Source organism: Aotus nancymaae, unplaced genomic scaffold (assembly GCF_030222135.1).
Source record: "Aotus nancymaae isolate 86718 unplaced genomic scaffold, 86718_ANA_hifiasm-v0.15.2.pri h1tg000030l, whole genome shotgun sequence".
Taxonomy (NCBI): Eukaryota; Metazoa; Chordata; class Mammalia; order Primates; family Aotidae; genus Aotus; species Aotus nancymaae.
Window position 1 is genome coordinate 22,209,468 of NW_026988443.1, and position 138,685 is coordinate 22,348,152.

Genomic DNA, 138,685 nt, shown 5'->3' on the forward strand with positions numbered 1-138,685 from the left:
CAGCCTACCAAGTAGCTGGGATTACAGGCACACACTACTATGCCCTGCTAAAGAGGTGGTCTTGTATGTTGCCCAGGCTGGTCTCAAATTCTTTTTTTTTTTTTTTTTTTTTTAAAGATGGGGTTTCACCATGATGGCCAGACTGGTCTTGAACTGCTGACCTCAGGTGATCCACCCACCTCGGCCTCCTAAAGTGCTAGGATTACAGGCGTGAGCTACCGCGCCCAGCCTTCAAATTCTTGGCCTCAAGTGATACTTCTACCTTGGCTTTCTAAAGTGCTGGAATCACAGGTATGAGGCATCACACCCAGCCTTTCTTTTTTTTTAATAACAGCTCTTTTTGAGATTTAGTCCGCATACCAGGCAATCCAACCATTTCAAGTGTACAATTCGGCCAGTAACAGTGGCTCATGCCTGTAATTCCAGCACTTTGGGAGGCCGAGGCAGATGGATCATCAAGACCAGCCTGGTGAAACCCCATGTTGTCTCTACTAAAAAAATACAAAAATTAGCCGGGCATGGTGGCAGACACTTGTAATTCCAGCTGCTTGGGAGGCTGAGGCAGGAGAATCGCTTGAACCCAGGAGGCAGAGGTTGCAGTGAGCCAAGATCATGCCATTGCACTCTAGCCTGGGCAACAGAGTGAGACTCCATCTAAAAAAAATAAATAGGCCGAGTGTGGTGGCTCATGTCTGTCTGTAATCCCAATACTTTGGGAGGCTGAGGCAGGTGGATCATCTGAGGTTGGGAGTTCAAGACCAGCCTGACCAACATGGAGAAACCGCATACTAAAAATAAAAAAATTAGCTAGGCGTGGGGGCTCATGCCTGTAATCCCAGCTACTCAGGAGGCTGAAGCAGGAGAATCGCTTGAACTCGGGAGGCGGAAATTGTGGTAAGCCGTTATCGCACCATTGCACTCCAGCCTGGGCAACAACAGCGAAACTCCAGCTCTAAATAAATAAATAAATACTTAAAGTGTACAATTCGGGGCCGGGCGCGGTGGCTCACGCCTATAATCCCAGCACTTTGGGAGGCCGAGGCGGGTGGATCACGAGGTCAAGAGATCGAGACCATCCTGGTCAACATGGTGAAACCCCGTCTCTACTAAAAATACAAAAAATTAGCTGGGCATGGTGGCGCGTGCCTGTAATCCCAGCTACTCAGGAGGCTGAGGCAGGAGAAATGCCTGAACCCAGGAGGCGGAGGTTGCGGTGAGCCGAGATCGCGCCATTGCACTCCAGCCTGGGTAACGAGAGCGAAACTCCGTCTCAAAAAAAATAAATAAATAAATAAATAAATAAATAAATAAATAAAGTGTACAATTCAATGGCTTTTAGTATATTCAGAGTTGCACAGCCATCACCACAATTTCAGAACATTTTCATCAACCCAAAAAGAAACCCTGCACCCCTTAGCATCCTTACGCTTCCATATTCTCCTCCCTACCCCTAGGCAACCACTAATCTACTTTCTGTCTCTACAGATTTGCCTATTCTGGATATGTCTTATAAATTAAATCAGGTTAGGGCTTTCCAATTTACCCAGTTCTAAGATTCACCTGAGAACTTCCTTAGAGATTCCGATTCAGCAGGTCTGGCGTGGGGCCAGCCAATTCTGTATTTGTTCAGGCTGCATCTGCCTTTGCTATCTATCCCTACCACCCAAGGCCAGATATACAGTTAAGTGGTCCAGAAATATCTTTTAATGAATACCTCTAAAATCTGTCTGTAGCTCTGGTCTCCCTTAAATCCTCCTCCCCAACTGATGGCCTTGTCTTATCTCAAAAGCAACCTGAAAAGCACTTTGAGTGTGAAAGTACCATATGTTCAGTGTGGAAGAAGCCTGGAAACTCAAAAACACTCTCCCTAGTCCCCCCATGGGGCACAGCACTTTAGAATGCACTTTCACCACCAGGATCCCAATTAAGGAATGGAATAGCAGCCTAAGCAGGGGACAATAGAGGGAGGGAGGACTGAGGTCCGACTGGTGGAGGAAGCAAGCAAGGTAAATCCACAGCAGCCAGAGGTGGCAGTTAGAGATGAGGCTGAGGAGGTTAGCAAGGGCTTGGTCATGGGGGACCTTGTGAAGTGACTGATGAGTTTGGAGTTTATCCAAGGTACTGGGGAGCCATCCATGGGCTTGAAGCAGGCGGATTTTGTGATCACATGTGTGCTTTGGAAAGGTCACTCTGACAGCTGTGAGAGGGAGGAGGCAGGAAGCAGAGGGGAGTCTGCCACTACCATTAGAAATAGCAAGAGCCTGGGCGTGGTGGTTCACACTTGTAATCCCAGCACTTTGGGAGGCTGAAGCAGGTGGATCGCTTGAGCTCAGGAGTTCGAGACCAGGTTGGTCAACATGGCAAAACACCATCTCTACAAAAAATACAAAAATTAGCCGGGCATGGTGGCATGTGCCTGTAGCATCAGAAACCGAGGAGGCTGAGGCAGGAAGATAACCTGAGCACAGGAGGTCAGGGCTGCGTGAACCTTGACTGCACCACTGCACTATAGCCTGGGCAACAGAATAAGACCCCATTTCAAAAAAAAAGCAAGAGTAGCCTGGGCCAGAATGGGTATAGGCTGGAAGCAGAGGCTTGAAAGTCATCCCTGCTTTAGCATGGAGTTTCATATTACTACTGTGATGTCCAGTGACCACTCCATTCCTCCCACACCTGTAGCCTATACCTTTACACTTGCCTGTTCATCTTTGACTTTTACCTACTAATACTCATGAGGTTTAGTCTGATATCTCCACACTAATGTAAAACAAAATAGAAAGCACTCGAGGGCTAGGTACATCCTCTATCTATAATCTCTGGTATTACCTAGCCTAGAGCACAGACCTGGGTCCTGAGGAGGACATACTTATAGATTAATAAGTCATTCCCTAAATATATCTTTTGTCTGCCCGAGAGCCTGAAGTTTCCACAATTAAAGTCCTTCCTGGCTAGGCGCGGTGGCTCACGCCTGTAATCCTAGCACTTTGGGAGGCCGAGGTGGGTGGATCACCTGAGGTCAGGAGTTCAAGACCAGCCTGGCCATCATGGTGAAACCCCATCTTTATAAAGAAAAAAAATAAAAAATAAAATAAAATAAAATAAAAAATCAAGTCTTTCCTAACCTCGGCAACATAGTGAGACCTTGTCTCTATAAATAACAATTTTTAAAATTAGTCAGGCATGGTGGCATGTGCCTGTAGTCCTAGCTACTCAGGAGGATTGCTTGAGCTGAGGAGTTAAGGCTGCAGTAAGCTATGATCACACCATTGAATTGCAGTCTGGGCGACAGAGTGAGATCCCATCTCTCCTTCCTTTTTACCCACTGGCTGCATAGTTTCTCACTCTGTCAGAGAACATGTCTATTTTTATAGGAATCTCTGAAGATGATGGTGGAGTCACCAGGCTGGAGTATAGTGGCATGACCTCGGCTCACTGCAACCTCTGCCTCCCGGGTTCAAGCAATTCTTGTGCCTCAGCCTCCCGAGTAGCTGGGATTACAGGCACTGACCACCACAACCAGCTAATTTTTGTATTTTAATAGAGACAGGGTTTCACCATGTTGGCCAGGATGGTTGTCTATTTCCTGACCTCGTGATCCGCCTGCCTCGGCCTCCCAAAGTGCTGGGATTACAGGCATGAGCCACCGTGCCCAGCCCCTATCTCTTAAAAAAAAAAAAAAAAAAAAAAAAAGTCCTTATTTTGGGTTAAGGCAGTACCATCCAACTTGTGTTGGGATAGAAATCTTTCTCCCCCCGAAAAAAATCACATAAAATTTGGAGAAGTGGCAGAGTCAAGGAGCAAGGAGGCCCAGAGACTCCTGAAAGACCTCCCTTGCCCTTCCAAGGTAGCCCCAGGGCTAAAGCATCATCTCCAAAGACTCCTATAAAAATAGACATGTTCTCTAACAGAGTGAGAAACTCTATGCAGCCAATGAGTAAAAAGGAAGGAGAGGGCGGGGCTGAAGACCTGATACAGCAGTCCCTCATTTTTTTTTTGGAGTCTTGCTCTGTTGCCCAGGCTGGAGTGCAGTTGTACGATCTCAGCTCACTGAAACCTCCACCTCCTGGGTTCAAGTGATTCTCCTGCCTCAGTCTCCTGAGTAGCTGGAATTACAGGTGTGTGCTACTACGCCCCGCTATTTTTTGTATTTTCAGTAGAGATGTGGTTTCACTATGTTGGTCAGGCTGGTCTCGAACTCCTGAACTCATGGTCTGCCTACCTCAGCCTCCCAAAGTGCTGGGATTACAGGTGTGAGCCACTGCGCCGGGCCGCAGTCTCCCATTTTTTATGTTCCATGCCCTCTGGTAGATGTCTGAAATCAAGGATAGTCCCAAACCCTACATATAGTATGCTTTTTCAATCTGATAACCAAGATGGCTGGAGATGGCTACTAAGTGGCTAACAGGTAGGTAGTGTATACAGCATGGGTATGCTGGACAATGCAATGAGTCACATTCCAGGCAGTATGCAGCAGGATGTTGTGAGATTTCATCACTCTACTCAGAATGGCGTGCAATTCAAAACTTGTAAATCGTTTATTTCTGGAATTTTCCATTTAGTATTTTCAGACTGCAGTTGACCATGGGGAACCAATAGCAGAAAACAGTAGAAAGTGAAGCTGCGAACAAGGGCAGGGGGGACTACTGTATTCATTCTGATTTTGCCAAAAAGTTGCCAGACATCCTTTGGCAAGTCACTTCATTTCTGAATTTAGGAGAAAACTGCCTGCCTCATCAAATAGAGTTGTGAACATCACTTGAAAAGGAAGACATGAAGGTGTTTTGCAAAATGAAAAATAGAAATGGATTATAAAGAGTGATCCATGCATATTTAGAAAATGCAGATAAGAACACAGAAAACAAAATTAATTGACTTCTAAAATGTGAGATGTAGGTCTAGGAACAGGATGTAGGTCTAGTATACTTTAGAGAGCAGTCATTTGAGCCAAGAGGTAAAAAATAAATATGGCTGGCTGTGTGCAGTGGCTCACGCCTGTAATCCCAGCACTTTGGGAGGCCAAGGTGGGCGGATCATGAGGTCAAGAGATGGAGACCATCCTAGCTAACACAGCGAAACTCCATCTCTACTAAAATCACAAAAAAATTAGCTGGGTGTGGTCACGCCCTGCTGTAGTCCCAGCTACTCAGGATGCTGAGGCAGGAGAATCGCTTGAACCCAAGAAGCAGAGGTTGCAGTGAGTCAAGATCACACCACTGCACTCCAGCCTGAGCAACAGAGCAAGACTCCATCTCAAAATAAATAAATGAATAGGCCAAGTGCGGTGGCTCACACCTGTAATCCCAGCTCTGTGAGAGGCCGAGATGGGTGGATCACCTAAGGTCAGGAGTTTGAGACCAGCCTGACCAACATGGAGAAACCCCATATCTACTAAAAATACAAAATCCCAGCTACTTGGGAGGCTGAGGCAGAAGAATTGCTTGAACCCAGGAGATGGAAGTTACGGTGAATCGAGATCACACCATTGCACTCCAGCCTGGGCAACAAGAGAGAAACTTCATCTCATAAATAAATAAATAAGGCTTTCACAGGGGTCTGAAGAAAGCAGACAGTAATAAGGAAAAAAATTCCTACAATCTAGGCAGGAGACGATATGGAAGGATGAATCTTTAAAATGTTAGAAGAGGGCCAGGCGTGGTGGCTCACGCCTGTAATCCCAGCACTTTGGGAGGGCAAGGCAGGTGGATCACCTGTCAGGAGTTCGAGACCAGTCTGACCAACATGGAGACACCCCATCTCTACTAAGAATACAAAAAAATTAGCCAGGCATGGTGGCACATGCCTGTAGTCCCAGCTACTCAGCAGGCTGAGGCAGAAGAATCACTTCAACCCAGGAGGCAGAGGTTGCAGTGAGCCGAGATGGTGCCATTGCACTCCAGCCTGGGCAACAAGAGGGAAATTCTGTCTCAAAATAAAAAAAAGAAGAGACCAGGCTTGGTGGCTCATGCCTGCAATCCCAGCACTTTGGGAGGCCAAGGTGGGCAGATCACGAGGTCAGGAGTTCAAGACCAGCCTGGCCAACATGGTAAAAACTCATCTACTAAAAATACAAAAATTAGCCGGGAGTGGTGGTATGTGCCTCTAATCCCAGCTACTCAGGAGATTCAGGCAGGAAAATTGCTTGAACCTGGAAGGCAGAGGTTGCAGTGAGCCAAGATCGTGCTACTACACTCCAGCAAGGGTGACAGAGCAAGACTTTATCTCAGGGAAAAATTAAAATAAAACATTGGAAGAAAGTGGTTAGCCTTGTCGGTTGATGTTGGTAGACAATGAAAGCTTTCCAATGTCTTTAAAGGTTTAGCATCACTACTCTACACCCTCATCCAATGGTGTAAGATGACTCGCTCTCCCCCAAATACTACTGTAGACTTTTATGCCTTTGACCGTGGCTCTTCACTTTACATGTCTTCGTGTCACTTGTTAATGCTTTGTTAGTCCTTTAGACCCAGCTGAAATGAGATACTCCTGGAGTGATTTACTCCTTTAGCTGTGAGCTCATTTCTTTCCACTATAACAATTATTCCATTAATTTTGTTTGTTTGTTTTTTGAGACAGAGTCTCACTCTGTCATCCAGGCTGGAGTACAGTGGCAAATTCTCGGCTCACTGCAACCTCCGACTCAAGTGATTCTCCTGCCTCAGCCTCCCAAGTAGCTGGGATTACAGGCACATGCCACCATACCCAGCTAATTTTTGTATTTTCAGTAGAGACAGGGTTTCCATGGGGTTTTACCATGTTGGCCAGGATGGTCTCAATCTCCTGACCTTGTGATCCACCCGCCTCGGCCTCCCAAAGTGCTGGGATTATAGGTGTGAGCCACTACACCCAGCCTGTTTGTTTCAACCAGTTTTACTAGTTAAATTTTGAGTCTAAGGGCAGGAAACACATCTTGAGTCATCTTTGAAACTCCAGTGCCTAGAACAGGAAGCTGCACACAAGCAGGTATTCAATAATTATTTGCTGAACTGAATCCTGTCTCACACATGTTCTCAGTAGGTATAGAGAAAACAGGAGTGTTCACATGTAACTATAGGCCGGACCCCAAAGAGGGCAGGAAGATTCCTGCCCATTGTTTCTTAGAAAATCAACACATCTCCCCTTCATTGGTTGATTATCTTGATTAAAGAGGTTTTTTTTAAAAAAAAAACATGTAAATGATCACAATTATTTCAAGCTTTACGGGCGGTAATAATGGGAGCCAAGGGAGCTTGGAAATACAACTGTTCTGAGAATCATAAGATAATAACATTGCTTGATCTAATTAACTGCTCATCAAATCTTTCTAGTAATTTGGCTTCCTAGGATGCTCTCCTATAGGGGATCAATATGCCTTCTGCCAGCATGAGGACTCTGGTCCACTTGCCAGTTGGTAACAGCATTCCGCCTATCAAGCAAGCTCCTACGTACCTGACAAGTCCCCAAGGAAGAAATTTGCTCTTACGGTACAAACCACATTGGGTTTCTGGTCCTGCATGTGAGGGTCAGGGTTAGATCTTTTTTTTTTTTTGAGAAGGAGGAGACAGAGTCGCCCAGGCTGGAATGCAGTGGTGTGATCTTGGCTCACTGCAACCTCCACCTCTCAGGTTCAAGCGATTCTCCTGCTTCAGCCTCCCAAGTAGCTGGGACTACAGGCATGCACCACCATGCTCAGCCAATTTTTCTATTTTTAGTAGAGACAGGGTTTCACCCTGTTGGCCAGGATGGTCTCAATCTCTTGACCTTGTGATTCACCCGCCTCGGCCTCCCAAAGTGCTAGGATTACAGGCATGAGCCACTGCGCCCGGCCAGTTTACTCTTAAGGTAGGGCCAAGTGTGGTGGCTTACACCCATAATCTCAGCACTTTGGATGGCCAAGACAGGAGAATTGCTTGAGCCCAGAAGTTTGAGACCAGCCTGGCCAACATAGTAAGACCTCATCTCCACAAAAAGAAAAAAAAAAAAAAAGGAAGATGATTTGAGGTAAAATCTTAAGATAAAGTGAACTAATTAGCTTATTAATGTTACTAGAAAGAAAAGCTAAAGTTTAAATGTAAGTCAGCTTTTAAATTTTTATTTTTGAGACAATGTCTTGCTCTGTCACTCAGGCTGGAGTGCACTGGCACAATCAGGGCTCACTGCAGCTTCAACCTCTTGGGTTCAAGTGATCCTCCTGCTTTAGCCTTCCAAAGTGCTGGGATTAATTACAGGTGTGAGCCACTGCATCTGGCCTATTTTTTATTTTTTTGAGACAGGGTCTTGCTTCATCACCCAGGCTGGAGTACAGTAGCACAAACATGGCTTCCTGTAACCTCAACCTCCTGGGCTCAAGCTATCCTCCCACCTCAGCCTCCCAAGTAGCTGGGACCGCCACAGTCATGCGCCACCCACACTCAGCTAATTTTTAAATTTTTTGTAGAGACAGGGTCTCCCTATGTGCACATCAGCTTTGTTGTTTCTAGTATATAAGTTCCTAAGTATAAGAGGAGCTATTTGTGATGAGGGGCTGAGGAGAATGCAAAATGCAAATATTCCAGAGGCATCTGTTTGGTAATTTTCCTCTAAGTTTGCCTTTTCTTTATGCTTGAGTCCTAATGTGCACATAAGAGGCAAATGGGATAACTTGGTTTCTAGAAAAAGAAGGGTCATGTGTAAATTTTTCAAATACTTCACACATTTCTAGAATAGTATCTAATGGTATAAGTAACTGGGATTAGAAATGAGAAAACTTGGGTCCTGGTATCGAGAAGCTATACCATCCCTTTTCTTCATGTCTCTACACAAGCAGATGAATGTTGGAGAAAAACCAACACACTAGGCCAACTGATTTACCTTTAAAGTTGTGATCACAAACCTCAGATGAGTACCCACTGCCACCAAGGCAGTACTATTAAGGACTTGCCTTCCCTCTCTCCTGATTTTGCATCTGTTTTCACCTTTGTTGCCCTTATCAGGAGTGGAAGCATCCCTGTCCCTCTCCAAGGTCAACCCTCCCTGTTTCCTTATCATGGATTTCACTCCTATATGAGTCAAGCAAGCCTTCTCTCTCCTATTATCATCCATCTTTCTTCCCCATAGGTGTATAAACATGCTCTGGGAATCCTACCATTATTTATTTATTTATTTATCAGATGGAGTTGCTTGCTCTGTTGCCCAGGCTGGAGTGCAGTGGCATAATCTTGGCTCACTACAACCTCTGCCTCCCAGGTTCAAGTGATTCTCCTGCCTCAGCTTCCCAAGTAGCTGGGATCACAGGGATGCACCACCACACCCAGCTAATTTTTGTATTTTTACTAGAGACAGGGCCAGGCATGGTGATTAATGCCTATAATCCCAGCACTTCGGGAGGCCCAGGAAGGTGGATCACGAGGTCAAGAGATCGAGACCATCCTGGTCAACTTGGTGAAACCCTGTCTCTACTAAAAATACAAAAATTAGCTGGGCATGGTGGCACACACCTGTAGTCCCAACTACTCAGGAGGCTGAGGCAGGAGAATCGCTTGAACCTGGGAGGTGAGTGAGCCGAGATCACGCCACTGCACTCCAACCTGGCCACAGAGAGAGACTCTGTCTAAAAAGAAAAAAAAAAAAAAAAGTGACAGGGTTTCAACATACTGTCCAGGCTGGTCTTGAACTCCTGACCTCAGGTGATCCACCTGCCTCCACCTCCCTAAGTGTTGGGATTACAGGTGTGAGCCACCACACCTGGCCCCTGCCATCTTTTAAAACATCTCTTCTTCTGTATTCCCAAACTTCTCTGTCCCTTTACAGCAAAACCTCTCTCAAATAGCATACATGTGCTGTCTCAATTTCCTCACTTTCTTGGTCACTCTTCAACCCATTCCGGTCAGGTCTACCTCCCTGATTTGATTTACCCACATGAATCAAGCCCAGGCCATCAGTGAATTCTCCAGTGACCTGCAAGATGGACAATCCAATAGCCACATCTCTGGCCCAAGTTTACCAGGCCGTACAGCTGATGCCTCCTAACCGAAACCTTCTCTTCCCAGGGATTCCAGAACTCAGCACTAGATTTCATGACTTCTTAGATGCTCCCTTTCAGACTCCTTCTCCATTACCTTCCCAATATTGGAGTGCCCCAGGATTTGGCCATGGAATTTCTCTTTACTCTTTCCTCCAAGTCAAGCCAGGGGTCATAAACTGACAGCTCATCTGTGTGGTTCAATCAGCTCATGAAGTTTTAAAAACATCTGATTTAGTTGCTAACATCTAAAAACTCAGGAGATTTGACATTTTAAAAAATACAGATTTCGGATTCCTTTAAGAAAAAACAAAATAAAACAAAACCAAAAAAATCCCCAGAATATTTGTTATCGGGCCAGCATTCTTACAACGGAACGGTCAACTGAATGGAGCAGAAGCTGCCCATTTGTTATCTAAGGGAAGAGTCATATCCCCTATAAGTACCAAAAGGCTCTCTTCTCAGAGCTGCCAGCACCTTGCAGTCAGTTCTTGGTTAACTTGACAGAAGGTTGGGAAGGGTCCGCAGGTGCCTCCTGGGGAGGGGTGGGACTGAAGGCCTCCACCCACAGAGAACAGCTCTCCCGCAAAGACAAGAAATGCACGTTTCCCCAGAATTACACAGCGCTAAATACAGAATGCTTTCGGCAAAAGGTGACTGCTATGATCGTGTTAAAGCATCAAGTCTGGTCTTCCGCTGCCTCTCCGGGCTGAGGTGGCCTGGGGACACCAATAGGAGGCCCTCCCCCTCTTCTCTCGCACCCGCTTTTAGGTGGCCCTCTTCTAGGGCGGAGAGATCACCAAAAGCCGCCGAGCAAGGACAGCCCTTCCAGTCGTCGCTCGCGCGGGAACCGACCCGGCCTTACTCGGTGGCGGGCAGCAGTGCGTTCAGTGGGCGGGTCGGGCCTGGCTGGGGCGGAGACTGGGCGGGGCCGGGCCCGGAAGCCTTCTCAGCCCCACGGACCGGCCCCGCGCGCGCTTCCTCCAGCCACCCCCACTTTTTCAACCTTCTGCGGGTTCAGGGGGCCGGAGACAGCAGCTGGGTAATCAGGTCAAGCGGGCTGGATCCGGCACCTCCCAGGGGCGGCGGCCTCCGCCAGGAAGCCCCACCCAGAGGGAGCCGGGACGCCGCGGCGCCGGCAGAGCCCACGCGCGACCCGGCGAGGGCGCGGAAGGGCGTGTGCGGCGTGACGACGCGACTCGCGGCGCGTCTCGTGACGCCATCGCGCCCGCTTTTGAAAGTTGGCGCCCGGGGCCGCCTCCCATGCTGCCCTGCGCCAACCCCTCCCCTCACCTATCCTCCCCCGCCCTCCACTCGCCGCCCTGCCGGCCCCCCCATCCGTCCCTTCCCTTATCAGCACCCGCGGCCCCGGCAGCGCCGACGCAGGCGCACTGCACCGCGCCGCCGCCATTTTGTGTCCGAGCCTGTGGAGCGATTAAACCGTGCGCGGTGCTGCTTCTTTGGCGGCAGCGGCGGCGGCGGTAGCCGGTGCGGACGCGCGGAGCTGGCCGGAGACGCCGGGTGGCCGGAGCCGTGGAGCGGCGGCGGAGCGGGCGCCGCGGGGGGTGTGGCGCGGAGGTAAGGGGGCCCGGGGTGGAGGAGGTTTCGCGGGCCGCCTCTAGGTGTCACGATGGGGCCGCTCCGGTCGGCGCTGGCTGCAGCCCGGCGCCAGCGCCGCCGCCGGGGGGTGTTTGTCTCCCTCTACCGTCCCTGCTGCGGCGCGGCTGCCGCCATTGCCCGTCGCCGCCGTGGCCCCGCCGTCCCCCCACCCCCACGCCCTCCCGCTAGGCCTCCCTCCTGGCAGCGCGCTAGGCCTCGGGTGGTGGCGGCTGCAGAGGCCCGCGCGCTCGGCGACTCCATTTTCCTTCCTTTGTCTCTGTCCTCGAGGCCGGCTCTTGGCCGGCCGATTGCCGGGCCGCGGCCCGCCCTCTGCCCTGTGTCCTCTGCCCCTCCCGCGGCGGGTGTCCCCAGCTGAGACGCTATCTCCGCCGTCGGCTTCGGCGCCCGCTTAGCTCAAGCGTTCGGACCCACTGCCGCCGCTCGCGCAGCCAGGTCCCGGTGCCCTACTGGGTGCCGGGCCCTGGCCGTCGCGTCTCGGGTTGCTCCTCCTCCAGTCCGCCCCGTCCCCGGAACCTACCCGGCCGCTCTGCGTGCCTTCCCAGCTGTTTGGCTGCTCGGCGGTCGCTCCCAGTCCGCGCGTCGCCGCCGCTGGTCTCCGTCTCCGCCGAGTGGCGCAGGCGGCGCTGCAGCGGCTGCGAGCAGAGAGACCCCAGAGCTGCCGAGAGCTCCCTCTGCAAGGCTGGCTGAGCTGCTCGCACCTCTACGCTGCCTGAGCGGGCGGGGGGACGCGCGCTCGCCTTCCCCGCTGGGCCCCGTTGCGCCCCCAAATTTGTGCGCGGGCTGCTGGCAGGACCCTACCGATGCGGGCCCCCCACGGTGGGCGGAAAAGATGCAAGTTCCGCACCAAGTAGTTTTTGTCCAGCCTGGCTCGGACTCCTCAGCCACTTGGAGTGATAGCAGCCTGACTTTGTGCGCTCAGAGATCTCAAAGGGACCGAAACTTAATTTCACTCTGATCTCAAGTGACGTGACAAATTTCTGAATTTGGGAGTATGGGCTAAGTCAGTTCAGGCGACTCGAGTTTCCCTCCCGCTTTTAAAATGTCCTAACGCTAACTTAGTACCTGATGCTCTAGGGCTAGGCAAAGACGGTTTTGCCCCAGGATTGTGCAACCCGATCTAAAACGCCAGTAGGGCAGAATGAATTTATTCTTGATTCGACTGGTAATTTGCCCATACGATGAAATATGAGAGTTGATGTTGTAATTGAATCCTGGGTCACTCGCTGCAGATGGTTTATAAATATCTACGCCTAATGTAACTGCTCTTTAGTAGGAGACTTCCTGTAGCCCCAAGTTCAGCATTAAGTAAACATTCGCATACGTAATCTTCGTACTTTGAGTTTGGATCAACTAGGAAAGTTAAAATTCCAGGTCTGCATAGGTGAGAAAGGAAGTTAAACGGGGCATGTATTTAAATTTACTCGTTCCTTAAGTTTTCTTTCTTCACTAAAAAAAGCTTCGCGTTGAGTTGCGGGAGTCTTTTGTTTTTCCTTGAATATTCTGGTGCCTTAATATAGTTCAGTGCAGCAGTTGATATATCAGTTCGGGTTGTTTTGAAGAGAAAAAAGTCTGGATTAACATTTTTTTGGTTACTTGGTATATTCTCAGGAGTTTTTGGTAAAAGGAAATAAAAAAATTTTTTTTTTTTTTAAGGAAGGAAGCTATGTTCAGTGTGTGAAGAAATTAAACAGCCTGGTCCTAAGCAAAATTGTTCAGTCCACTATGTAATCTCAATCTGTAGCTCCTCCCTGCAGTCTTCGTAGGCAGGCACGCTTTCTACGTATCCTTTTGGACCCTGCAAAATGTTCCTTCTACCCCTCTTCCACACTGAGTAACTAAATGCAGTAGCGTTGATTGAGAGTTAGGTTTGGGAATAGAATCACCTTTAATTATCTATTAGTCCAATTGTGTAATTTATTGCATTCTTTTGTCATTTTGTTTTCTTTTTTTTTTTCATTTTGTTTTCTTTTTGAAATTGTGGTTAAGTGGCATATTTTATTTATTAAAATAAGCTCAACATGAGTTAAAAATTAAAATACAGCAGGTGTGTAATGGAGTCAGGAGTAAAGCTTGTTTTCCCGGATTAGTACTGTACTCTATAGACCATAGTTTGCTTCTTGGTTTGGTTGTTTCATATACAGTCATCGGCTTCTTGGGCTTATAAGTCATTTATGCTGTTTTATTGGAAGAGACCTTTTCTGCACAGTTGCTATCCTTTGAGATTCCTATATGCCTGGAATCATAATTTGTTTTGTTTTTATTAGAAAACTAAATCTACAGAGAGAATAAATTGAGGATGAATTGATACGTTAGGGTAACCCACAGGACTGTTTTTTTTGTTGTTTTTTTTTTTTTGAGACGGAGTATTGCTCTGTCCTCCAGGCTGGAGTGTAGTGGTGCGATCTCGGCTCACTGAAACCGCAGTTTCCGGGGCTCAAGCGATTCTCCTGTCTCCACATCCCAAGTAGCAGGAAATACAGGCACGCACCACCACGCCTGGCTAATTTTTGTATTTTTAGTAGACTGGGTTTCATGATGTTGGCTAGGCAGGTCTCGAACTCCTGAGGACTCAGGTGATTTCCCCACCCCCTCCAAAGTGTTGGGATTACAGGTGTAAGCCACTGCACCTGGCCAGGACCTATTGTTTGAATCAGTGATATGAGGATATTTAAAACAAGAATGTTTGCCTACATAAGAAAATAGTGCCTATTTGAAAGTAGCTGTAAAGGTTTACTTTAGGGGGATCCATTCAACCTATGTAAGAATTTAGGTGAAGTTGTCCTTAAGATGCATTCAAATTCTAAAAGCTTTAGGAGTTTATTTTATTTTATTTTATTTTTTACTTTTTAAATTTAAAAAACATTTATTATTATTATTATTATTGAGACGGAGTTTCGCTCTCGTTACCCAGGCTGGAGTGCAATGGCGCGATCTCGGCTCACCGCAACCTCCGCCTTCTGGGTTCAGGCACTTCTCCTGCCTCAGCCTCCTGAGTAGCTGGGATTACAGGCACGCGCCACCATGCCCAGCTAATTTTTTTGTATTAGTAGAGACGGGGTTTTACAGTGTTGACCAGGATGGTCTCGATCTCTTGACCTCGTGATCCACCCGCCTCGGCCTTCCAAAGTGCTGGGATTACAGGCTTGAGCCACCGCGCCCGGCCAAAAAACATTTTTAAATCTTAATTTGCTCATCTTCTCTGTATCGTTCCAATTTTAGTATATGTGCTGCCGAAGCGAGCACTAGGAGTTTATTTTAAAGTATACACACAAATGAGGGCGCACCTGGGATTTCTAAATGGCTTGGTGGGGTGGGGTGGGGTGTGTTCCTTGGTGGAAGCCACTTGTGGCTGACTTAAGGCCCTGGGGAGGGATCCTGGGCAGAGCCTTGCAGGCTGGTGCCTCCTGGCCAAAGTCACCTCTGGAGACTGCTTTTTTTTTTTTTGCTTTAGGGATCTGTCTGCCCTCACAAGGACTCCACATCATCTACATTATAGACTCCACCTAATTTTTTTAAGCTAGACCATCTGTCTGTCTAATTTACATGTTTTGGCTCCAGATGACTTCAGACTGTTTTGCCAAAAAATTAGGTCCCTCTTCAAACAACTCAGATGCATTATGATTTAAAAAGAACAATAATGGCAAATAATGTATAACTTTTAAGACCATGGTTCTCAGCTGATGTGTAGATTTGTAGGCTGGGCATGGTGGCTCACGCCTGTAATCCCAGCACTTTGGGAGACTGAGGCGGGCGGATCACGTGAGGTCAGGAGTTTGAGACCAGCCTGGCCAACATGGTGAAACTCCATCTTTACTAAAAATATGAAAATTAGCTGGGCATAGTGGTGCATGCCTGTAATCCCAGCTACTTCCAGAGGCTGAGGCAGGAGAATTGCTTGAACCCAGGAGGTGGAGGTTGCAGTGAGCCGAGGTCATGCCACAGCACTCCAGCCTAGGTGACAGAATGAGACTCTGTCTCAAAAAAAAAAAAAAATAAGATTTGTCATACCACATTTGTTTTATTGTTGAGGGGTTCTTTGGTTTGGTTTGGTTTGGTTTTTTAAGACAGGGTCTTGCTCTTTCACCGAGGCTGGAGTGCAGTGGTGTAATCATAGCTCACTGCAGCCTCTACCTCCTGGCTCTAATGATCCTGCCACCTCAGCCTCTTGGGTAGCTGAGACTGATTTTTTCTTTTCTCTTCTTTTCTTTTTTTTTAAGACGGGGTTTCACCATGTTGGTCAGGCTGGTCTTGAACTTCTGACCTCAGGTTATCCACCTGCCTTGGCCTCCAAAGTGCTTGGATTACAGGCGTGAGCCACCACGCCAGGCCGAGACTGATTTTTTCTAGAGACAGGGTTTTCTCATGTTGCATAGACTGGTCTCAAACTCGTGGGCTCAAGCAATCTGTCTGCCTTGGCCTCCCAAAGTGCTGGGATTAGGTGTGAGCCACGGTGCCCAGCCCATTTTTTTTTAAGCACCCGTAAACTTTCTGTAGTCTATCTTCGTATCTTCCCTGTTAGTATCTTTGTGCATTTTCTCAGTGATTTAATATTTGAATGCAGAGGTGTGGCATTGCATATAGACTGTTAACATACAGTCCAAAAGTCAGGGTCAGGACAGTATATTCTTTCACACTTAATCCTTGTTTTTGGTCACTCTTGGAATTTTCAGGGGCAGAAAATTTCATTCCCTTTGATGTATGTTAGTGATGATAATGGACTCCAATACAAAAGAATTGCTTGGACTGCATACACTAATCACCTATTTGTGTTACAAAAAATTGCTTCTTAACAGAGGAGACTTTAGCTTCATCTAAGAAAGTATTAGTTAGTTTTGTGGGGTTTAGCTAATTGTGAGATGGATTTCCTCTTAGAAGATATACCTCAGGCCGGGCGTGGTGGCTGACGCCTGTAATCCCAGCACTTTGGGAGGCCGAGGTGGGTGGATCACAAGGTTAAGAGATCGAGACCATCCTGGTCAACATGGTGAAACCCTGTCTCTACTGAAAATACAAAAAAATTAGCTGGGCATGGTGGCGCGTGCCTGTAATCCCAGCTACTCAGGAGGGTGAGGCAGGAGAATTGCCTGAACCCAGGAGGCGGAAGTTGCAGTGAGCCGAGATCACGCCATTGTACTCCAGCCTGGGTATCAAGAGGGAAACTCGTCTCAAAAAAAAAAAAAAAAAAAAAACCTCATATGCAAAATTGTTTGGAAACTCTTTTATTTAAAAAAAAAATGTATTTTGGCTGGGCGTGGTGGCTCACGCCTGTAATCCTAGCACTTTGGGAGGCCAAGGCGGGCAGATCACCTGAGGTCGGGAGTTCGAGACCGGCCTGACCAACATGGAGAAACCCCATCTCTGCTAAAAATACAATTAGCTGGGTGTGGTGGCACATGCCTGTAATCCCAGCCTCTTGGGAGGCTGAGGCAGGAGAATTGCTTGAACCTGGGAGACAGAGGTTACCGTGAGCTGAGATCATGCCATTGCACCCCAACCTGGATAACAAGAGTGAAACTCTGTCTCAAAAAAAAAATGTATTTTAATTGAGGCAGAGTCTTATTCTGTTGCCCACATTGGAGTGCAGTGGCATGATCATAGCTCACTGCAGTCTTGAACTCTTGGGCTCAAGCAGTCTTCCTGCCACAGCCTCCCAAGTAGTGGGGACTACGGACGTATACCACTACATCCAGCTGATTTCTTAATTTTTTGTAGAGATAGGATCCCTATATGTTGCTCAGGCTGGTCTTGAACTCCTGGGCTCAAGCAAGTTTCCTACCTCAGCCTCCCAAAGTGTTGAGATTACAGATGTGAGCCACCACACCTGGCTTTTTTTTTTTCTTTTTGAGACAGGGTGTCACTCTGTTGCCCAGGCTGCAGTGCAGTGGTGCTATCATGGCTCACTGCATCCTTGTACCCCACCTCCCCCAAGTGATCCTCCCACCTCAGCATTCAAAGTAGCTGGGACCACAGACACACAACACCATGCGTGGCTAATTTTTTTTTTTTTTTAATACGGAGATTCTCTCTATTGCCCAGTCTGGAGTGCAGTGGCATGTTCTGGGCTCACTGCAGCCTGGGCCTCCTGGGTTCAAGCGATTCTCCTGCTTCAGCCTCAAGTAGCTTGGGATTACAGGTGCCCATCACCACGCCCAGCTAATTTTTGTATTTTTAGTAGAGATGGGGTTTCACCATGTTGGCAGGCTGGTCTGGAACTCCTGATCTCAGCCTCACAAAGTTCTGGGATTACAGACATGAGCCACCATGCCTGGACTTTCTCCCCCAACCCCTCCACGAAGTCTTACTCTGTTACCCAGTGGCATGGTCGTGGCTCACTGCAAACTTCGTCTCCTGGGTTCAAACAATTCTCCTGCCTCAACCTCCTGAGTAGCTGGTATTATAGGCATGTGCCACCATGCCCAGCTAATTTTTGTAGTTTTAGTAGAGGCAGGGTTTCACCATGTTGGCCAGGCTGGTCTCGAATTCCTCACCTCGTGATCTGCCCACCTTGGCCTTCCAAAGTGCTGGGATTACAGGCGTGAGCCTAGTTTCTTCAAGAGACAGTCTTGGGCCGGGCTGCCTGGCTAATTTTTATATATTTTGTGGAGACAGAGTTTTGCCATGTTGCCCAGGCTGGCTTCGATCTTCTGGGCTCAAGCACTCCTCTACCATGGCCTCCCAAAGTGCTGGGATTACTGGTGTGAGCCATCACACCTGGCCATGTTATTTGGAAACTCTTTTTTTTTTTTTTTTTTTAAGATGGGGTTTCGCTGTGATGGCCAGGCTGGTCTTGAACTCCTGACCTCAGGTGATCCACCTACCTCGGCCTCCCAAAGTGCTAGGATTACAGGCATGAGCCACCGCGCCCAGCCTATTTGGAAACTCTTAATTCAAATTTAACTCTTTATTTTACTTGAGATTTTATTTTTTTCTGTAGAGGTAGGTTCCACTCTACCTTTGCTTGAAGCTTGACAGTTTATTTTGTAATTTAGGGTGAAAAAATGCCATCTAACAAAGTATTCCATTATTCGGCTAAAGTATTTCATTGCTGTGCTTCTAGGATTTTCAAAGGTCAGTGAAAGCCCCTCCTGCCAGTTATCTTACTAAACTAGAAAGTATAGCCTTTACTTGTGGCATAAACAGACTTAATCAGTAAGACCACCATTACTTGCTGAAGATAAGGAAATAAACTGTTAGAGGGCCATTACTGCAGTCATAAGAATTAATTTTTTTGTAGTTTGAGTGTGCGAGCCATTATTTGGTTACAGAATTGCAATGGAGTTTTTTTGTTTGTTTGTTTTGTGTGACAGGATCTCACTGTGTCAAGCAGGCTGGAGCCTCAATATTCCTGGGCGAGTCTCCCCCACTAGCTTCCGAAAGTGTTAGGATTACTGGTGTGAGCCTGTACTATATTGCTCCCTACAAATCTTTAGTCCTTTATATATTTAGCAAATGTCTTTAAAAAAAAAACGAATGTTTTGTTATTGGCTTGATGGACATTTATGGAATGGCTCAATTAGTGACATGATATTAACAGGTGTTTTGTTTCTTTCCCAATTTTTTATGTCTTCGGTTTTCCCTCATTTTACTTTTTTTTTTTTTTTTTTAAAGAAACTGAGTCTCGATCTGTCGACAGACTAGAGTGCAGTGGTGCATTCTTGGCTCACTGTAACCTCCCAACTCCCTGGTTCAAGTAATTCTCCTGCCTCAGCCTCCCAAGTAGCTGGGACTACAGGAAAGTGCCACCACACCCAGCTAATTTTTGTATTTTTAGTAGAGATGGGGTTTCACCATGTTGGCCGGGATGGTCTCTATCTCCTGACCTTGTGATCCACCTGCCTTGGCCTCCCAAAGTGCTGGGATTATAGGCGTGAGCTACCTACCGTGCCTGGTCCTACTTTTTTTTTTTTTTTGATACGAAGTTTTGCTCTTGTTGCCCAGGCTGGAGTGCAATGGCATGATCTCGGCTCACGGCAGCCTCTGCCTCCCGGGTTCAAGTGGTTCTCCTGCCTCAACCTCCTGAGTAGCTGAGATTACAGGCTTGCGCCGCCATGCCTGGCTAATTTTGTATTTTTAGTGGAGATGGGGTTTCTCCATGTTGGTCAGGCTGGTCTCAAACTCCTGACCTCAGGCGATCCACCTGCCTTGGCCTCCCAAACTGCTGGGATTACAGGCATGAGGTATCACGTCTGGCCACTCTTTACTATATGTGTATTTGTATGAATTTTTAGTGTTTCATAAAATGATTTATGCTTCTCTTTTAGAATGATTATGGACTTGAAGCCAAAGAACACGATGCGCTAGTGGACTGATTGCTGACCAGGGGCTTGAGAGCTGGGTTCTGTTTTCCCTCCTCAAACTGACTTTGCAGTCACGGAGAGGTGAGTGCTATTTCCATTTTTTCTATTTTAAAAGTGGTAGTAATACAACCTTTCTGGACTTGGAGGATTTGTTGGCTAGTTCTTGGGTATACGGGATGCAGGATATCAGGTGATTGAGAGCATACAGGCTTTATAATCAGAGTCTTGGATTCGAAACTTGTTCCACAACATACTACCTGGGTAATAAGGAACAAGTTACTTAACCTGTCTACTCCTTTAGTCCTCACTTGTGAGAGAATAATGCCACCAATCTCACAGACTATTCTCAGAGTTAATGAGAATGTGTGTAAAGTGTTAAGTACCATTCTGAACGTGTACCTAGAAAGACTCCAGGAAATTGTGGCTGCTGTTCTGTAGAAACCTTTGGAATGTATATTTTGACTTGGCAAATTACCTGAAAAGAAAGTCCATGACCTATGACTACTTGTAATTTTGATGAGAAACAGATGGAATCCTGTTCTTGGGGAACCTGGTGTCCTGGGTAAAAATTGTCTTAATTTGAGTTAGCCTAGCTGATTGCCCATTTTGCATCAGAGTGTGACAGTTATTATCAATTTAATTTAGCCCATAATTTCTACTATAAAATGTAATGGACTTTTTTTTTTTTTTGAGACGGAGTCTTGCTAGGTCACCAGGCTGGAGTGCAGTGGCATAATCTCAGCTCCTGCAACCTCCGCCTCCTGGGTTCAAGATATTCTTCCACCTCAGCTTCCCCAGTAGGTGGGACCACAGGTGCGTGCCACCATGCCCAGCTAATTTTTTTGTATTTTTAGTAGAGACAGGGTTTCACCGTGTTGACCAGGATGGTCTCGATCTCTTGACCTCGTGATCCGCCTGCCTCGGCTTCCCAAAGTGCTGGGATTACAGGCGTGAGCCACTGCACCTGGCCTATAATGGACATTATATGGAACTTGGAACAGGCCTCATAAATATTGGGATCTACTATGCTTTAGAAACTTGTGAACAACCAGGTGGGGTTCTGGTTGTAAAAATTACCTCTTCTCAGGGTACCAGAAAGCACATCTTTTTTATACTCTAGAAAAATGTGAAAATAATTTAATTGTACATGTGCAATGGCAAAAAGGAGTGAAGTGGAAATTACAAATGCCAAGATTAGATTAGCTTACATGAATGAATCATCAAATGACTTCTAAGATTTTTCTTACAAGCTCTGCCTGGAGCAAATAAAGAGAAGGAAAATAGGAATGAAACTTCTGTTATTCTTCAAACCTTTATTTTCCAAATGGGCAACTTGTTATCCTGCTAGATGGGAGGGACAAGGTCTGTATGGTAGTATTCTGTCACTCCAGAAATAACTTGTGCCCTCCAAGTTCTTTTAGGAGTATTGACCCAGAGTGCATACTAATAAGTTGCTGAAAAATGAAACAACACTGTTTTAAAAAACTGTTGAGAAAGCTAACCTTTAAGGGTTTAGGGAATGGGTTTATAGGAGCATGTTCATCACTTTTAAGTGTTATGACTAGCTTAATTGCCTAGATCCCTGTTTCTCAAACTGGGATATGAATACCTTTAGGGTATCAGGTAGTATGATTCCTGGGTACTTGAAGTCACAAAATAAACATGACCCATCTTCTTGGAACTTCAATTATGCTCATTGAGGGGGTGGTGAATTAAGTAATTTAACTGGTGATTAAATATTAAGTATTGGCTAGGTATGGTGACTCACACCTGTAATCGCAGTACTTTGGGAGGCCAAGGTGGGTGGATCATTTGAGGTCAGAAATTCGAGGCCAACCTAGCCAACATGGTGAAACCTCATTGCTACTAAAAATACAAAAACTAACCAGGCGTGGTGGCAGTTGCCTATAATCCCAGCTACTTGGGAGGCTGAGGTGGGAAAATCGCTTGAACCTGGGAGGTAGAGGTTGCAGTGAGCTGGGATTGTGCCACTGCACTTCAGCCTGGGCAACAGAGTGACTCTGTCTCGAAAAAAAAAAAAAAAAGACCTGGCATGGTGGCTCACGCCTGTAATCCCCACACTTTAGGAGGCCAAGGCAGGGAAATGACGAGGCTAGCAATTTGAGACCAGCCTGGCCAACATGGTTAAACCCCATCTCTACTAAAAATACAAAAAATTAGCAGAGCGTAGTGGCGGGCACCTGTAATCCCAGCTACTTGAGAGGCTGAGGCAGGAGAATTGATTGAACCCGGGAGGTGGAGATTGCAGTGAGCGGAGATCATGCCACTGCACTCCAGCCTGGGCGACAGAGTGAGACTCTTGTCTCAAAAAAAAAAAAAAAAAAAAAGTAGCTGGGCGTGGTGGAACGTTCCTATAATCCCAGCTAGTCGAGAGGCTGAGGCAGGAGAATCGCTTGAACCAGGAGGCAGAGGTTGCAGTGAGCCAAGGTTGTGTCACTGCACTCCAGCTTGAGTGACAGAGCAAGACCCAGTCTCAAAAAATAATAATAATAAATATTAAATATTGTTATATTAAAAACAAATTCACATTTTTGGAGCAGAATGAAAACTGTATGACTAAGATAACACAGGTCTTCAACAAAATAAGGCATGAGTGCCTGAGGGTGGGAAGTTCTCTTTGTGTAGGTTCTATATAAGATACATTTGAGAAGCAATACATTTGAGGTATACAACAACTCTGCTATCCTGCTCCTTACTTTGTTTCTGTAGTATTTGTATAGGGGAAAGTCTCTTAAACCAGATTTTTTCTTTGCTTTCACACAACCACCACCAACACAAAAGAAAACTTAATGTTACCAAAGATAGGGTGGAGGGATTTTCCTCACACGCCAAACAGTGGATACCTGCTAGGTGTCCTCCAATTCACTTCCAACACTATCTACCCAAGGTGGTGTCAGATTCCACATGTTTAGGGTTCAGTCCCATAAGACCATCTGTCCTTTCTGCCAGTTGCAAGTCTAGCCCTTCAGAGCTTCTGACCAACTGGCTTCAAGTTGACAGGACCTCTTTCTTGGGTTCCATTAATTTGCTAGAGCAGTTCACAGAAACACTTCTTTAGATCTGCCGGTTTGTTAAGAAGAATATTTTATTTATTTATTTTTGAGATGCAATCGCACTGTTGCCCTGGCTGGAGTACAGTGGCTCTATCTTGGCTCACTGCAACCTCCACCTCCCAGGTTCAAGAGATTCTCCTGCCTCAGCCTCTGGAGTAGCTGGGATTATAGTGCGCACCACCATGCACAGCTAATTTTTGTTTTTTGTTTGTTTGTTTTTGAGATGAAGTCTTGCTCTGTCGCCCAGGCTGGAGCAATCTTACTCAGCCTCCTGAGTAGCTGGGATTACCATACCCAGCTAATTTTTGCATTTTTTAGTAGAGACAGGGTTTCACCATGTTGGTCATGCTGGTCTAAAGCTTCTGACCTTGTGATCCGACCTCCTCAGCCTCCCAAAGTGCTGGGATTACAGGTGTGAGCCACTGTTCCTGGCCAATTTTTGTATTTTTAGTAGAGACGGGGTTTCACCATGTTGGTTAGGCTGGTCTCAAACTCCTGACCTCGGCCAGGTGCTGTGGCTCACGTCTATAATGCTAGCACTTTGGGAGGCTGAGGCAGGCAGGTCACAAGGTCAGGAGTTCTAGACCAGGCTGGCCAACATGGTGAAGCCCCATCTGTACTAAAAATGCAAAAATTAGCTGAGTGTGATGGCGGGTGCTTGTAATCTCAGTTACTCGGGACGCTGAGATAGGAGAATTACTTGAACTCGGGAGATGGACGTTGCAGTGAGCTGAGATTGTGCAGCTGCACTCCAGCCTGGGCGACAGAGCGAGACTCCGTCTCAAAAAAAAAAAAAAAAAAAACCAAAAAACTCCTGACCTCAGGTTATCTGCCTTCTCAGCCTCCGAAAAGTGTTGGGATTTTACAGACGTGAGCCACCATGCCCAGCCATGAAGAATATTTTAAATGATACAAATAGCCAGATGAAGAGATACATAGGTTAAGGTCTGGGAGGGTGCACAACCATCTGTCCCTGTGAATTGGGGTGCACTACCTCCTGGCACATGGATACGCCACATACTTGGCTTTCCGGAAGCTCCTGAACCTAGGTCAGGTTTTTATGGAAGCTTCATTATGTCAGCATTCCTTCTCCCAGGGTATAGGATGGGACCCTTGAGGGTCTTAAGACCCACAATGGGAAAGATGGGAGATTAGAGTGCTGCCTTAGGGCAGGTGATAAAAGGGCAAGAGAAAGTTGGAGAGATTCTTCTGTTTCCTAAGGCCTAACGATTTATGCCAATTTTGTTAATCCTCTCATTCCCCACCAACTCTCTCTCAAAGTTTTAGGTTGTAATCAAAAGTCATGAAATGGTTAAATCCTAAGCTGGATCTTATGGCTCCTCCAAGATAATTCTTTAAGAACATCTATTTTTTTTTTTTTTTTTAAGACATTCTCACCCTGTTGCCTAGGCTGGAGTACAATGGTGCATGATCTTGGCTCACTGCTACCTCCACCTCCCGGGTTCAAGCAGTTCTCCTGCTTCAGCCTCTGAGTAGCTGGGATTACAGGCGCCCACCACCACGCCTGGCTATTTTTTGTATTTTTAGTAGAGATGGGGTTTTGCCATGTTGGCCGGGCTGGTCTTGAACTCCTGACCTCAGGTGATCTACCTGCATCGGCTTCCCAACATGCTGGGATTACAGGCATGAGCCACTGTGCCTGGCCAAAAGCATCTATTCTTAACTGTGTTTTACAGTTACTAAGTATTGTTACTAACATACTACTCTTAATGTAAGTGGCATTTAAGAATTACATTTTCTCCATATGTCCTTGTGGGTAGAGGAAAAAAAAAAAAGAATTACATTTTCTTTAGTCAGGCGTTGTGGTGCATGCCTGTAGTCCTAGCTATTCAGGAGGCTGAGACAGGAGGATCACCTGAGCTCAGGAGGTTGAGATTGCAGTGAGCCATGGTCCCACCACTGCATTACAGCTTGGGTAACAGAGTAAGACCCTGTCTCAATAAACAAGTAATTAAGAATTACATTTTCTGAGGCTGGGCATGGTGGCTCATGCTTGTAATCCCAGCACTTTGGGAGGCCAGGGTAGGATCACTTGAGGCCAGGAGTTCAAGACCTGCCTGGCTAACGTGGCAAAACTCCGTCTCTACTAAAAATATAAGAATTAACTGGGTATGGTGGCTCATGCCTGTGATCCCAGCTACTCAGGTGGCTGAGGCATGAGAATTGCTTGAATTGGGGATGTGGAGGTTGCAGTGAGCCAAGATTACACCACTTCATTCCAGCCTGGGTGACAGAGCAAAACTGTCTTTAAAAAAAAGAAGAAAAGAAAAAAATACATTTTCTATGTTGGCAGTGCCTGCTTTTTGGATACAGGTTTTGTTTTTGAACCTAGTTGGTCCTGAATATACTGGTGTGACTTTCCATGAAATAATGTGAATTGGATCAACCCAGATATGCCTGCAATATTTATGAAACACTTGTGATGTGCTTATTCTTTACTTGAACACATGTCTTTCTACTCTGTGCCAAGTACTACACTAGGTACTAGAATTTCAAAGATGAATAAGAAAAGGAACCTTCTCCTGAGGTTCTTAGGTAGACTGGGGGGCAGGAGATCTGTACGTAAGTGTCATTGGTGCTCTCATAAAAGTGTGTTGAGGGTGGGCTGGGCACGGTGGCTCATGCCTGTAATCCCAGCACTTTGGGACGCCGAGGCGGCTGGATCACCGGAGGTTAGGATTTCGAGAGCAGCCTGGCCAACATGATGATACCCCATCTCTACTAAAAATACAACAATTAGCTTGGTGTGGTGGTGGGCGCCTGTAATCCCAGCTACTCAGGAGGCTGAGGTGGGAGAATCACTTGAACCTGGGAGGCGGAGGTTGCAGTGTGCTAAAATTGTGCCATTGCACTCCATCCTGGGTAAAATTGCAAAACTCCGTCTAAAAAAAAAAATGTGTTCAAGGTATAGGGAGAGATAGTTACAGGAGTTTGGAGAAAGATATTAGGAAAGGATTTCTGGAGAAGAGTCCCTGATTTGGGTATAAAAGGAAATGCAAAAGAGGCATAAATTTGATTTTAATCCCATTTGGGACACCAAGGCCTGGTCTTGCAGCTTAATAGCTATATGGCCTTGGGCAAATCTATTGGGGTGACTTCCTTGGGCTTCCCTTTCCTCATTTATAAAATGACATATCTACCTTGTTGGACTTAGGGAGGGTGAATGAAGTATTGTTGGACAGATATTATTTATATCTAACTAATGTAACTGTAATACAGAAAGGTAAAGCAATAATGTTGGACTTCCACAGTAGTTGTTCATTGTATATGTTTTGCGTTAAACTGAACTTTGATGACCACCAGATAATACAAAAGTTAATGAACTAAACTGAAGTACTGTAGCTGAGGAAAATGGGTTAGATTTATCAGAAAATCTGTTGAGCAGTAGAGAAATGGGTAAGTGAACAGGGTCACATCCCATGTTGTAAGGGATATAAAACAACCATTTAAATAGATGAATGCAGTATGGGCAACTTAGTGAGACCTTGTCTTTTAAATATATATATATATATATATATATAAAATTTAGCCAGGCATAGTGGTGCATACCTGTAGTCTCAGCTACTTAGGAGGCTGGGAGGGACCTGAGCCCAGGAGGTTGAGGCTATATGTGTTCCAGCCTGGATGACAAGAGTGAGAGACTATCTTAAAAAAAAGAAAGAAAGAAAGAAAGAAATGCTGTTAACCAGCAAATGCTTATGAGAGAGGTGTTTAGTTTAGTTTTGTTTTGTTTTTGAGACTGAGTCTTGCTCTGTCGTCAAGCTGGAGTGCAGTGGTGCAATCTCAGTTCACTGCAATCTTCACCTCCCAGGTTCAAGTGATTCTCCTGCCTCAGACTCCCAAGTAGCTGGGTCTACAGGCGTGGGTTTCACCGTGTTAGCCAGGATGGTCTCGATCTCCTGACCTTGTGATCCACCCACCTTGGCCTCCCAAAGTGCTGGGATTACAGGCGTGAGCCACTGTGCCTGACCCCCTCCCCTTTTTTTGGCGGCGGGGGAGGGGAGATGGAGTCTTGCTCTGTCACCCAGGCTGGAGTACAATGGCACGATCTTGGCTCACTGCAACCTCCACTTCCCAGGTTCAAGTGATTGTCCCGTCTCAGCCTCCTGAGTAGCTGGGATTACATGCATGCACCACCAAGCCCAACTAATTTTGTATCTTTAGTAAAGACTGGGTTTCGCCATGTTGGTCAGCATGGTCTCGAACTCCTGACCTTGTGTTATGCCTGCCTTGGCCTCCCAAAGTGTATTGCATAATTTTTAAGGGAAAAGGGAATTCAGTACAGTAGGAAGTAGCACTGAAGTTTTCTGATGAAAATAATGAAATGTTAAAAGGTGTTTTTGCCTAGTTGGCAGTAATGTCTAGACTTCTTGAGGAGAATCGAGAGGCCCACTAGAACAGTTACAGAAGTGCAGCCAGGAGAGAGTAAGGCAGGAAGAAGCTGCTGCATCTACTCAAGTGTTAGAGGGGATTGATGTTGCAGAGGCAATTCTTGTAGTGTTCCTCACTTAAGTTTGGTCTTAAAATACCCTAGTAGTTGATAGCCTTCTTTTTTAAAAATTTTTATTTATTTATTTATTTATTTTATAGAGACAGGGTTTCACCATGCTGGCCAGGCTGGTCTTGAACTCCTGACCTCGTGATCTGCCCGCCTCAGCCTCCCAAAGTGCTGGGATTACAGGTGTGAACCACCGCACCTGGCCTTGATAGCCTTCTTACATACACATCTCTGGGCTCAAATAGTAGTGTAAATATAGAATAAGTGCAGAGAAGTTGAATTGTTTGTATATTTCTAGAAGAGGGACTGGCATGTATAAAAGCCCTGAGGCAGGAAAGGAAAGACCTAGAATGTTCTGGCTGCTGAAAGCAGTTCAGTGTGATTAGAGGAGAGTGTATCAGGCTGGATGCAGATCTGCGGATAGGGCCCTGAAGCACGTGGTAGGCCATGTGAGAGAGTTTGGACTTTAAGGGTTTTTAGCATGGTGGTTTCAGAAGGGAAATCTTCTTGCTGGTAATGGATTTATATTTTAGAAACTTGTGGCGGCTGTGTGAAAAATGGTGGATAATGGAGCAAGAGGGGAAGCAGGAAAACTGGTTAGAAGACCATTCCGTTGGTCCAAGCAAGATGTAATGCTATCCTGACTTAAGGAGGGATAACTACGATGGCTGTTTGTCTAGTTTGTTAAATTATAATTATTATTTTAAATTAATTAAGTTAGAGACAAGGTCTTCCTCTATTGCCCAGGCTAGAGTGCTGTGGTGTGATCATAGGTAACTATAACCTTGAACTCCTGGGCTTAAGTGATCCTCCGGCACCATGCTTCTGAGTAGCTAGGACTGTAGGTGTATATCACTATGCCCAGCTAATTTTTTTGTAAAGATGAGGTCTTACTGTGTTGACTAGGATGGCCTTGAACTCCTGGCCTCAAGCAGTCCCCACTCCCAGGCCATCCAAGGTGTTGGGATTACAGATGTGAGCCACCACACCCATCTTAGTTTTTTTATTTTTTATTTTTAATTAAGTTGAAATCCTATTCTGCATCATACTTTGTAACCTTTCTGTGTGCTATGAACATTTTTCCTGTTAGATATCTTTTTTTGTTTGTTTGAGACAGTCTCGCTCCATCACCCATGCTAGATTCAGTGCTACCTCTGCCTCTTGGATTAAAGTGATTCTTGTGCTTTAGCCTCCCGAGTATCTGGGGTTACAGATGTGCTCCACCAGCAGGCGCAGCTAATTTTTATTTATTTATTTTTTGAGACAAGAGTCTTGCTCTGTTGCCCTGTCGGGAGTACGGTGGCGTGATCTCAGCTCACTGCAACCTCTGCCTCCTGGGTTCCAGTGATTCCCCTGCCTCAGCCTCCAGATTACAGGCACACACCACCTCACCGGGCTAATTTTGTATTTTTTGTAGAGACGGGGTGCTAGAGTTATAGGCGTGAGCCAACACACCCAGCCTCTGTTATATACCTTATGTTACTTCAAATTAGTAGGAACTTTGTTGTTGGATGTTAAGTGCCACGTGTGCATGTCTTAGTTTTCTGAACTGTTTCTTTGGGGACAGCAGTCCCTTGTTTGCCCTAACCTTTTGCCTGTAATATGTTGTTTCTACTTATCCCTCATTAATTGAATTATTTCTAAAACATGAGCGTTGGCCAGGCATGGTGCAGCACTTTTCGGAACGCCAATGCAAACAGATTGCTTCAATTCAGGAGTTCAAGACCAGCTTGGGCAACATGTTGAAACCCTGTCTCTACTAAAAATACAAAAACTAGCTGGGTGTGGTGGTGGGTGCCTGTAATCCTAGCTACTTGGGAGGCTCAGGCACAAGAATTGGTTGAACCTGGGAGCCAGAGGTTGCAGTGAGCTGAGATTGCACCACTACTCCGGCCTGGGCAACAAAGTGAAACTCTGTCTCAAAAAAATAAATAAAATAAAATATCAACATTGACTGAGAGCCAAGTTTATTGTAAATTTGAGTGCATAGATTTTGAGATTTTTTTTTTCTTAATATGCTCGGAAACTTTCTTTAGGCCTGTTCTTGTTTTCTCAGTAGTAGATATTTGCTGGTTTAATAACTTAACGGATAGGTGTTACATAGCGGTCTGTCTTAGCTAATGGCTATGTAAATTATCCTATCAAGTATATAACTATAAATGCTCTACACATTTTTCATACACTGAACTAAATTTCCTATTTCTTTTTCCTTTCTTTCTTTTTTTATTTTTTTTGAGACAGAGTCTCACTCTGTTGCACAGGCTGGAGTGCAGTGGTGTGATCTCGGCTCACTGCAACCTCTGCCTCCCAGGTTCAAGCAATTCTCCTACATCAGCCTCCCGAGTAGCTGAGGTTACAGGCACCCGCCACCACACCCGGCTAATTTTTTTGTATTTTTTGTAGAGACAGAGTTTCACCATGTTGGCCATGCTGGTCTCTAACTCCTGACCTCAAGTGATCCTCCCACCTTGGCCTTTCAGAGTGCTAGGATTACAGGCGTGAGTCACTACATCCAGCCTGTTTCTTATTTTGAAAGAAGTAGATGATACACATTATCTTCCCTGACAAGGAAGGAGGAAATAAGAGTCCTAAAATGTCCTAGGTTGGTGAGAGCTTTTGAAGAAAAGAGCATATATCTGGCTGGGGAGGGTGGCTTATGCCTGTAATCCCAACACTTTGGGAGGCCAAGGCAGGTGGATTACCTGAGGTCAGGAGTTTGAGACCAGCCTGGCTAACATGGTGAAACCCCATCTCTACTGAAAATACAAAAATTAGCCAGGCGTGGTGGAACATGCCTGTAATTCCAGCTACTTGCGAGGCTAAGACAGGAGAATCGCTCGAACCTGGGAGGTGGAAGTTGCAGTGAGCCAAAGAGTGTGCTGCTGCACTCCAGCCTGGGCAACAGAGTGAGACTCTTATCTAAAAAAAAAAAAAAAAAGTCTGCCTTCGGCCTGTCACAGTAGTTCATACCTGTAATCCCAGCACTTTGGGAGGCCGAGACTGTCAGATCACCTGAGGTCAGGAGTTTGAGACCAGCCTGACCAACGTGGCGAAACCCCATCTCTACTAAAAATAAAAAAAATTAGCCGGGTGTGGTGGTAGGCACCTGTAATCCCAGTTACTTTGGAGGCTGAGGCAGGAGAATCGCTTGAACTAGGGAGGCAGGTTGCAGTGGTCCAAGGTTGTGCCATTGCACACCAGCCTTGATGACAGGAGCAAAACACCGTCTCAAAAAAAAAAAATCTGCCTTTTTTTTTTTTTTTTAACTGTAAAGCGGTGATACTGGTTCCTTTCTTACCTATAAGGATTACTCAAATTGATAACCTAAAAAAATGTAGAATGTTAAAAGCCAAAAGAAAATTTAAGTCATCCGTCAATCCCTTCATTTTACAGATAAGAAAACTAAGAAGAGGCAGAGTGATTCATCTAAGGTCATGGATATAGGACAAGTGCTTATGTCTTTTTTGTTCTTCCTGCAGACTGACTGTAAATAGTCTTTGGGTTTTTTAGAATTTCCTGCTTCATTTGGTTCTGTAGCTAATTATTTTACACATTCATTTTTTGAATGTCTTTTGACAGAAAAACATGCATCAGTGTGTATCTCTAGAAAATGTAGAGGCTGTGTGTTACCGCTTTGGGTTGTAGTATACATGTTTTTGGTGTGTATTTTTCAGACAACAAGAACAGTAATGTTATTAACTTTATTTATTTTTTAAAGACAGGGTTTCACCATGTTGATCAGGCTGGTCTTGAACTCCCAACCTTAGGTGATCCGCCTGCCTTGGCCTCCAAAGTGCTTGGATTACACGTATGAGCCACCAAGCCCGGCCCTGTTACTAACTTTAAAAAAGTTTGTCCACTTGTGCAAAAATGCATTACTAGGCTCTGATGATAATATTAAAGCTAAGTGTCTGATAAGATTTTGAGCTTGGCTGGGCATGGTGGCTCATGCCTGCAATCTCAGCACTTTGGGAGGCTGAAGCAGGATCACTTGACGTCGGGAGTTCCAAGACCAACCTGACCAACATGGAGAAACCCCATCTCTACTAAAAATACAAAAAAAATTAGCTGAACATGGTGGTGCATGCCTGTATTCCCAGCTGCTTGGGAGGCTGAGGCAGGAGAATTGCTTGAACCCGGGAGGCAGAGGTTGTGGTGAGCCAAGATAGCACCATTGTACTCCAGCCTGGGCAACAAGAACAAAACTCTATCGCAAAAAAAAAAAAAAAAAAAAAAAAAAAAAAGGCGGTTGCCTGGGAGGACACAGTGCAGCTGCCTTAAAAAAAAAAAAAAAAAAAAATTTTGAGCTTATTCATCTTCTTAACCCAGGACACTTCAGAATCCTTCAATAATCTTTGTGTGGTAAGAACAGAACATCCTTAGAGGCGATATTGATTAGCACTTCCGTTTTTTTTTCTTTTTTTGAGGCGGAGTCTCGCTCTTCTACCTTGCTGGAGTTCAGTGGCGTGATCTCAACTCACTGCAACCTTTGCCTCCCGGATTCAAATGATTCTCCTGCCTCAGCCTCCCAAGTAGCTGAGACTACAGGCGCATGCCACCATGCCCAGCTAATTTTTTGTATTTTTAGTAGAGACAGGGTTTCACCGTGTTACAGCCAGGATGGTCTCAATCTCCTGACCTTGTGATCCGCCTGCCTCGGCCTCCCAAAGTGCTGGGATTACAGGCGTGAGCCACTGCATGTGGCCATTTCCTGTGTTTTATCTCTTATACCTTTCTTCTCTTATTTAAATATTTTTAAGTATATATTGAGAGTATTAAATAATAGTGATTCTTGGTTTGTAATTTTTTTTTCTATCCCCCTGTCCAACAACGTATTTGCTTCTTCCTCTCTCCTTATTGTATCTCTTGGGTATATATGAATATATAGCCCTCCTTACCCCCCGCCTACCCTATGCAATTTCTTGGTTATGGTATTGCCTGCATTTTTTTGTTTCCTATACATATTTGTTTCAGTGTTTCTAAGAAGTAACCAAGTTGACAAATTATTTATTTTAAAATTTTAGTTCAAAGTAACATTTTGAGGCTGGGCAGGGTGGCTCATGCCTGTAATTCCAGCACTCTGGGAGGCCAGGCAGGTGGATCACTTGCGGCCAGGAGTTTGAGAACAGTTTGGCCAACATAGCAAAATCTCATCTCTACCAAAAATACAAAAACTTAGCTGGGCAAGGCGCCTGTAGTTCCTGCTACTGGGGAGGCTGAGGCACAAGAATGACTTGAGGCCCTGGGAGGTGGAGGTTCCAGACTCTGTCTCAAAAAACAAACAAATGAGGCCAGGGACGGTGGCTCACGCCTGTAATTCCAGCACTTTGGGAGGCTGAGACAGGCGGAATACGAGGTCAGGAGATCAAGACCATCCTGGCTAACATGGGGAAACCCGTCTCTACTAAAAATACAAAGAAATAGCCAGGCTTGGTGGCATGTGCCTGTAGTCCCAGCCACTCAGGAAGCTGAGACTGGAGAATTGCTTGAACCCAAGAGGCAGAGGTTGCAGTGAGCCAAGATCGCGCCACTGCACTCCAGCCTAGGCGGCAGAGTGAGACTCTGTCTCAAAAAAAAAAAAGAAAAGAAAAGAAAAAGAAAAAAAAGACCAAGTGTGGTGGCTCACACCTGTAATCCCAGCACTTTGGGAGGCCGAGGTAGGTGGATCACAAGGTCAGGAGATCGAGACTATCCTGGCTATGGTGAAACACCATCTCTACTGAAATACAAAAATATCAGCCAGGCATAGTAGTATATGCCTGTAGACCCAGCTACTCAGGAGGCTGAGGCAGGGGAATTGCTTGAACTTGGGAGACAGAGGTTGCAGTGAGCTGGGATTATGCCTCTGCACTCCAGCCTGGTGACGGAGCAAGACTCCATCTCAAGAAAAAAAGAAACAAAAAACTAACGTTTTGTTTCTTTTGTTGTTTTAACTTCTGCATGTGCTATGTCCTGTACGTGTATATCTTTTTTGTTTTTTTAGCCTCTTTTATTCTCAGTAGCTATTGGATAATGCTTTATTATACATATCTTATGCTGCTATACTCTTTTGTTGTTTTGGGTTTGAGACAGGGTCTCACTCTCTTGTCCAGGCTGGAGTGCAGTGGCAGAATGTCAGCCCACTGCCAAGCAATCCTCCCGCCTCAGCCTTCTTAAGCAGCTGGAACTACAGGCCTGCACCACCATACTTGACTAATAGAGATGAGGTTTTGCCATGTTGCTTAGGCTGGTCCCCGTCTCTTGGGATTACAGTTGTGAGCCCCACTGTGCCTGGCTTTCTACTCACTAAGGATGTAATTTGGGGAGGGTAAGTTTAAATTTTTTTTTTTTGAGGGTAACTTTAAAGTTGTTTTTTTTTTTTCTTTTTTTTCTTTTAAACAGGGTCTCTCTCGCTCTCTTGCCTAGGCTGGCACAATCACAGCTTGCTGCAGCCTCAAAATTCTGAGCAGAAGCAAGCCTCCTGCCCTGGCCTCCTGCAGTGCTGGGATGATAGGCATGAGCCACCCTGCGCAACCAATAATTTTCTTGGTTGTTGTCAAAGACATTCTATTGCTGTTTATTATTACCATGTTACTATTTGGTACAAATGTGCATTGTTGTATTTAAACTGTTAGCTTCTGATTTAATGTTAACTTTATAGGAGAACCCTTTTACCAAATAAAAATTGTCTTGGTTTTACTAAGTAGCCTTTATGAGTGAGTCCTAGGTTATAGACCAATCCCCTAGTAGATTACGGGCCACGTGGCCACTGAGACACTGCAAAACCCTGACAGTTCAGGCGTGATGGTTCACACCTATAGTCCCAGCACTTTGGAAGTTGAGGCTGGATGTTCACTTGAGTCCAGGAGTTCCAGACAAGCTGGGCAACACAGTGAGACCCCCATCTCTACAGAGCAATTAAGATTTATTTATTTATTTATTTTTCTCCCTTCTTTCATGCCTAGTAGGAGCTTGTACTTACTACCTAAAGATTGTGTTAAATATTGGTTGTACCCACAATAGAAATGAAACTTTAAAACTTACTCTGCCAGGCACAGTGGCTCATGCCTGTGATACCAGCACTTAGGGGAGTCAGAGGCAGGAGGGTAGCTTGAGCCCAAGAGTTCAAGACCTATCTGGGCAACATAGCAAGACCCCGTTCTCCACAAAAAGGGGGGAAAAGACGAAACACTTACTCATTGAGTCATACATTCTATTATTGCTTATGTGATAATTACATTAGTTTTGAAGTAGCCTTTGTAGATTTTTTTTTTTTTTTTTTTTAGACAGAGTTTCACTCTTGTTGCCCAGGCTGGAGTGCAGTGGCATAATCTCAGGTCACTACAACTTCCGCCTCGCAGGTTCAAACGATTCCCCTGCCTCAGCCTCCCAAATAGGTAGGATTACAGCTCGCCACCACACCCAGCTAATTTTTTATATTTTTAGTAGAGATGGTGTTTCCCCATGTTGGCCAGGCTGGTCTCAAACTCTTGACTTCAGGTGATCCACCTGCCTCGGCCCCCCAAAAGTGCTGGGATTACAATGCCTGGCCTGTAGATTTTTATCTAAGGAACAGACAAAAAATTATCACACTTGAAAACTGTGGGTACTGAGTAGTTTGGATTTATGTAGACCTATATTTAGAGTAAATTACTGTTTGTCTGTAGGCATCACTTATAAACCATGGTCAACAGAGATTCTATATGAGAATCACCTGAGGACCTTTTGAAATAAGAATCTCTGGGATCAGTCTCTGTCTCATCTGTCCATCCATTCATCTATTTTTTGAGACAAGAGTTTCACTCTGTTGCCCAAGCTAGAGTGCAGTGGTGCGATCACAGCTCACTGCAACCTCTACCTCCTGGGCTCAAGCAATCCTCCCATCTCAAACCCCCGAGTAGCCAGGACTGCTAGTGTATGCCACCACACCTAGCTAATTTTGTATTTTTGTGTAGAGATTGGGGTTTTGCCATGTTTCAGAGGCTGATCTTGAACTCCTAGGCTCAAGTGATCCTCCTGCCCCACCCTCCCCAAGTGCTGGGATTACAGACATGAGCTGCCGTGCCCAACTGGGATTTTTTTTTTTTTTTTTTTAAGACCAAGTCTTGCTCCGTCACCCAGGCTTGAGTGCAGTGGCATGGTCTCAGCTTACCGGCAACCTCTTACTCCTGGGGTTCAAGCGATTCTCGTGCCTCAGCCTCCTGAGTATTTGGGATTTCAGGCACCCACCATCCTGCCTAGCCAATTTTTTGCATTTTTAGTAGAGATGGGGTTTCACCATGTTGGCCAGGCTGGAGGTTGAGAAACCTTGTCTCTACTAAAAATACAAAAAAATTAGCTGGGCATGGTGGCATGCACCTATAGTTCCAGCTACTCAGGAGGCAGAGGCAAGGGAATCGCTTGAACCTGGGAGGCAGAGGTTGCAGTGAGCCAAGATCGCACCACTGCACTCTACTCTGGCAACAGCGTGAGACTCCGACAGTCAATAAATCAATAAAAAACAAACATTAATTTGAGATGACTTAGTACAATTTTACTCAGTTACGTTAAATTTCTTATGCACAAAATTGGTCTAATTCCATACATATGTAAGTTTTTATTATATACTGTTCACCTGATCTGTAGTTTGTCAGGCAAGGTTTATCTCATCCTTTAGTATCCAGCTTTAGCAATTCCTCTCCTTAAAGCCCTTCACCCACGGAAGTCATCCTTTATGCCAGGGTGGTAGGGAAGTATGTTAATCTTTGTTAAAGCACTCATCACACTATGTAGCTCCCATTTGTTGTTCTTTCTCCATACCAGACAAGGAGCTCCCTAAAAACTGAACCCTGTGCATAAGACAAAGCTTATCTGGGAGTCAACACTTTACCACAGTACTGATTGAAGGCTACCCCCAGTAGTTGCACACAGTCTCCCCCTCCTATCCCCCAGCCTCAGCCCCAGATGACACTTTGGCACCTAATACCCCATGTCTTCTATTAACTTAAAAAAGAGTGGGGGACACAGTGGCCCACACCTGTAATTCCAGCATTTCTGGAGGCTGAGGTGGGTGGATCACCTGAGGTCAGGAGTTCGAGACCAACCTGGCCAACATGGCAAAGCCCTGTCTCTACTAAAAATACAAAAATTAGCCTGGCATAATGGGGGGCATCTGTAGTCCCAGCTACTGAGGAGGCTAAGGCAGGAGAATTGCTTGAACCTGGGAGGCAGACATTGCAGTGTGCCATGATCGCTCTGTTGCACTCCACACTGGACAACAAGAGTGAAACTCCATCTCAAAGAAAAAAAGAAAAAACATTTAGAACTTTTTTTTTTAAGAAGAGTTCTTCTTTATAGTAGCATCAGCCACTTTTTGGTGAAAGAATTGTTGTCTAGCCTTTATTATTCTTTGTAGCAAAATAATTCCTTCCCCTCCTCCCATACTAGTTTCGCTGTTGCCATTACAGATATTTTATTATTATGTATTTCCTAGATTCAGAGCTTTAGTGGGTTTTCTTCAAGTAGCTGTTAGGATAATTTTTTTGTTTTGACCATACCCTTTAATATTAACAAATGGTAGGGGAGATTGTTAACAAAATACTGAAATGCTCATAACTTTTTTTTTCAACTTACGAGAAACATTTTTATTTCTTTTTTAATTTACACACACACACACACACACAAACACACACACACACACAGCCTTGGTGGGGCATGGTGGCTGGCGGGGCATGGTGGTTCATGCCTGTAATCCCAGCTCTTTGAGAGGCTAAGGTGGGTTGATCACCTGAGGTCAGGAGTTCAAGCCCAGCCTGGCCAATATGGTGAAACCCTATCTCTACTAAAAATACAAATATTAGCTTGGTATGATGGTTGGTGCCTGTAACCCCAGCTACTGGAGGGTGAGGCCAGAGAATTGCTTGGACCTAGGAGGTAGAGGTTGCAGAAAGATGAGATAACACCATTGCACTCCAGCCTGGGCAACAGAGCAAGACTCTATCTCCAGAAAAAAAAAGCCTCAGTGGCTCACACCTGTAATCCCAGCACTTTGGGAGGCCAAGGCGGGTGGATCATCTGAGTTTAAGAGTTCAAGACCAGCCTGGCCAACATGGTGAAACCCTCTCTCTACTAAAAGTACAAAAATCAGTTGGGTGTGGCGATACACACCTGTGATCCCAGCCACTCGGGAGGCTGAGGCTGAGAATCGGTTGAACCTGGAAGGCGGAGGTTGCAGTGAGCCAAGATTGGGCCACTGTGCTCCAGCCTGGGTGACAGAGTGAGACTCCTTCTCAAAAAATAAATAAATAAAAATTAATGTCAGAGAAGAGAAGTGAGAGGTATACTTGTGATTAAATAGGTGAGTGCTGCATCATATAAAGGCTGCTTCCATTCCCAATTACCATGAAAGAAATGGTCACTATTATTTTTCTGCTTCTCAGCCAAGTTAACCACACCATTCAGCCCCTCCCCTTTCTTCATTGTAGTCTCCAACTTTCCTGATACTTTGCTTTGATGTGTTTTAAGCTCTCAGATAAGATGATGGCGCATACGTTATCAAGAATAGCAGAGTAAAATGGTTTGTTTAACTTTTAAACCCAGCATTTATTCTAAAAGAGTTAATAACTTTTATTCATTTGGCTAGTGTCCTGCATCTAGTAAATATTACTTAGTTTTTTCTTTCATTCTCAGGAAAAACTGATGATTTTTCTTTTCAAGACAGTCTTGCTCTGTCACCCAGACTGGAGTGCAGTGGTGTGATCATAACTCACTGCAGCCTGGGCTCAGGCGATCCTCCCACCTCAGCTCCCCCAGCTGCAGCAGTCGAAGGAGACCCAGAGGCCAGGTCAGGGACTGAGGGGACCGATGGTGGGGGACCCCAGGCTCCCCACCATGTTGTGGTGGTTGTGATGGTTGTCCAGGTTACTGTCACTGGCATGGCAGTGGTCTTAGCAGAGGAACCCGCAGAGAAAGATCCGGAGACAAGATCTCACTATGTTGTCCAGTCTGGTCTTGAACTCTTGGGCTCAAATGATTCTCTTGGCTCTGCTGCCCCAAGTGCTGGGATTATTGGTGTAAGCCACTGTGCCTGACCTGATTACTTATCATTGCTTTTTTTCCCCTCCCTGTCCTAGTGTCATTTAACATTCTCTATAGTCAGAATACTAGACTAACTTTTCAGTCAACATTTTTCTGATTTAAAGATGTAATGGCTGGACACAGGGGCCCACACCGTAATCTCAGCACTTTGGGAGGCTGAGGTGGGCAGATTACCTAAGTCAGGAGTTTGAGACCAGCCTGGCCAACATGGTGAAACTCTGTTTCTACTAAAATTAGAAAAATTGACCGGGCGCTGTGGCTCATGCCTGTAATCCCAGCACTTTGGGAGGCCGAGGCGGCAGATCACCTGAGGTCAGGAGTTTGAGACCAGCCTGGCCAACATGGTGAAACTCCATTTCCACTAAAAATACAAAAAAGTAGCCAGGTGTGGTGGCGGACGCCCATAATCCCAGCTACTGAAGAGGCTGAAGCAGAAGAGTTGCTTGAACCTGGGAGGCAGAGGTTGCAGTGAGCTGAGATCGCCCCATTGCACTCCAGCTTGGGCAACGAGTGAAACTCCGTCTTAAAAAAAAAAAATTTGAGCTGGGCGCGGTGGCTCACGCCTATAATCCCAGCACTTTGGGAGGTCGAGGCGGGTGGATCACAAGGTCAAGAAATCGAGACTATTCTGGCCAACATGGTGAAACCCCGTCTCTATTAAAATACAAAAATGAGCTGGGCGTGGTGGTGCGTGCCTATAGTCCCAGCTACTTGGGAGGCTGAGGCAGGAGAATTGCTTGAACCCGGGAGGTGGAAGTTGCAGTGAGCCTTGATGACACCACTGCACTCTAGCCTGGCGCCTAGCAACAGAGCAAGACTGTCTCAAAAAAAAAAAAAAAAAAAATCAGCTGAGCATAGTGGTGTATGCCATAATCCTAGCTACTCAAGAGGCCGAGGCAGGAGAATTGCTTGAACCTGGTAGGCAGAGGTTGTAGTGGCCGGGATTGTGCCACTGCACTCCAGCCTGGGTGTCAGAGCGAGAGTCTGTCTAAAAATAAATAAATAAATAAGGCCAGGTGGGATGGCTCATGCCTGTAATTCTAACACTTTGGGATGCTGAGGCTGGTGGATCTCCAGAGGTCAGGAGTTCGAGACCAGCCTAATCAATATGGTGAAACCCCGTTTCTACTAAAATACAAAAATTAGCTGGCGTGGTGGCATGCACCTGTAGTTTCACCTACTAAGGAGACTGAGACAGGAGAATTACTTGACCCCAGGAGGCAGAGGTTGCAGTGAGAGCCGAGATCACGCCACTGCACTCCAGCCTGGGTGACAGAGCGAGACTTATCTCAAAAACAACAAAAACAAATACATAGAGAGGCCGGGCATGGTGGCTCAACGTCAGTAATCACAGCACTTTGGGAGGCTGAGGCGGGTGGATTACTTGAGCTCAGGAGTTTGAGACCATCCTGACCAATATGGTGAAACCCTGTCTCTACTAAAAATAAAAAAATTAGCTGGGCATGGTGGTGCGCCTGTTTTCTCGGCTACTTGGGAGGCTAAGGCAGGAGAATCACTTGAACCCAGGAGGCGGAGGTTGCAGTGAGCCGAGATCACACCACTGCATTTCAGTCTGGGTGACAAAGTGAAACTCCATCTGGAGAAAAAGAATTATATAAGTGTGTGTGTGTCTGTGTGTGTGTGTATGTGTATATAATATATTTTATATAATATATATTATATATTTTATATATATAAAGAGAAAGCTGCAAGGTATCTTTTGTTCTCTTTTAAAATGTTTTATAATTTCAACTTTTAGATTCGAGGGGTACATGTGCAAATTTTTTTGTGTGTACATAGGTATATTGTGTGATACTGAAGTTTAGGGGTACAGTTGTTCTAATCACTCAAAGAGCATAGTACCCAATAAATTGTTTTTCAGCCCTTACCCCGTTTTCTCCCTCCCCATCATAGTCTCCAAGGTCTATTGTTATGTTTGTGTCTATGGGTACCCAATGTGTAGCTGCCACTTAATAAATTTATGAGAACATGCAGTAGTTGGTTTTCTGTTCCTGCCTTAAATCGCTTAGGATAATGACCTCCAGCTGCATCCATGTTGCTATAAAGGACATGATTTCATTCTTTTTTATGGCCGTGTGTTCCCTGCCTTCTCATGATGTCTGAGGATTTGTATCGACTTCTGTTAGGCCATTTGTTAGGTGCCCTTTATGTTGACTTTCGGAATTGCTGTGGCTTATAGAAGTTTATGGGATTTTAGAGCTCCTATTAATATTTCTCACCAAGAGAATGCAGACAGACTTCTGATCTCCGCAGGAAATAAGCTGGGGTTTTTAGCAGTCAGTTGCCCCTTGTAATGGAAAGTAAAGTAGTATATTAAACAGAGAGTTGCTGGTTTAGTTATAAAATAGACTGCTAGAAATCATTCTTTTCTACTGTCTTATTCTCAGTACAATAACCAGTCTTCTTAACTGACTAAACTCTGCAGTGGTAAGTATAACAGGTTATTTTGGTTGTTTTCCTTTGGAAATTGTCTGATGTATTTGCTATGTAATCATAATCATAGGTGATAAACTACTAAACCTTAATGTCTTCAAAAATTAATGTATTCACAATTAGCTTCTATTTTTACATGGCAGGATTTTTAAAGATTAACCTGTAATTGTGCCTTTGGGAATTTTAATTTTTCTCTATTTTCTTCATTATATTTATTATTCTCTGTTTTTCTCTATGGGGGTTCATGCCTGTAATCTCAGCACTTTGGGAAGCCAAGGTGGAAGGATCACTTGAGCTTAGGAGACCAGCCTAGGCAATATAATGAGATGTCATCTCTGTAAAATAAAATTAGCCAAGTATGGTGTCACATGCCCGTAGTCCCAGCTACTTGGGAGGCTGAGGTGGGAGGATCACTTGAACCCAGGATGTCAAGGCTGCAATGAGTCATGATTGTGCCACTGAACTCCAGTCTGAGCGATAGGGCAGACCTGTCTCCGTAAAAAAAAAAAAAAGTGTAGGAATTGACACAGGCTAGGTACAGTGGCTCGTGCCTAGATTCCCAGCACTTTGTGGGGGCTGAGGTGGGAGGATCTCTTGAGCCCAGGGGTTCGAGAAAAGCCTGGGCAAAATAGTGAAACTTTGTCTTTACCAAAAAAAAAAAAAAAAGAAAAAAAAAGTGATACAAAGAACAATAAAGTTAAATTCAAAAAGTTAGGCTTTCACTTGGCATATAAGCAGTGTTTTGTTTTTGCATATTACCTTCCTGCTCTTGTCCTGTGTGGGAACTATTTATACCTGTTTCACCTGACAGTGACACTGATAATTCGTGTTTGTCTAACACTGTTTTGTATCCATTGCTATAGAGACTACAGAAATAAAAGGCATAGTTCCCGCCCTTAAAAAGCTAATACTGGCGGAAAAAACACATAGAACATTATGCTGCAGTTAAAACTTTCGGTCAGTTTGCACTGGTCAATGTTGAGATGGCTTTGATGTTGAAAGTGACCTGAGCTGGGAGGGGACAAGACAGCAGATACTGGTATAGAAGATGCCTAGCAGAAAGTAGTCAAAGGTGAGGTTAGGTGGGTGGAAGGGAATGGGAACAAATTGTACAGAGCTCTGGGAGCTAAGTTGGAGAATTTGGACCTGATTCAGTAAGCATCAACAATCAGAATTTGGGAGCCTCATTTCTGGAAGGTTTTGTGTGGCATCAATATTCTGGACAGAACAAGACTGACCAGCCTGCAAAGCTGTTCTGTCTCTTCCTACTACCCTCCCCCATCCTTCCTTTGACTCACCCCAAACTCCTGGCTCCAAGCCATTGTTCTGCCTCAGCTTCCCAGGTAGCTGGTAGTATAGGTACAAACCACCATGCCTGGCTTGTTCTGTTTCTTTTTTACTCTTTCTCCTTCATTCCTGGATTTAGTCAGTCACCACCTTCTGTCAACTGATTGCTACCTTTATCCTATAGAAATCCAATACTTTATCAGAGAAGTCATTTTGTGGGGAAAATTTATCAAAGGTTTAAGATTAGATTCTAGGAATCTAATTAGCAATCTAGGAAGCTGAAAAAGCATATATTGTTGAGTTAACCTTGTTGAATGTCTTCTTGGCTGGCCTATAAGGATATAGGGGACTGCAGTTGGCTCATGCATATGTTGTTTGATTGGGTTTTTATGATAACCTATGAAATATGGGTACTGTTATTATCCTTATTTTATAGAAAAGAAAACTGTGGCGAGAAGGTAGTATATCTCACCCCAGGTGACACTGCTAATTAGAAGAAACAGAATTGGAATGCACGTCTCTGACTCTTAACAGTGATTGCATTCTGCGTGTCCTCCCTTTTTAAATACAGAACAAACATTTTCTCCATATTAAGTATTATATTAAAGCACTATTTTTAATGTCTACATTATATTCCATTTTGTATCTATATTGTCATTTACTTCCCCTATGGTTGGAATTTTAGGTTGTTTATAATTATTCACTTTAATAATGTCTTTATAATCTGTTTGTATAATCTGAGCATAATGTGTAAAGTAGAATTACCAGATCACAATCTGAATATTTTAAAAGTTCTCGATTCACACCACCAATTACCTTCAGTAGAATTATACTAGTTTCACTGCACAAAGGCCAACATTGAGGAGTATTCTTTTTTTTTTGAGACAGAGTCTCGCACTGTTACTTGGGCTGGAGTGCAATGGCACAATCTCACCTCACTACAACCTCCACCTCCTGGGTTCATGTGATTCTCCTACCTCAGCCTCCCAAGTAGCTGGGATTACAGGTGCACACCACCACACCTGGCTAATTTTTTGTATTTTTCATAGAGACGAGGTTTCACTGTGTTGGCCAGGCTGGTCTCGAACTCCCGACCTCATGATCTGCCCACTTCAGCCTCTCAAAGTGCTGGGATTACAGGTGTGAGCCACTGTGTCTAGCTTTTTTTTGTTTTTGTTTTTGAGACAGAGTCTCACTCTGTCTCCAGGCTGGAGTGCAGTGGCTTAATCACTGCAACCTCCACCTCCGAGGTTCAAGGGATTCTCCTGCCTCAGCCTCCCAAGTAGCTGGGATTACAGGCACCTGGCACCACACCTGGCTAATTTTTGTATTTTTAGTAAAGACGGGGTTTCAGCATATTGACCAGGCTGGTCATGAACTCCTGACCTCAAGTGATCCGCTTCCTGGCTTCCCAAGTGTGTTGGGATTACAGGTGTGAGCCACTGTTCCTGGCCAGTGCCTTTTTTTTTTTTTTTTTTTTTTTTTTTTTTTTTTTAAGAGACAGAGTCTCGCTCTGTTGCCCTGGCTGGAGTGCAGTGGGAGTACAGTAGTGCAGTCTTGGCTCACTGCAACCTCCACTTCCCAGGTTCAAGGAATTCTCTGCCTCAGCCTCCTAAGTAGCTGGGATTACAGGCCCCTGCCACCACACCTAGCTAATTTTTGTATTTTTAGTAGAGACAGGGTTTTACCATCTTGGTCAGGCTGGTCTTGAACTCCTGACCTCATGAGCCACCACGCCCATCCTGGCCAATGCTTCTTTATTTCATACAACATATATATTCCAAATGGATTAAAGATAGCTCAGTTTTTTTCCAAATAGTTAACTGTTTTTCTGGTACCTTTTATTCAACAATCTTCTTTTTCCTACTGATTTAAAATTACAACTTTTTTATTTGCTAGAGTTTGTTTCTGGATTCTCTCTTCTGTTTAAATTGTCTGCCTATGGTAGTAAGCAGTACCACATTATATGAATTATTGTGGCTTTATGGATATAGATAATAGCATCCTTAGTGAGGTTTTTTTAAATGCCTCCTGGAGGAGTTTGGGGCTGGAGGGGAGGGGTTGTTTTCTCTCCTCCTCTCCCTGCCTTTTTTTTTAAAGACCTTGTCTCACTTTATTGCCCAGGCCAGAGTGCAGAGGCCACTCACTGTCACCTTAACCGCCTGGACTCAAGTGATCCTCTCACCTCAGCCTCGCAGGTAACTGGACTACAGGCATCCACCACCACACCTGGCTAAATTTTAAAAGTTTTTGTAGAGACGATGTCCTACTGTGTTGCCCAGGCCTGGTCTCAGACTCCTGGGCTCAAGCAGTTCACCCTCCTCAGCCTTCCAAACTCCTGGTAATCAGGCATGCCACTGCATCTAGCCGGTGGAAGAGTTTTATAATCTTCAAATAGACCCTGTACGTTTTCAGTTCATGTTATTCTTTTTCTGTATTTTTTTTATGTTTCTGTATATTTTCCTATATTTCAGTAGTTTATTGAATAATGTATATACACTTTGAAGTTTGTAGCCCATCTTGGTCCAGAAAGAACTTGAAGAAATATACAGAAAATACAGATAATAAATGATATAAATAAACTAGAAAATACAAATTATAATAGAAATGTATTACATAGTTTGAGAAGCAACAAATTAAGATGTGGCCAGCTTAAAAAAAAAATAGCAGTATAATCCTGTTAACGTAGGTTTCACAATAAAAGAATAAAAATCCCTTGAAGGAAAGCTTTTCCAAGTATTTAACTCCCAATGCAATTTCTCCCACTTATCCTTTAGTGTAAGCTAAGACATGATGCCAAAGTGAAACTCAGTAAAAGCAGTTTTGTAGGGGATCAGGCCATGTGGCCCAAGTATACCCAGCTTTCTGATGATCTAGCCTAGAATGCTGAATTCCACAGAGAGGTCAAGTCAGATAAGGACAGAAAGCCTTGGATTTACCAGTTAAGGGCCATTGCTGGCCTCAGAGCAGCTCCATAAAGTACTGGGGAGCAGAAACCAAACTGGTGAGTAGTAGAAGGTAAGAGACAACAAGTGTGGAGTTGGGCATGGTAGGAAAAAAGAGATGACAGATACTAAATCATGCAATAGGGTTGAGGGGAGTTTTAAATGGGCAAGATTTAAGCAACACAGAGCTAGCTAAGAAGTGGCTGAAGCAAGAGAAGGAAGGGCTGGCTGATCCAGCATGCTCTCCAGAGATGCATGCCCCTGGGGTCCCTGTGTTGGAGGCTAGGCCCTTGTCACACACTCACCAGTCAGCAAGGGCAGGGAAGCACTCAGATGCCAGTTTTCTTTCCTTTTAGCCCCTTATCCCTGATTGCCTGGATTGCTCTTCTTAGTCTGAAGGAACCTCCTGTTGATCCTCTGCAGAGAAGTTGACTGAATAGCAAAATGTTTTTTATCTAAGCTTTACTTTTTCACCTAGATGGTAGAGAAACACAATAAGGACCTGGTCTTAGGAGCTCCATTTTATGGTGATACCACAGTCCAGACAATTAACCCATCCACTTTACCAAGCTCATTTAGTTGGTTAGTGTGGATTGGGTATACTTGAGTTGAAGATGACAGCCAAACAATCATAGAGAGATCCTTTAGGCAGTGAAACTGGGATTGCATATATAGATTGGAAGGACCTTTGTGTAGACACAATGGAAGTTAAAAGGCTCGTACAAGAGGTGGTGTGCTCAGGGAGGCTGATGAAAGAGTGCTCAGAGACAAAGGGAGCCAAGGGAGGAAAGAGGCTTATAAAGGAAGAATATGAGTTCCATTTTGTCAGATGCCAGAGAAACTGAGATTGAGGATGAAGGAAAAGCCTTTGGGTTGGCTCTGGTGGTTCTTGATGGGGTGGTACCTGTGGGCCAAACAAAAGGACCACAGAGGGCTAAGGAGGGAGTTAAGTCCTTTTTAATAGGGACAGATAGGGCTGGGCACGGTGGATCACGAGGTCAGGAGAGCGAGACCATCCTCGCTAGCACAGTGAAACCCTGTCTCCACTAAAAATACAAAAAATTAGCTGGGCGTGATGGCACTCACCTGTAGTCCCAGCTACTTGGAAGACGGAGTCAGGAGAATCACTTGAAACTGGGAGGCAGAGGTTGCAGTGAGCTAGGATCGTGCCACTGCACTCCATCCTGGGCGACAGAGCAAGACTCCATCTCAAAAAAATATATATATGTATTTTATTTTATTTTTTGTGGACAGGGTCTCACTCACTCTGTTGCCCAGACTGGGGAATGCAATGATGTATCTCAGCTCACTGTAACCTCTGCTTCCTGAGCTCAAATGATCCTCCTGCCCTATCCTCCTAAGTAGCTGGGACTACAGGCATGCACCACTATGCCTATTTTTTGTAGAGATGGTATTTCACCATGTTGCCCAAACTGGTCTCGAGCTCCTGGACTCAAGGAATCTGCCCACCTCAGTCTTCCAAAGTGTTGGGATTACAGGTGTGAGCCACCATCCCTAGCCTGGCTAATGTATGGTTTTAAAAATTTATTTGTGGAGATGGGGGTCTCCCTGTGTTGCCTGTGCTGGGCTTAAACTCCTAGGCTCAGGTGGTTTACCTCAGCCTCCCAAAGTGCTGGGATTACAGGCATGAGCCATCACACCTAGTCGTAAGGACAGATTTTCAAGATAAGAGAGCAGGTCATGCGTGGTGGCTCACGCCTGTAATCCCAGTACTTTGGGAGGACAAGGTGGGCCAGTCACCTGAGGTCAGGAGTTTGAGACCAGCCTAGCTAACACGGGGAAACCCCGTCTCTACTAAAAATACAAAAATCAGCTGGGTGTAGTGGCGGGTGCCTGTAATCCCAGCCACTCAGGAGGCTAAGGCAGGACAATCACTTGGACCCAGGAGGCAGAGGTTGCAGTGAACTGAGATCACGCCATTGCATTCTAGCCTGGGCGACAGAGTAAGACACTGTCTCAAAAACAAAAACAAATAAAAAAAGATAGGAGAGCAAAGCCATATGTAGAAGTATATATAAATTCCATATATAATATGAGCTCACACACTCATATATGTATAAAATATATACCTTTAAATGAATAGCTAAGAAAACAGAATTAGAGTGTTAGATAATTTTCTTAATCTGGAGGAAAAAACTGTCCTGGAAGTAAATGAAAACACCTTTGAGTGACATAAAGTTATTTTTGATGGTATTGGTTCACAGAAAAAGATTTGAAAAAGCCTAGAAGGCATGGGCAACTCAAGCAAGGATAGAGCCAAAAAATATGTAGGAATTAGAGTGGGTTAGGTATGTTTTGTGCTAAGAGGAACTGAGTATTTGAAAGCAGTAAAGAAAGGGAGAAGATGGATTGGAGCTGCTAGTGTTGCTAGTGTTGGGAGAGGCAGCTAGAAGCGCAGTCCCCAGGGAGTGGGGAGAGTGACCTGGTCCAGCCTATTGGTTACTTATTGATTCAGAGGAGACTCCCTCTGGAAGGGCAGTAAAGCAAGTTAAGTAAAAGGAGGGATCCAGTGTTTAATGGGATGCACTGAGATTTTTAAGCAGTGTATTGAGAGGCTGCTGGCTTGCTACTTTGTGTCTGATGTTTCCCTATAAAAATAGAAGCTTTTGCTCTAAGACCTGTGTAGATGCTGTTGTTTCATGGACCTTATGCCATGCGTGTGTGGTTTTTTTTTGTTTTTTTTTTTTTACAGTGAGACACTACTCTTGTCAGCTCAACCCCTTGGAAACACAATTGGTTTCAGTTTTTACTCATTTGTGCCACTTTTTCTACCTGGTTTATAATTCTGTGACCTCATTTTGGTTGGACTTGGTTACTTACAAGCAATTTTTAACATTTTAAGTTTTCAAATTCACACCAGAGACCAGATGGATTTTTTTTCCATCCTCTTCAGATTGTAGCATCAAATTATACGCTACAAAATCCTGGAGACAACAAAAATTGTTTTCCCTCTGCCAGTTTTATTATTGAGGATATTTAAATAGTCTGGGATTACGTAGTGACTGTGGCAGGGTCACCACATTTGCATTCACAGCATGTGAATTTTTCGTTCTTTGATGCCTTTTCTGAGAACGTCATTCTGAAGCAAATTGGGCTTTCTCTGTTCCCTAACTCCAGACGTTTGGATTATCATTCCCTTTATAGGAATACTAACTTTTGGGACTTTTTAGGGACTGAAAAACTTCTCTTAAAATTTTTTTTTTAGTTGTGTAGTTTTGAGTGACTAAAAAAAAAAAATTCTTAATGGGGAAACAGTAATAGTATAATGTTAAATTGCAAAATCTAATTCTGTGGGTCTAGGTGGGACCTGACGTTCTGTGTTTCTAAGAAGCTCCAAGGTTATGCCGGTGTTGCTGGTCCTCAGACCATACTTTGAGTAACAAAAGTACAAAACTCTGCTGGTACAGTACAGAAGCCCCTAGCCTTATGTTGCTGTTGAGAATTTAGAGTGTGACTGGTTCAAATTAAGGTATGCTGTAAATGTAAAATATTCCTGGGCACAATGACACATAACTGTAATCCCAGCACTTTGGGAGTCCACAATGGAACAGTTGCTTGAGGCTGGGAGTTCAAGACCAGCCTGGGCAACATAGTGAGACCTCACCTCTACAAAAAAAAATTACAAAATAAAAAAATTAAAGGCCAGGAATGGTGGCTTATGCCTGTAATCCCAGCACTTTGGGAGGCTGAGGCGGGCAGATCACTCTAGCCCAAGAGTTCAAGACCAGTCTGGGCAACATGGTGAGACCCTACCACTGATAAAAATCCAAAAAAAAAAAAATTAGCTTGGTGCTTTGGCATGAACCTGTAGTTCCAGCTATTCGGGAGGCTGAAGTGGGAAAATCACCTGAGCCCAGGAAGTCAAGGCTGCAATGAGCCATGACCATTCTACTGCACTCCAGCCTGGGCAACAAACGAAACCCTGCCAAAAAAAAAAAAATTAGTTGAGCATGGTGGCATGCACCTGTAGTCCTAGCTACTTGGAAGACTGAGGTAGGAGGATCACTGGAGCCCAGGAGTTAGAGGTTACAGTGAGCTGTGATCGTGCCACTGCACTCCAATCTGGGCAACATCGAGTCTGTGTCTCAAATATAACAATAATTTTTTAAATTGATTAAACCTTGAAATGATATTTTGGACATATTGGACTAAGTAAAATAAATTACTAAAATTGATTTCACCTGTTTTTTTTAAACTTTTTAATATGAAATTTTTTTACTTAAAATTACATATAGTGTTATTTGTGACTTGCATTGTATTTCTGTTGAACAGTGCCAGTGTAGAGAATTTTTATCCTAAAAATAATCTGTCTGAACAGTATGAGTATATAAAATTAATTGTAGTTAGGAGATTATGCTTAGTCTTTCACAATCAGAAATATCAATGAGATAATAAAAATGCTAGCACTTAGACATTTTTAATTTTTAGGCAAGTTATAAAGCATTCTACAAATGTTCTTTAATCCTCACCTTCTGTAGTAACATTTTGTTACATTTGTCCCCATTGTCATGGAACGACATAGACGTTTGTTACATTTGTCCCCATTGTCATGGAACAGCCTTTGCATTGGATGTTGTAGTATTTTTCTCTTGGTTGTTAAGAACAAGGGACTAATGAAAGAAGGTAATGGCAGAATGAACCAAACTGGCAACCCAACAACCTCAGGAGTTTTCCATGAGCCTTGTTTTTGTTCCAGGCAGATGGTGGGGTTTGCTGAATCAGTCCAGAAATGTGTGTTGCCTCAAGCCTGGCTTTTGCCCTCAAAGAGCTTTCACACCCGACTGGGAAAATAGATCATTTTGAGATTTTTTTTTTTTTGGAGAGTCTTGTTCTGTCGCCCAGACTGGAGTGTAGTAGCACGATCTTGGCTCACTGTGACCTCCACCTCCCCGGTTCAAGCAATTCTCCTGCCTCAGCCTCCCAAGTACCTGGGACTACAGGCATGCGCCACTTTGCCCAGCTAATTTTTGTATTTTTAGTAGAAACGGGGTTTCACCATGTTGGCCAGGATGGTCTCGATCTCTTGACCTAGTGATCCATCTGCCTTGGCCTCCCAAAGTGTTGGAATGACAGGCGTGAGCCACTGCACCCAGCCCATTTTGAGAAATTTTTAAGTGCTAAACTGTGTCCTTATTTTATCAGAAACACAGTCGGAGCAAAGTAATGGCCACAAGAACCTCAGAAACCTTTGTTGTGCCAAGGATAACCTGGTGCTGAGAGGAGTGGGTTAGACGTAAAGTACAGAGTAAAAACAGGGAGATGACAGTGGGAACTGTATCCAAATAAAAAGACAAACAGCTTGACTGAAGGGGAAAGTGCTAGAGGGCAAGACATTAATCCGAATAGGTTATCATAGGGTCAGGTACCGAGGGGCCTTGTGAGCCAAAAGTGGGTGGTAAGTGCAACATACATTTTTTGCAAAACACCCTTTGGGGTGTTTTAGAAATTAGTCCTGTTCTTTGTGAAATAAGTGAATCTTTACTTCTCTGTCCAGAAAGCATAAGTGGTTTTCCATTGCCAGTGTCTGGGGTATAGTTTTTGTATTTTATTCAAGACCGTCCAAACTGTGGGGGCAACCAGCACATCTTTCGCTTGTTTTACTACCCTCTCCTCTGTCCTGTGCTTTAAGCCAGTTCTTTTTCTTACTCATAATTAATTCCCACATGTATTTATTCTACCCAAAAATCCGATCCCTTCCCCTACAAAATATACCCTCTGCCCCCATACTGCCAGACTCTGCCTTTAAATGTCCTGTTCATGTTTCAGGGTTCCATTCAAATTCCACATTTATGAAGCATTTTTCTATCACACCTGGTTATGTTATCCTTCTCCAAACCTACCTAATTTTACCTCGAACCATTGTACTACCTATTTTGTCCTTTATGTTAGACAGTAACTCCTATAATGTAGGACCAGGCCTTGCCCATCTCTCTGTAGTTCTTATACTGCCTCACAGGTGGTCCTGGCATAAGGAATCTTCTCTGACTGCTAACATGGATACAATGTTAAGATGTCTGGACAGAATTGGAGAAGAGTGTCTCTAATAGAAGTAGCAAAAGCTTTGTTTGAGCTGTCTTCTTGGCCAAAAATACAAAACTTTTTTTTTTTTTTTTTTTTTTTTTTTGAGACACGGTTTCACTCTGTCACCCAGGCTGCAGGCTGGAGTGCAATGGCACTTGGCTTACCGCAATCTCTGCCTCCCCGGTTCAAGCGAGTCTCGTGCCTCAGCCTTCCAAGTAGCTGGGATTACAGGCACACTCCACCACACCCAGCTATAAATTTTATTATTATTATTATTATTTTGATACAGAGGCTTGCTCTGCTGCCCTGGTTGGAGGAAGTATAGTGGCCTGATCTCGATTCACTGCATTTCCACCTCCCAGGTTCAAGCAGTTCTTCTGCCTCAGCCTCCCGAGTAGCTGGGATTACAGGCATGTGCCACCACACCTGACTAATTTTTGTTTATTTAGTAGAGACAGGGTTTTGCCATGTTGGCCAGGCTTGTCTGGCTCTCCTGATTTCAAGTGATTCCACCTGCCTCAGCTTCCCACATTGCTGAGATTATAGGTGTGAGCCACTGCACCTGGCCTACATTTTAATTTGAAGTAACCTAAGTGTATGCACTTGTGGGTTTTGTTAGATCAGTTTGTTGCCTTGAAGTAGATGATTGTTCACAACTGTTTTACTTTTACTTTTTTTTTTTTTAAGATGAAGTCTCACTCTGTCACTCTGGCTGCAGTGCAGTGGCACAATCTTGGCTCACTGCAGCCTCCACCTCCCCAGTTCAAGTAATTCTGCCTCAGCCTCCCAAGTAGCTGGGATTTACAGGCATGTGCTACCACACTGGCTAATTTTTGTATTTTTATCTTTATTTACTTACTTATTTAGAGATGAAGTCTCTCTCTGTAGCCCAGGCTGGGGTGCACTGGCTGGGATTACAGACGATGGTCACCATGCTGGGCTAACTTTCTGTATTTTTAGTAGAAATGGAGTTTCACCATGTTAGCCAGGCTGGTCTCAAACTTTCGACCTCAAGTGATCCACCGTCCTCAGCCTCCCAAAGTGCTGGGATTACAGGCATGAGCCACTACGCTGCCTGGCCTGACCTATTTTACTTTTTTTTTTTCTTTTTCTTTTTTTTTAAGAGATGGGATTTTATCATGTTGGCCAGGATGGTCTCCAACTCCTGACCTCAGGTGATGTACTCGCCTTGGCCTCCCAAAGTGCTGGAATTACGGGCGTGAGCCACCATACCCAGCCCTTATTTTGCTCTTATTTAGGTAATGTCATTCACAAGATTTTTGTTTGTTTTTTGTTTTTGAGACAGAGTCTCACTCAGTTGCCCAGGCTGGAGTGTATGGGCATGTTCTCGGCTTACTATGACCTCTACCTCCAGGGTTCAAGCTATTCTCATGCCTCAGCCTCTCAAGTAGCTGGGATTACAGGTGTGTGCCACCATGCCTGGCTAATTTTTGTATTTTTAGTAGAGATGGGGTTTCGCCATGTAAGCCAGGCTTGTCTTGAACTGCTGGCCTCAACTGATCCACCGGCCTTGGCCTCCCAAAGTGCTGGAATTACAGGCATGAGCCGCTGTGCCTGGCCCATTCATAAGATTTAAGAGCCAAAAACTATGAATTGGCTGATTTGTTTTCTGTTTTCTAGTGTATATTCAATTTGGTTGGCGTTAATTGAGTACTTACCAACCTGGGCACAGTGCTAAAGAGTAAAAACCACTTGTTAGATGTGGTTCTTATCCTCAGGAAATTCATTGTCTCATTGGGGGGCTATGGGGAGAGATACCAAGTTGATGGTATGACATGGGGCAGTTTTGTGTGGTGTCTACAAGCAGGGCCATTGCAGTCTAAATCTAAGTTCTGAGTTTGTCTTCAAAAAACTTTGACAGAGAGGGGAAAATGGGGAACTGCTACTCAGTGGGTATAAAGTTCCAGTTATGCAAGATGAATAAGTTCTAGAGATCTGCTACACAACATAGTTCCTATGTTAATCATATGGTATTGTGCACTTTGAATTATGTTGAGGATGGATCTCATGATAAATGTTCTTATCACCAAAAACAAAAATACAAGGAAATTTTGGAGGTATGTTTAGTACTTTATAGTAATAGTATCACAGATATATGCATATGTCCAAATTCATCAAAATGTATACATTAAATACATGTAAGCTTTTTGTATGTCAGTTATACCTTAATAAAGCTTTTTTTTTGAGATGGAGTTTTGCTCTTGTTGCCCAGGCTGCAGTGCAACAGCTTCTTATCGGCTCACCACAACCTCCGCCTCCTGGGTTCAAGCAATTCTTCTGCCTCAGCCTCCCAAGTAGCTGGGATTACAAGCATGCACCACCATGTCTAGCTAATTTTGTGTTTTTAGTAGAAAGGAGGTTTTTCCATGTTGGTCAGGCTGGTCTCGAACTCCCGACCTTAGGTGATCCGTCTGCCTTGGCCTTCCAAAGTGCTGGGATTACAGGCATGAGCCACCGTGCCTGTCTACCTTAATAAAGCTTTTTATAAAACATTGGCAGGGCCAGGCACAGTGGCTCACACGTGTAATCCCAGCACTTTGGGAGGCCTAGGTGGGAGGATTGCTTGAGCCCAGGGGTTCAAGTCCTGCCTAGAAACATGGTAAGACCCCATCTTTGCAGAAAATGAAGCTAATTCACATGTATGTTATCTCACATCCTTGTCATTTTTTGTGATGAGAACACTTAAAAATCAACTTTCAGTTATCTTCAGGTATACATTAACTATAATAGTCATGTTATACAATAGATCTCTTGAACTTATGCCCACTGACTGAAATTTTATGTCATTTGACCAATGTCTTCCCCACTACATGTGTAAGATTTAAACTAGTTTTGTTAGTAATTCTTTAATATCATCAGATATCCAGTTGAAATTTCTAATTGTCTTGTGTCATTTTTTTTTCACCATTTATTGGTTTGAATCAGGATCCAAAAAAGATTCATTCATTGTGATTGATTACTGTCTCTTTAGACTCTTTTCTCTATATCAGAGTTTCTCATCCTCAGTGCTTTTTTTTTTTTTTCTTTTTGAGATGGAGTTTTGCTCTTGTTCCCCAGGCTGGAGTGCAATGGCGCGATCTCGGCTCACCGCAACCTCTGCCTCCTGGGTTCAAGCAGTTCTTCTGAGTAGCCTCCCGAGTAGCTGGGACTGCAGGCGCGCACCACTGTGCCCAGCTAATTTTTTGTATTTTTAGTAGAGACGGGGTTTCACCGTGTTGACCAGGATGGTCTCGATCTTTTGACCTCGTGATCCACCCTCCTCGGCCTCCCAAAGTGCTGGGATTATAGGCGTGAGCCACCGCGCCCGGCCTTCCTCAGTGCTCTTGACATCTTGAGCCTGATAGTTCTTTGTGGTGGAGAACTGACCTGTGCCTTGGAGGATGCTTAATAGCATCTCTAGCCTCCACCCACTGGATACCAGTAGCACATCCCAGCCCAGTAGGGGCAACCAAAAATCTCTTAGCCAGATGTTCCTAGAGGCAAGTCACCCTTGGCTGAGAACCAGTGAACTACTGGTTCTCCCTCCAATCTTCCCTTATATTCTGGTTATTTATTTGCAGAAGAAACTGAGTATAATCTTGCAGTGTTTCCCTCAGTATGGATATCACTGACTTAGTCCCTGTACTGTAATTTAACACCCTCAGTCACCAATTTTCTGTTAATTGGGGTTGGATCTAGAGACTTGATTGGTTTCAGAGGTTTTGAGTTTGTTTGACAAGATTGCTTTATAGGTAGTGGTTTTTTCTTCCATCAAGAGGCACATAATGTCTGTTTTGTCTTTTTTAGTATTAACCATTGATGCCTGATTCATTCACCATGGTCTTTTTGTTTTAAAATGTATGTTTTTATTTAGACATGCTTTGCTTTACATAACAATCTGTGTTCTCCCTTAATAAAGGAAGGGGAAATGGAAGGTGAGGCGGTCGAAGCCATTGTGGAGGAATCCGAAACTTTTATTAAAGGAAAGGAGAGAAAGACTTACCAGAGACGCCGGGAAGGGGGCCAGGAAGAAGATGCCTGCCACCTACCCCAGAACCAGACGGATGGGGGTGAGGTGGTCCAGGATGTCAACAGCAGTGTACAGATGGTAATGATGGAACAGCTGGACCCCACCCTTCTTCAGATGAAGACTGAAGTAATGGAGGGTACAGTGGCTCCAGAAGCAGAGGCTGCTGTGGACGATACCCAAATTATAACTTTACAGGTTGTAAATATGGAGGAACAGCCCATAAACATAGGAGAGCTTCAGCTTGTTCAAGTACCTGTTCCTGTGACTGTACCTGTTGCTACTACTTCAGTAGAAGAACTCCAGGGGGCTTATGAGAATGAAGTGTCTAAAGAGGGCCTTTCAGAAAGTGAACCCATGATATGCCACACCTTACCCTTGCCTGAAGGTTTTCAGGTGGTTAAAGTGGGGGCCAATGGAGAAGTGGAAACACTAGAACAAGGGGAACTTCCACCCCAGGAAGATCCTAGTTGGCAAAAAGACCCAGACTATCAGCCACCAGCCAAAAAAACAAAGAAAACCAAAAAGAGCAAACTGCGTTACACAGAGGAGGGCAAAGATGTGGATGTGTCTGTCTATGATTTTGAGGAAGAACAGCAGGAGGGTCTGCTATCAGAGGTTAATGCAGAGAAAGTGGTTGGTAATATGAAGCCTCCAAAGCCAACAAAAATTAAAAAGAAAGGTAAAACAAGTTTATCATAGTGGTTTCATAAAACCATTTTGGGATAAGCACACAGCACAGTGCATATGCACATTGTTTTATATTAACCGTATTCATAAAAGGTTGTTATGTGGGTACCACTCTTTAAAACCAGTCTGAAAGAAGTTTTTTCCAGATTGAGTGCTCTTCTTTTAATCCTAAAGAAGAAGTAAATGTCTTAGTAACATGAGAATTATGACTTAATATGATTTATGTTGGTTTTGTTATTAAAAGCTAATAAAATACATTTGTAGAAATTTAAGGATTAATCTTAACTCTTTGAAACTCTGCAGCAAGTAAGTGTTTTATTTTGCATATAGGTGTAAAGAAGACATTCCAGTGTGAGCTTTGCAGTTACACGTGTCCACGGCGTTCAAATTTGGATCGTCACATGAAAAGCCACACTGATGAGAGACCACACAAGTGCCATCTCTGCGGCAGGGCATTCAGAACAGTCACCCTCCTGAGGAATCACCTTAACACACACACAGGTGCTGCTGGATGAGAATATTGGTGACTACAACAGCAAATGTTCAGACTTGGCTTTTTAGTATCATTCAAGCTGACTCTAGTGAGAATTTAAAGGAAGTTTTTATTATTTTTTATAATATCCTTTTTGTAATCTTGATTTTATTGTAAGCACTTGGACTTAGTTATTACAGACAAATGTAAAGAAAATTTAATGAAAAGTAACAACACCCTATTTCTTAAAAAATATCTCAAGCAATGTGAGGAAGAATATTAGAAATAGAAGTGACGGCCTGGCACGGTGGCTCACACCTGTAATCCCAGCACTTTGGGAGGCCGAGGCAGGTGGATCACCTGAGGAGTTTGAGACCAGCCGGGTGAAACCCTGTCTTTAAAAAAAAAAATTTAAAAAGAAATAGAAGTAACATCCTACCTTTATTTAAAAAAAAAAAAAAAAAAGCCAGGCACAGTGACTGATGCCTGTAATCCCAGCACTTTGAGAGGCTAAGGCAGGCAGATCACTTGAGACCAGAAGTTGGAGACCAGCCTGGCCAACATGGCAAAACCCCATCTGTCTACTAGAAACATAACGTTAGCCAGGTGTGGTGGCGGGTGCCTGTAATCCCAGCTACTCAGGAGGCTAAGGCAGGAGAATCATTTGAAACCCAGGAGGCAGGTATTGCAGTGAGCCAAGATTGCACCATTACACTCCAGCCTGGGTGACAGAGTGAGACTCCATCTCAAAAACAAAATAAAAAGACATTTTTTGTTTCTGGTTGTTTCACATCAAGGAAGATAAGTAATTTCAGAATGGGAAAACTTAAGGCATTATTCTGACAATTCACACATTTGTTTGAGCACCTTACATACTTCAGTGTTCAGGTATTCTGATACTAGCTTTATGGTGACTGTGGCTGGGTTCCAAGAGGTCTCTAAAGTGGAGGGACTCTGTGCACTAAACCTCTCTTTAAGCTCTTCTGGGCTGTTTATCTCAGTGTAGGCACTTGGCTACAAGTCTTCTCACATGGTTTTTCATGAAGAATAACTTTCTTCTATCCATATTCTCTACTTCATTTTATATGACAACTCCTGTTGTTGTTTTTTAGGCTTTTAAAAATTTCTAATGATGCTGGGCACTGTGGCACGTGCCTGTAGTCCCAGCTACTCGGGAGGCTGAGGTGGGAGGATTGCTTGAGCCCACAAGTTGTGGGCTGTAGTGCGCTATGCCGATTGGGTGTCCGCACTAAGTTCAGCATCAATATGGTGACCTCCCAGGAGCAAGGGACCACCAGGTTGCCTAAGGAGTGGTGAACCGGCCCAGGTCGGAAACAGAGCAGGTCAAAACTCCTGTGCTGATCAGTAGTGGGATCGCGCTTGTGAATAGCCACTGCATTCCAGCCTGGGCAACATATCGAGACCCTGTCTCTTTAAAAAGGAAAAAAATTTATAATGACAACTTTTGTTTTAGATTTGTTGTGCTGGTTGTCCAATGTCCGTGATCAAGTAGGTGTTAATCACCAACAGTATGCTGTACATGAGTGCATTCTTCACTAATGTAACTTAGTAACTTCTTAACTTCTCCCCAATTTCTACTCAGACACTTGATAATATGCTTTATTTGGTACTTTGAAGACACTAGGATGGGGCATATGACTAAAAGTAACTAGGTAATCCCAGCACTTTGGGAGGCCAGTGGGGGTGTATCACTTGAGGACAGGAGTTTGAGACCAGCCTGGCCAGAATGGCAAAACCTCCTCTCTACTAACAATACAAAAGTCAGCTGGGTGTGGTGGTGCACACCTGTAAACCCAGGTACTTGGGTGGTTAAGGCAGGAGAATCACTTGAATGCGGGAGGCAGAGGTTGCATTAAGCCAAGATCGTGCCACTGCACTCCAGCCTAGGTGGCAGAGCAAGACTCTGCCTTACAAAATAAATGAATAAATAAATAACTGGCCCTATAACAGGACTTCCCAAGATGGGTGTGCCATGATGTGTGTTTATTCTGTCTAATCTCCAGCTTTGAAAATAAGAGGTATAGTCTGTCTGGGTTACTCAGCAGATTTAGCAGGACCGATCCCTACCAACAAAACCCCAAGAGCAGATGCATGATACACCAAGAGTATAATTTTATGGTGAGAAGTACACCTTTTTATGTTCCAGATGCAGTTGTATTGCTTTCTAGGAGGCGCCTTTGCCACTCTTAAGATCCTGTATTGGCCGGACGTGGTGGCTCTTGTCTGTAATCCCAGCACTTTGAGAGGCTGAGGCGGGTGGATCACCTCAGGTCAGGAGTTCAAGACCATCCTGGCCAATGTGGCAAAACTCCGTCTCTACTAAAAATATAAGAATTAGCCGGGCGTGGTGGCACGTGCCTGTAGTCCTAGCTACTCAGGAGGCTGAAACGGGAATCACTTGAATCCAGGAGGCAGAAGTTGCGGTGAGTGGAGATCACACCACTGCACTCCAGCCTGTATGACAGAGCAAGATTCTGTTTCAAAAAAAAAAAAAATGCTGTAGCAATTGAAAGCTGACTTGGTAAAGATGGGCCTTGATGGCTGGGCATGGTGGCCTACAACTGTAATCTCTACACCTGGGGAGGCTGAGGTGGGCGGATCACTTGAGGTCAGGAGTTTGAAACCAGTCTGGCCAATATGGTGAAACCCCATCTCCACTAGAAATACAAAAATTAGCCAGGTGTGGTGGCATGTACCTGTAGTCCCAGCTACTTGGGAGGCTGAGGCAGGAGAATTGCTTCAACCTGAAAGGCAGAGATTGTAGGGAGCCAAAATCATGCCACTGCACTACAGCCTGGGTGACAGAGCAAGAGACTTCGTGTCAAAAAAGGAAAAGAAGAGGATAGGGCCTCGAGCGAAGGGATGTAGCTGGTCATGTAATACAGCCATGGAAATCCCTGCCCCATAGCAGTGACCGCTTCTTTGCTAATTGCCATGCTTATGTCTGTCAGGCAGGCCTCTTTCTCCCCTGGATAGTACTAGGCAAACACTGGCATTTATTTATTTATTTTTAAGAGGTGGAGTCTCACCATGTTGGCCAGGCTGGTCTCAAACTCCTGACCTGAGGTGATCCACTTGCCTCGGCCTCCCAAAGTGCCAGGATTACATGCGTGAGCCACTGTGCCCGGCCTAATTGTAATTTTTTTTGAGACAGAGTCTCACTCTGTTGCCAGGCTGGAGTGCAGTGGTGTGATCTCAGTTCACTGCAACCTCCGCCTCCTGGGTTCAAGTGATTCTCCTACCTTAGCCTCCTGAGTAGCTGGAATTACAGGCACCCACCACCACACCCAGGTAATTCTTATATTTTTAGTAGAGACAGGGTTTCACCATGTTGGCCAAGATGGTCTCAATCACTTGACCTCGTGATCCGACTGCCTTGGATCACCAGGAATTACAGGTGTGAGCCACTGTACCTGGCCACTGGCATTTATTTTTTAGCTTACTTTGTTCTAAAAGAAGACCAGGCATGGTGGCTCACACCTGTAATCCCAGCACTTTGGGAGGCCGAGGCAGGAGGATTGCTTGAGTCCAGGAGTTTGAAACAAGACTGGGCAACATGGCAAGACCCCATCTCTACAAAATATAAAAAAGCCAGGTGTGGTGTTACAAAACTGTAGTCTCAGCTACTGGAAAAGCTGAAGTAGAAGGATCACTTGAGTCTGGGAAATTGACACTGCAGTGTGCCTTGATCATATCACTGCACTCCAGCTGAGCAACAGAGGAAGACCCTGTCTCAAAAACAAAAAGAAAAGAAAACTGGATCCTACTTTTTATTCTCTTATTAAAATTATTTTACTTATCTGTATTACCAGACTATATACACTTTTCACAGGAAGAATTCTGTGCCTTACTGTGGATCCTTAGTGGTACTAAAGAAGCAAATTGAATGAACAAACGAACGTTTCTTGGAATTGCTTAGTTTTTATTGTACTCCAGTCATTCTTCCTCTCTCCAGCATTTTCTTCATTCTCAAAGAGAATCATTTCTGCAGATGGCTGGTTCCATTCATTACCTTGTGGCTCTTCCCAATTCTGTTCTCAAAGGCAGCCTTCCTTTGGTTTTAGTGTTTGGGACTACTTTGCTGTCACCCCTTACCTGCTGCCCACAATTACAGATGGTCAATAGTCTGTGAAACTAGCACTGCATTGCGCTGTCAGTTTTGCCTCTAAAATTACTTCAGAGAAAGACAACAAGAAATGTGGAGTGTATATTATTCATAAAAATGTTGAAATATTGGATGAATTGACATTCAGAATGATCACAGCATGTTAGACATAGATATTTCAAAATGATTTGTTTAAATCACATAAAAGGCAATACTATATAAAGCTTGTGATAAGCCTCTGAAATCCCTTATCATGACAGATAGGTACAGAAAACAAGCTATAAGCTTGTGTTTTATTTTAGAGACGGAGTTTCACTTTTGTTGCCCAGGCTGGAGTGCAATGGCACTATCTCAGCTCACCACAACCTGCACCTCCTGGGTTCAAGCGCTTCTGTCCCAGCCTCCTGAGTAGCTGGGATTACAGGCATGTGCCACCACACCCATCTCATTTTGTATTTTAGTGGAGACGGTGTTTCTCCATGTTGGTCAGACTGGTGTCCAACTCCCCACCTCAGGTGATCCATCTGCTTCAGCCTCCCAAAATGCTGGCATTATTGGGGTAAGCCACTGCACCCAGCCTGCTTGTTTTTTTAAAAGAAAATTTCAGAATATGGACAGCCCAGTGGCTCTATGTTTATAGTCACAAAACAGATCTGTTTTGCAAACGGATCTCATGTCAAATACTCATTAATTCTCTAACCTGTACTTGAAGGTTTTTTTTGTTGTTGCTGGTGTTGTTTTAAAAGTGGTGGGCTCTTGCTATGTTGCCCAGGCTGGTTTCAAACTCTTGGGTTCCCAGAGTTCTGGGATTACAGGCGTGAAGCCACCAAACCTAGTCTCTATTAACTTTTAATCCATAATGACCAGGATATTCACAAAATAGGAAGAAGAAGGTTTTTATATCCAAAGGCAGCAGATTCGGATGGGTAATTAAGAGAAACTAAATGTTTGGCATATGTTCTAATATCCTGGAGTTAGTATTATAAATTCATCAAGGGCCTCCCATAGCTTTTGGAGCTACTTTCAACTCAGTGCAGTTGATGGGATGACTAGGGTCCAGTCTCACAGCAATTCTGTGCCACACATTGTACTCTGTCATTAACTGTTCCCTTGATCTTGCTCTTCGTGTTATTCCATCTTTTCTTTAGGTACTCGTCCTCACAAGTGCCCAGACTGCGACATGGCCTTTGTGACCAGTGGAGAATTGGTTCGGCATCGTCGTTATAAACACACCCACGAGAAGCCATTCAAGTGTTCCATGTGTGATTACGCCAGTGTAGAAGTGAGTGTTGAGCTTTTTGTTGGTATCTCTCTTAGGCAGACCATGATTAATTTCAGTCCAAGGCTCTTAACTACCCAAACTGACTTAAGATGAGGTCGAAAAATGTTAGTAAATTCTTGACAGTCCCACACAACACCCTCCCCCAAAAAGCTATGATGAGTAGGAAAGACTTACCTGATAAAAAGAGTACCAGACTGGGTGCGGTGGCTCACACCTGTAATCCCAGCACTTTGGGAGGCCAAGGCAGGTGGATCACAAACTCAGGAGTTCAAGACCAGCCTGGCCAAGATGGTGAAACCCTGTCTTTACTAAAAATACAAAAAAATTATCCAGGCATGTTGGCAGGCACCTGTAATCCCAGCTACTCGGGAGGTTAGGGCAGAGAATTGCTTGAATCTGGGAGGTGGAGGTTGCAGTGAGCCAAGATCATGCCAGTGCACTCCAGCCTGGGCAACAGAGCAAGACTCCTTTCTAAAACAAAAAAAGGTACCAGTTTCTGGCCAGGTGTGGTGGCTCACACCTATAATCCCAGTACTTTGGGAGGCCAAAGTGGATAGATAACCTGAGGTTGGGAGTTAAAGACCAGCCTGACCAACATGGAGAAACCCTGTCTCTACTGAAAAATAGAAAATTGGCTAGGCATGGTGGCACATGCTTGTAATCCCAGCTACTCAGGAGGCTGAGGCAAGAGATTGCTTGAACCTGTGAGATGGAGGTTGCAGTGAGCCAAATCTTCGCCATTGCACTTCAGCCTGGGCAATAAGAGTGAAACTCTTGTCTCACAAAAAAAAAAAAAAAAAAAGTACCAGTTTCACATGTTAGTACAGGCAAATTCTACCAAACTTTGAAGAAACAACTGTACCCAGAGCATTTTTAAATGGTAGGTTTATCAATTTTATTATTTGAAACTACTCTGTTACCAAAACTGGGTAAGAAAACTACCAAAAAGGAAAGTTATTCTCAGAGAGAAGCAAAAATTCTAAATGAAATTATTAGCCAGTGAGCCAACCTAATTTAGTAATGTGTTCTAAAAAAAATAAGAGATATTGAATATATCTAAAACACAAGCATAGTTTATCATTAGGAAATTATTGATGTATATTACATTGAAGGTTTGAGGAAAAACCATACGATTATTTCTGTAGATGGGAGCTAAAATTCTGTAATCATTAATTACTGTTTAATGTCCTAGCAAGTTATGTGCAGGAGAAAACTTCTTTAATATGATATGTATAGATCGGGTGCAGTGGCTCACACTTGTAATCCTAGTACTTAGGAGGCTGAGGTGGGCAAATCACCTGAGGTCAGGAGTTCGAGACCAGCCTGGCCAACATGATGAAACCCCATCTCTACTAAAAATACAAAAATTAGCTGGGCATAGTGACGCGTGCCTGTAGTCTCAGTTACTCAGGAGGCTGAGGCAGGAGGATCACTTGAACTTGGGAGGTGTAGGTTGCATTGAGGCAAGAGCATGCCACTGCACTCCAGCTTGGGCAACCAGTGACACTCCGCCTCAAAAAAAAAAGATGCATATATACCAGAAATGTATAATAAACTCATCCTAATTAATTCTGAAACATTGAAAGTATTTCCATTAAAATCTGGACTATGACGAGATACTCATTCTTAATGTTACTGTTTTACTGTTTCAGCATTGTACTGGAAATCCTAGCTGATCGAATAAAGTAAGAAATGAATTATTAATGGAAAGATAAAACTGTCATTTCTTACAGAAAGATTTGCTTACAGTAGAGAAACTCTTAAGAGTATCAGAGCCAAAAAACTTCGAGCAATAAGAGTTCAGTTTGCTGGCTAGATACAAGATAAGCATACAGAAGTCAGTAACTATAGTAGTGATAGGAAGGTATGAAATGGTTCAAATTCAGCCTGGTGCAGTGGCTCATGCCTGTAATCCCCACACTTTGGGAGGCTTAGGCAGGTGGATCAAGAGGTCAGGAATTCGAGACCAGCTTGGCCAACATGGTGAAACCCCGTGTCTACTAAAAATGCAAAAATTAGCCAGGCATGCTGGTAGGTGCCTGTAATGCCAGCTACTCAGGAGGCTGAGGCAGGAGAATCACTTGAACCTGGGAGGTTGAGGTTGCAGTGAACTGAGCTCTCACCATTGCACTCCAGCCTGGGTGACAGAGCAAGAGTCTGTATCAAAAAAAAAAAAAAGAAATGGTTCAAATTCTAATAGCAGTGAAACAACTTAAGGATAAACTGAACAACCAAAAACAGTATCTATGAAATCTACGTGGAGAAAACCTCAGAAACTTTTCCAAAGGACGTGAATAAATGAAGAAGCATTACAAGTTGATTCTGACTTTCAGCTGGAAGAATAAATGTGACTAAGAAAAATTTGAAAATAGAATGAGGGGCTTATGCCATTGTATTTTGTGAAACTCTAGTAAATGAAGCCGTGTGATTTTGCAGCAGGAATAGATAGATAGCTCATTGGAACAGAGTAGGCTCTGGTGCATATAGAAGTTAACAGGTTATACACAGGGAAATTTTGAAGAAAGAGAACTAGTAGTGCTGTTAGGATAGTTAACAACTTATGTATGTGAAAACTTGGTGTGTAAAACTTATGAGTGTGGCTGGGTGTGGTGGCTCACGCCTGTCATCCCAGCACTTGGGGACACTGAAGCGGGTGGATCACCTGAGGTTAGGAATTCGAGACTAGCCTGGCTGAGTTGATGAAACCCCATATCTACTAAAAACACAAAAATTAGCCATGATGGTGGGCACATGTAGTCCTAGCTACGTGCGGGGCTGAGGCAGGAGAACTGCTTGAACCTGGGAGTCAGTGGTTGCAGTGAGCCAAGATGGTGCCACCATTGCACTCCAGCCTGGGCAACAGAGTGAGACTTTGTCTCAAAAAAAAAAAAAAGCCGGGTGCTGTGGCTCACACCTGTAATCCTAGCACTTTGGGAGGCTGAGGCAGGCAGATCACCTGAGGTCAGGAGTTCGAAACCAGCCTGACTAACACGGAGAAATCCTGTCTGTACTAAAAATACAAAGTTAGCTGGGCGTGGTGACGCGTGCCTGTAATCTCAGCTCCTCAGGAGGCTAAGGCAGGAGAATCGCTTGAACCCGGGAGGTAGAGGTTTCGGTGAGCCAAGATTGTGCCACCATTGCATTCCAGCCTGGGCAACAAGAGCAGAACTCTCAAAAAAAAAAAGAACAAAAACCTCTTATGAATACAGTTTTTTTCTTAAAATTTGAATACTCTTTAAATGTTTTGAAACAAACATGGAAACATTAGTGAATGTTCAAAGCACTTTTTGGGGTGGGAGTTTTGTGGGGGACAAGGTCTTTCTGTCACCCAGGCTGGAGTGTAGTGGCGTGATTACGGCTCACTGTAGCCTTAATCTCCCAGGATCGGGTGATCTTCCCACGTCGGCTGCCCCTCACATAGCTGGGACTACAAGCATGTGCCACCATGCCCATCTAATTTTTGTATTTTTTGTAGAGACAGTGTTTTGCCATGTTGCCCAAGCTGGTCTCGAACTTCTGACCTCAAGTGATCCACATGCCTTGGCCTGCCAAAGTGCTGGGATTACAGGTGCCCTCAAAGCATTTGGTAGAATCAAGTTTGAAAATCACTGTTTTAGTGTAAGGTATCTAGCAGGGGACTGACTGAAAGCATAGATAATGGTGAGGATGATAGATGAGAGGCCGCTCCAGCCTGGCTTATCTAGGAAATGCTAATGATAGGAAAAGAGGATGAGTGGAATTAAAACATGTACTCAACAACTCAGATTCAGGATTTGGAAAAAATTGATCTGTAAATAGGCATGGATTATTTTAAGTCTATGGAAAATTTTAAACATGTAGTAAAGAATGTAATATGTTCTCATGTGCCTACCACCCAGCTTAAACAGTTATTAGTAGTGATCATTTTTTTTTTTTTTTTTGAGACAGAATTTCCCTCTTCTTGACCAGGCTGGAGTGCAATGGCATGATCTTGGCTCACTGCAGCCTCCACCACCTGGCTTCAAGTGATTCTCTAGCCTCAGCCTCCTGAGTAGCTGGAATTTTGCCACCATGTCTGGCTAATTTTTGTATTTTTAGTAGAGATAGGGGTTTCACCACATTCGCCAGGCTGGTCTCAAACTCCTGACCTCAGATGATCTGCCCACCTTGGCCTCCCAGGTAATGACCAATCTTGACTCATCTACACCCGAATTCATTTCCACTTCTCTTAGATAACGATATGGATTCAAGAAGCAAAGCTTACAAATAACGAAGACGGAAGAAGATTATTTTTTAGACTTCCGTATTCTGTACTTCAGTGCCCCAAAACTAAGCTTTTGTGCCTAACCTACAGTGCCGTTACAGACTGTGTTAACAGAAGTGTAAAGTTTGGTTGCTTTCATGTTTCAGGTCAGCAAATTAAAACGTCATATTCGCTCTCATACTGGAGAGCGTCCATTTCAGTGCAGTTTGTGCAGTTATGCCAGCAGGGACACATACAAGCTGAAAAGGCACATGAGAACCCATTCAGGTAGGACTTCTCCTCTCCTTATTGTATTAATGAGCTGCTTTTCAGTGAATCCCATGGGATCCTGTGGACCACTGTGTGCCCCCCATTGTTTACGAGACTGGAAGACTGGCATGAAAGTAGTGTCGAATTGATGAATGCTTCTCTGGCATATCCTGTAAATCCATTGTTCTGAAAATACGTTAGAGAAATAGTACATTTTGTTTTGTTCAACTGGAATCTGCCTACAACATGAAAATAATACTTTTTAAGGGAGAAATGAAGTTAAAATGGACTTTAAAAATCTAGATAAGATTTCCTAACCCACCTTATTCAGTTTTCCTGAGTATTGTCTTTTACTAAAAAGAAAAAACTTGTGGGTTCTCCATTCAGTCTGCCCAAAAGCATTGCTGTAATTTGGAGGATTCTGGAGCAGAGCTGGGTAGAGCAGAGGTGGCCAGGGCCATCAGCAGTTCAGGACTTGGCCATATCTGAAGATAGTTGTGATCAGGGCACTGGGACTGAGCCTCAGCCTTCTTAAGACCTGTAGATTCTCTGTGGTGTAGCATATCTGCTACCTGAGTTACCCTCCCATTACAGTATTAATTTCATTTCATGTGTTCTGTATTGTCTTTAAAGGGGAAAAGCCTTATGAATGTTATATTTGTCATGCTCGATTTACCCAAAGTGGTACCATGAAGATGCACATTTTACAGAAGCACACAGAAAATGTGGCCAAATTTCACTGTCCCCACTGTGACACAGTCATAGCCCGAAAAAGTGATTTGGGTAAGTAGATTAACTAGTGACAAGTGAAAAAAAAGTTTTGAAGGATTTATATTTCAAAATATGAGGATCATAAATAACTTTACCTTCTGACTCTCACAAATATTACATATAGGAATGGCCTGTCAGTAAAGCCATTGCTTAGCTGCTCTTTTTTTCCTTCCTTCTTACCTGTTTTTCTTACTGCAGTCAGGCCACAAGATTCTGTCCTCAATAAAACTCATCTATAAATTAATGGGAGCTGTGATGGGAGGAATCAGAGTACACCTTTAATTAGTAGCCCTCCTTCCCCACGTAGGGAAGTAACATAGTGTGATTCAAACTCAGGTCAATCTATTTTATTTTATTTTTGAGAACATTTGTACTTTCTCTAAGTAATGAGTGTTTTATTGGTTTAGTGGTAACTGTATTTCTGTGCATAAACTAGAGTTTACATAGAGACAGTTTATTAATAACATTTAGTGTAACTCATACTGAAAGATAGTCACTTGGATTGCCTGCTGTGTTTTTCTTATTCAAAACAGAAATAATATTGTCTGTTGTACATTTATTAGTTACGTTGTTATAGTTTGCATATTTTATTTTACTTCATTTGTTCATTGATCTTCACAACAACTATATGAAGTAATGAAGGCTTATCTTACTCTGATTTTATAGGTGATAAGCCTAAGACTCAGAGAGCTGTCATTTTTTTTTTTTTTTAAAGACGAGGTTTTGGGTCGGGCGCGGTGGTTCACGCCTGTAATCCCAGCACTTTGGGAGGCCGAGGCGGGTGGATCACAAGGTCAAGAGATCGAGACCATCCAGGTCAACATGGTGAAACCCCATCTCTACTAAAAATACAAAAAATTAGCTGGGCATGGTGGCGCATGCCTGTAATCCCAGCTACTCAGGAGGCTGAGGCAGGAGAATTGCCTGAACCCAGGAGGCGGAGGTTGCGGTGAGCCGAGATCGCGCCATTGCACTCCAGCCTGGGTAACAAGAGTGAAACTCCATCTCAGAAAAAAAAAAAAAAAAAAGACGAGGTTTCACCATGTTGGTCAGACTGGTATTGAACTCCCGACCTCAGGTGATCCACCCACCTTGGCCTCCAAAGTGCTTGGATTACAAGCGTGAGCCACCACGTCCAGCCCTCAGAGAGCTGTCTTTACCAAAGCTTTGCAACACAGCTTCTGGGTGGCAAAATCAAGCTAAGTCCTCTCGAGTCCTCCCCAGCTGCTTCTTACACTAGGGTGTATACAAGTTACCCAGGCCATAGCAGCAGGCTGCCCAGCCCCAACATAAACATGGCCTGTCTTTGTGCAGTATTGGTTTTACTCAAAAGAGTTTTGAGGAAACTTTATGAAATTTAGCTGCTTTTTTTTTTACCCTGAGACGAGAGTCTCGCTCTGTGGCCAGGTTGGAGTGCAGTGGTGCAGTCTTGGCTCACTGCAACCTCCACCTCCTGGAGTCAAGCGATTTTCCTGCTTTAGCCTCCTGAGTAACTGGGATTACAGGCTCTTGCCGCCACGCCCAGCTAATTTTGTATTTTTAGTCAAAACGGGGTTTCACCATATTGACCGGGCTAGTCTCGAACTCCTGACCTCATGTGAGCCACCGTGCCCGGCCAATGTCACATATATTTTGAAGATGAAACCATGAGTTTGAAGTAAAGGACTTTGGGCTCTACATAAGACCCATGAGTCACACATTCGCTCTAGTCAGCTATTAGGAGCTTTGTGTTAGAAATTAAATATTTCCTGAGGCTCTGTCCTCAAAAAAAAGAAAGAATTTTACATTTGTGTGACATAGAAACTAAAATCTAACCCAGTGATGCCTCCCATGTAGTGTGTGTGAACCATCAGGCTACTACTGTCTGAATTAACCCATTTTTAAAAATTACTCACTGTGACCCAGATAAAACCTTGGGTGTTTTATATTCACATGATACTTCTTAGACTCTATATAATAAGCTCTTTATGAGGCACTTAATTGCGTACGAGCTATGAAATAATAGTTATTGGCCAGGTATGGTGGCTCATGCCTGTAATCTCAGCATTTTGGGAGGCCAAGGCAGGCGGATCATTTGAGGCCAGGAGTTCGAGACTAGAATGGCCAACATGGTGAAACCAAGTCTCTTCTAAAAATACAAAGGTTAGCCAGGCATGGTGGCACATGCCTTTAATCCCAGCTACTCAGGAGGCTGAGGCAGGAGAACCACTTGAACCCAGGAGGCATAGGTTACAGTGAGCCGAGCTTGTGCCACTGTACTTTAGCCTGGGCAACAGAACAAGACTCCGTCTAAAAAAAAAAAAAAAACGCTGGGTGCAGTGGCTCACGCCTGTAATTCCAGCACTTAAGGAGGTGGGTGGATCACTTGAGGTCAGGAGTTCAAGACCAGCCTGGCCAACATGGTAAAACCTCATCTTCTACTAAAGAAATACAAAAATAAGTTGGGCATGGTGGCAAGTGCCTGTAATCCCAACCACTATGGAGACGAGGCACAAGAATTGCTTGAAACTGGAAGGTGGAGGTTGCAGTGAGTGAGAGTGTGCCACTACACTTCAGTCTAGGCAGTGGAGCGAGGTTCTCAAACAGCCAGATGTGGTGGTACATGCCTGTAATCCCAGGAGAATCCCTTGAATCCTGGAGGCAGAGGTTGCAGTGAGCCGACATCTTGCCACTACACTCCAGCCTGGGTGACTGAGCACGAGACTCTGTCTCTAAAAAAAAAAAAAAAAAAAAGAAAGCTGGCCAGGCACAGTGGCTCACGTTTGTAATCCCAGCACTTTGGGAGGTGGAAGCGGGTAGATCACCTCACGTCAGGAGTTCAAGACCATCCCGGCCAACATGGTGAAACCCCATCTCTACTAAAAATACAAAAATTAGCTGGGCGTGGTGGCTTGCGCCTTTAATTCCAACTACTTGGGAGTCTGAGGCAGGAGAATCCCTTGAACCTGGGGGAGGAGGCGGAGGTTGCAGTGAGCTGAGATCATGCCACCGCACACCAGCCTGGGTGACAGAGTGAGATTCTGTCCCCCCCCCCCCCCAAAAAATAAAAGCCAATTCTAAAACAGTTTGCTTTTCCTCTTTTAAAGCAGGCCAGATTTCACACTAATAAACATGAGTAACAAATAAAAAATGAGAGCCATCCTCTCCCTTACCTCATATCTACTCCCAATAATTGGCTCTCTTTAAGTTTGGTGGGATATCACCTCAATTAATATAAGTTGTAGCATTGTAAATATATAAATTCATGATCCCAAATGTAGGGCCCTCACTGCTCCTGGCTATTCCAGCTGTTTGTTCTTGTCAGATGTGCTCCAGTTCTTCTTTATGAACGAGCGAGTTCATTCCACAATGTTTAGTGCTTCCTATATAGAGTTGGGCACTCTACTCTCACTTTTTTTTTTTTTTTTTTTTGAGACAGAGTTTCCCTCTTGTCGCCCAGGCTGGAGTGCAGTGGTGCAATCTTGGCTCACTGCAACCTCTGTCTCCCAGGTTCAAGTGATTCTCCTGCCTCAGCCTCTTGAGTAGCTGGAATTACAGGCAAACACTACCATGCCCGGCTAATTTTATTTTGTATTTTTTAGTAGAGATGGGGTTTCACCATGTCGGCCAGGCCAGTCTTGAACTTCAGACCTCAGATGATCCAATCACCTTGGCCTCCCACAGTGTTGGGATTACAGGCATGAGCCACCTGGCCCTTACTTTTTTTTTTTTGAGACCAAGTTTTGCGCTTATCACTCAGGCTGGAGTGCAGTGGTGCAATCTCAGGTCACTGCAACTCTTGCCTCCTGGGTTTAAGCTGTTCTTCTGCCTCAGCCCCCCGAGTAGCTGAGACTACTAGTCTCTACGAAAAATACAGCAATTAAATTATCCATGGTGGCTAATTTTTGTATTTTTAGTAGATGGGTTTTTATATTTTTAGAGATGAGGTTTCAGCACGTTGGCCAGGTTGCTCTCGAACTCCTGACCTCAGGTGGTCCACCATTGTTGGCCTCCCAAAGTGCTGGGATTACAGGTGTGAACCACCGCACCAGGCTCCCTGCGCTTACTTTCTCATAACCTCTAATTTTCCTTCCCTTTTCTCTCCCTCCTTTGTCTCAGTGAATGACTTCTCTTCCTACTTAAAAAATAAAGGCAAAAGATTGATACTCCTGTTATAAACCTGGTAATCTACTAGGATCCACATTTGTCTGTTTCCCTATGTGCTCCTAGAGAGTTGATGGTACTCTTCTTTTGTGTGTTCTGTCCCTTCACCTCTGTCCTGAACCCCACTCTCCTGTCCTCTTGGCAGTCTTTACACCATCATTACCTTTCACCTTCATCATCTCACTCCTTGGTCTTCCCTTTCAACTCTGAACATGTTTGTGCCTCTCCTATCTTTGGTGCAGTGGCTCACGCCTGTAATCCCAACACTTTGGGAGGCTGAGGCGGATGGATTGTCTGAGGTCAGGAGTCTGAGACCATCCTAGCCAATATGGTGAAACCCCATCTGTACTAAAAATACAAAAAACTAGCTGAGTGCAGTGGCATGCGCCTGTAGTACCAGACTCAGGAGGCTAAGGCAAGAGAATTGGAATCACTTGAACCCTGGAGTGGGAGGTTGCAATGAGCCAAGATCACACCACTGCATTCCAGCCTAGGCGACAGAGCAAGACTCCATCTCAAATAACTAACTATAACTAAATAAATAAAAATATAAAAGTGTTAGCTCTCTAGGTTTAACTCTTTTCTCTCCTTCCCAGCCAGCCTTCATGAAGTTACATCCCTCACAGTCTTCTCTTTTTTTTTCTTTTTTTCTTCTTTTTTTTTCTTTTTCTTATTTCCTCACAGTCTTCTCTTCCTCATCTTTCCCTCTTGTCTGGCTTATTCCCTATCACTGTGGTGTAGTGACTCTTGCTTAAGGTCATGAATGACCCCACACTCTGAATGTAGTGAAGACTCCTTTCCACTCTTCTTCCTAAGAGATGACTTGATCTCTTAGCAGTGTTCTTTATAGTTGACAGTGCCCTCTTCCTTTAAAACACTTTCTTCAGGCCATGCACAGTGGCTCATGCCTATAATCCCAGCACTTTGGGAGGCCAAGGCGGGCAGATCACTTGAGGTCAGGAGTTGGAGACCAGCCTGACCAACATGGAGAAATCTCGTCTACTAAACACAAAAAAATTAGCTGGGCGTGGTGGCACATGTCTGTAATCCCAGCTACTCAGGAGGCTGAGGCAGGACAATCGCTTCAGCCTGGGAATTGGAGGTTGCGGTGAGCTAAGATCGTGCCATTGCATTTCATCCTGGGCAATGAGAGTGATACTCCATCTCAAAAAAAAGAAAAAAAAAAAAAAACCACTTTCTTCCTTTGGCCTCTGTGACACTAAATCCTGTTAGTTTTCTTCTTCTTTCTCTTATTCCTTTCAACCTTTTCGTGTTTTAACCTTTTTTTGTCTCACTGGCCTTAACTCTAAGGTTTTATTTTGCTTTTTTTATTCGAGACAGTGTCTTGCTCTGTTGCCCAGGCTGGAGTTCAGTGGCACAATCTTGGCTTACTGCAACCTCGACTTCCCAGGCTCAGGCGATCCTCTCACTTCAGCCACTCTGGTAGCTGGGACCACAGGCACATGCCACAATGATCAGCTAATTTTTTTAAAAAAAGCTTTTGAATGTGGCCTGTTTGCACAGTTGCTTAAGGTGTAGGCCCTGCAACTGCCAGGTTTCTGGTTCAAAAAAAGCTTTTGATAGAGACAGGGTTTCATCATGTTGCCCAAGCTAGTCTCATACTCCTGGACTCAAGCAATTCCCCCACCTCAGCCTCCCAATGTGCTGGGATTACAGGTGTGAGCCAGCACTCTTGGCCCAGCTCTTAGACTTTTGTGTTTGTGTGTGCTCATGTGTGTTTAGACTTTTGTGTGTGCGTGTGCATTTTGTGTGAGAAACACATTTCGCTCTGTCACCCAAGCTGGAGTAGAGTGGTGTGATCTCGGCTCACTGTAACCTCCACCTCCCTGGTTCAAATGATTTTCCTGCCTCAGTTTCCCAAGTAGCTGGGACTATAGGTATATGCCACCACGCCCAGCTAATTTTTGTATTTTTTTAGTAGGGACGGGGTTTCACTATATGTTGGCCAGGCTAGTCTCAAAATTCCTGACCTCAGGCGATCCATCCACCTTGGCCTCCTGAAGTGCTGGGATTCTTTTTTTTTTTTTTTTTTGAGATGGAGTCTTTGTTGCCCAGGCTAGAGTGCAGTGCAGTAGCATAACCTTGGCTCACTGCAACCTCCACCTCCTGGGTTCAAGCCATTCTCTTGCCTCAGCCTCCTGAGTAGCTGAGATTACAGGTTTATAGGTGTACAACACCATGCCCGGCTAATTTTTGTATTTTTTAGTAGTGACAGGGTTTCATCATGTTGGCCAGGCTGGTCTTGAACTTCTTACCTCAGGTGATCTACCTGCCTCAGCGTCCCAAAGTGCTGGGATTACAGGCGTGAGCCACCGAGCCTGGCCAACCTCTTAGACTTCTTAAAGCATGACCCGTACTTTTTTTTTTTTTTTCATTTCTTTTTGCCCTAGTGATCTTGTCAGTTCCCATGGTCTCAGTCAGATTCTAACAACTCTTTGTGGCATTGGTGGTACAGTGATAAGTGTAGCTGCTTTCAAATCCTAACAACTTGTACATTTATATTCCTACTCCAGATCTTTCTTTTGAGTTAGACTTATGTAACCATGTGTCCTTTGCCATCCCACCCCTGCTTTGCCTCTGGCATTTCAAATTCAGCATGTCTAAAACTGAAGTTGTCTAAAACTTCTCTATTCTCTGTACCCCCCGGCCCCAAAAATAACACAAACAACTTGGTCTGTAGCCCTCTTCCACTATTCTTATCTCAGTAAATGACCCCAACACCTACCTGGTTTTCCAGGCCTGACACCTACTTTCTGCTTCACTCTTTTAGTAGGGTGAAGTGACTAAGTCACTAAGTCCTAAGTCACTAAGTCCTGTTGACTCAACTGCTTCCATCTCTCATCAGTTCTTCACCTTCCATCCACAGCCATTGCCATCACCCTTGTCCCAGCCACCATCTTCTCTCACCTATCCTGTTTGAACAATTTTAATTCTTCCTGCACCTGTTACTCTGCCTTTTCATTCATTTTCTGTATAGCACCCAGAGTAATATTAAGAATCAGAAGAAATGTATTAGTAACTTGTTTAAAATGCTTCTTTGTGTTTTCACATTACACTGGGCTTTTGTACTGTGCTTTCAGGTGTCCACTTGAGAAAGCAGCATTCCTATATTGAGCAAGGCAAGAAATGTCGTTACTGTGATGCTGTGTTTCATGAGCGCTACGCCCTCATCCAGCATCAGAAGTCACACAAGAATGAGAAGCGCTTTAAGTGCGACCAGTGTGATTATGCTTGTAGACAGGTAGGAACCTTCATTGAAAGTGGTTGGTGGTTCCTTGGTGTCTGGTGTTATCAGAGGGCATTTACATACCTAGTACAGTGACTGTTTTTAAATACAGTATTTTCAAACTGTGGATTACGAGGATTGTTACCAAAATCAAAGGTCATATTCCTGGTTAGTTGTATCATCCCGGTGTCCAGCTGATGTGTTAAGTTATAGCTTACCTCTTCCTTAAGCAGACTTATTTCTGAAAACTGTGGAAAGTAAGTCCAGGACTTGAGAGGGGACAAATCTCATCCAGGGACGTGACTCTTGGGAGGAAGACAGAGAAAGAGCTCAGCAGGAGTAAGCAGCTTTATCTGTGCTAGAATTGTGGTAGCAGTTCTGCACCCCACTAAAAATACCTTTATCAAGCTGGGTGCAGAGACTCACACCTGTAATCCTAGCACTTTGGGAGGCTGAGGTAGGCAACAGAGAGACCTCATCTCTACAAAAATTAAAAATGAGCTGGGGTCGGGCACAGTGGCTCACACCTGTAAACCCAGCACTTTGGGAAGCCAAGGGAGGCAGATCATTTGAGGCCAGGAGTTCGAGACCAGCTTGGACAACATGGTGAAACCCCATATCTACTAAAAAATAGAAAAATTAGCTGGGTGTGGTGGCAATTGCCTGTAATCCCAGCCCCTGGAGAGGCTGAGGCAGGAGAATTGCTTGAACCCGGGAGGCGGAGGTTTCAGTGAGCCAAGATTGTGCCACTGCACTCCGGCCTGGGCAACAGAGCAAGACTGTATCTCAAAAAAAAAAAAAAATGTTAGCTGGGCATGGTGGCCGATACCTATGGTCCCAGTTCAAAGCTTCAGTAAGCCGTGATCACACCACTGCTCTCCAGCCTGGGCAACAGAGTGAGACTCAGTCTCTAAATATACACCTTTATTATCTCAGCAAGCCGTGTTGAATCTAGATGTGGCTTGGGTGAGAAAGGCCTACTGGCCACATGGTTGCAGGTGGCAGCTAGGGCAGCAGCCCCATGAGCAGGCTCTGAGGCCTTTCCCCCAATGCCGTTTCAGGAGAGGCACATGATCATGCACAAGCGCACCCACACCGGGGAGAAGCCTTACGCCTGCAGCCACTGCGATAAGACCTTCCGCCAGAAGCAGCTTCTCGACATGCACTTCAAGCGCTATCACGACCCCAACTTTGTCCCTGCGGCCTTTGTGTGTTCTAAGTGTGGGAAAACATTTACACGTCGAGTAAGGGTCAAAACTTTACTTTTCCTATTACGATACTGAATATTGGATTCTTGGTCTTCCCCCGCAGAGCTAAGCAGTTTTTTTCACTGAGGTTATAAACAGAGATGCTGCATTGTTTGGAAACGGTTAGTCATCCCCATCTTGATGTTTCTATCCATGTGTGAACCCTTCCACTGATGGGGAACACAGTATAGATGGATTGTATAAAGAAATTTCCTTAGGTGGATTGAAACCTGCACCCCACCCTACCCCTAGCTAGCTGTAGTCTGTCCTAGATCTTCTCTTGGGGATGTGTTAGATCTTGACAGAACCAGGAGCTGGTCTGATCTTCCCCCATCTCTGTGTGCAGGCTGCTGAGCCTCCCCTGAGAGAACCCAGCCTTACCCATTTCCCCTGAGCAGAGACAGCATGTTCAGGATGCACTTAGCAGATAGTAGAACTTTTAGGCTTAATATGGATTTTATTAAAGTAACTTCCAATCTGATCTTAGCTTATTTAGTGGTGTGAAAGAGGATTTTGTTCTTTTTGTTAGAATACCATGGCAAGACATGCTGATAATTGTGCTGGCCCAGATGGTGTAGAGGGGGAAAATGGAGGAGAAACGAAAAAGAGTAAACGTGGAAGAAAAAGAAAGATGCGCTCTAAGAAAGAAGATTCCTCTGACAGCGGTAAGTGACTTGTTTCTTCATTTGCTTACTGTGGCAGGCTTTGGAGCCCAGTTTCCTGTGTATGCATGGATGGATATGCTGGGATGGAGAGGCGGGTACACACTCTTCCTTCCTTTAAACTTCTCATCTCTTAACATCTATTTACAACAGCAGTTAGTGTTTTTCTGGGGCACATTTTCTTTTTTCCTTATGGCATTCCAGTGCTTATTAATTCCTTACATGTAATGTTCAGTTAAAGTCAAAGCAAAATCAATATTTTTATTCAGTTTATTCAAATTTATGATACTCTAAGGCCAGCAGAGTTTCTTTTTCTATGTTCTTAACTTTTACATTTAGGAAGCTGGTCTAGATTTGAGCAGTGAATCTAATGGACGTGAAGAAGGTTGCTTAAGCATCTTCACTTATGGTTTGACTGCCTGTGTCAGCCTAGCCTTGAGAAGTGCTGATCAAGTCAGTGAAGGTCAGCCTTTCTCTTCCTACCTTAATCTCTGCATTTATAGTTTATAATCTTGCCTGTTTTCCTACCACGGGTACTCTTTGGAGTGCTTTTTGCCTCTCTAGTCCTGAAACCAAGGAAGGAGGTTATGCTTAAAAGTTCCAAGCCTCAGTTGGGCACGGTGGCTCACACCTGTAATCCCAGAACTTTGGGAGACCAAGATGGGCAGATCACTTGAGGTCAGGAGTTCAAGACCAGCCTGGGGAACATGGCAAACCTTGTATGGCAAATCTTGTCTCTACAAAATATTTGAAAATTAGCCAGGTGTGGTGGCACATGCCCATAGTCCCAGCTACTTGAGAGGCTGAGGTGAGAGAATCACCTGAGCCTGGGAAATTGAGACTGCAGTGAGCTGTGATTGCACCACTGCATTCTAGCCAGGGCACTGGAGTGAGACCCTGTCTGCCAAAAAAAAAAAAAAACGTGCCAAACCTCACAAGGAGGGTGGGAGAACAAGAGTCTGTGTAATTTAGAGGCCACATTTTTTACACAAACATGTTCAGTGTTAGAGTCTATAGTGTGGATACCTGGGCTCCTGGCATCCAGGTGGGAAGGCACCTCTATGACTAAAGACTTAAGGTTTTGATGGAAAAGGTGGTAGAGAGTTCGGTTTTAGGGAATGGATTTCCCAGAAACACCATTAAACTGGAGAGATTATAGATGGTGCCTGATATTTCTCGAGATTCTTCATTTTGTCTTTTGCATTGGTTGTTAGTAGAAATAGTGGGGAGGGGATGAGATTTTTTAAGAAAGAACATATTGGAGAACTTTAGTCACTTTATTGGGCTTTTTTGTGTTTTGTTTTGGTTTTGAGACGGAGTCTCCCTCTTGTTGCCCAGGCTGGAGTGCAGTGGCACGATCTCAGCTCACTACAGTCTCCACTTCCTGGGTTCAAGTAGTTCTCCTGCCTCAGCCTCCCAATAGCTAGAATTACAGGCAGTACCCCACCATACCTGGCTAATTTTTATAATTTTAATAGAGATGGAGTTTCACCATGTTGGCCAGGCTGGTCCCGAACCCCTGACCTCCAGTGATCCACCCACCTTGGCCTCCCAAAGTGCTGGGATTACAGGTGTGAGCCACCACGCCCAGCTGTTATTTTGAGACAGTGTCTCACTGTCACACAGGCTGGAGTGCAGTGGTGCGATCTCAGCCCACTGCAACCTAAACCTCCCAGGTTCAAGCAATTCTCCTGCCTCAGCCTCCTGAGTAGCTGGGATTACAGGCGTCTGTCACCACACCCAGCTAATTTTTGTATTTTTAGTAGAGATGGGGTTTCACTATGTTTTTCAGGTTGGTCTTGAACTCCTGACCTCATCATCCACCCACCACAGCCTCACAAAGTGCTGGGATTACAGGCGTGAGCCACAGTGCTTGGCATTGTTTTTTTGGTTTTTAAACAGAGACAGGGTCCCACTGTGTGGCCCAGGCTGGTCTCTTAACTCTTGGGCGCAGGTGACCCTTCTGCCGCAGCCTCCCACTGTGTTGGGATTACAGGCATGAACCACTGCACCCCTACTTTATGGGTTTTATTGTAAAACTTACTCATGAAAGCACTAAGCTGTTTATATTTGGATCTGTAACAAGGTCCCCCTTTTTTTCCCTTTTTTTAAAAGGAGTATCTGTTCTAAGTGGCATCTTCTTCGGTCACTGGGTGTTAAGTGTATGCCTTCTTTAAAATGTCAATTTGCAGCCAGTCATGGTGGCTCACACCTGTAACCCCAGCACTTTGGTAGGCCAAGGCAGGCAGATCACCTTAGCTCAGGAGTTCAAGACCAACCTGGGCAACATGGCAAAACCCTGTATCTACAAAAATTATCAGAGGGTTGTGGCCTTTGCCTGTGGTCCTAGCTACCTGGGAGGCTGAGGTGGGAGGATGGCTTGAGCCTGGGAGGTTGAGGCTTCAGTGAACTGAGATAGTGTCACTGCACTTCAGCCTGGGTGAGAGAGCAAGACCTTGTCTCAAAAAAAAAAAAAAATGGAAAAAGGGAAAATTATTGCAATGAACTGTTGGGGGTTTCATGTATGTTGGGAGACTCCAAGATATTACCAGTGATCAGATAATCTTGACCTTGGGGATCCCTGTAGTTGCTTTTAGTTGTAAAGCCTCCTGCTCCCAGACTCTGTCCTGTGCCCTGCTTCCTCCTGATACTGCCTGTTCACGTCTGTGGTTCATCTCCAGGAAGACCAGCTTCTTGCCCTAATTGTATGTAACCAGAAGCATCTTTAGTCTAAAGAGATTATTGGTAGCTTTTGATAGATTTCTACAGTTCTTCCTTCTGTCTGCTACTGGTTAGTAGAGCACGGTATTTGGTTCAAGGCTTTATACCTGGTGACTCTTTATCTCCCCCAGAAAATGGACATCAGTCAGCTTGGGCTCCATGCCACTGATTGCCGTGCAGTCTTATTTGTCCTGTCCCAGTTCAAATAATGATGGACCAGCAGAGTCTGGAGTCTGCTGCTGTTTTCAAGGTTTTTCGCTGAAATGCCTCCAAGCCAAGACTTCGATCCTGTTAGCCAACTTTTGTGTGCTTTTTCCCCCAATTCAGACTGAATTTGTTTAGTTTTCTAGGCATTGGGCCAACTTAGGCAATAGGGGGCTTGAAGAGTTTAGGGAAGGATCTCGTTCTTTACACACTGCCACCTATCTGTACATTCCCCGCGTTTTCACTTAGGATTTCAGTCACTTGAGAAATAAGGCATTTTATTCAGAAGATCAGGCGTTTACCTACAGCTCTCTAAATTTAAACATTTTGTTCCAGAGAAAGAGTATGCACGTTAATAACCTGTGCTTTCTAGAGGAAGGCAGGCAGTGTACATTTTGTGCCACAGCCATGGGGGAGGGATAACAAAAGCTCTTTGGTTACCTGCAGGTGTGGGCACCAGGGCAGAGGTTTGAATTCTACCTGCTATGACTTAGCTGTGCCATACAAATCACTTACTTTCTCACTTTTTCTATACAATGAGGGTAAGACCCTGATTCAGTGAAGTTCTGAAGCCTAAGTGGAATAATAGTGAATTTTTAAGTTGTGATGTTTGCTATAAGTAAAAGCTGTGATTGTGGTATACTGTAGGTTATGGAGCAGGATTACATGAGTTCCCTCAGTCCTGTTGATCCCCAGGCCACTATTAAGTGGAGTGAGAGTGCTACAGAAATTACTCAGGGAAACTGAGGATCAGCCGGTCAGATGTCCTAGGTCACATACCTAGTAAGAGATCTAAGACTCAGAGTCTTGTTACCTGGCTCCTCATCAGTATTCTTTATACAATAGTTTCCTGAATTTTATGTACCACTTATTTTACCACAGATGGACAATTGTGACATTAGGAGGGCAAGAGGGGAATAACACATTAGGTCTGGTACAGCTGGGAATTAAGTCCAAGAACTTGACCTTAAATGAGAATCAGTAATAGTCTCAAAAGAACTTTTGGCTGGGCGCAGTGGCTTACACGTGTAATCCCAGCATTTTGGGAGGCCAAGGTGGGCAGATCACATGAGGTCAGGAGTCTGAGACCAGCCTGACCAACATGGAGAAACCCCATCTCTACTAAAAATACAATATTAGCCAGGCGTGGTGGTGCGTGCCTGTAATCCCAGCTACTCAGGAGGCTGAGGCAGGAGAATCACTTGAACCTGGGAGGCAGAGGTTGCGGTGAGCCGAGATTGCCTGATTGCACTCCAGCCTGGGCAACCAGAGTGAAACTCGGTCTCACTACTTACCTTAGTAAATAGGACCTCACAATGTGTAAGAATTTCTGGTCAGGTATGATGAATCAAACCTGTAATCCTAACTCTTTTGGAGGTCAGGAGTTGAGAAGTTACAGTGAGCTGTGATCCCACCACTGCACTCCAGCCTGGGTGACAGAGCATGACCCCATCTTAAAAAATAAAATTTCTGTCTTGTCCCCAACACACACACATTACACATACACACACATTCTTACCCCTTCTGCCCTCTCAGAAATGAGCAGAACGACATCTCTAAGGGTCCATTTCAGGCTTAGTATCCTGCTTTATCCTGGGGTAGTAGATAGGAGGATCATTAGAATTTGAAATTCAGTACTCTATTGAGTCAAAAAAGGGTCTAAAACTAAAAGGAAAAAGTACTATCTAATCCCACATACAGTGTGAATAATACTCTTCAAGTTGATTTGCTTCATTCTGCTACAATACCTGTTTATTATATTAATCTTAATAGCAAGCATTCCAGCAAAAGCATTTTTATTTGTTAGTTTTTGGAACCTCACACCCTGTTCCCCTAAAAGCATTTTTAAATAGGCTTTTTTTTTTTTTTTAAAGACAGGATCTCACTATATCACCCAGGCTGAGTATAGTGGTGGAATCACAGCTCACTGCAGCCTCCACCTCCATGGCTTAAGCAGGCCCTCCTGCCTCAGACTCCTGAGTAGCTGGGACTGCAGGCATGCACAACCATGTCCGGCTAATTTCTTTCTTTTTTTTCTTTCTTGAGACAGAGTCTTGCTCTGTTGCCTAAGCTGGAGTGCAATGGCATGATCTCGGCTCACTGCAACCTCCGCCTTTCAGGTTCAAGCAGTTCTCCTGCCTTAGCCTCCCAAATAGCTGAGATTACAGGCACCCGCTGCCCCACACCCAGCTAATTTTTGTATTTTTAGTAGAAACGGGGTTTTACCATGTTGGCCAGGCTTGTCTCAAACTCTTGACCTCAGGCAATCCACCTGCCTCAGCCTCGCAGAGCGCTGTGATTACAGGCATGAGCCAGTGCACCTGGCCAATTAATTTTTTTTTTTTTTTTTTTTTAAGTAGAGATGGGGTTTCACTATATTTGCCAGGCTGGTCTAGAACTCCTGACCTCAAGTGATCCCGCCCACCTCGGCCTCCCAGAGGGCTGGGATTACAGGCATGAGCTACCACGCTCAACCAATTTCTTTTTTTTTTTTTTTTTTGAGATGATGTTTTGTTCTTGTTGCCCAGGCTGGAGAGCAATGACGGATCTTGGGTCACCGCAACCTCCACCTCCCCGGTTCAAGCGATTCTCCTGCCTCAGCCTCCTACGAGTAGCTGGGATTACAGGCATGCACCACCACTCCCAGCTTATTTTGTATTTTTAATAGAGACAGGGCTTCTCTATGTTGGTCACGCTGGTCTCAAACTCCCTATCTCAGGTCATCTGCCCGTCTGAGCCTCCCAAAGTTCTTGGATTACAGGTGTGAACCACCGTGCCCAGCCTTAAATTGATTTTTCTTAATAAAGAAAATAATTGGCCAGGCATGGTGGCTCACACCTGAAATTCCAGCGCTTTGGGAGACTGAGGTGGGTTGATCACCTGAGGTCAGGAGTTTGAGACCAGCCCGGCCAACATGGTGAAACACCATCTCCGCTAAAAATAAAAAAATTACCTGGGCGTGGTGGTGGCCACCTGTAGTCCCAGCTACTCGAGAGGCTGAGGCAGGAAAATTTCTTGAACCCAGGAGGTGGAGGTTGTAGTAAGCCAAGATCGCCCCACTGCACTCCAGCCTGGGCAACAGAGTGAGACTCTGTCTCAAAAAAAAAGAAAAAGAGAAATATATACATATATATATATATATACACACAAGACTTGAAAGAATATATAATTTTCTTTCTTCTATCACCATCCTTCTTGCCCCACCACCTGTGCTTCCTGATTTCGTGAAAAGAAAATGCTGAACCAGATCTGGATGACAATGAGGATGAGGAGGAACCTGCAGTAGAAATTGAACCCGAGCCAGAGCCTCAGCCTGTGACCCCAGCCCCACCACCTGCCAAGAAGCGGAGAGGACGACCCCCTGGCAGAACCAACCAACCCAAACAGAACCAGCGTAAGTTGTTAATCTCTGCTCTGGAGGCTGGCGTCTTCTCCTAGCATGTGGGGGAGCCAGATGGGTCCTTGTTCTTTGGGGAGGCGGGAACTAAGCCATGAGAACAAGTTAAGGGCATGTTGAGAACAAACTCTCAGGAAATGGTTTTTTAGGAGTATTTACTGAGGAACATCTGAGGAAGTCTTTAGAGGCCTGTTACATTTCAAGGAGAAAAAGTCCAGATAGAAGGGTACTTGTGTTCTACAAGATGGGTACTGCTAATGTGGGCGGGTTTTGAAAAACAAGCAAAGTCACAGTAAGCTGGGAGAATGGATGCAGTAAAGAATATAGAAGAGCCAAATTGTAAATGGTAGAGAGGGAAAGCAGTTTCTGTGCTGAGATTGCCCCTTCTAAGAAATTCACAGTAGGGCACAGTGGCTCACACTTGTAATCCCAGCACTTTTGTGGGGGCGAAGGTGGGAAGATCACCTGAGGTCAGGAGTTTCATACAAGCCTGGCCAACAAGGTGAAACCCCATCTCTGCTAAAAATACAAAAATTAGTCAGGTGTAGTGGTGGGCGCCTGTAATCCTAGCTACTCAGGAGGCTGAGGCAAAAGAAATCGCTTGAATCCAGGAGACGGAGGTTGTAGTGAGCTGAGATGGCACCACTGCACTCCAGCCTGGGCAACAGAGTGACTCTATCTCAAAAAAAAAAAAAAAAAAAGGTCCTTTGGGAGTCAAGTGCTGGCCTCCTGGTTTATGAGAGGACAGAAGCGGCGATCCCTCCACCTCATACACAGCAGGCTCTGGAGACGCAGGTCTCTGCTCCTCTACTTGTGTGTTTCTCTGAATCTCCTGAGAGCTGACAGTTTTTTTTGTTTGTTTTTTTTTTTTTCAAACAAATGTAGGTTTAATCTGTTTTTTAAGATACTCTCCCTGAGCCCCATGTGTCAGTGCCTGGTCACAGAAAAGGAGGTTAACAGTAGATCCTGGAACCAAGCATCTTGTTTCACCTCTATACACTGGAGTGAACAAACTGGTGGAAGGGCCCTCGTTGTGGAGAACTGCCAGATAAAAAAAAGTCACCTCGTGGCCGGGCAAGGTGGCTCAAGCCTGTAATCTCAGCAGTTTGGGAGGCCAAGGCGGGCAGATCACGAGGTCAAGAGATTGAGACCATCCTGGCCAACATGGTGAAACCCCGTCTCTACTACAAATACAAAATTTAGCCAGGCGTGATGACATGGCGCCTGCAGTCTCAGCTACTCAGGAGGCTGAGGCAGGAGAATCACTTGAACCCAGGAGGCAGAGGTTGCAGTGAGCCAGGATCACGCCACTGCACTACAGCCTGGTCAATAGAGCAAGACTGTCTCAAAAAAAAAAAAAATGTCACCTTGCTGTAGGAGGGTCCTCCTACATTATACACTCTAGTAGTCTTAGGTTCACCCTGCACTTTTTACTTGCCCCTCTCACTATTGTAAAGCCTGAATTTATGACATAAAGGAATACTAAGTAAGGATTTTATCTTTTTATTTATTTTATTTTTTGTAGAGACCGGATTTCACCATGTTGGCCAGGGTGGTCTCAAACTCCTGACCTCAGGTGATCCACCCACCTCAGCCTCCCAAAATGCTGGGATTACAGGCATGAGCCACCACACCCAGCTCTGTAAGGATTTTAATGTGTGATTTGAGGGGCATATGAAGATGAAGGTCAGCATTTTGTTCCTTGATAGTTTCTAGAATATTGGGGCTTTATTTTATGTATGACCATGTTTGAGATCTTTAAGGCTTTTTTTTTTTTTTTTTGAGAAGGAGTCTTGCTCTGTTGCCCAGGCTAGAGTGCAGTGGCACTATCTCAGCTCACTGCAACATCCGCCTCCTGGGTTCAAGCTATTCTCCTGCCTCAGCCTCCCAAGAAGCTAGGATTACAGGTTCCTGCCACTACGCCCAGATAATTTTTGTATTTTAAGTAGAGATGGGGTTTCACCATGTTGGTCCTGACCTCAGGTGATCTGCCTGCCTCAGTCTCCCAAAGTGCTGGGATTACGGGCATGATCCACCACACCTAGCCCTTTAATTGGCTTTCTAGCCGGGCACAGAGGCTCATGCTTGTAATCCCAGCACTTTGGGAGGCTGAGGCTGGCGGATTACAAGGTCAAGAGATTGAGACCATCCTGGCCAACATGGTGTGAAACCCTATCTCTACTAAAAACACAAAAATTAGCTGGGCATGGTGGTGCACCCCTGCAGTCCCAGCTACTCAGGAGGCTGAGGCAGGAGAATCACTTGAACCCAGGAGGCAGAGGTTGCAGTGAGCTGAGATTGTGCCACTGCATTCCAGCCTGGTGACAGAATGAGACTCCATCTTAAAAAAAGGGGGGGGGGGGCTCTTTAAATTGACTTTTTCTGGATTGCTAGCTAATAAAGCTTTCCTGCATTGCTGACATCTCATTCACTGACAATCTAAAGGACCCTTATGATTCTTGGGGCTTTAATGCACCATTTGTTCTGTCTGTGCTCTTCTTTGCCAGCAACAGCCATCATTCAGGTTGAAGACCAGAATACAGGTGCAATTGAGAACATTATAGTTGAAGTAAAAAAAGAGCCAGATGCTGAGCCTGCAGAGGGGGAGGAAGAGGAGGCCCAGCCAGCTGCCACAGATGCCCCCAATGGAGACCTCACACCCGAGATGATCCTCAGCATGATGGACCGGTGATGGCGGAGCCTTATGCGTCACCAGGACTGCTCTGGGCTGTGTTTAAACGGCCTGCATCTTAATTTTTCTCCCTTCTTTCTTTTGGCTTTGGGAAAAGAAGCCCATTTTACCAAACATACCAAGAACGAAAACTTCAAGGCTGATGTTAGAAAAAATGTGATTTAACTAGAACTTGCTGTCTGATGTTAGCAAATCATGGAATGTTCTGAGTCCCCGAGGGTTTACTGTGAAGTGCTGAGGACAGTGTTGACGACTAACTCATTTTCCTAGATGGAAACGGAGACATTGACCCCTCCCTCCATGTGGTAAACCACTCCAGAATGGCCACCAGGCTTCCCAGAGTTCTATGGTCTTCTTCCCAAGAGAGTTTTTAATTGTAAATGTATACTTGGGAAGGACTTAGACTTTTAAACTGTTTTTTTGCTTTTGCTTTTCCCTGACTCCCTTTGCTTGGAGTCAGCTGCACACCAGTAGTATGGCATGCTACGATCAGGTTCTGTCCTGAAAGCTTTGCCTCTTTCTTGGCAAAGTTTCTGGTATGGTCAAGCTTGTAAATAACTTTTTTTACATTTTAATCTTTTCCATTAATTAAGAGGTTGAAAAGAAGTGCAGTGTAAGAAAACCCAGCATTTTAATTACTTGCAAATTAAGTTGCCACAGACTCTGTAGTGTGTAAATGTTGACAAGGAATTGGATCACAATCATGTAGCAGAATGGCACTGCCCGCCAGTGATGGACACCCATGTGGCAGATCATGATTTCCAGCCCACGGAGCCAGCATTTGAACCTTATACAATTAACTTTCAGTTATGATTTCCCATCGACATTTTCTTTGCCCTGTTTGTAGCTGAATGTTGTGTTTTATAAATCTTCTGTTAAAGCAGAAGGCTGATTATGAGTGGGTCACAGCAGCCCTTATAAAGCTGGGCCAGAAAATTTCAGTAGGTCAGTAATTTAAACTTTGGATCTTCAAAAAATAATGTGAAGCAAAACCAACTAAAAAGTGATTCTTGCACATGAACTGTCACATGTTTAAAAATGTGTTTTTTAGAGAGCCTCAGTCTTACTGATTTCAAACACTTTTTTCTTCTGTGTATTGCTTTTAAGAGAGCCATCAGTTAGCTATCAGACTCTAGGTTGATGCATTTTGTACTTAGCTGTACTGTGTGATATTTTTCATTATTTTAGGATGCCAACATGAGACCTGTAATAAAATATGTAATGGGGTTGAAAGCTGGGGAGGAGGATCTACTGCTGTACAGCTAATAAATCATAACGGATTAACAAGTGCTCCAAAGATTCCATCTTGCATGATTCCTGCCTGCTTGAGGGAGGTTGGGGGGTTGCTTACATGGTTTCCAGGCTGTGCAGGCTTCTGCCTTTCACAGGCAACCTCTGTTCCCTGGGATGGTACTTCCTCTAGCAGATGGGAAGAGATGATCTTGGCAGGTGACTAGATATTGAGTGCATCCTGCTATAACTTTTTACTCCCCCAAAAGTGTGTGTGAGCAGAGAGGTGAGTAAGTAGCTGGACAGCAGCCATAGCTTCCGTGATCCACTTGAGTTGGTGGGCCATAGAGCTGCTTAGAGTGAAAGGGGCTAATGGAAAGTTCTATACTCGGGATCTCCGCTCACGGAGGGCTGGAATCGGTACCTGGAGCTCTGCCTCTTGGTAAGAGCAGATTGAAGAGTATATTTCTTCAATCTGGGAGGCAGCAGGAACTCTCTGCAGCATCCTCTCCAGCGGACCCCTCCCGTCACCCTTAGCTGTCATTTCCTTGTCATTTCAAACCCTAGAGAAGTTCGTTTGAAAGGAGAGACAGATGCACAACCACCAGGTAGTGAGGAGACCCTCCTAGATAATAGAGTTGCCTGTTAGCAGCCCAGGAAGGTGGGTGGCAAGGGAGTTATGTCATGTTTGGAATCTTGTTTGTTAGTGGAAAATCATCTTGCTATGGTGTAATCTTGGCTCACTGCAACCTCCACCTCCTGGGTTCAAGGGATTCTCCTGCCTCGGCCTCCCAAGAAGCTGGGATTATAGGCACTTGCCACCATGCCCAGCTAATTTTTGTATTTTTAGTAGAGACAAGGTTTCACCATGTTGGCCAAGCTGGTCTTGAACTGACCTTAAGTGATCCTCCCACCTCGGCCTCAAAATTCTGGGATTACAGGCGTGAGCCACCACACCTGGCCCCAACTTTTTTTTTAATTCCAAGGTGTTTTTGAGACAGGATCTCAGTCTTGTCACCTAGGCTGGGATATGGTGGCACAATTATAGCTCACTGTAACCTTGAACTAGGCTCAAGCAATCCTACCTTAGTCTCCTGGGACTACAGGCCATGCCATCACACCTGGCTCATTTTTGTTTTGAGGGTTTTTTTTTTTTTTTAAGTTTTTTTGTAGAGATCGGGTCTTGCTATGTTGCCCAGGCTAGTCTCAAACTCCTGAACTGAAGTGATCTTCTTGCCTCAGCATTCCAAAGTGCTGGCTTATAGGCATGAACCACCATGCTCAGCCACCTAAGCATATATAACCTCTTTGCAGAACAAGGCTGTTTTTCTGTATCCAACACAGCCTGTCATTCCTGATTGTATACATTGTTTGAAAGGTTTTTTTTTTTGTTTGTTTGTTTTTTTTTTTTTTTTGAGAAGGCAAGTCTGGAGTGCAATGGTGATCTCAGCTCACCGCAACCTCCACCTCCCAGGTTCAAGCAATTCTCCTGCCTCAGCCTCTCAAGTAGCTGGGACTACAGGTGTGCACTATCGTGCTCGGCTATTTTGTATTTTTAGTAGAGACCATGCCTAGCTAATTTTTTTGTATTAGTAGAGACGGTTTTGCCATGTTGGTCAGGCTAGTCTCAAACTCCTGACTTCAGGTGATCCACCTGCCTCAGCCTCCCAAAGTGCCAGGATTATAGGCATGAGTCACCTTGTCCAGCCTGTTGGAAAATTTTAAAATGTGTTTGTTTTAGCTGGGGAAGGGGCACGATAATTGACATTCTGATGGAGTTAAGGCTGAAAGGGGATCCTCCTGCTGCATAGCCCAGGATGCATCCTATCTAACCGTTAATTATAAAACCTTCAGCAGGTTATTTTCCTCCCAGAAGTCCCCTCTCTCACTCAAGAGAGAGCTGTTTTCCCTTCTCTTTCTTTCTCTCTTTTGTCTATTAAACCTCCACTCCTAAACTCTTAAAAAACAAACCTTCAGCAGCAGAAGCCAGTTCTGTTACTCCACCCCAGGAACTGTTGATGGGGAAGTTCCTGAACCTGCGTGCAGCTCCCTGTTAAGCCACAGGAGTAAAGAATCTATGCCTGCCGGGCGCGGTGGCTCAAGCCTGTAATCCCAGCACTTTGGGAGGCCGAGGCGGGTGGATCACGAGGTCAAGAGATCGAGACCATCCTGGTCAACATGGTGAAACCCCGTCTCTACTAATACAAAAAATTAGCTGGGCATGGTGGTGTGTGCCTGTAATCCCAGCTACTCAGGAGGCTGAGGCAGGAGAATTGCCTGAACCCAGGAGGCGGAGGTTGCGGTGAGCCGAGATCGCGCCATTGCACTCCAGCCTGGGTATCAAGAGCGAAACTCCGTCTCAAAAAAAAAAAGAATCTATGCCCTTTCCCACCCCTGGGCTGGCATCACCCTATTGCTGCCCAGCACAGCAAGTACCTGAGCCCTTCTCTGGCTTGTCAGGACCTGGTCTTCGAAAATCATTCGAGGTGAGTCTTGTGGCAGCACCAAGGGGCGTAGCCCAGCCCACCTGGGAGGCAAGTCCTGTCCTCAGTCTCTGCTACCCAGAGCAGGTGAGGCTGATGTTCTCGAAAGCTTTGGCATTTTCTGAACGCCCATGGAGTGGCAAGCCTTCCAGAACATAGATGGGCTTGAACAAGCTGATGGCATGTCACTGAGTCACTGTCACTTGTAAGAACTGAGTCCCATGTGTTCACTTGGTCTCTGAGATCAGGTTTGCTGTGTTACCACTGCCCTGACCGCCAGCAGCCACATGCCTACCCCTGCGAGCAGCCATGTGCCTAGCCCTGAAAGCCTGGCCTGATCTCAGTCATCCCTGCCTGCCCCTATGCGCTCACCCACACAGGGACGGGCCCCGCCGGCGTCGCTGCAGTCTCCAGAGGCCCTCCACCTGGGCACGGCTCCAGCCCTTTTGGCAGTCACTGCTCTCATCTCTCCTCGTCATTCTAAAAAGAAAAATCCCAGTGAGGTGGATTTTCTGTCGTTCTGTTTTGGAATTCCTGGGTTGTCATGGTAGACTTGGCAAATGTGAGTGTTATCTGAGTGCCAGGCACTGTTGTGGGCGCTTCCCTTAATAAACATTGAATCCTTAAAGCAAATCTTGAGGTAAGTTAATAGCTCCAGTTTACAGACAAAACAGGAAGACCAGAGAGGCTAAGTAACTTGTTTAGTGTCAAAATCTAGGCAGTGTGCCTGCAGAACCTACATTCTTTTTTGTTGTTGTTGAGATAGAGTCTTGCTCTGTCTCCCAGGCTGGAGTGCAGTGGAGATCTTGGCTCACTGCAACCTCTGCCTCCTGGGCTCAAGCAATTCTCGTGCCTCAGCCTACTAAGTAGCTGGGACTACAGGTGTCCACCATTGTGCTGGGCTAATTTTTTGTATTTTAGTACAGACAGGGTTTCATCATGTTGGCCAGGTTAGTCTTGAACTTTTGAGCTCAGGTGATTGGCCCACCTCGGCCTCCCAAAGTGCTGAGATTACAGGCGTGAACCACCTGTGCCTGGCCAGACCTGTGTTCTTGGTCCTTTGGCAGTACTGTGTGAGACCTACTGAACTGTCACCCTACAAGCAGTTTGAGGATTCTGTGTAGTCTTAGAGTCTTAGATCTTAATCCAAATTATGTCTCTTCGTGGCCAGGCATGATGGCTCACACCTGTAATCCCAACACTTTGGGAGGCTGAGGCAGATGGATCGCCTGAGGTCAGGAGTTGGAGACCAGGTTGACCAACATGATGAGACCCCCATCTCTACTAAACATACAAAAATTAGCTGGATGTGGTGACACATGCCTATAATCCCAGCTACTTGGGAGGCTGAGGCGGGAGAATTGCTTGAACCTGGGAGGTGGAGGTTGCAGTGAGCCAAGATCACGCCACTGCACTCCAGCCCGGGCAACAAGAGCAAAACTCTGTCTAAAAAACAATAATAGGGCCAAGCACCGTGGCTCACACCTGTAATCCTAGCACTTTGGGAGGCCCAGGCAGGCGGAACACCTGAGGTTGAGAGTTTGAGACCAGCCTGACCAACATGGAGAAACCCCGTCTCTACTAAAAATACAAAATATTAGCTGGGTGTGGTGGTGCATGTCTGTAATCCCAGCTACTTGGGAGGCTGAGGCAGGAGAATCACTTGAACCGGGGAGGCGGAGGTTGCGGGTGAGCCAAGATCACGCCATTGCACTCCAGCCTGGGCAAAAGAGTGAAACTCCGTCACAAATAATGATAGTAATTCGACGGGCGTGGTGGTGGGTGCCTGTAATCCCAGCTACTTGGGAGGGTGAGGCAGGAAAATCACTGGAACCTGGGAGGTGGAGGCTGCAGTGAGCCAAGATTGTGCCACTGCAATCCAGCCTGGGCCACAAAGCAAGACTGTCTCAAAGTATGTCTCTTCAATCTGGGAGGCAGCAGGAACTCTCTGTGCAGCATCCTCTCTAGCAGATCCCTCCCCTGTCACCCTTAGCTGTCATTTCCTTGTCATTTCCACCTTGTTGAGCTATGGGCAGGGTAGACTGCTGCTCCTTATCACTTAAGTGAAGTTTAGATTGTAATAGAAGGAAAAAATGCAGTCTCTTCCTGTGAACCTTCTAGAATCTAGGTCCTAGTCTTTTAGAGGGCAACAGGTAGCAGGCTCCACCCCATTTCTTTCTGACCCCTCTCAGCCCTGGAGACATTAGCTTATCTCTCTCTCTGTCTGACTTCCCCCTCCCCAAATCCCCCCAGTTTGGGGAGAAGGCAGACACAGGAAGACCCCCATGTACCTGGACAACTCACTCACGTGCTCCATGAAGTGCTTGGGGTTCAGGGCTCACCTTAGTCCCAGGCTGCCTCACTGAAGACCCTCACCTTCGGCTCTGACCCCACCTCTGGCAAGGAAGGGCGTCTGGACCCATCAGGTTTTTTTTTTTGAGAGGGGACCTGGCTTTGTTGCCCAGGCTGGAGTATAGTGGTGTGATCTCCGCTCACGGCAACCTCTGCCTCCCAAGCTTAAGTGATCCTCCCACCTCAGCCTCCTAAGTAGCTGGGATTACAGATGCACGCCATCACGCTGGCTAATTTTTTTGTAGAGACAGGGTCCCGCTATGTTGCCCAGCTTGGTCTCCAACTCCTTGGCTCAAGTGATCCTCCCGCCTGGGCCTTCCAAAGTGCTGAGTTTACAGGCGTGAGCCACAGCACCCAGCCCCATCTGGCATTTTTTCCCACCCACTCAAAATCTCTTTTGGACTCCAAGTTAGGAGCAACGGGCAGGACCCCCGGTGTTAGCAGAGATCGGGCGCTCCTTGCTGAGCAATCCCCCTTCTGCCAGGCGCCTGGTCCACCTCCGCAGCCTGGGCTTTGGAGGGGGCCAGCCCGGGTGGGCCGCGGGGATCCCTGGGCAGGCAGCGTCCCCTGGTGTTAGCGGCAGGGACTGCGGGGAGGGGTGGAAGCAGGGAGCTAGGACCCGCTGGAGGCACACGACACACGCGACCCTCCTGGCCACTCCACTCCCCACCCCGACGTCTACCCCGGTAGAGAAGCTCCTGGGCGACAGGGCAGGCAGGCAGCTGGGACTCGGCCCCCGTCCCACAACTTCGCTCCTGGGCGAGCTTTCGGGCCGCGAGGCCCGGGCGGGGAGGGGCCGGGCCGGGGGCGGCCTGGCAGGAAGCGGCGCGCACCTTCCGCTGCCGCCGCCGGGGGAGCAGGTGGCTGCCGTGCGGGTCCGGGCCCCAGGCTTCCTGTGTAGGCAGGCGCCCGTCTGCTGCTGTTTCCCGCCGGAGCTCGTTGGGCCGCCCCGGCCCGCCCGGCCCATGGCCCAGACCCCCGACGGCATCTCCTGTGAGCTGCGAGGTAAGCGCTGACCCTTTCTGCCTTCTTGGCCGGGAGGAAGTAGTGCAGCCCCAGAATCAGAGGCCCACCCAGCACCCTGGAGGGCCAGGCCAGAGGTCCTCTCTGCTCCGCAGGAGGGCGGGCCCTCCAGATCCTCTCCCTTCCTTCCTCGATGGCTACAGATAAGCCCCAGGGCCCCAGCTTGGCACAGACTTAGGGCACCAGTGGCTTCTGTGCAGGGACGGAAGTCATCCAGCAGGCTGCCCTTCCACAGGCGAGATCACCAGGTTCCTGTGGCCCAAGGAAGTGGAGCTGCTGCTGAAAACCTGGCTACCTGGGGAGGGCGCTGTGCAAAACCATGTCCTGGTATGGGGCAGGGGGCAGAACTGGGGAGGCAGCTGTGGCCCTGCAGAAAGAGCAGCTTGCTCTGCCCAGGGTAACAGACTGTCTTTCCCCAGGCACTGCTACGATGGAGAGCCTACTTACTGCATACCACCTGCCTCCCGCTGAGGGTGAGTCCCAGGGCTTGGCCACACACACCCCTCCCCAACCCCAGCAGCTACCCTGGCAAGGGGCTGCATCTGCAGAGTGCTCCTTCTTGGCCTTGTGGGCCCTGACTTTGCACCAGTCCTGGGCTCCAAGCAGCCAACAGGAGTGGAGTCCAGGCAGGTCTGGCTCTGTTCCAGGGTGCCCAAATAACTGGGCTTCCATGAGGGCGGGGCTCGGGGCTCGGTCCCAGCTGATCTAGGTGCTCCCTAGGTGGACTGCACATTCAGTTACCTGGAGGTTCAGGCCATGGCGCTGCAGGAGACCCCCCCTCAGGTGAGACACCTAGTACCCCACCTGGGCCTGCAGCCTGATCTTCATGCCCCCACCATCCCCTGTGCCCATGTGTGGAGCCAAGACCCAGTAGTCCCCCTTCCCTAGGTCACCTTTGAGCTGGAGTCCCTGCGTGAGCTGGTCTTGGAGTTTCCTGGTGTGGCTGCCCTGGAACAGCTGGCCCAGCATGTGGCAGTGGCCATCAAGAAGGTCTTCCCTTGCTCGACCCTTGGGTGAGGCCTGGCAAATTCAAGGGGCTGGCAGGGGAGGAGGGAGTCCATGAGAAGGGCATACATGGGCTGCTTCCCATCCCAGAGGCTGGAAGCTCCTTGCCCCCTTCTCCTTAATCCCCTCCCAGGAAGCTATTCCGGAGACCCACACCCGCCTCCATGCTGGCTCGGCTGGAGAGAAGCAGCCCCTCGGAGTCCACTGACCCCTGCAGCCCCTGTGGTAAGGGCCAAGGCAGGGCCACAGGCCTTCCAGCCTGCCCACCTCTGCCTCCCAGGCCCCCAAGCTGGAGGGCCCCTAAATGAACAGAGCCATTCAGGTCACAGCCACTACCTAGCCTGCGGGGCTGGTCTTCCATTGCTGACCTTTTGTTTCTCTCCTTCCCTCCATCACACCGCTGTCCCCTCCCCAGGTGGCTTCTTGGAGACATATGAGGCTCTGTGTGACTATAATGGCTTCCCTTTCCGAGAGGAGATTCAGTGGGTGAGAGTAGGACCCTTTTGGTGGGCTCTGAAGACATCTGGTCCCCTATGTGTGCTGAGTACCTCCCTGCCCCTTGTGGCCCCAAGCGAATTGTAAGCATCTCCTTCTTGCCCAGGATGTGGACACCATCTACCATCGCCAGGGGTGCCGCCATTTCAGCCTGGGAGACTTCAGCCACCTCAGCAGTCGGTGTGTGGCCTGCCAGCATGGGAGAGGAGGAAGGGCCTGGGGCCCATATCCCTGGGCCTCAGCTTCTCCATGGAGGGGCTGCTGGGCCTGGGACCCAGTTGGAGGGCCCTGAGCTCTGCCTCTCTTCCCACCCTCCCACCAGGGACCTGGCCTTGAGCGTGGCTGCCCTGTCCTACAACCTGTGGTTCCGGTGCCTCTCCTGTGTGGACATGAAGCTGGTGCGGGGGTGGGGGATAAGGGCAGGGAAGGACCAAGGGGTATGGGCTAGGGTGCAGCCTGCTGAGCTGCCACCCTCTGGTTCTCAGAGCCTTGAGGTCTCCGAACAGATTCTGCACATGATGAGCCAGTCATCCCACTTGGAGGAGCTGGTGCTGGAGACCTGCGGCCTAAGGGGGTGAGGGGGCAGGGCAGGGCTTGGAGAGGAGAGTCTGGGGGCTTGAGATTGGGGACTAGTGGCCTAGGGAGGGGTTGGCAAGCCAGGGGCAGAGTCTCATGCCTGGGGTCTGGTCCCCAGAGACTTTGTCCGACGACTGGCCCAGGTGCTGGCGGGACACTCGAGCTCTGGGCTGCGGGAGCTCAGCCTGGCGGGGAACCTGCTGGATGACCGAGGTATGGCTGAGCCTGGGGACCGCAGGGGCAGAGGGTGGGAGGAGGTGAGACCCACGTGGCTGCTCCCACCCCGCAGGCATGGCTGCACTCAGCAGATACCTGGAGCGTTGTCCAGGAGCCCTGAGGAGACTCAACCTCACCCAGACAGGGTTGACACCGAGAGGTAGACTGGATGAGGGAGGGGGTGAGGGGAAAGGGTGGGGGGTCTGCCTTCTGCCCGACTGCTGAGCCACCCCACCCCATCACCAGGAATGAGGGCTCTGGGCCAGGCACTGGCCACCAATGCTGCCTTCGACTCCATCCTGACCCACCTGGACCTTTCTGGGAACCCCGGGGCGCTAGGGCCCTCCGAGGACAGTGGGGTGAGTGGCTGTCTTGAGGGTGGGAGCTTGAGGGTGCTTGGAAGCCCTGGGTAGGCGATCACCAACGCCATCCCACCCCTGTCCTCCCGCCAGGGCCTCTATACCTTCCTGAGCCGTCCTAACGTGCTATCATTCCTGAACCTCGCAGGCACCGACACCGCCTTGGACATTGTGAGGGGTTGCTCCGTGGGGGGATGGATGATCTGCAGGGCGGACTGGAGGGTGGGGCGGGACGGGGAGGGCTCGGTGCCCCCGCGGGTGCAGCCAACACCCTCCCCCCGCAGCTCTTCGCAGCGCTGTCCCGCGGCTGCTGCTCCAGCCTTACCCACCTCGATGCTTCGAGGAACGTCTTCTCCCGCACGTAAGGGGGACCTGTCAGGGCCGGGGGAGGCTGCTGGAAGCCGCCTCCTTGCCCCCAAGCCTACTCTCCCGCTCCCCCCAGGAAGTCCCGCGCCGCGCCGGCCACGCTGCAGCTCTTCCTCAGCCGCGCGGGGACGCTGCGGCACCTGGGCCTGGCGGGCTGCAAGTTGCCGCCCGACGCACTCAGGTCAGTGTCAGACTCGGGCCACGCCCCCGCGGGAGCGCCCACCCCGCCCCGGCCTCCGCCCCTCCCCGTTCCTGCTCCTCTCGTGCCCACAGCCTCCCCCAGATCCTGGCCCTGCCTCCTTCGTTCGCACCCTGGAGCCCCCTGGAACCCCCTGTCCCAGCTCCTGCCACCTGCTGTAACGTCCCCTTCCAGGGCCCTTTTGGATGGCCTCGCGCTCAACACGCACCTCCGCGACCTGCATCTGGACCTCAGCGCTTGCGAGGTGAGCGCCGGCCCCAGAAGAGACCACACATTGGGAATGGCGCTGGGAGGCGGGAGAGTGGGACCGTGGGCCGCCAGCCCCTCCCCACCTGCGGCCTGAGTGGGTCCCGCCTCCCGCCTCCCGCCTCCCGCCTCCCGCCTCCCGCCTCCCGCCTCCCGCCTCCCGCCTCCCGCCTCCCGCCTCCCGCCTCCCGCCTCCCGCCTCCCACCTCCCACCTCCCACCTCCCACCTCCAGCTGCGCTCAGCCGGCGCCCAGGTGATACAAGACTTAGTGTGCGACGCAGGCGCTGTGAGCTCCCTGGATCTGGCGGATAACGGTGAGGGCGCAGGGAAGCCCAACCTCGCGTCATCCACTTGATTCCCAATCCCCACCCTACCCTTGCAACTTCGCCTCGTGCGTGACCCGAGTCACCCCCAGGCTTTGGCTCCGACATGGTGACTCTGGTGCTGGCCATTGGGAGAAGCCGGTCCCTGAGACACGTGGCGCTTGGAAGGAACTTCAACGTCCGGTGCAAGTGAGCCCCCCCTCCACTCCTGGGCCTCCCAGACAACACCCCACCATCCCTCTCCCCCACAACCGCGGTCCCTGCCCACAGGGAGACCCTGGACGACGTCCTGCACCGGATTGTCCAGCTCATGCAGGACGACGACTGTGTGAGTTCACCGGACCTTGCAGGGTCCTCGGGCAATTAGACCCCTTTGGTCCTCCCTTCTCTTGCTCCCTCAGACCCTGTGACCTGCCCTAACCGACCCCTGACTCCAGCCGTCAATGGCTTTCTCTTAATCCTAGCCTCTTCAGTCTCTGTCAGTGGCTGAGTCTCGGCTGAAGCTGGGCGCCAGCGTCCTACTCCGGGCCCTGGCTACGAATCCTAACCTGACCGCGCTGGATATTAGCGGCAACGCCGTGGGGGACACGGGCGCCAAGTTGCTGGCCAAGGCGCTGCGGGTCAACTCGAGGCTCCGGTGGGCGGGGTCAGAGGGGTGGGACCAGCGGGCAGGGGGCGCGGTGGAGAGGAGGGCACCGGGCTGAGGGGCGGGACTGAATAAGGCGGAGCAAATGAAGCTAGTGGAGGAGGCGAAAGAACGAGGCCGAGGGTTGGGTAGGGCGTTGTGGAACTGTGCTTCCGACTGAAGCCAGGCCCGGCCCAGGTCTGTGGTCTGGGACCGGAACCACACATCTGCTCTGGGCCTGCTGGACGTGGCGCAGGCGCTGGAGCAGAACCACACCCTGAAGGCCATGCCTCTGCCACTGAATGACGTGGCCCAGGCGCAGCGCAGCCGCCCAGAATTGACAGCACGTGCAGTCCATCAGGTGGGCGTCGGCCTCCTCCCTTGCCCTTCTCTGCACCTGCACCATATCCCTCCCTCGGCATTTCTCAATACCTCTTGCCCCTAGATTCAAGCCTGTCTCGTGAGGAACAACCGTGCAGACCCTGCCTCTTCGGACCACACGACCCACCTTCAGCCACTCAGTCTGGTCTCAGACCCCTCAGAGCAGGTCAGTATCCTCTCCCCAACCACGGGAGGTAGGGCATGAGGAGACCTGTGGCACCTGGGAGTCTCCGTGAGTCAGAGGGTTTGACTTTCCTGGGTTCAGGGTGCCTGAGCCCTGCTGTCCCAGACAAAGTCCCTCTCCTTGGTCTGGAGAGGCTAAACACTCCTAATATTGCTCTCCATATAACACCCTTGGCTGCCTAACGTTAAGCATGTAAACAGACTGTCCTGTTAAAGAGGAATTTTTATGTTCTCCCTCAATTTCTCCCCAGTTGTAGCCCCATTTCTGACTTCACATATACAGGACTCCCTTCCCCTCTCCATTGTGTACCCACACCTAGCCGCTCCTTCTCTGGCTTCATCTCCCTCCGCTACCTTATCTGTTAGAGATGTTTCCACCTCTCCATTTCCAAATACCTCCTCTTTCCTAAGCTGCAGAGTCCAAAGGTCTTGATCCAGACATCCTGCAGGGCTTCATGCTCTGCACTCTATAAGTGATATCATTGTCTCCCACGAACCCTGTTCTCTACCCTGGAGCCCAATCCCACTGGTGCCCACAGCCACCCAATGCTGTGGATGGAGGTTGGGGCATCCTTCCAGGTCTCTCCTGGTCACACTGGAGCCCTCATAGCTCTCCTTGGTTCTGCCTCTGGACCAACCTTCAAACATGCCACTCCTTACCCCCACACCAATTATCCCTTGCTCCTCTTGGCCCCTCCTCCAGGGCCGCTCACTCCCTTTTCCACCCCTCTCCCAGCCTATCCTCTGTGTGTGTGGACAGATTGAGCTTCTAAAACACAGATAGAATTTACAACTCCTTTCCTTCCTATTCTGGGCACTTAGGAAGTATATATAAAGTCCTTAAAATGAACCAAAGCAACAGATAGTTCCCTCCCTCCTTGAACAGATAGGGTTCTGAAGTGGCTGGTCTAATAGTGCCAGCTTTAGGACCTCCCTCACTCTGTTAAACAGCCTAGGAGGACAGGCAAGATCTGGGAGACTGGGAGGGGGCTAGGCTAAGACTGATCCCTATTCTCCCACAGGAAGTGAATGAACTGTGTCAGTCGGTGCAGGAGCATGTGGAGCTGCTGGGCTGTGGGGCTGGGCCCCAGGGTGAAGCTGCTGTGCGCCAGGCTGAGGATGCCATCCAAAATGCCAACTTCTCTCTCAGTGTGAGCACTCCCCCTCCTGCTACAAGGACCCGACCCTCTTAGTCAGGTATCACCTTGCAACTGCTGTTCCTCTCTGGCCCTCAGATTCTCCCCATTCTATATGAAGCTGGAAGCTCCCCAAGCTATTACTGGCAGCTTGGGCAGAAACTGGGGGGCCTTCTGGGACATGTGGGTGAAGTCTGCCGCCAGGACATCCAGGTGAGTTGGTACTCCTGTCCCAGCCCCACCACCATTTGCAGGTTTGACCCCTATCCTATAGTTTTAACTGTTATATCCCCTGACTCATATTCAGTTGGAGTTGGAGCCTCAAACCAGCAGCCTGGTGTCTGGCCACATCCTCACCATGCTCTGATCTTTGTCCAGGACTTCACTCAGGCCACACTGGACACAGCGAGGAACCTCTGCCCACAGATGCTACAGGGATCCAGCTGGAGGGAGCAGCTAGAGGGGGTTCTGGCAGGCTCGAGCGGCCTCCCGGAGCTGCTCCCAGAGCAGTTGCTGCAAGATGCCTTCACTCGGCTCAGGTAGGGTGGATGGGGCTGGGCTGGGGAAGGCTGAGCAAAACCAGCCCATTAACCCCTGTCCTCTCTTGGTCTTAGGGACATGCGGCTATCAATCACCGGGACCTTGGCAGAGAGCATTGTGGCTCAGGCTTTGGCAGGCCTGAGTGCAGCCCGGGATCGGCTGGTGAGGGGGAGATGTGCACACACTTTCTTGCAAACACACACACGCAATAACTTGGCCATCTCCCTTGCAGCGGCTCTGTAATGACTTCTGGGGTCATGTAGCCCAGGGCTATTTCAGGGTCCCCTTAGCACCGATGGGATCATGGCTGAGGCCCTACCTGCCATCTTTGGCTGCTTGGTATTGCAGGTGGCGAGTCTGGCTCAGCAGGCAACAGTGACAATGCCCCCTTCCCTACCGGCTCTGAATGGAGGTCAACCCAGCCCCCTTGAGCCCGGGGAATTGGAAGGTCTTTTCTTCTCCAAGGAGGAGAAGGAAGAAGAGGAGAAAGAGAAAGTAAGTGGTTTTAGAACCTGAGGCATAGAACTCCCATTCTTCCCATCTTGGTCTGAAGTGTGGAAGGTGAAAAGCAGCTCTTCTGGGGTGGTACTCTCCTACCCCAGGCTGAGTTTGTGCCCTCCCCACCAGGATGACGGTCCTGCACGGAAATGGCCTGAGCTCAGCCACAGTCTTCACCTGGTCCCCTTCATTCACAGTAAGTCAGGGTCTTGGGGGAGGGAGTTTACCTGAGTGGGCTGAAGCTCCATTAGACATGGGGACCCGGGGACCTGGACAAATTCATTCAGCCTTGTCTGGGTACACCCCAGCCCTTGACTGGTCCAGCCAGGCCAGGACCCCCATGCAACCTGCAAAGCTGAGGTCTGCTGTGGTCAGCCCGGGGCGAGACCTGGGAAGACCAGGGATAGGACACCCGCTCGGGTCACTTCCTCCCGCCCCTTTCCCTACCCCCAGGACGCGCATGCTTGGCGGTGGCGCGGAGCCGCGCGCACTCGGGGCCGCGCTCAGCACCACGGACAGCGGCAGGGGGAGGGGCAGAGGGGCGGGGGGACGGGCGCCGTAGCCGGGCCCCTCCCCGCGCCCTGGGCGGGTCCCCCGCCGCCCTAGCGCCTCCGCCACCACCTCCCCGGGCTCAGCGCTCGGTGCTTTTCTGGTGCTGTCCCCTCAGGTGCTGCTGAGGAAGCAGAGCCGGAGCCCGAGCTGGCGGCTCCGGGAGAAGATGCGGAGCCGCAGGCGGGGCCATCCGCGCGCGGCTCTCCGAGCCCTGCCACTCCCGGGCCCCCGGCTGGCCCGCTGCCCCGCATGGACCTGCCATCCGCGGGGCAGCCCCTGCGCCATCCGACCCGGGCCCGGCCGCGGCCGCGCCGCCAGCACCACCACCGTCCGCCGCCGGGGGGCCCCCAGGTGAGTACCCTTCCCCCACTCCCGAGCGCGTGGATTTGGGGGTCGCAGGTGGCCCGGCCGCTCCTCATGTGTGGTGGCGGTCAAGTAGAGGGGTGGTAGGGGCCCAAGGCCACCTGGTCATGCAGTCATGGTCACATCCTGGCTTCTTCCTGGCCACCCCCTACCCCAGGCCATGCGTGTGCGGTTCCGTTCGGAGTGTGTCAGGGTGTGGGACTCTGCCTTGGGGCGGCCCGCGGCCTCGGTGGCTGCGCAAGAGAGGGTGTCCGTCCTCCCTCCCCGGGGCTGCTGAGAGATGCCGGGCCGCGGGGCCAAGCCTGCGTCTGCTGCGCGTCCGGCAGCGGCGCGTGGCGAGATGCCTGTGTGGGCTGTGAGCCCGCGGGGGCAGTGGGCACTGGCGGAGGGTGGGGAGGAGCCGGCTTGAGGCCCCCCAGAGGGTCTGACGCAGCAGCTGGCGCCACTGAGCCGGCAGCAGGCCGAGTGGAGTGGGGGTGGGGTGGGGGACACTGCAGGGAACTGTTCGGAGCAGAGCGGGTGGCAAGTGGGAACGGATAACCCCAGGGACAAGGGGGAGCTAGGCTTGCTGGTGACTGGGTGGCTAGGGCGTGTAGGATGCACTGTGGGACAAGGACGGGTGTGGGCTGGGTGTGCAGAAACTAGCTGCGGGTGAGGAGTGTGTGAAATCTGGTGTCTCTGTCCAGCAGCCGGATAGTGGGAGGCTGGTATCAGCAGTCCCCTAGGGTCACTCTAGTCTGGGATCCTGGAGTTATTCAGGCCAGTCTGCCGGACAAGGAATGGGGAAAAAGCCAGAGTTGTACTCAGCCCTGACCCTGACCCTGACCCCATGATGCCCTCCAGGTGCCCCCAGCCTTGCCGCAGGAAGGGAATGGGCTCAGTGCCCGCGTGGACGAGGGCGTGGAGGAATTCTTCTCCAAAAGGCTGATTCAGCAGGATCGCCTGTGAGTGAGGGGCATCTTCAGGGGGTGGGAGAGGGTGGGATGCCTGATGGGCTTTCTCACTCACTGCTGAGTGTCCCCACAGCTGGGCCCCGGAGGAGGACCCGGCCACTGAGGGGGGCACCACTCCTGTCCCCCGTACACTGCGAAAGAAGCTGGGCACCCTCTTTGCCTTCAAGAAGCCTCGTTCAACACGGGGCCCACGGCCTGATATAGAGACCAGCCCTGGGGCAGCTCCCCGAACCCGAAAAACTACATTTAGTGACCTGCTGCGGCCGCCAACCCGTCCCAGCCGTGGTGAGGAGCTTGGTGGGGCTGAGGGGGACACCAGCAGTCCTGACCCTGCCCGAAGGAGCCGACCTCGATACACAAGGGACAGCAAGGCCTACTCGATGATATTGTTGCCTGCCGAGGAGGAGGCAATGCTGGGTGCCAGACCTGACAAGGTGAGGCTTGCTGATGGGGGGGTGAGGGCGCTTCTGGGACCCAGGGCATGAGCCGTCTCCAACTTGGGCATCTCTGTCCCTAGCGGCGGCCCCTGGAGAGGGGAGAAACAGAGTTGGCTCCATCCTTTGAACAGCGGGTACAAGTGATGCTGCAGAGAATAGGCGTCAGCCGAGGCAGCGGGGGTGCCGAAGGCAAGAGGAAGCAAGTGAGTTTGGGGAACATGAGCGTGAAGTGAGAGGGCAGGTGGCATGCTGTGGGTGACATATGTGACCAAGATGGAGGAGACTCATGACAGGTCTAATTGGCAGTTCCACTCCCTCCTCCTCAAAATAGATTCAGCCTTTCTTCCTTCTTGGCTTCCACCCAGGCACAGGCCACCGTTATCTCCTCTGGACCTGAAAGTCCTTTCTCTGCAGGTCTAATAGAAACCTGAGGCCCAGGCCAGTTGTGGTGGCTCACACCTATAATCCTTACACTTTGGGAGGTTGAGGCAGGTGGCTCACCTGAGGTCAGGAGTTAGTTAGAGAATAGCTGAGCCAACATGGCGAAACCCCGTCTCTACCAAAAATGCAAAAACTACCTGGGTGTGATGGTGCACACCTATAGTCCCAGCTACTTGGGAGGCTGAGGCAGGAGACTCACTTGAACCCAGGAGACAGAAGTTGCAGCGAGCCTAAATTGCGCCACTGCACTCCAGCCTGGGTGACAAGAGTGAGATGACTCCATCATCTCAAAAAAAAAAAAAAAAAATCTGATCTTGTCACCTGTACTTGAAATACCAAGTCTTCCAGGGGCTTCCTCTCAAGACACTGTTCAGTCTTCACACCCAGCTCTGGGGCCCTGTGGGGTGTCTTGGCTCTGGCCACCTTAAAACCTCACTGTTCTCAGCCAGGCATGGTGGCTCATGGCTGTAATCCCAGCACTTTGGGAAGCCAAGGAGGGTGGGATCATGAGGTCAGGAGTTCAAGAGCAGCCTGGCCAAGATGGTGAAACCCCAACTCTACTTAAAAAAAAAGTTCAAAAAAATTAGCTGGGGTATGGTGGCAGGCACCTTTAACCCCAGTTACTCAGGAGGTTGAGGCAGAGATTGCTTGAACCCAGGAGGCGGAGATTGCAGTGAACTGAGATTATGCCACCGCACTCCAGCAGTGTGGGTGACAGAATGAGACAAACAAAAAACCTCACTGCTCTCCTCCCCTAGGTGCAACAAATCAGAGCCTCCACACATGTCCCTGTATCTGGGTGTCCTCCCTACCTTGCTTCCAGTCTCTAATTGTGCGTTACACCAGGTCCCTCCTCAGTCATCCACGCAGTGCCCACGGTCCTTCTCTGACTCTCATCTGTGGCCACCCTGCTAATGTCACTCTTCACAGTCCCAAAGAACCCCAGCCCTCTTTACCATCCATTCAATACCTTAAAAAAACAAAACAAACACATGAAGTTAGCCTGAATTTAGAAACATTCAAGTGTGTGAAGAGTTCTAAGACTGGACTGGGTTTGCCATGTTCTTGTCCAGCCCATGGTGGGTATTCAGGAGCTGGGTTATAACAACAAGAATCAACAAAAGGCTATGGTGTGGGGAGGGGGCAGGGCTGGAATCTGACTGCCCTGTTTCCTACAGAGCAAAGATGGCGAGATCAAGAAAGCTGGCTCAGATGGTAAGTGGGACCCTGGGGTGCAGCAGTACATTTGCCAGGAGGTGTCCTCACAGACAGCCCCCAAGGCACTTGCTCTCTTGGGGGAGGAAGGGGAGAGGCCAGGTTTTTCTTCTCCTCATCTCCAAGGTCTGGTGCCCGAGTCCCCAACTTCACCTTGCAGGTGACATTATGGACAGTTCCACGGAGGCCCCTCCCATCTCAATGAAGTCCCGCACCCACTCTGTGTCTGCTGGTGAGTGAGGGCCACTGTGTATGTTAGTGGGGGAAGCAGAGATGGACAGAGCAGGGTCATATGGTGGTTCAGACCTATCTCTAAGGCCTGACCAGGTCCTGGGTGACACCCTTCTCCTGACAGACCCCTCCTGCAGACCTGGCCCAGGAAGCCAAGGGCCCGAGTCTGCCACCTGGAAGACACTGGGGCAGCAGTTGAATGCAGAGTTCAGGAGCCGTGGTTGGGGCCAACAGGATGGTCCAGGCCCTCCCTCCCCTGGTCAAAGCCCAGGTCCCTGCAGAGCCAGCCCCTCCCCAGACAGCCTGGGCCTCCCGGAGGACCCCTGCTTGGGACCCAGAAATGAAGGTAGGTAGCCACCCGATTCCCCACCCCAATCCTGGGCTGGGGGCTGGAGGAGTTCCTACTGGGAACTCAGCTCCTCTTAAGGACCCTGAGGGTGGGAGGCAAGGGCTGGAGTTGGGGCAGTTGTTGGAACACCCCTGATTCCCTGGCCTCCCTCAGATGGCCAGCTGAGGCCAAGGCCTCTCTCGGCAGGGCGACGAGCAGTGTCTGTGCATGAGGACCAGCTCCAGGCCCCTGCTGGTGAGGGGAGACACCTCCATCTGTGCTTGAATGCAGGAGATGCAGGAGGGTGGGCTTCTGGGGCTCCCTTCATGGCTTTGATCCTTGGAGGAAGGCACCAGTGTGTGAGGGCTCAAGAAATCAGGGAGCCAAAAGGCCAGGTGCAAGGGTTTGACAAGCCCTTCCAACTAGCCCTGATTCCACTTCCCAAAGAGCAGCCTCTGCTGGGGTGAGGATGCAGGGATGGGGGATGCTCTGAAGGCAGCAGTGTGTGTGAGCACATGCTTGCGTGCACTGGAGGTGGGGGGGGGCAGGGGATGGACAGACCTCAAGCCCTTAGCAACCCACCTCAAGCCTTTCTATGTTCCTTAGAACGGCCCCTGCGGCTGCAGCGCTCCCCCGTCCTCAAACGCAGGCCGAAGTTCGAGGCACCTCCATCCCCAAGCCTAGGTAAGAGTGGGTCCAGGCCAGCTGGGAGGGTGGCAGAACTGCTTAGCCCAGCCCTGACCCTTCCTCTCTCCACCTCCCTCCCCTCACAGGATCTGGGCTTGGAACCGAGCCTCTGCACCCACAGCCCACAGAGCCCTCCAGCCCTGAGCGGAGCCCACCCTCCCCAGCCACAGACCAAAGAGGCGGCGGTCCCAATCCCTGATCCTCTTCTCTCCTGCCGCATGAGATTATTTTATTAAAAAACTCAAAGGAAGCAGAGTGTGGAGCAGTATTTGTCCTGTGTGTACACATCCTCCAGTATCCTGTGTGACCTCTCACTTTGGAGTTGCCTCAGACTCTGGCTGTGGCTCCATCAGAAAGTGCAAGGCCCAGGCCACGAGCTGGGGAGGAAGCCTGGGAAAGAATCATGGTTGCAGGTCGGAGCCTGGGACTAGTGATCAAGAGTGGGGGCAGACCCAGGCACTCACTCACCTGGCAGCTTGGACCTGAGCACAGAGGGACGTGCAGGGTGGCTCGTACTGATATTGGAAGGCAGAACCATCACGATGCCTCTTTGGCGGTTCCTGAAAGGGGTATGGTGTCTGGGGAACAAGGACCCCACCCCCATCCAAGGCTACCACTTCTCCCTCCCACCTCTACCTCAGGCCTTCCTCATTCTACCCTCCAACTGCAAAGGGGCTATGCTCACCCAGACAGGGCAGGACTCCTGGGCTCCCTTGGTAGTTCCGGTCCTGGGAAAAGGCTGCCGATTCTTGCAGGGCAACCCTAGCTCCTTTAACTCCAGGCTAGGTTTCTGGGACCTGGTCCCAAGAGCCTGGTGTGGACTGGGGACACGACCACGGGGCGAGAGACTGGGGGTGCAGCTCTGGAGTGGGGAGCTGGGGGTCACGGGGGCAGGGGCTGAACAGATAGCTGGTGGGGGCTGGGAGCTGCTCCTCTGCCCTAGGTCTGGAGCAGCCAAGGACAGGGCAGGCAGAAGGCTGATGCTCACACCACTTTCTTGGGATGACATGTGGCCGGGTAAGGCTGGGGTTCCTGAGGAGGAGGGGACTCATTGTAGGCACAGCCCTCTCTGCTCAGACCAGCCGAGTGGCCTGCGAGCTCAGACAGGACTGCAGGAACTGTGTTCATCCCCCACCCCCATGCATCTTTTCAGAGCATCCTGCAAAGCCTGAGAATCTGGCTGATAGATAGCAGTGAGTGCCTGTGACTTGTGCATCACCTCACCTGACGAACTGGGTGAGGAAGGAGGAGAGGAGATGAGGGTCAGGGATAGGTCCTGCAGAGCCAGGTCTGGTGGGGGCAGCTCGGGGCCTGGAGGGTTCAGGAGGCCTTATCAGCACTGTGGACCTGTGCCCCAGGGTATCCCCCCAACCTCTCCAGTCCCCCTTACCCTGTGTCCTCTGACACGGTCCTAGAGAGCTCAGAATTAGCTGGTCATTCTCAGAGATGCGCAACAGTGAGCTTGGGACAGTGTACACAGCTTCTCCCTGTGGGACATGAACTCTCAGCATGACCCTTACCCAACTCCTCACCCTGACATCTCCCAAGAAAAGCCCCAGACTGACCGTGGCCCTGCAGCGTGAGGCAGCCCAGTGGGTGAGAGGGGGTGCTGTGCAAGGGCCCTCCAGCTTTAGGCAACTCTCAGCCAGGCACACGAGCGCCCCCTGATGCTCCTGGTCCTCCCGCATTTCATCCAGAAGCTGGGACAGTGATAGGCCTGGGGACAGGGGACCAGAGGATGAGTCAAGGTTTAAAGAAGAGGACCCCGGAGAGAGGAAGAGGGAGGGGGAGGGGGAGGAGAGCTTATTGAGGAAGCAACAGGTTAAGGCAGGAGAGATCACTGCACAGGGTGTTAGGATTACTGGTCAAGCCCTACAGTACCTGTATTGGATGAGGTGGACTCCGAAAGGTGCTCCCTACAAGAAGAATGGCCAGGCCTCAGGAACCATGCTGAGGCCTGTCTATCCAGAGACACCATCCCCTCACCAGACCACAAGTGGTGTCCGAGGCCCACCCCAGACTCACTCAAGGTAGTCATAGAGCTTTTTCTGAACATCTAAGTCTTGGTTGCTAAAAAAAAGAAAAGGGTAGTTAATGGAGGCCCAAGCCCTCCTAACCCGAAGGCCTCTGCCAGGGCCAGCCAAGCTGGGGTAGGGAGAGCTGCTGGAGGGCGGAGGCATCACTTACCAACCAGGCACCCGTAGCCGGGGCTGCTCCGTGGGCAGTAGGCTGAAGCGGTCCACCTGGAGATAGAACTCTGCGGTCTGAAGGAGTTCGAGGGGAAGGGGAGGTCTCAGGAGTTTGTCACGAAGAGTCAAGCCCGATAACCCGCCCAAAACAGCCCCACGACTCACCGCGCTACCCTCAGCGACCTGGACACGGACCCCACAGTCCTGCAGCAGCAGCAGCCGCCCTTCTGTCCCGCGGAAGCCGAACTCCTTCTCCTCCCTGCGGCAAGCAGGACCCTCACTGCCGGGCCCGCCGGAACACAAGGCCCGCCCACCTCGCGCTCTCCCGCCGGCCTCCGACGTCCGAAGACGCGCGGCGCCTCTCACCAGTCCGAGGTGTCCAGGGCCTCCCGCGTCACCAGGCATCGGACACTGTGGGTTCCGTCAGACACAAGCAGCGTAGCCCCGACGTCGGACGCATCAGGGGCGTAGGATGGGCCCGCGGCAGCTGCCTCCGCCTCTTTCAGTACCTGACGGCGGCGAGCTGCGTCAATCCCACCACCCGCGGTCTCCGCCTTGGTCTCCCGGCCTTGAGTGGGGACTCACCTCGAGCAGCTGCCCAGCTCGTGGACTGGAGAGTGTCTCTGACCCTAGAATCAGCTTTCGAATCCAGGGCCGTAAGACGAGCCTCCCTGAACCTGCCATTCCCACGGCTGCACCTAGCGGAGGCAGCGAGCCCGGGTTTCCCGCGGGCGCTCAGGCCCCGCCTCTCGTCGGAAGAGGAAGCGCCTGTGGCTGGGCGGGGCCTGAGGCGGAGGCCACGCTCACCTACATCCCGCGCCTGCGCACGAGGGCGTCCTCCAGCCTGTCAGCAGACTCCCGCTGGTTCACGGGATGCTGGCCCGTTTACTCTCATCGAGGCGTCACTCCGAGCAATGGCCCGGCGTTTGGGCCATTGGTCAGAACTCCCGTGCTACCAGGAGGGAACAGAACAAGGGCTGGTCCGGTCCCTGGAGAGGGGGATCCAAGGCCGGAGGTTGCGGCCGAGTGCCGTCCGAGCGAGTTGGCTCGAAACCATTTCAGCGTCGTGTGACCCCCATGGGATTCAGCACATATTTATTATGACTCAGTTTCCTCATCTACACAATGCACGGTCTTGTAAGGCCAGTGGAAATAAGAGCACACAGCTCTCAATAAATGGTACTTCCTTCGCCCTCCCCTCGCATTGGCCAAGCCTTACTCCCCAGACTCCGGAGGCGCGCAGACCTCAGCGTGATGACGCAAGAGCGGAGGAAGGCTCCTCTCCACCCCCGGCTCCGTTTCCTAGGAAACGTGGACTCCGCGTTCCACTCTGCGTCGCTGCCCCCTTGACGTCACGCTCCGGATGGGAGGGCGGGGCGTGTGCTACCGCCAGGGGCGGGGCGGCGCGGGCGGGCCGGCCGGGCTGTGCACCTGCGCCTCGGCGGGCCGTCTGGGGCACCGTCCCCGGCCCGCCCGGCCCCGCCATGGCCCGGCCGCAGAGGACTCCGGCGCGCAGTCCCGATAGCATCGTCGAGGTGAAGAGCAAAGTAAGGACCCCTCCGGCCTCGGCCCTAGGCTCTCCCAATTCCCTCTTTCTCCCCTTCCCGACTCCTTGGTTCCCGCACCTCTTCCCTCTATCCTCCAAGTCTCATTCGGCTTTTCTTCTCGCCTTCCTCCATCCATCTTCCTCCCTCCACTGCTGGCCTCCAGATCCCTCTGTGGCCTGAGTACCTGGAGGGTTGTAAGAAGACCTTGGACAGCGTCCCTGGTACTGGAGCTGAGGTCTGGGCTTAAGGCTGCCGCTTTTGCGGCAGCCGTTTCTTTCGCATCCCTGCCGGCCTCGGACCTGTGGTGAGAAAGGGGCGCAGGCTATTCTTACCCCTCCTTTTCCCCAACCCCGACTTCCAGTTTGACGCCGAGTTCCGACGCTTCGCGCTGCCCCGCGCTTCGGTGAGCGGCTTCCAGGAGTTCTCACGGTTGCTGCGTGCGGTGCACCAGATCCCGGGCCTGGACGTGCTACTTGGCTATACGGATGCTCATGGCGACCTGCTGCCCCTCACCAACGACGACAGCCTGCACCGGGCCCTGGCCAGCGGGCCCCCACCACTGCGCCTACTGGTGCAGAAGCGGGGTGAGGAGGGGTACAGTGGGCAGCCTCTGGGGTAAGGTGTCTCTGGGGCAGGTCTACAAGGGTTAGTCCATGGCCAGGGCACCCAAGCGTCACCCTCTGCAGTCCCTGCCCTTGACCTGACCTCCAACTGGTAGGAAATAGCTACAGTGCCCCCTGCAAAGAGCCCAAGTGGGGGAACAGGTCTCTGATCTCAGCAACCCGCTTCTCCTACAGCAGACGCTGACTCCAGCAGCCTCGCTTTTGCCTCCAACTCTCTGCAGCGGCGCAAGAAAGGGCTCCTGCTGCGGCCAGTGGCACCCCTGCGCACCCGACCACCCCTCCTAATCAGCCTGCCCCAAGATTTCCGCCAAGTTTCCTCAGTCATAGATGTGGACCTACTGCCTGAGACCCACCGACGGGTGCGGCTGCACAAGCATGGTTCAGACCGCCCCCTGGGCTTCTACATCCGAGATGGCATGAGTGTGCGTGTGGCTCCCCAGGGTCTGGAGCGGGTTCCAGGCATCTTCATCTCCCGCCTGGTACGTGGGGGCCTGGCTGAGAGTACAGGGCTGCTGGCAGTCAGTGATGAGATCCTCGAGGTCAATGGCATTGAAGTAGCCGGGAAGACCTTGGACCAAGTGACGGACATGATGGTCGCCAACAGCCATAACCTCATTGTCACTGTCAAGCCAGCCAACCAGCGCAATAACGTGGTGCGAGGGGCATCTGGGCGTTTGACAGGTCCTCCCTCTGCAGGTCCTGGGCCTGTTGAGCCTGATAGTGACGATGACAGCAGTGAACTGGTCACTGACAACCGCCAGTCTCCCAGTTCCAATGGGCTATCTCAGGGGCCCCCGTGCTGGGACCTGCATCCTGGCTGCCGATATCCTGGTGCCCGCAGCTCTCTGCCCTCCCTGGATGACCAGGAACAGGTCAGTTCTGGCTGGGGGAGTCGCATGCGAGGAGATGGTACTGGCTTCAGCCTCTGACAGGCGGAATGCAGCCCTGTGCCACTCCACACTGCTGGGCCATGACAGGGACTTCACAGTGGGGGTTTTTAGCAGGCTCACAGGGCTCCCTCAGCCAGGGGAGCATTAAAGGTTTTCTACAAATACAGTCATGGTCCTTCTGTGTCCCAGCCCCAGCCTCCTCCCTGGTCCCACCAGTTTGCCTTCTGCTCTGGACTAAGGCAGGAGTGACAATTGGGATAACTTCCTGCAATTGTGCAGCAGGAGGGTCACCAGGATTGGCATTTTTAGGGTAAGAAAAGCTCTTAAGGAAACAAATCCTGTATACAAACGTTTTAATTTTGACAAAACGGTTAAAAGGCTGGGATGGCCCTTCTGTAGGCACTGGTGGCTGAGAAAAGTGCTCTAGGACACTGGCCACCCCCCTGCTCCTGTCTTCAGACTTCTGATCTGGGAATGGGCCTGACCCTGTCCCTTTCAGCCATGCGGCTGGTGATCCTCAGCATGTACCTCCCTGCTAATTGTCCCCCAGAGGGGCTCAGATGTCCATCTTCACGAAGACTTTGGGCCGGGAAAAAATCTTGATGGCCTCCTCTACCTGCACCAGCTTCCGGTCTAGCTCAGCACGGTGGCTCTGAGCTCTCAGTGAGTCTGCCCCAGCAGGCAGCAGTACCAGCTCACGCAGCAGCTGGCTCTGGCCTACAGGGGGCCCGGGAACAGTTAAGTGTTGGGCAGGTGCCCAGTCCCCAGTGGGGTCCCCCTCCAGCCTCCCCACCCAGGTACTCACTCTGAAGCAGCTTGCTCAGTGTTTCTAGCCGCTGGTTCTCAGGCATGCGCGTGTGGCCTGGAGGCATGGCAGGGTCAGGCTGGCTCTGCTCACGGGCCTCGGCCTCCCGCCGCCACAGGTCCCTGCGCTCCAACAAGCTGTGGATGCACAGGCTCAGGGTTGATGACCCCAGGGCAGAGATTGGTTCCCACCCTCCCCAGGTGCCCCTCGCCCTGTGTGTCGGGCAGTGAGACCTACTAATGGGGCACGTGGCCCTTCTGCGTGGCATTGTAGTGCTCCTGGGCCTGCCGCTGCTGCTCTAGCACCTGTGCCAGGACCTGCAGCGAGCGAGAATGCCTCCGGGGGGCCCTCTTGGCAGCTTGGGCATTGTGACGAATGAAGTCCACCCACAGGCCTGGCCCCTGCAGGACACAGCAAGTGTGGGTGGGGGCAGAGAGCATTATGTGGTATCCCTGAACCCCCCAACACACACTGGGAGCCCTGCCCAACCACCATCCACTCACCTTAGCTTCGGAACCTGGTGGGGTTGGCTGGGGACTGGGAACACGGGGTGGTGGGAGGCCAGGGCCACAGCGGGAGTGCGCCCGCAGGAAGTGGGCAGACTCTGTCCCAAAGGCAGGGCCAGGATCCTGGAGGGCAGGGCACAGCAGAGAGAGCAAGCAGGCTGAGGTCTGGAGCTGAAACCTCAGGACTCTGGCTCTCTTGGCCCTTCTGACCTCTGCATCCATGTCCCTTGGGGCCTCTTCCCTCCTCAGGGGACACTTGTCCTCATCAGCACATAAACGTGTGGATATCAGATTTTTAAGAAAACAATAACCACCTCTCCTTCTACCTCAGTACTGGGCCAGCCACCACTCTCTCCCCTCCTTCCTAGACAAGCTTCCTGTTTCTAGTCCCCCAAAGTTCCTGATGGCTGGCCTCCAAGTCCTCAAATCCAGGTGGTCACTTCCTTGGTCTCATTGTCCTCAACCTGATTGTCAGTAACTCCTAGGTCTTACTCCTCAGATCCAGGCCTGAATTTCCATCTGCTTCCTGGACACACTCCCACCCCCTGGGAGCCCCACAGATGCTTCAGCCCTGACACATTTGTGTGACCTTGCCTTTCCTCTCACTCTTACTCCTCCTGCTGAGTCCTTGGCTGGAGGGATGGTGCTGCTCTCTACCCAAGACAGAGCCCCCCCCCCACCATACCTCTGCCCTTCCCACTGTCCTCAGAAATAAGGGCTGAAAGTGGCTAATGTGGCCCTTGATCTAGGTCCCGCTGACTTCTTGGTATAACCTCATGCCTTTCTTTCCTCACAGTGAATTGTACCTAGCATCTCCACTGCTATGTGTCCTGTGGTCGGTGAGGTTCCATCTTTTGGGAATGTTCTCTTCTGCTGTCCCCTTGCCTAATTGCTGCTTGCCCCTTAGGATCAGCGCCCCCCTCCATCACCACTTTGAGAAGGCCCCCCTCAGCCCCGCCCTGCAGCAGAGTCAGGGTCTCTTAGTCCTCTGTTACCTCTGTGACTTTCCTCCCTCCCCAGATCAGAATATAGTTAGTTACTTGTTGGCCAGCAAAATGGATAATACTTCTGGCTCCCTGAGGCAGGTACCTGCAGCTGGGCCTTGACCCGGGACTCCACCTTGTTGTACTTGGGTGAGCGCCACAGAGCTTTCAGGGGCCTAGGCTGGCCCTGCTCCCGGCTGCGCTCCCGTTCTCTGAAGCGCTTCTGAATCTCCCTGATCCGTCTCAGGTTCTCCTTCTCATGGTCTTTAGGGTCCTTCCCTAGAGAACAGATGCTGCCAGGCTCTGCCCTACATATGGCCCACACAATCCAATTTACACCAGTTCACACACAGGCCTGTCCTCCGCCCCTTACAGAAAGAGCCCCCTGACCTCTCGTCTACCTCATCACCGTGTTCCCTTCCTTATGTAGTAAGTATCTCGTGATGATTTTCTCATTATTAATTGAGACAGGGTCTCACTCTGTCACCCAGGCTGGAGTACAGTGGCATAATCACAGCTCACTGCAGCCTCAACCTCCCTGGCTCAAGTGATCCTCCCACTTCAGCCTGCTGAATAGCTGGGATTAGAGACATACTCCACCATGCTGGGCTAATTTTTGTATTTTTTGCAGAGATGCGGTTTCACCATGTTGGCCAGGCTGGTCTCCAACTCCTGGGCTCAAGTGATCCGCCCACCTCGGCCTCCCAAAGTGCTGGGATTACAGGCGTGAGCCAGTGCTCCCAGCTGATTTTCTCCATTATTACAGTGAAGTATACTATTAATTATCTCATATATGACATTCATCTCTTGTTCTTTGTCTCCCACCTTGACTCGATGGCTCATGCTTGTCTTCAACCCTGTGTTCTAGCACGTATATGGCCTGGCACACAAGTTTGACGGGTAATAAATGCATGAAGCAGAGCTAGGGCTTTGTGGGAACTACCTCATTCAGTTCCCCTCCGAGAAGGTAGCACATTTCTCCCCCTTTTATGGTTGGGGAAACTGAGACTCAAGAGAGCAAAGCCTCGCCCAGGTCAGGGGGGAAAGAACAGCTGCTTTGATGTCTTTCCACCCCAAACTGTCTCTCTGCCCCTTCTTCCCTTCCTGGGACTTACTCTTGAGAGAGGCCCCAGGACGTAGGGAGATGCCCTCAAGTTGCAACAGCACGTCCCCGACGCCACGCCGGCCGCGCTCCAGGATCTCTCGGGCGCCGGGACCGATGCAGGGGCCACGGGGAGCGGTGGCGTCCAGGGCCCGGTCCAAGGTCAGCAAGTCCAGCTTCAGCGCGTTTCCCTCTAGGCGCCCTTGAGCTGCGTGTGGGGCGGAACCGGGAGGAATGCGGGGCTCAGAGGTGGAGCCGAGGCCGACCCCCGAGCCTCTCGCCACCGCCGCGCCCCCGTACTCACCAGAGGCCGGCCGCCGGTAGTAGTCAGGGCAAAGCGTCGGGTCTGGGGGTATGGGCCCCGAGATACGGGACGGGCCCTCGCACATGCCGCCGGCGCCGCCCTGCAAAGGGGCCCCGAGGCCTGTCGGGCTGTGTACCTCTCTCCCTGGGCCCCCTTAGCAGCTCCAGCCCTCCTCCCTAGTCCGGGACCCTGACCCTGACCCGGACCCAGGAGGGCCGCGAGACCCAGGAGGGCCGCCACTCCCGGGACCCTCCCGGTCCCCGCCCCGACGTCGGCCTCGTTTGTCGCCTCCGCGACCTCTGCTCCCAGCCCACTTCCGGGTCCCGCTCGCGCCCCACCCCCGGCGGCACTCGGGCAGGGGCTCACTCGAGCGGTTTTGTCACCAGCTGCTGCCACTCGACGGGAGTTGTTGTTGCCGGGCAACCGTGGCTTCCGTCCCCGGGGTCAGAGCTCACTGACCCTGGCGCAAAGCCTCCTGGGGCTTGTAGTTTCGGCCGAGGGTGGCCGCCGGTCTCGCTTCCCAGTTTTGTCCTCACTTGCTGGCCGGTCTCCGGGGTCCGTGCAGGGCCACCATCCAACCCCTCGGGGTCCGCCCCAGTCGAGGATGCACTGAGCCCGCGCAGCCATGGCCTCGGCAGGGGCGGAGAGGCGGTCGGGGTTCCAGGAGGCGACGGTTGTCGGGCAGGCACTGCTCGCGGAGGACCCTGGCCGCACTCAGACCTCTGAGGTGACCATCAGGCTGTTTAGCATTCAAACACGGGGCCGCAGAGCTCTGAGAGGCGGAACTCTGAGGGCCCCGACCCCCTAACTGCCGGGCTGGGCTCTCCAGGAGGGGAGAGGCACAGGCTGTTTCGATGTCTAATGTTAGGTGTTCAGTGACTGATCCCTATATCTTTTGCCCGGCCATGGTGACCGATGGTCTGTGTGTCACCTCTAGTGTCCAGTGACGGGAGACCAGTTCCTGGTGCCAGCCCATGAGGCCGGCGGGACCCAGGGTGAAGACCAGCCCCCAGCAGGAGCCGCCTCAGAGCCGGAGCTCCAGGAGGAAGGACCCAAGCTCGGGGAAGAGAGGCCCAAGCCGGAGGCTGGGGCACTAGAGGAGAGAGGCCCCAGGCCCGTGGTCTCTGTAAGGCCCGGTCATGGTCCAAAGAGGAAGCCTGTCAAGTGAGGGGGCTCTCGGAGGGAAGGAGCTGCAGGCCCGGGGATGGGGCTCACACTCCAGTAGGATTCCTAAATCCTGCACTCCTGCAGGCGTGATTCTTGTGTCCACCACTACTACCATCACTCCCCTCTCCTTCTGTTCCTGAAGACCTTCTCCCTACTACCCCCGTGTAGGAAGTGGCAGGAGAGAGGGGGCTTCAGGGTTTGTAGGGGACTGGGCTCACCTGGCTCTAAGCCTCTCTTGGGCCTGGGGCCTCACTGACCAGGAACGGGGCAGGCATCGAGCCCTGGGGTGGTGGGCAGGCTGGGCTATTCCCTGGGCCAAGGCTGGAGCCTAGCTCCTCAAGTATCTTGTCCCTGGCTCAGGTCCCTCAGCCTCCCAGGCCACCGTGCCCATCCGAGGGCTGAAGCTGAGCTGCCACCCAGGCTGCTGCTGCAGGAGGAGGAGCCAGAGGGCAGCCAGAGTGAGGTCTCACCATCTGCCAAACAGCACAAAAAAGCCAAGAAGCACAAGAGCCTGAGGGCTCCCTTGCTCCACGCTGCGGCCAGCACGGTGTCTGCACCCTTAGAGATGCTGGGGCTGGAGCGTGAGTGGCAGTCCCTGAGCTGTTCCTTCTCCCCCTGCCTGTGGGGCCTGACCTGGCACAACCTGGCGCTCCAGCCTCCGCCGTGCCCCGGGTCTTTGCAGGAAAGGCCCAGCGCCTGCGGCCCCTGTACCAGTACATCAACTATTGCAACCCCGAGCTGAACCAGGTGGAGGAGGGGGACAGGGAGGCCGAGGTGGATGCAGAGGCAGGGCTGGCCCTGGTTCCTGAGGAGGCAGGTATGGAGCAACTGCAGGCCTTGCTGCCCTTGGCAGGTAAGCTGGGCCCAGGCCTCACTTTGCCCTGTCCCAGTCCGTTAGTGCCCCCCACCCATGCTTTGGCTTCCCTTGGAGAGGAGGCTGGAGAAGAGCCTGGGGGCCTGCCCAGCTTGGAGATGAGTGACCACCTCAAGGCCGAGATGGAGAAGTCAACCCAGGTGGACATCAACAAGATGCTGAGTGTCTGCACTGCTCCGCTTGTCCCCCCGCTCTCTCCTCAGTACAAGTGACTGTCCTGCCCCACTGGTGGCTCCCCTCCTTCCAAGCCTGAAGTTGGCTTCAGGCTTCCTGTGGACCTAGGTCCTCTGGTGGAGGGGGCAAATTTGGTACCTGCCGTCACTTGGGATTTTGCGCTTGCTGAAAATAAAGATTTTTCTTTTTCAAAGACTTTGTGATTCCCCAGATAGGTTGCCTGAACTGGGAAAGAGGATGGAGGACTCAACAGTGCAGGTTTTGCATCTGCATCACCCATGACCTTGACAATGACAGATTCTGTCGTGCCACTCCACGCCTTCCTGAATCGGGATGGGCCTGGTGCTGTGCGTTTAGGTGAATCTGAGGGTCAGGCGGCTAACTGGGTGATGAAGAGGGAAGTGAGAAGGAGGAACTTGGGGCAGAGAAAAGAAAGGGTCTGTCAGGTCATGAGAAGCAGGTGTTTGGTCCTGCTCTCTGTCTCCAGAGGAAAGGCCTGCATTTGTCTCACCTTGAGGGGATCAAAACTTGGGATCCCCTAGGAAGTGGCAAGAGTTCATTTGCCTGTTGCAAGAGTGACAGCTTTGGGATGTTTTCCACTCATTGCCAGACCATAGCTGGACCGGACCTTGTCCATGGAGTAGCTCCTGGTCACAGGTGATGGGGCATCAGTGCTGTCCTGGCAGGGTTGGGGTGGGAGGGCAGTAAATGCATCTGGGGTCCTGAGACCAAGCCACTGGATGACAGCTGTGTCCAACCATCAGGGATTTCAGGGAAGAGCCAGCTGGTGCTGACCATTTTGGAAACTGTACATCCTGCTGCCTCCTGGGCCTCCTCTGTGTTCCTTAGACACTGCAAACAGACATAGGAAATTTCAAGTTCATGGATAATTTCCCCTCCCTCCAACTGCTTTTCCTCCTGTATCTCATCTGTGCAATTGTTTAAGCTAGAATCTTGGGTGTTACCCCAGAACCTATCCTGTTCTTTGTTCCCTGATTCCTACAAGCTAAGCAGACATTGAGGCCAGTGGACATACCCTTTCAGGCTGAGAACCTCTCAAACCCCATAGTCAGCACTGTTGCCTGGGCCACTGTCATCTTCGAGTGACAGCCTCACTGGTCTCTGTGTGTCTTCCCTTGGCCCACAGATCCATCCAGTGGCCCTGTGACACACACCTGAGCCCCCGATGGTGTCACTCCCCCTTGGGATCCTCCTTCTCTTGCCCTAGGCACCTTAGAACTCAGTGACTTCCCGTATTTCCCTGAGCAGTTTCACATTTTCCTTGCTTCACTCTCTGCATATGGGGCTTCCTCTGCCTAAAATGCCTTGATTCTCACCTCTCCCCCTGGCTACTGCATACACACCCTTGAAAACTTGGGGCCCTGCTTCCGGGAGAGCCATGTTGCCCTGCATTGTAGCACCTACACACTACTATCGTGGGCTATAACTGTCTTCAGAACTAGACTGTGAACATGTCATTGCATCACATCCACCTAGCCAGAGGGCCCCCTAAAAGGCACCAACGTGAGGAGACTAAAGTGAGGAAGCTGCAGAGAGGGACAGGCCAGAATCTGAAAGGCTGAGGCCATCCCAAGTCACAGTTATATCTAGGTTCCCTGGAGTATGGCCTGGCAAGGTCACTGGAGGTAGTAGGGTGGGCAGGTTCAGGTAGGAAAAGCAGGGGGTCTCCTTTCCTGGCATCATCCCAGGCTGCTCCCTCCTTTGACAGGGTCACTTGGATGCTCACTGGCCCCATTGACCTTTTTTCTCTTTTCTCTTTGAGACAGGGTCTCCCTCTGTTGCCCAGACTGGAGTGCAATGGCACAATCTCGGCTCACTACAATCTCTACCTCCTGGACTCGTGGGATCCTCCCACCTTAGCCTCCCGAGTAGCTGGGACTACAGGTGTGCGCCACCATGCCCGGCTAATTTCTGAATTTTTTAGTAGAGTTGGGGTTTTGCCAGGTTGCCCAGACTGGTCTTGAACTCCCGGACTCAAGTGATCGGCCCAGCTTGGTCTCCCAAATGTCCCAAAGTGGACTTTTTTTTTCTTTTTCTTTTTCTATTTATTTTTTATATATATTTTTAAAGATGGGGTTTCACTGTGATGACCAGGCTGGTCTTGAACTCCTGACCTCAGGTGATTCATCCACCCACCTTGGCCTCCCAAAGTGTTAGGATTACAGGCGTGAGCCACCACGCCCGGGCTTTTTTTGTGTGTATAAAGAAAAAGAGGTTTAATGGACTCACAGTTCCACATGGCTGGGTTTTTTTTTTTTTTTTTTTTTTTTTTTTTTTAAGTTTTTGAGACAGAGTCTTACCCTGTTGTCCAGGCTGGAGTGCAGTGACACGATCAGCTCAGTGCAGACTCTTACTCCTGGTCTCAAGCCATCCTCCCGCCTTAGCCTCTCAAGCTGTTGGGATTACAGGCATGAGTTATCGCACCCAGCCTGGGGCAAGACATTTATTTCTTTTCTGCTATAGACTTCCCTGGGTAGTGATACTGTCCACGAGGACCGTGCAGATCAAATGTTGTATACAGGAATGAGCACAGATTCTTCAGGGTTTTTCAGAGGTTGAGGGCCCTTCAAGATAATTAATTTTTTTTTTTAAATCTAGACAAGATCTCACCGTCACTTAGGCTGGAGTGAAGTGGTGTGATCATGGCTCACTGTGGCTTTGACCTCTTCGGTTCAGACACCCAAGTAGCTGGGACTATAGGTGTACACCATCATGCCTGGCTAACTAAAAAAATTTTTTTTAAAATTTGAGATAGAGTCTCACTCTGTTGCCCAGGCTGGAGTGCAATGGGGTGATCTTAGCTCACTGCAACCTCCACCTCCCGGGTTCAAGCCATTCTCCTGTGTCAGCCTCCCAAGTAGCTGGAATTATAGGCATGCACCATCATGCCTGGCTAAGTTTTGTATTTTTAGTAGAGACAGGGTTTCACTATGTTGGCCAGGCTGGTCTCGAACTCCCGACCTTGTGATCTGCCCACCTTGGCCTCCCAAAATCCTGGGATTACAAATGTGAGCCACCACGTCCAACCAAAAAAATTTTTTGTGGAGGTAGGGTCTCTCTATGTTGGTCAGGCTGGTCTCAAACTCCTGACCTCAAGCATTCTTCCCTCCTTGACCTCTCAAAGTGCTGGGATTACAGGCATGAGCCACCACACCCAGCCAAGACAATTGAGCTTAACCTCCTTGCTTTATGGTTGGGGAGGCAGAGGCCTGGAGAGAAGTGGCCTTGCATGAGACCACACCCTAGGATCTGGGAGCCCCTGTCTAAGTTTTGCAGGATCTGCACACCTGGGGACTCTCTGGCTAAGGCCTGACCCAAGAAGGCCTCCATATCTTTGTGTGGTCTCCAGGGCTAGAAGTGTGAGCAAGGCCAGCATTGATAAGGAAGAGCTGGTTGCGTCTTCTCACAGGTGAGACAGGAAGTAGAAATCGTGGGAGAACTAGTCTACAATTCCTGAGGCCTATTACCCAATGGACTTGTCTAAGCAGGGTGGGTGATAGGAGTTGCAGAAAGGATCAAGTCACTACTGCTCCTAGAAGCTAACTCTAAAGGGGAAATGCTACATGATTTAAGGAGATATGTGTATATTTGGGAGGCTGAGGCGGGAGGATCACTTGAGCCCGGGAGTTCAAGACCAGCCTGGGCAACACTTTTCCCTGTCTCAAGAAGTAAAAATGGGGCCGGGCACGGTGGCTCACACCTGTAATCCCAGCACTTTGGGAGGCCGAGGCGGGTGGATCACGAGGTCAAGAGATCGAGACCATCCTGGTCAACATGGTTGAAACATCATCTCTACTAAAAATACAAAAAAAAATTTAGCTGAGCACGGTGGCACGTGCCTGTAATCCTAGCTACTCAGGAGGCTGAGGCAGGAGAATTGCCTGAACCCAGGAGGCGGAGGTTGCGGTGAGCCGAGATTGCACCATTGCACTCCAGCCTGGGTAACAAGAGCGAAACTCCGTCTAAAAAAAAAAAAAGAAGAAGAAGTAAAAATTACGGCTGGGCGCAGTGGCTCATGCCTGTAATCCCGGCACTTTGGGAGGGTGAGGCAGGCAGATCACAAGGTCGAGAGTTTGAGATCAGCCTGACCAACATAGTGAAACTCTGTCTCTACTAAAAATACAAAAATTAGCCAGGTGTGGTGGTTTGCGCCTGTAGTCCCAGCTACTCAGGAGGCTGAGGCAGGAGAATCGCTTGAATCCAGGCAGCAGAGATTGCAGTGAGGCGAGAACATGCCATTGCACTCCAGCCTGGATGACAGAGTAAGACTCCATGTCGGGAAAAAAAAAAAAAAAAGTAAAAATGATGCAGCCATAAAAAAGACCAAAATTGTCTCCTTTGCAGCAACATGGAAACAGCTGGAAACCATTATCCTAAGCAAATTAACACAGGAAAAGGAAGACAAATAGCACATGCTCTCACTTATAAGTGGGTGCTACACATTGGGTACACATGGACACAAAGATGGGACCCACAGACATCGGACTATGAGAGGGGGCAGAGGGGGGTGGGGTGAGGGTTGAAAAACTGCCTATTGAGTATTATGTTCACTACCTGGGCAATGAGACCAATTGTCCCCCAAACCTCAGCGTTACGCAGTATACCCATGTAACAAACCTGCACATGTACCCACCCGCCCCGAATGTAAAGTAAAAGTTGAAATTATATATTCAAAATAAGTGCCCAGTGTGGTGGTTCATGCCTATAATCCTAGCATCTTGGGAGGCCGAGGGTGGTGGATAACTTAGGCCAGAAGTTCAAGACCAGCCTGGACAATCTGGTGAAACCCCATCTTTACTAAACATACAAAAATTAGGCCAGGCACAGTGGCTCACACCTGTAATGCCATCACTTTGGGAGGCCAAGGTGGGTGGATTGCCTGAGGTCAGGAATTCGAGACCAGTCTGGCCAACATAGTGAAACCCTGTCTCTACTAAAAATACAAAAAAATTGGCTGGATGTGGTGGCATGCGCCTGTAACCTCAGCTACTCAGGAGGCTGAGGCAGGGGAATTGCTTGAACCAGGGAGGTGGAGGTTGCAGTGAGCTAAGACTGTGCCACTGCACTCCAGCCTGGGCGACAGAGTGAGACTCCATCTAAAAAAACAAACCAAAACTAAAACAAAAATTAGCCAGGTATGGTGGTGGATGCCTTTAGTCTCAGCTACTTGGGAGGCTGAGGCAGGAGAATCACTTGAACCCGGAAGGTGGAGGTGGCTGTGAGCCAAGGTGATGCCACTGCACTCCAGCCTAGGTAACAGAGTGAGACTCTGCCTAGAAATAAGTGAATGAATGAATGAAAGAGACATGCAACCTCAGTGCAACCGAGGACCAAGGCTGTGGGACCACAGGTTGGGGGGTGGCTACTTTGCTGAAGGCAGAAGTGGTGACCAGGCAGCCCTCTAGCTGACTCCTGAGGGAGAGAGGTGGTGCCTTCCAGGCAGAGAACATGCCAGGGAGGAAGCCCTGCTAGTATGGAAGCTGCCAGGCTGCAGGAGGACTGCGCAGTGTGACTAGAGTGGAGGGCATGGCCATATGGAAACCAGGCTGGGCAAGTCTGAGGGTGAGGAGGTGGGGTGTGGACAGGGAAGGATCTTGGCGTGATGTTCCAGAGGCTGCTTGGACTGCAGGGTGAAGGGCAGAACAGGAAAGAAAGCAGCTGCCACTGTCTGGGTGAGAACAGGCTTGGATTTGGCTGGAGGTTGAAGAATAAGCGACAGGTATTTTAGAAGTTCTCAAAAAAAATAAAATAAAATAAAAGGCCAGGCGTGGTGGCTCACGCCTGTAATCCAAGCACTTTGGAGGCCAAGGCGGGCGGATCACCTCAGGTCGGGAGTTCAAGACCAGCCTGACCAACATGGTGAAACCCCGTCTTTGGAAAAAAAAAAAAAAGAAGAAGTTCTCTTCTGGTTGCTATATCTGACAAGCAAAGCTAACTGCATTTTTATTGGCCTGGAAAAACTTAATTTTAACCTGAGGAAGAGCTGGTAACATCCTGAGATTTGGAAACATGTCCTGGGAGGTGCTACTGCCTTCTTCCAGGAGGGGGCGCTGCTGGACAAGTCTGGAACCAGTTGTGGGTTCAGTCACCCGTGGAGACCAGAACCCTGTGGGCTCCCTTGGCCATAGGCATCTGGGCACATCTTTATCATCCCGTGTGGGACTGACCAATTCTGATGCCCAGGAGATACTCGATGATAAATACGTCTGAGGGAAGGGGCCATGCACCCCTCTGGCTATGGATCTAGGCTCTGGGAATCCCCTCAGAGGAACTGGGGTCCTCATTAAAGTAGCTCTGCACTAAGCCCACTGCACTCCACCCCAGCACATTCTGGGAACCCGAGTGCCATTCTGTTCTGAGTCGGCCCTTTCTTATGTGGTAGCATCTAAGTTGGGCTTGTACTTTCTTGGTCAATTCCATTTTGGAGTGACCTCGACATCCTGGCCACACATGGGAGGACTGAGCTGAGCTAACTGTCCCAGGGACAAGGGGGCAGCCTCCCCTTTAACTATCGGTGTCCTGCCTGGTGGTGCGTGCTATCTGCACTTCACCTCCTAGTTCAGGCCAGGCCGAGGCTCCTGCCACAGGGAGGGGCAATGCCTGGCCCTTGGGTCTGAAGACTTCCCAAGTGCTGGGAGGAGGTGTGGTTGAAGATCAAACACTGTGGTTAGATAGTCCTGACCAGGCTCCCGGCTCTATCATGTACAACCCACAGAAGGCAAGTAGCTTTGCCCTCTGTGCCTCCGTCTTATGATCGGAATGATGGGAATATTTACTATAGTACCGTCAGAGTGGTTTGGAAATTAAATAATAACACGTTTGCCCCGAGGGTCAGCATGTAGTAGGCACACTCCAACCCTGCCCCTTGTTATTACATCTCACACGGACGTCTGAATCCAGGACATGACAGGAAAACAGGCCTGGTGACTTCTAAAAGGGGTGCCAAGAGGAAGAGGAAGCCCTCCCTGGGCTTTTCTGGCCAGGAGCCCAGGGCAGGGAAAAGGGCGGAAAGTTAGAGAAGGGAACAGAACTTGGTCCAGGCTGAACGTTCCTGGCAGGCTGGTCAAAGCAGCAAAGGGGAGGGCATGTCCTTTCTCAGCACCACCCCTTGGCCTCTGGTGGAGGTGGGTAGAAGGCTACTCCTGTGCAGTGCAGGTCCAGCTGCAGCTGCTCCACAGGGCATGCCTGGAGCTCTTCCTCCTCCTTCTCACCCTGTGCCACCTCCCTGAAACCGCTCATCCCGCCACTTCGAGGATGCTCCGGCAGCCAACACCGTGGCATTAAGAACAGACCCCTCAGCCAAGCGTGGTGGCTCACACCTGTAATCTCAGTACTTTGGGAGGCCAAGGTGGGCAGATCACGAGGTCAGGAAATTGAGACCATCCTGGCCAACGTTGTTAAACCCTATTTCTAAAAACATTAGCTGGGCGTGGTGGTGCACGCCTGTAGTCCCAGCTACTCAGGAGGCTGAGGCAGGAGAACTGCTTGAACCCAGGAGGCAGAGATTGCAGTAAGCCAAGATCACACCACTGCACTCCAGCCTGAGCAACAGAGCGAGACTCCGTCTCAAAAAAAATAAAAATAAAAAAACAGATCTCTCCTGACCTCCAGCCCAGAGGGGCCCCAAACTCTCCTGCTATCTGCTGAGACACGGAGGCCCAGCAGCAGCCCATTAGGAAGTCCTGAGTCCTGTTCTCTGAGAAAATCTTTTCTTTGGAGGCTCTTGGGATTTGGCCATGAGGGAATAGGCGGGAGACGAGGGCTGGCAGGGGCACCACCCAGTCGGCGGTGATGACCCACAGCTGGCTCTGAGCTGCTGTGGAGCCATGAGGAAAGAGAAAAATCACCAAGCCTTTCAGTATTAACGAAACCCAACCTACCAAAAACCACATGCCATGTCCTATTTTCTGAATTATTTATTAACGTTTCTCAAGATGTTCTAAAGCCCTCCCTTGCCTCCTCTTTGCCAAATCAGGGCCCTCTGCCCCAGTTCAAAAGCCCGAGAGCTCAGTTAATAAAGCAAGCCCTTGTCCCCACCTGGGAAGGGGCTGGTAACATGGGAGGGCAGGTAAGGGTCCCTGAGGGTCAGCTTGTTGCCCTCACCGTTCCTGAGATGCCCCAACCCAAGAAGGACATGGAAACGAGACTTCTAGTCATTTCTCCTCGGGCCTCAGCCGAGCTGCCTGGCCCCTGTTGTGCATTCTCACCCTGCGTGGACTGTGGATCAGGCTGAAGGGCCCACAGGGTGAGCCTCTCCTGGTCCCACTCACTGGCATTGCCATGAGGAGACCCGGCCACAGCTCTACCTTGTGCACGCTGTGCTAGCCTGGCAACAGGAATGTTTGCCACCCTGCAAGTCTAAGGAGCAGGTGAGCTGCTGGCGTGGGGGGTGGGGGCGAAGTCCCAGGACCATCTCTGGCTTCACTCAGACTCATTAAATGAAAGACACTGTCTCTGCTAGGGCCAAGCCCCCATAATGTCTGGCTCCTGTTCCCCTCCCTGGTCCCTCTGTCCTATGGCAAGGAGCCCAGGTGCAGGCTCATAGGTTGTTCCGCTGAAGCGCTTCACACAGGTTCTGGTTGGCGTCAGGCTCCTCCGTCAGCACCTCCACAGCCTCCCACTCCCCGGATCGGCTGGACCTCTTGATGGCATCCACCACGCTCTGCATGTACAGCCCATCCTCGAAGGAGGCAGCCATGGAGACAGGGGCGCGATCCCAGGTGCGGCGGTCACTCTGCCCCTGGAAGGACTGGCGCAAGGCCTGCACCATGTACACCATGCCCTTTAGGTACAGCAGCGGAACGTCCTGGGGTCCCTGCTCAGGCAGCCCTGTGCCCACAGCCAGCGAGTCCCTCAACAGCAGCTCCTCTTGAGTGGCAGAGTTCTTCTGCCCGTAGAGGTCGGCTCCTCGGGCGACGAGGCGTCCCGCAGAGCCTACCACCATGACTTCATGCACAAAGGCGCCCGGCATGTTGAAGTTGAGTGTCACTGTGCTGCACACACCCCCACCCATGAGCATCTGGAAGAAACAGAAGTCATCGCTGGTGACGTGCCGGATGCCATGGATGGCAGCATTCTGCCTCACGAACGTCTTGAGCAGCCCATGTACCTTCTCTGCTCTCCGGCCGGTCAGGTGGGTCAGCAGGTCCACGATGTACGTCCCCATGGTGTGCAGGCCCCCGCCACCCATGAGCTCATCACAGATCCAGCCATAGCTGGGGCTTAGCAGGCTGCCTGAGTAGATACGGGCATCACAGATCATCACTGCTCCCACGTAGTGCTCCGAAATCAGCTGCTTCATGCGCACGAAGGCAGGCAGGAAGCGCAGCACGTTTCCCACCAGACTCATCAGCTGCGGGTAGTATCTTGAGGCTGTCACCATCCGGAAGGCATCCACTGATGTTGCTGCCTTCTCGCAAACCACATTCTTCCCAATACCTAATCACAGGACACAACAAGAAATCTCAAGGTTCCAAAGGGGAATCTCCAGCATGTCCACCTGCCCTGAGGATTTTGGACTTTCTGCCTTACAACTGCATGAATTTCTTTTTTGTAGAGGTGGGGTCTTGCTATGTTGCCCAGGCTAATCTCAAACTCCTAGCTTCAAGCGATCCTCCACCTTGGCCTCCTGAGTAACTGGGATCACAGGTGTGTACCACCACACCTGGCTAATTTTTATTTTTTGTAGAAACGGGGTCTCCCTCTGTTGCCCAGGCTGGTCTTGAACTCCTGGGCCTAAGTGATCCTCCTGCTTTGGGCTCCCAAAGTGCTGAGATTACAGGTGTGAGCCACCATGCCTGGCCCCAATTTCTCCAAATAAATCTCTCTGAAACACCGTATTGGTTCTGTTTCTCTGGAGAACCCTGAATAATACAGGTGGGCACACTTCATGGATATGTCTCTATGCTGTCATGCATTTACTAGGTCATCAGCTTGGGGCAAGGGAATCTAACCTATTTTCTAGGGGATGGGCTAGTCAAAACTGCCACCCTTAGTCAAAACTCCAGAGAGGACCCTAAGATTCCCTTGCAGATTGTTCTCTGAAAACACTGGTCCAACAAGTTAGAGTGGTCCAAAGCTAGAAAATGCTCAGCTCCAGTAGGAGGGGAAGGAAGTGAGAATCCCCTTTCTGCCCTTACACCCATTCTGGGTACGTTGCAGCTGGCACACACCCAGAGCTAAACAAAGTTGGACAAAGCCCTGAGGAAAGTGCTAGAGGATGAGCAGCTGGAAACTGAAGGGATGAATGCTGCTCCATGTTTCAAGATGAAAGCTCATGAGGACATGAACAGCCACAAGACACTAACACCTGCAGTGTTCCTGCGAGCTTGATGTTGTTTGAATTGGAGGAAATCCTGTGCTAATACCTTAGTAAGCCAGGAAAGGTAAAGACACCCAGGCGGAAACCCACAAAAAAAACCCTCCAATGTCCAATTGCTTCTTGGAATAAAAGCCAAAGTCCTTACAAAGGCCCACCCATAACGTCTTGATATATGATCTATGTATGCTTCCAAAATTTTCCTTTTTTTTTTGGAGACGGAGTCTCGCTCTGTCACCAGGCTGGAGTGCAGTGGCAAGATCTTGGCTCACTGCAACCTCTGCCTCCAGGGTTGAAGTGATTTTCCTGCCTCAGCCTCCCAGTAGCTGGGACTACAGGTGCATGCCATCACGTCTGGCTAATTTTCGTATTGTTAGTAGAGAACGGGTTTCACTATGTTGGCCAGGATGGTCTTGATCTCTTGACCTTGTGATCTGCCGGCCTTGGCCTCCCCAAGTGCTGGGATTACAGGCATGAGCCACCGCACTGGGCTTCCTTTTTTTTTTTTTTTTTTTTAATTGAGATAGAGTCTCACTCTGTTGCCCAGGCTGGAGTGCAGTGTCACGATCTCTGCTCACTGCAACTTCTGCCTCCCAGGTTCAAGCGATTCTCCTCCTTCAGCCTTCTGAGTAGCTGGGATTACAGGTGCCCACCACATGCCCAGCTAATTTTTGTATTTTTAGTAGAGATGGAGTTTCACTATGTTGGTCAGGCTGGTCTCAAACTCCTGACCTCAGGTGATGTGCCTGCCTTGGCTTCCCAAAGTGCTGGAATTACAGGCGTGAGTCACCCAGCTCAGCCCAACACAGATTGTATCTGATGGCTCACTGCAGGGTGCAGTTTACCCTGATGGACCAAGATGGATTCTGTTTACACAAGCTCAGGAGGGGAACTCATTTGGCCAGCTTCCAGCAGAAACAACGGTAACTACAATCAATAAATCTTGCAACCAATAAATAAGAAAACTTTATAGTAATGGCTGATGTCCCACATGATGGATGGGTCCCAGGACAACTGACTACCAGGAAGAGTCAATTATTGGTGCTGGACTCAAGCTTTGGAGCCAGAAATTCTTGTGTGCAAATCTTGGTTCTCTCACTTCATTGCTAGATGACCTGGGAAATTTCTAAACGTCTCTGGTTTTTTGTTTACTGCTATAGATGTAAAGTGGGATTTTACAGTTACAGGGAAGAAAGGAGAACTAAGTCAACCAAAGCAGTATATATAAAGTACCTGGTTCAGCACAGCTCTGTCAACAGTATATTTTATTACCATCGCCAAGGGAGGGATTCAGCCAATGTCATAAATACAGAGAAAAAAAGCCCATTGTGACTTGGATTTTAAGACTCGGCTGGGTGTGGTGGCTCAAGCTTACATTCCCAGCACTTTGGGAGGCCAAGATGAGAAGATCACTTGAGTTCTGGAGTTTAAGATCAGCCTGGGGAACACAGCAAGACCTCATCTCTATTTAAAAAAAAAAAAAAAATAAGCCAGGCATGGAGGCATATACCTGTAATCTTAGCTATTTGGAAGCTGAGGCAGGAGGATCCTCTGAGCCCAGGAGATTGGGGCTGCGGTGAGCTATGTTGAGCTACTGCACTCCAGCCTGGGTGACAGAATGAGATTTTGTCTCAATAAATAAATAAATAAGTAAAGACTCATACAGAAAGTACATTTCCTAGGTAAATAATTTCTTTGTTCTGTATTTTGAAAATCTGACTTAGTTTCTTCTTCTTCTTTTTTTTTTTGAGACACAGTCTCGCTCTGTCACCCAGGCTGGAGTGCAGTGGTGTAATCTCGGCTCATTGCAACCTCCACCTCCTGGGTTCAAGGGATTCTTCTGCCTCAGCCTCCTGAGTAGCTGGGACTACAGGCGCACACCACCATGACCAGCTAATTTTTGTATTTTTAGTAGAGATGGGGTTTCATTATGCTGGCCAGGCTGGTCTCGAACTCCTGACCTCGTGATCCACCTGACTCAGCCTCCCAAAGTGCTGGGATTACAGGCATGAGCCACAGCGCCTGGCCCACACTCTGTCTCTTGAAGAAGAAACTAGGCTCACACCTGTAATCCCAGCACTTTGGGAGGCTGAGGCGGGTGGATCACGAGGTCAGAAGTTCGAGACCAGCCTGGCCAATATGGTGAAACCCCATCTCTACCAAAAATACAAAAATTTAGGACAGGCGCAGTGACTCATGCCTAAAATCCTAGCACTTTGGGAGGCCGAAGCAGGTGGGTCACCTGAGGTCAGGAGTTCGAGACCAGCCTGGCCAAGATGGCAAAACCCCCGTCTCTACTAACGATATAAAAATTAGCTGGGCGGCTGGTCCGAAAGTAGTGAGTTATCTCAATTGATTGTTCACAGTCAGTTACAGATCGAACTCCTTGTTCTACTCTTTCCCTACTTCTCACTACTGCATTTGACTAGTCTTTAAAAAAAAAAATTAGCTGGGCATGGTGGGGCGCTTCTGTAATCCCAGCTACCTGGGAGGCTGAGGCAGGAGAACCCCTTGAACCCAGGGGGCGGAGGTTGCAGTGAGCCCAGATTGAGCCACTTCACTCCAGCCTGGGAAAGAGCAAGACTCTGTCAAAAAAAAAAAAAAAAAAGCCAGGCATGGTGGTGTGCACCTGTAGTGCCAGCTACTCAGGAGGCTGAGGCAGAAGAATTGCTTGAACCTGGGAGGCAGAGGTTGTAGTAAGCTGAGATCACACTACTACACTGCAGCCTAGGTGACAGAGCGAGAGTCTGTCTCAAAAAAAAAAAAAAAAAGACAGGTTCTTGCTGTCACTTAGGCTGGAGTATAGTAACATGATTCTGGTTTGCTGCATTCTTGGTCTGGGCTCAAGGAGAACCTTCCCCGCAGCTTTCCAAGTAGCAGGGACTATAGGTGCATGACACCACACCCAGATGACTTTCAAATTTTTTGTAAATACAGGGTCTGGCTACACTGCCCAGGCTGGTCTCAAACTCCTGGTCTCAGGTGATCCTTCTGCCTTGGCCTCCCAAAGTACCAGGATTACAGTCATAAGCCACCATGCCCCGCCCATATGATTTTATAACATCTTTTTAGAAAATCAAATTTTCAGGCTGGGTGAGGTGGCTCATGGGTATGGCAGTGCACACCTGTAGTCCTAGATACACAGGAGGCTGGGGTGGAAGAATCACTTGAGTCCAGGAGTTAGAGGCTGCAGTGAGCTATGATCAAGCCACTGTACTCCAGCCTGGATGACAGAGCAAGACTCTGTCTCAAAAAACAGAATCAAAATGAATATAGAGGAGTTGTTTTATTATATGTACTGTTTATTAGGTCTCTCCGAGAGTCAGGCCCAGCCTGGCCCCCTGATAGCTCACATCCTGACCAAGCCCATAGGAAACAAAATGGTGCCTCTGGTCAATCCTTCCAGCTCCCCTCACTTCCTACCCCCACCACTGCCACCTTGACCCTGAAGAACCCCACAGAGCATCTGTCATTTATACTTAAAGGCATTTTAGGTCTGAACTCCCAGGATTATAAACCTCAGTGCTATAGCACAAGAAAGAAGGCATTTGGATTGGTAGTCTATGACATCATCCAATCACTTCAATTTATGACACAATCACTTCAATTTATAACACTCTTCAGTGTTTGTTTTTTTTTTTTTTTTTTTGAGACATGGTCTCACTCTGTTGCCAGGCTGGAGTGCAATGCTGCGATCTGGGCTCACTGCAACCTCCGCCTCTTTGGTTCATGCAATTCTCCTGCCTCAGCCTCCCGAGTAGCTGGGACTACAGGCTTGTGCTACCACACCCAGCTAATTTTCATATTTTTAGTAGAGATGGGGTTTCATCATGTTGGCCAGAATGGTCTCGACCTCTTGACCTTGTGATCTACCTGCCTCGGCCTCCCAAAGTGCTGGGATTACAGGTGTGAGCCACCTCATCCAGCTAATATTTTGTACTTTTGATAGAGATGGGGTTTGATCATGTTGTCCAGACTGGCCTTTAAACTCCTGAGTTCAAGCGATCTGCCCGCCTTGGCCTCCGAAAATGCTGGATTAGAGGTGTGAGCCACCTTGCCTGGCCTTGAATGACAGTACTTTTTTTTTTTTTGAGATGAAGTCTCACTCTGTCGCTCAGGCTGGAGTGCAGTGGCACAATCTCGGCTCACTGTAACCTCCACCTCCCGGGTTCAAGCGATTCTCCTGTCTTAGCCTCCTGATAGCTGGATTTATAGGTGCATGCCACCACATCTGCCTAATTTTTTTGTTTTTAGTAGACACTAGGTTTCACCATGTTTGTCAGGCTGGTTTCGAACTGCTGACTCAGTTCGATCACTCAGGTGATCTGCCCACCTTGGCCTCTCAAAGTGCTGGGATTACAGGCAGGAGCCACCGTGCCCAGCCACAATAGCACTCTTAAACTTAGGACCCAGTAGTAGCAGCACAGGACTAAAAGGCCATGTTTAGTTAAACAGGCTCCTGCGGGCTAGCTGTACAGGGTCTTTGGGTAGCCATGAAAGACATGTCTGAGTTTATCTAGCTCTTCTGCCAGGAAGTCAAGGGAGATTAGAGAAGCTGAAATCTGCTAGGCATAGTGGCTCCTGCCTATAATTCTAGCACTTTGGGAGGCCAAGGTAGGAAGATTGCCAGAGCCAGGAGTTCAAGACCAGCTTGAACAACATAGTGAGATCCTGTCTCTACAAAAATGTTTTCTTAAAAATTAGCCAGGCATGGTGGTGCACCTATGGTTTCAGCTACTCCAGAGGCTAAGGCAGGAGGATTGTTTGAGCCCAGGAGTTCAAGTTTGCAGTAAGCTATGATAGCACCATTGTGCTCCAGCCTCGGTGAAAGAGTGAAAGCCTGTCTCAAAAAAAACAAAAAAAAAACAAAAAAAACCCTGAAAACTGTTTTGCTTCCAGGGAATGGGAGAGATGGGCGCCGAGTGCTTTTAGCTTAGGTTCTCTGGAGCATAGTTTCAAGCTGCAAGCCCCTCTCCAGCTCATGCCCCTAGATTACCCAGGAGTGATGAGCCCTTGACCAAGGCCCAGAGAAGATGCCCCAGTGCTGCTGCAGACCACTTCCCTGTTGCTAGTAACACACCACGGGAACCAGATTCACAGCTCTGGGTTTAGGATTGCCCTTGTTTCTCCCTCTAGTGGCCTGGGACTGGAAAAATCATTTCTTTCTTTTTTTTTTTTTTTTTTTTTTGAGATGGAGTTTCGCTCTTGTTACCCAGGCTAATTTTTTGTATTTTTAGTAGAGACGGGGTTTCACCGTGTTGACCAGGATGGTCTCGATCTCTTGACCTCGTGATCCACCCGCCTCGGCCTCCCAAAGTGCTGGGATTACAGGCATGAGCCACCGCGCCTGGCCTGGAAAAATCATTTCAAACAGCAGGGTTGAGAAACAGCCCAAGAAGAGTGCTTTTATGTTTTACAAAATCCAGGAGTCCACTTTTTATTTATTTTTTTTTTTGAGACAGAGTTTTGCTCTTGTTGCCCAGGCTGGAGTGCAATGGTGATCTCAGCTCACAATCTCCGCCTCCCAAGTTCAAGTGATTCTTCTGCCTCAGCCTCCCTAGTAGCTGGGATTACAGGCATGTGCCACCACACCCGGCTAATTTTGCATTTTTAGTAGAGATGGGGTTTCTCCATGTTGGTCAGGCCTGGTCTCAAACTCCTGACCTCAGGTGATTTGCCCACCTCGGCCTCCCAAAGTGCTGGGATTATAGGCATGAGCCACCGTGCCCAGCCCCTGTTTTTTAAATTTAAAAAGTTCTGCTACTAGATGATTTCTTGCCCATAGCCCAATCTACACTCTTTCTTAGATCACAGGTCCATGTTAGCTGCCTGGCTCACACCAGCAGACTGGGCTGCCTGGGTAGGATTTGTAAATGCCTTGTTCAACCAGCATGCCAGGCCCTGTGCCGAGCACTGAGGATACAACATCAGGCACGGTTTCAACCTTCAGAGAATTTATGGTTTAATGGGTTCAAATTATCATACAAAGAAATGTAAAACAGCACTGTGGTAAATGCAGAAGATGAACAAATGCTGGGCTAAGAGCATACTGCAAGGACCTGACCTGGATCATGGGTCAGGGAAGGCTTCCCAAGGGACTGGTGTTCTTGGGATAAAAGCATATAGCAGGGATCTGAGCTGGAGTATCTTTTGTCATCTTGGGATCCCATGGAAAAAGACTGGCAAACTTAGTGTTTTTCTTTTTTTTTTTTTTTTTTTGAGGCAGAGTCTCACTCTGTCACCCAGGTTGGAGTACAGTGGTATGATCTCTGCTTACTGCAACCTCCGCATCCTGGGTTCAAGCAATTTTCCTGTCTCAGCCTCCCCAGTAGTTGGGATTACAGGTATGCGCCATCACACTCAGCTAATTTTGCATTTTTAGTAGAAACAGGGTTTTGCCATGTTGGCCAGACTGGTCTCAAACTCCTGAGCTCAGATGATTCACCTGCCTTGGCCTCCCAAAGTGCTGGGATTACAGGTGTGAGCCACTCTGCCCAGCTGCAAACTTAATGTTTTTCTAATGAACCACAGAAGTGCCAAGAATTGGGCACAGAAGCCCACCTTTTAGTGACAGATTTAAGAAAACATTCAACTGTGGCAAAGATGCTGGGGCATCTTGCATTTAAAATACATTTTCCTGAACTACTTCTGAACTGAAGAATAAAATACATCAGGGCCCTTCCCGCTCCCATTTAAGAAATTCATGGGAGGCCGGGCACAGTGGCTCACGCCTGTAATCCCAGCACTTTGGGAGGCCGAGGTGGGTGGATTGCTTGAGGTCAGGAGTTCGAGACCAGCCTGCCCAACATGGTGAAACCTCGTCTTTAAAAAAAAAAAGAAATGTATGGGAAAGTTTTAAGGATGAAATTGGAGGTAGAAGATGAAAAACACAAGTCAGACCAAAGCAGAAAACAAGATGCCTTAAAAAGAGCTGTGACATGAAAAGTATATCTCTGGAAGGGAAGTCCAATAATTAATTTTAGGAAAAATAAGAATGAGGGCAAGAAATGATCTTACGGCTTTAGAAATAAGGTAAAAATATAAAGCTCTAGCAAGGAGAGAAAAATCACAGCATGAAGACTTGGTGAAATGTAACCAAGCTGTCATTCCTAATGTTCCTGGGCCTCAGTTTAATTCAAATGAAGATGTTCGACTGGATCAGTGGCTCTCAATTCTTAAGGTGCACGAGAGTCACTTGCAAGGCTTGTTCAAACACAGATAGCTGGATCCCAGAGATTCAGTAGGTTTGGACTGGGGCCTGAGAATTTCGACTTCTTTGTTTTTGAGACAGTCTTACTCTGTCACTCAAGCTGGAGTGCATGATCACTGCTCACAGCAGCCTCTATTTCCTGGGCTCAAGTGATCCTTCTGTCTCAGCTTCCTAAGTAGCTGGGACCACAGTCACATGCCACCATGCCTGGCTGATTTTTAAACTATTTTTGTAGAGACGGGATCCCACTATGTTGCCCAGCTGAGAATTCAGATTTCTAATAAGCTCCCAGGTGCTGCTGCTGGTGGTGGAGCATACTAAGAAATAGGAAAAAAGCAAGCTTGCTGCCACAGGACCCTGGGGTTTTTCTCTTTCCTCCTGCACAGCTTGGAAATGGTGTCTGTGGGGAGTCCTAAAATTCAGGAAGAAGACTGAGAGCCTCCAGAGCTCTGCTTCTGGACACACCTCACCTTTCTGGTCTGCATTTAAGCCACAAAGCATGGCAAGGAGTCAAGTGACCACAGCGGCTTGGTTCCCCTTGAACCAACTTTCTGCTAAAATGTTGACCTAGGTCTGTTTCTGAATTCAATCTGGGAGCCACTGTCTGACCTCCCAAGTATTTGGTGACCAATAAATGAATAGCTCCAATGTCACACATCATCAGAGAGAGCTCTCTGGAAGAAACAAACAATAAGGCCAAAACTTACTTGCTCCAAATTGACAACCAGACCGACTGAAGTTCTTTCTCACTTCAGCGAACGTTTATTTTTCCCCACCCACTGGCCAGAGGTGACAGACACCTTATGACATTTCTCAGAATGGGGGAGAGATAAGTAGCAGACCCTGGGGGTTTCCACCTTGGCAGTGGTCAGGAAGAGTAGAGGACAGCCTCATGGCACCAGTTCCTGGACCTAGAGATCTCTGACTGTATCAAAGAGACACTTGGCTCCTATCGCCTCACATAAAACAATGACTCAGTCAAGTAACTATATGCTACTTGAATTGTGACTATGTCTTCTGTCATCTACCTTGTAATGTGTGTTATTTCTAGTTGCCTCAATTGGACTATGAAATCTGAAGGCAGGGAGGAGTCCCATCTAATATAGCTTTGAATGTCCAAAATGACAACAGGACAGTGACTGGCACACAGGAGGCATTAAAAAAATATTGCCCGGGCGCAGTGACTCAAGACTGTAATCCCAGCGCTTTGGGAGGCCGAGGCGGGCAGATCACAAGGTCAAAAGATCAAGACCATCTTGGTCAACACGGTGAAACACCATCTCTACTAAAAATACGAGAAAAAAAAAATTAGCTGGGCATGGTGGCACGCGCCTTGGTCCCAGCTACTTGGGAAGCTGAGGCGCAAGAATCGCTTGAACCCAGGAGGCGGCGGAGGTTGCAGTGAGCCGAGATTGCGCCACTGCACTCCAGCCTGGTGACCTAGCAAGACTCCATCTCAAAAAAAAAAAAAAACAAGGCCAGGTGTGGTGGCTCATGCTTGTAACCTCAGCACTTTGGGTGGCCAAGGCAGGTGGATCGCCTGAGGTCAGGAGTTCAAGACCAGCCTGGCCAACATGGCAAAACCCCATTTCTACTAAAATTACAAAAATTAGCCAGGCGTGGTGGCACACATCTGTAGTCACTGCTACTTGGGAGGCCAGGGCGGAGAATTGCTTGAACCTGGGAGGTGGAGGTTGCAGTGAGCTGAGATTGTGCCACTGTACTCTGGCCTGGGTGACACAGTGAGGTTCTGTATTAAAAAAAAAAAAAAAGAAAAGCCAGATGTGGTGGCTCACACCTGTAATCCCAGCACTTTGGCAGGCTGAGGTGGGTGAATCACCTGAGGTCAGGAGTTCAAGACCAGCCTGGTAAACATGGTGAAACCCTGTCTCTTCTAAAAATACAAAAATTAGCTGGGTGTGGTGGCAGGTGCCTGTAATCCCAGCTACTCGGGAGGCTGAGGCAGGAGAATCACTTGAACCCACAAGGTGGAGGTTGCAGTGAGCCAGGATTGTGCCACTGCATTCTAGCTTGGGCGACAAGAGCAAAATGCCATCTCCAAAATAAATAAATAAACAAATAAAAATAGTAAATAAATAAATAAAAATTGTTGGCTGAATGTTTACTGGTTTGTTTACTTACTAAACTAGGTTCTGATTTCTATTAGATGAAGAGAAGAAGTTGACTACAGTTGACTGGAAAGTGAAGAACAACAGGAACTGCAGGAGAACAGCTTAGCAGGCCATGCCCAGCCAGGGGCAGGAGGTTACCAAGCCCAAAACTTCCCAAGGGAAAGAGATGTCATGTGAGCAGGCTGTCTTCGGATCCTGTCAGGGAAGCCCAACGCTGTCAGAGCCTTCCTGCCCTCTGGCAATACAAAACTGCAGTTTGGCAGGAAGGGTGTGTGCTCACTATAGTCAAGGGCTGACAAAACATGGGAAATGGTAGGCTTGCTACACAGGCTCTCCTTCCTGTGGTGCTGTGTGCCCCAGAAATGGAAGAACACACCAGTCACAACCAATTCCCCAGTGCCCAGGGTTCTGACCTCTAACTTCACAGAGGCAAACTTTACAGCCTGAGATGCAACCATCTCCAGCCCCTTGATGTCTGTCTCTTAGAGTATTTCCTTAATTTCTGTTCAGAAATATATGAATAGGAGGTAGGTTAGGCTATGTCTTTTTTCTCCTATAGTTATAAGAACCCGCAACATGCCCTCCCCAAGCACTAGCTTCAGGGACAAATGATGTCTCAGAGTTCTCCTCCCTGCAGACGCGAGACTAGGAAGGGGTGTGCAGGCTCAGAGGAGAGGAGTGACCCTCAGGGGACTGCCCAGAGGGAGACATGATCTGCCCCTGCTGCAGCCTGCTGGGCATACCTAGAGCCTTCACGGATATCTGCCGGGTGAGTGGAGGGGGGATGCTGATGCACACCAGATCCACATCTTGATGCAGCAAGACGTCATCAGTCCGGCTGGTGTAGAAGGCGACGTTCATCTCCTCAGCAAGCTGCTTCGCCTCCTCCTCGGTCTTCCCCCACAGGGCCTCAACAGTGAACCCTTCAGCCCTTAGCAGCGGGACCAGAACTCGGGCGGAGCTGCCAGTCCCAAACACACCCACTCCTGGCAGCATCTTCATCCCAGCCTCTCTCTTCACCCACTCATCTCCTCACAAGAGCCTCCAGCATGGATATGACCTTCCCAACGTCCTGGTCAAACATGGCTCCTAGAACAGCAAGCATTACACTGGTTATTACCAGACAGGACACCCAGCTTAGGCTTCTTCTTCTTCTTTTTTTTTTTTTTTGAGATGGAGTCTCACTCTTGTCCCCCCAGGCTGGAGTGCAGTGGCGTGATCCTGGCTCACTACAATCTCTACCTTCTGAGTTCAAGTGATTCTCCCGCCTCAGTCTCCCAGGTAGCTGGGACTACAGGCATGTGCCACCACGCCCAGCTAATTTTTGTATTTTCAGTAGAGAGAGGGTTTTACCATGTTGGCCAGGATGGTCTTGATCTCTTGACCTTGTGATCTGCCTGCCTCAGCCTCCCAAAGTGCTGGGATTACAGGCGTGAGCCACCGCGCCCAGCCTGAGGCTAATTTCAAATAAGGAAGCAACAAGTCTCTTCCAGAAAAGCACAAATGAAATACTGCTCGAGGCCAGGCATGGTGGCTCATGCCTGCAACCCCAGCTCTTTGGGAGGCTGAGGTGGGAAGATCACTTGAGGCCAGGAGTTTGAGAGTAGCCTGGGGAACATGGTGAGATGCCATCTCTATACAAAAAAAAAATTAAAAAATAGCCAGATGTGGTGGCCTGCACTTGTAGTCCTAGCTACCTGGGAGACTGAGGTGAAAGGATTACTTGAGCCCAGGAGTTCACAACTGTAGTGAGCTACGATTGCGCTACTGCACTCCAGCCTGGGCAACAGAGCAAGACCTTGTCTGAAAAGAAAAAAGAAATACTGTTCCAAGATTAAAAACTGCAGAGTCTTCTCCCATGGAGACTGAAGGATAGGAGGAAAAATGAAAATGAATAAAGCTGGGTTTAAATCCCTGTTCTGCTACTTAATTTTCTGTGCAACCCTGGTCAAACCATTCAACCTTCAGGGCCTTAAATGTATAATAAGGGGAGTGATTGATCTTTAGGGTTCCTTCTTGCTGTAAAAGTTCATGATTCTATATATGACAAAGAAAAAGAAGAATGTAGGCCTGGCATGGTGGCTCACGCCTGTAATCCCAGCACTTTGGGAGGCCGAGGCAGGTGGGTTGCCTGAGGTCAGGAGTTCAAAACCAGCTGGCTCAACATGATGAAACCCCATCTCTACTAAAAATACAAAAAAAAAAGTCAGGTTTGGTGGCAGATACCTATAATCCCAGCTACTTGGGAAGCTAAGGCAGGAGAATCGCTTGAACCTGGGAGGTTGAGGTTGCAGTGAGCCAAGATCGCACCACTGCACTCCAGCCTGGGCGACAGAATGAAACTCTGTCTCAAAAAAAATAATAAATTAAATAAAAAGAAGAGTGGAAAACAAAAATCAGTTCAAGAGAAAAGTAAAAGAACTAATTGCCTCCTGCACTGTCATTGGGGTTTTATCTTAACCATCTTTTTTTCTTTCTGATGATAAACAGTGTCTGTGGCCACTAAGTCAGCCTGCTTTCCTTTTCTACTTTCTCCATCTCTGTTTTTTTTTGAGATGGAGTTCCGCTCTTGTCACCCAGGCTGGAGTGCAATGGCACAATCTCAGCTCACTGCAACCTCCACCTCCCAGGTTCAAGTGATTTTCCTGCCTCAGCCTCCTGAGTAGCTGGGACTACAGGCACCCACCACCATTGCCTGGCTAACGTTTGTATTTTTAGTAGGGATGGGGTTTCACTATATTGGCCAGGCTGGTCTCAAACTCCTGACCTTGTGATCCTCCCATCTGGGCCTCCCAAACTGCTGGGATTACAGGTGTGAGCCACCGTGTCTGGCCTAATTTTTGTATTTTTAGTAGAGGCAGGGTTTCGCCATGTTGGCCAGGCTGGTCTCGAACTCCTGACCTCAAGTGATCCACCCACCTTGGCCTCCCAAAATGCTGGGGTTACAGGTGTCA

At 48.4% G+C, this 138,685-nt stretch overlaps 7 protein-coding genes across 15 annotated transcripts in view; 4 read left to right on the forward strand and 3 right to left on the reverse strand.

Annotated features, from left to right (window-relative positions):
• Positions 1-11,355: 11,355 nt before the first annotated feature.
• On the forward strand, positions 11,356-86,733 carry CTCF (CCCTC-binding factor). 2 transcript variants are annotated; one of them, XM_012468202.2, is made up of 12 exons: positions 11,356-11,554; positions 19,858-19,974; positions 55,189-55,978; positions 56,317-56,487; positions 61,733-61,866; positions 66,256-66,376; positions 66,992-67,141; positions 74,374-74,534; positions 75,581-75,763; positions 76,296-76,431; positions 82,586-82,747; positions 85,258-86,733. In XM_012468202.2, the coding sequence occupies exons 3-12, from the start codon at positions 55,198-55,200 to the stop codon at positions 85,440-85,442; spliced, it is 2,184 nt and encodes a 727-aa protein (XP_012323625.1). In that variant the 5' UTR covers positions 11,356-11,554; positions 19,858-19,974; positions 55,189-55,197; the 3' UTR covers positions 85,443-86,733. The 2 variants fall into 2 exon arrangements, with proteins under 2 accessions (XP_012323625.1, XP_064239259.1); XM_064383189.1 differs by having other exon boundaries at positions 11,536-11,554; positions 85,264-86,733.
• Positions 86,734-92,427: 5,694 nt separating this feature from the next.
• CARMIL2 (capping protein regulator and myosin 1 linker 2) lies at positions 92,428-105,132 on the forward strand. The gene is given in 39 exon segments (XM_064383195.1): positions 92,428-92,512; positions 92,766-92,857; positions 92,950-93,003; positions 93,251-93,313; positions 93,419-93,543; positions 93,669-93,760; positions 93,951-94,021; positions 94,137-94,210; positions 94,353-94,428; positions 94,516-94,604; positions 94,725-94,819; positions 94,896-94,982; positions 95,069-95,181; positions 95,275-95,403; positions 95,406-95,542; positions 95,624-95,728; positions 95,921-95,990; positions 96,226-96,307; positions 96,409-96,505; positions 96,587-96,644; positions 96,781-96,953; positions 97,140-97,302; positions 97,387-97,488; positions 98,528-98,656; positions 98,741-98,854; positions 99,020-99,180; positions 99,256-99,343; positions 99,530-99,676; positions 99,809-99,875; positions 100,347-100,582; positions 101,438-101,538; positions 101,621-101,981; positions 102,065-102,187; positions 103,604-103,640; positions 103,801-103,872; positions 103,996-104,217; positions 104,374-104,454; positions 104,806-104,883; positions 104,973-105,132. Coding segments are annotated over 39 exon segments (4,317 nt in total). The 5' UTR covers positions 92,428-92,472; the 3' UTR covers positions 105,086-105,132.
• ACD (ACD shelterin complex subunit and telomerase recruitment factor) lies at positions 103,419-108,978 on the reverse strand. Of its 4 annotated transcripts, XM_064383190.1 has the most exons (15): positions 108,701-108,972; positions 107,883-108,027; positions 107,661-107,773; positions 107,442-107,584; positions 107,241-107,334; positions 107,074-107,150; positions 106,912-106,956; positions 106,768-106,802; positions 106,452-106,603; positions 106,277-106,373; positions 106,111-106,197; positions 105,572-105,918; positions 105,355-105,446; positions 104,782-105,276; positions 103,419-104,537 (listed from the first exon to the last, which is right to left on the reverse strand). In XM_064383190.1, exons 3-14 carry the CDS (start codon positions 107,757-107,759, stop codon positions 105,198-105,200), a joined length of 1,347 nt encoding a protein of 448 aa, XP_064239260.1. In that variant the 5' UTR covers positions 107,760-107,773; positions 107,883-108,027; positions 108,701-108,972; the 3' UTR covers positions 103,419-104,537; positions 104,782-105,197. The 4 variants fall into 4 exon arrangements, with proteins under 4 accessions (XP_064239260.1, XP_012323615.1, XP_064239261.1 ...); XM_012468192.3 differs by having other exon boundaries at positions 107,661-108,027; XM_064383191.1 differs by lacking the exon at positions 106,111-106,197 and having other exon boundaries at positions 107,661-108,027; positions 108,701-108,978.
• On the forward strand, positions 108,481-113,350 carry PARD6A (par-6 family cell polarity regulator alpha). 2 transcript variants are annotated; one of them, XM_012468198.2, is made up of 3 exons: positions 108,481-108,622; positions 108,984-109,206; positions 109,420-113,350. In XM_012468198.2, exons 1-3 carry the CDS (start codon positions 108,560-108,562, stop codon positions 110,172-110,174), a joined length of 1,041 nt encoding a protein of 346 aa, XP_012323621.1. In that variant the 5' UTR covers positions 108,481-108,559; the 3' UTR covers positions 110,175-113,350. The 2 variants fall into 2 exon arrangements, with proteins under 2 accessions (XP_012323621.1, XP_012323622.1); XM_012468199.2 differs by having other exon boundaries at positions 109,423-113,350.
• On the reverse strand, positions 109,891-114,261 carry ENKD1 (enkurin domain containing 1). Of its 2 annotated transcripts, XM_064383193.1 has the most exons (9): positions 114,202-114,261; positions 113,836-113,935; positions 113,545-113,739; positions 112,536-112,708; positions 111,444-111,569; positions 111,178-111,341; positions 110,941-111,077; positions 110,664-110,852; positions 109,891-109,959 (listed from the first exon to the last, which is right to left on the reverse strand). In XM_064383193.1, exons 2-8 carry the CDS (start codon positions 113,918-113,920, stop codon positions 110,692-110,694), a joined length of 1,041 nt encoding a protein of 346 aa, XP_064239263.1. In that variant the 5' UTR covers positions 113,921-113,935; positions 114,202-114,261; the 3' UTR covers positions 109,891-109,959; positions 110,664-110,691. The 2 variants fall into 2 exon arrangements, with proteins under 2 accessions (XP_064239263.1, XP_012323619.1); XM_012468196.2 differs by lacking the exon at positions 109,891-109,959 and having other exon boundaries at positions 110,472-110,852.
• Positions 114,262-114,460: 199 nt separating this feature from the next.
• CUNH16orf86 (chromosome unknown C16orf86 homolog) lies at positions 114,461-116,749 on the forward strand. The gene is made up of 4 exons (XM_021667069.2): positions 114,461-114,562; positions 114,773-114,999; positions 115,363-115,583; positions 115,685-116,749. Exons 1-4 carry the CDS (start codon positions 114,461-114,463, stop codon positions 116,086-116,088), a joined length of 954 nt encoding a protein of 317 aa, XP_021522744.2. The 3' UTR covers positions 116,089-116,749.
• Positions 116,750-123,969: 7,220 nt separating this feature from the next.
• The window catches only part of GFOD2 (Gfo/Idh/MocA-like oxidoreductase domain containing 2), a 52,285-nt gene continuing 37,569 nt past the window's right edge, over positions 123,970-138,685 (reverse strand). For 2 of the 3 annotated variants that reach the window (XM_012468187.2, XM_012468189.2), the window contains exons 2-3: positions 136,475-136,820; positions 123,970-125,509 (exon numbers count right to left, since the gene is read on the reverse strand). In XM_012468187.2, coding sequence (XP_012323610.1) covers positions 124,611-125,509; positions 136,475-136,733 — 1,158 coding nt within the window. In that variant the 5' untranslated portion in view covers positions 136,734-136,820 and the 3' untranslated portion in view covers positions 123,970-124,610. The remainder of the gene's footprint in view (positions 125,510-136,474; positions 136,821-138,685) is intronic. The other variant, XM_064383192.1, reaches the window with a different exon arrangement.

Excerpts from the sequence above, each read along its gene's own strand:
- PARD6A (XM_012468198.2), top strand. The coding sequence starts at position 108,560 with ATGGCCCGGCCGCAGAGGACTCCGGCGCGCAGTCCCGATAGCATCGTC. Across the intron at positions 108,623-108,983 it reads TCGTCGAGGTGAAGAGCAAA|TTTGACGCCGAGTTCCGACG; the intron begins GTAAGGACCCCT and ends CCCGACTTCCAG. Across the intron at positions 109,207-109,419 it reads CCTACTGGTGCAGAAGCGGG|CAGACGCTGACTCCAGCAGC; the intron begins GTGAGGAGGGGT and ends CTTCTCCTACAG.
- CTCF (XM_012468202.2), top strand. The coding sequence starts at position 55,198 with ATGGAAGGTGAGGCGGTCGAAGCCATTGTGGAGGAATCCGAAACTTTT. Across the intron at positions 55,979-56,316 it reads AACAAAAATTAAAAAGAAAG|GTGTAAAGAAGACATTCCAG; the intron begins GTAAAACAAGTT and ends TTTTGCATATAG. Across the intron at positions 67,142-74,373 it reads AGCCCGAAAAAGTGATTTGG|GTGTCCACTTGAGAAAGCAG; the intron begins GTAAGTAGATTA and ends CTGTGCTTTCAG.
- CUNH16orf86 (XM_021667069.2), top strand. The coding sequence starts at position 114,461 with ATGGCCTCGGCAGGGGCGGAGAGGCGGTCGGGGTTCCAGGAGGCGACG. Across the intron at positions 115,000-115,362 it reads CCAAAGAGGAAGCCTGTCAA|GTCCCTCAGCCTCCCAGGCC; the intron begins GTGAGGGGGCTC and ends TCCCTGGCTCAG. Across the intron at positions 115,584-115,684 it reads AGAGATGCTGGGGCTGGAGC|GAAAGGCCCAGCGCCTGCGG; the intron begins GTGAGTGGCAGT and ends GGGTCTTTGCAG.
- ENKD1 (XM_064383193.1), bottom strand. The coding sequence starts at position 113,920 with ATGTGCGAGGGCCCGTCCCGTATCTCGGGGCCCATACCCCCAGACCCG. Across the intron at positions 111,078-111,177 it reads AAGGGCCACGTGCCCCATTA|CTTGTTGGAGCGCAGGGACC; the intron begins GTAGGTCTCACT and ends GTGCATCCACAG. Across the intron at positions 110,853-110,940 it reads ACTGAGCAAGCTGCTTCAGA|GCCAGAGCCAGCTGCTGCGT; the intron begins GTGAGTACCTGG and ends GGCCCCCTGTAG.
- ACD (XM_064383190.1), bottom strand. The coding sequence starts at position 107,759 with ATGGCAGGTTCAGGGAGGCTCGTCTTACGGCCCTGGATTCGAAAGCTG. Across the intron at positions 107,335-107,441 it reads GCCCTGGACACCTCGGACTG|GGAGGAGAAGGAGTTCGGCT; the intron begins GTGAGAGGCGCC and ends TGCTTGCCGCAG. Across the intron at positions 105,447-105,571 it reads AGGAGTCCTGCCCTGTCTGG|GAACCGCCAAAGAGGCATCG; the intron begins GTGAGCATAGCC and ends TACCCCTTTCAG.